The following is a 121,896-nucleotide window of genomic DNA, read 5'->3' on the forward strand; positions in this document are numbered from 1 at the left end:
GGGAGTCAGCAGAAAAACATGCACACCCAATGAGTTTTAAGCAGCTGGACTGAAAGACCATCATCTTGCTTTTTTTCCTAGCCACTTTCAGATAGGCTCTGGAGGGGAAAAAAAAAAAAAATCCTTTATTTGTCAGATGGAGGATTTCAGATATTTCCTTTTCCTATTCAAAAAATCTGGTCTTGGCATCCAATAAGATTTTGTAGTTCTGAGCACTTTGCCTTCTACCTTAGCAAAGGAAAGTCCTTTCCCCTCAAAAAGAAGATAAATTAAAATCCTGTGCAGTCAGCCTCCCCCCTCAACCCAAAACCCACAAATGGACTTGCACCATTCCTTTTGCCTTCTCCATAGACTAATAGGGTTTGGCTTCCCAGTAGTTACATGCAGATAACGGTATGCCCTAAGTGAGCTGTTACCACCTGGAGAGCAGGTCCTGGACCATAGCAGCCGACTCACAGCACAGCAACTGTCAAAACACACTGAGAAATGCCCCCCAGCCCCAATGATCAGCATAACCAGGAGGAAGAGCAGAGCCAAGGGGATGCCCCGATGCCCCTGGAAGGGTGCCCGCTGCTTGGTGGCCTCACGGCACAACGGTGAGCCCCTTCCTTGGGGCAGGCAAGTCTCCACACGCATCCAGGGATGCCACAAGCCACAGACACTTGGGATCCTGAAGCCCAGCTCCTCAACCTTGTCTCAGCGGAGAGGAGAAGGACACCCTGGAAGCCAGACAGGATGTAGCCACCGCCTCTGTGTTTTGCCCTTTTGCAAATTGACTTGCTCTGTGCCCTCTGCTCTGCTTAATTGATCCACCGCCCATCTCCAGCAAACAAATTGTTCTCCTGTCTCATTCATAATATGCTTCAAATAAAGTGTGCTTCTGCCTGAGTGAACGCCCTTCGGGGGTACTTTAAATTGTCACAGTGCATAAGGCTTACCCTGAAATCTGCATTTTTACAGTGCTGGGTCTCCACAACGGCCCCTGGAGCCACACTTAATGTATTTCAAGGGACGTAGAGACTTATCTTGCTTAAACAACTTGACTAGGAAGGCAAAGCTTGCTTTAAATCAAGTTCTTTCCATCCTCCCTTTTCCCCAAAACCAGCTGAGTTTTGCTTTTTTCATCCTGAAAACAAAGGAGAAAACCAAACTCCAAAAAGAGTTTCTTAATCCAGCTCTGAGAACCTACCAAATCAAAGCACGATCCAGTTGAAACTGGGCAAGGATTCAAGTCCTTGTGGGATCTGAAGACCAGCAGCCGTTGCAGTTGATTCAACCTGGTCTTGCTGTTTGAGGAGCATCGCTGAGGAAATCAGTGAGGCTGAATGCCCCTCAAAGCATGCTCCGAGCCAGTAGCTGGTGTCCCCAGGAGATACGATCCACAACTGTGAAATCCCACCACAAGCTTGTAATTTACTCCAGACCTAACAATGGTACAGAAACACTGCTGAAGGAGCAGCCATCACTGCTGATGAACCAGGAGGAGCTCAGATTTGAGCTTCTTTGCACCCTTCTCATATATTTCCAGGACACAGACCAAAAGCAAGCAGAAGGTGCCCAAATGCCACCCAGTCTGCATTTCTTTAGTGATGCTAGACCCCTCTGAACAGCTTGTGAGTGAAGGAACTCAGTGAAACACAGAGACAAGGGGGATGGATTTTGCTTGTGTTCGCACAGATTTAGAAAGTGAAGCAGCTCTGCCACGTGTATTATCAGCACAAGACAGCCCTAAAATGCTGTGTGGTTTTGCTGTCAATCCTGGTAAGAAGCACCTCCCACGAGAGGGAGCTCCCATGTTTGTGCAGAATGGTTTTGGGGAGCAAGGAACTCCTCAGCATCAGGAGACATGGATCCAACTTCTCCGTTTTTGTCTTTGAATCTGCATATCATGAAAAAAGAAGACCAAGACCAAGGTCCCACAGCCTCTTCCCAGGAGCTCTGAGATGGGCAGCAAGACACAAACGCGCACCCAGCAGCACGGAGCAGTGCAAAGGTCTTTCACCTCGACGGATGCTGGCAGCTTCTCACTGCGTGGTCTGTCTTGCTCAGAGCAAGCCAGAGCAGATTTGGAGCATGGGCTTGGCAGGATATTGCAAAAGCTGGGATCAGAGCTGCTTCCCAGCTGGAGTCTAAAATAACTACGAGATTACCTCCACAGGGGCGCAGCCAGCACGTATAGTGCTTGGCCTGTTCCTCTCCCAGCTTCCCACAGTCTTGCCTGGCTTCCCTTCCACCTTTCTCAAAGCCTCCTTCAGTGCAGGAACTTCATTCCTGCCAAGGGGAAAGAGAGGGTTGAGCTTCCCCCTCACCGCCCTCCTCCTGCTCTCCCTCGGGTGCCGTGTCCCATGGGGGGTGCTTTGCAGGCAGCCTCCGGAGGGCCCCTCTCCATGCCCAGCTGTCTGGCTGCTGGAGGCTGCCCCAGTCCCTCTGCACCATCCGTCCGTACCCCACCACGCTCCCAGGAGTGCTCCTTTCCTGCCTGCACTAGGAAAAAGATCCTCGAGTCAACTGCTGGCAGGCGTACGGACACCTTGGGAAAACAACTCCGAAATTAACTGCGGGCAAATACTTGAAGGGCACGATCAAATCTGTAAACCCCAGGATCGAACCCATAAACCCTCCTCCTTCTCCAAGGGTGGGAGAGGAGAAGTCTGTTTCTGCAGAGGCTCCTATTCAGAGGTAAAGTTGGCCTGGCAAAATGCAGCTGATCTCCCTTTGGGGACGCACTGAACCCCATGGGATCACTGTAACTCGGAGAGCACCTCAAAAGAGTCCAGCCTAGTTTGTCTGTTACACTCCACAAATTAGCTCAAATAATTCTACCCACTGACCTCAGAGGAAGGCAACAAGGTCTGAGCAAAAGCAAGGATCTTCCAAAGATGCTATGCACTGCGCTGGCCTCACCAGCAGCAGGGATGACAGGTTTGGTGTCACTTCTGTCCGTAGGATTGATGTAGAGCTCAATCCACCTCTGAGCTCCTCCACTTCATGTGCAGACGTCGTGTCGCTTGTTTGCTAGATCCTTTACTGCTGGGCTCTGCTTTCTGCAAAGTAATTCCAGCTATTGATTTTGCAGAGGGCCAATGTGCAAATGGGTTTTCTTCTCCCTCCAGAGCTGCTGTTCCCTTTCCCTTGTGTGGCCAGGCTGCCATCAGCTTGGGCTGGGATTTTTAACACTAATGCTATTTCACACTCAAGGGTTTTTCTGGCATGAACTGTCCTGTGAAAAAGCAGCAAGCACAGAGATGCAAACTGTTCTTGGGCAAGCTTGCAAGAGCCATTTCCTCCCCCGGAGAGCCAAAACCACTTGAGATGGCTGGAACAGTTGGGGCTGGAGCCCAGCACCAATGCAGAGGATTGTGCAAGGTAGACGTTACACTTGGTCCACCCGTTCCATTTGGAAACCCTCTCAGATGTGTTGGAGGGTTTAACAACCACGGCTGACAGCTGGCCAGGAAGAAGGGAATTAATGATTTTGGGGAGGGGCGGGGGGGCGGAATTCAAAGCAGACATGGGACACCATGACACCAAACAGCCCTGGAACACCTCGCTGCTCAGTGGAAAGACACCTGGGAGACATCAGCAACGTAACAACAACGGTACATCTGTTAGCAAAGGCAGGAGCTTCTCACAGTTGCAGAACAACAACAGGCTGCCCACATGTCAGGAGAAGGGGTGAGGATAGCAGTACGTGGTTGTAGCCAACAAACAGCGTTGAAGTAACCAGGCACGGGTGACTCCAACACCGGCAGATGCTAGTTAGAATTTAGCATACAGCTGATTCTGTTCTGTCCTGAAACAGCAAAGTCTCAGGAGAAGGGATCCGACAGACACGACCTCAGTGATGCTGTGAGGGTACAAATTGGCAAAGTAATGCCTCCCCCCTCACCTCCCTAAGAAAAAGGGGTGACTCTGCAGAAGCCAAGCCTTGCATTCCTGAGGAACCACCCCATCACAGCCACACATTAGCCAAGCAAGACCGATTGACAGTGCTTATCCATGAATCAATGCCAGAGAAGGACGGGTGCTCCTTCTTGGCCTCCCCAGTCTACTAGCGCTGCGCTGGTGTCCAGCAAGACTGGCATAGGAGAGGCTGACTTCACCCTCTTGCCATCTTTTGTTACAGATACGTCAGCAGCTCGGGTCCTTGCCTGTCTCAGACACACTGTTGCTGGTCCCCAGGCACCTCTGGTGATGTAGATCACTCCCATGTCGGTGTTCCTCCTGCCCACCTAAAATTAAAGTCTCCTCGAACTTTGCAGAAGGTAAGAAATATAAAACGAAAGCTAACATGCTCTGCGTTGAAAAGAAATGTTTCACTGGAGGTTAAACAGAGTGACGAGTTTTGACTCTAGCTTTCTAAAACCCATCAAGTAAACTGAAGTAAGTTTCAGAATGAAATAATTAAACAGGGGAGCTGAAAAGGTTTCCTTTAGAAAGATTTCACATTAGATTTGAGATTATTTTTTGTGGCACACACATTTATCAAACAACATGAAAAGTTTCAGCCCATCCAAATCCAACTTTCCTACGTCCAGAAAATAATAATGATGATGATAATAAATAATAACAATAACAATCCCATTATTCAAAAGTACCTCCTAGCCGTGAGCTGATCATTCCTCCCAGGACGACGGCTGATGTGCTCCATCATTCTTTATATCACCAGCCAGGCTTGGAGAGTCTTTGGACCTATCAAAAGGATACACAAATGTATTTCTTTGGGCAGATAATTGGTATTTAAAGCCCATTGTACATGAAAATCATGGGCACAGAAGGTTGTGTACACGGCTGGTCACTCAACTCAGTATTAGGTACAAAGCATTGCACATTCCAGATGTTCTGAAGCGCCCATGTATTAGAAGAGACTTTATACTTCGTCTAAGTTGGGTTTTTTAATTATTTAAACCAAAGTGAAAGGTGTCTCAGCTGTTCCCCAGGAACACACTAGTTAACTTCACGCCCACTGTCCCAGGTGTCCCAAGTCAGGAGGCAGCACCGGTCCGTGGCTCTCCTCTCGCCCGCCACGGGAGCTCAGCACGGCTCTGGCACCAAGCTGCAGCCAGCGAAGAGGACACGGGCCAGGCGTGAACGAACGCCACCTCCCCACGTCCTCCTTCATCTCTATTTAATGCATGAACCATCAGAAAGTGTTCTGCTCTACTGCCCACGGCTCCAGCCCCCATGTATAATGGATGGTGCACGTAGGTGGTGTGGGCAAACACCAGGCTGAGCTTTTATAGAAATATTTACCTTGCTCTCCGCTGCCTTGGGGCCCTGGGACACATCTGCTCCCAGCCTCTGTGATGCTGTCTGGGGACCAGTACTTTCAGCCTCATGGATGCAGGCAGCATCAGATGTTACCTCTCCCAGCTGGCTCGAGTCAGGGGCCTCTTTTTGCTGCAGGCTGCGACTCGCAGACCCCTGCCCTGGCTGGCATTTGCTGCAGCTTGGGAAAATGGTGGGCATGAAGGTAAAGGAGAAAGATGCAGAGGAAAAAAAAAAAAAAACCCAAACAAAAACAACCATTCCCTTTGCTCTCCTCCTCCTCTGCGTGCATGCCGTTAAAAGTGCTAAATCTGCTCCCTCCCCAGTTATAACCCAGCAAGGCATGAACAGAGCCCCGATGCTCTCACCATCGCTCCCAGGTCAGCCGCATCCCCTGCTACAGGTGAGGGGACACCAGGGGCTGTTCCTTGAGAGGACACAGGGCTCACCCAGTCCCAGCCCCTCCTTGCTGCTGACCTCCATCTCCCCATGCAAGGAGGCTGCATCTTACCAGTGCCAGCGAGGCACCCAACTGGACCATAACTGGACTTAAATAAGTCGTCGCTTGGGCTGTTCAAACATTAACTTGACTAACAGTAAGTTCTCTTGGATCCACATGTAAGTCGTGTTTTTTTATCTGCCCACAACCACACGGCAGAGTTGACGGCAGGCCCGGGGCACGGAGGCAGAGCAGAGTACATGGAGGGTGCAGGACTAGGAGGGGAGCGGTGTGTAGGACTTTCACCTCCCCAGTACAGCCGGAGAGCAAGGCCACCCAAACACGTCTTACCCTGCTGCGAGGAGGCACCACAGCTCTTCCTGCCCTTCCCTGGACGGAGTCGAGCCCAGAGCTACACAAGCATCCCCAAATCTCTCCATACTCTTCTCACACACCTTCCTCGGGCTCATCCAGCTCTTCAGGGGTGAACGCATCCCACGAGACAGCGCTCACCCCAGGCGTGCGAACAAGAGCGCGACAGCACGTCTACCTGACCCCCCCTTTTCTACCGCCGTGGCTCAGGGCATGCTGTGGATGCTGGGATGCCAAACAGTGGCTTCTCCTTTGCTGCAGCTCATGTGGGAGGTTTTGCTCCAGCCAGACTCCCCAGGCTGGCCTGGTGTGTTGCAAATCATTGCCATAAGGCCCAGGAGAGGACAAGCAGCAGCTGGTGTGAGGACAGGCATGAATTATGGATGTGCCAGCCTCCTTGGAGAGCAGAGGGCACCTGCTGCCTCTGCAGAGATGATGGCTTTTGCTCCACAGACCTCACAGAAACACAGCACCGGACAAATTGACATCGTGGTCGAGTAAAGAACAGCGCCCTGGTGACAAAGCCAGGAGGGCTGCAGTCCTTCCTAGGTCACTTTGGCTGCTGAGAAGCTCTTGGAGCTGTGGAGACAAGTGGCAAGGAAGAGGAGAAACCAGTCAGGGTATTTGGCGATGGTATGATTGCCCGCACATCCAGGACCTGGCTCAAGGAGAAAGTTTGCTAGCGGTCAGGTTGTTCTCAGCGCCTGGGATTCAATGGACCATTGGAAGTCAGTGACCTGCAGCCGCAAGGATGCCCTGGTGCCTGTGCCCCAGTGCTGAGAGTGGCCGTCCCTCCACCCCCATCAGCATGTGTGGTGCTGTCGTCCATAGCCGACTCCTTAGGAAGAAAAAGGGAGAAAGAGCAGAGCAGGGCACAGAAACCATAAAAGATCTAATTCTCCCAGCATGTCTCCATCAAACTTGAGAAATCTTACAATACTGCCTTATTTTGTTATGGAAAAAGCAGGTGCCAGGTAGGGGTGGGGATGTTCTAAAATTTAGTATTCAGAAAAACAAACTTGTGTTTTTTCTAATTTCCAGATTGAAAAAAACAACTCGGGGAAAAGTATCAGCTAGTTTGTCTTAAAAGACATTTTATATTATATAGACATTTCATAAATATATACACTTTATATTTTGATATATCTCTATATAATTATGTATTTTTATATATACACAAGGCTGCACAACTGATCTCATAGAAAACTCTGCACCTTTATCCCAAACCTGAGCAAATCTCACATTTCAAACTCCTGTATTGAAAGAGAACTTTCCTGGCCCGGCCCAGAGGAAGCTTCTGGTTCTGCATATTGCAGATACCTTCTTAAATCAAAAGGTAATGCAGGATGAGCAAAAAGCTCTCGCAGAAGTCTGTCGTAACCACATGCTCACTCTTCTCCATCAAATTTCTCAGTTCATTTCAAACTTGTTTCTGATGATTTTTTTTTAATGGGGGGGAAACACCCCACACCCAAATTTTATTTTACATGAAGACCACACTGAATAATAAGAGCAACCTTTTCACTTTAGAGCAACCAACTGCCCTTCTGGAGAACTTGCCCTGGTCCACATAAACCCACCTGACCTGCTGGTCTCTAGTTATCCCACCTGATTCTTTCTAAATATTGGCAGAATATTTGCTTTTTCCCCGTTCCTTTAAAATCATCAGATTCTCTGATCTGAGATCCGAGTCTCGGTTAATTCTTTTAATACACCTGGGTACCAGCTCTCCAAACCTACTGAGATTTAAATATTCAGTATGTAGCTGATTTTAACCTCCTGACTTGCTTCTTTTTAGAGAGAGGGGCTCACCATCCCACTCTATCATCTCCCTCCACGTGCCTGTTGATTCCCAAAGGACAGAACGGCCACATGAAGTCTGCTTTCTCCAGAGAGAAGTCACATCCTCCAGGCTGTCCCACGAGCCCTCTGAAATGCCACATCCCCAGGGTGTACAAATCCACAACCCACCTTGAAGACCAGGTGGCATCACCTGCTGGAGCTGGCCAAAAGATGCTCCCGCGATAAAGGGACGATGCTCATCAACCGGACAGGCAGCGGCTGTGCCCACCGCGTGGCCCAGCCCTGCCCAGCCCACCAACCTCTCCAGCGCTTTGGAAAGTGCCCTCCAGGTACTTGTGGGGCTGCAGGCACGTCCATGGCAGAGGCTGGAAGATGGGTGGCGTGCGCCTGGCATCCCAAAGGCTACGAGTGCTGCTGGGGTGGGGTGGCTGCGCTCCTGGCTGCCCGCCATCCCAACGATGGCTTCACCTTCAGCGCTTCCAGGCTACACGTCCTGCACGTGGCAGTCCCCAGCATCAGACGGGACAACAGTACTGAACCGAGAGCAATTGTACACAGAGGAAATTTTCTTCTCCGGGGGCTGAGCATCACCCAGAAGCAGCTTGAATCTCCCTGAGCGGAAGGCTTCTTACAGGCAGGGCTGGCAGGAGCCAGAGCCTAGAGCCCAAGCCAGACTGCACACCAAACTCACGTGGAAGCTTAATTGCCCCCTTCTCCAGTCCTGTAAACCTCAGCTATTCATCGAAGGCAGTGGACAAAGGTCCCCGGGCTGGGCTCTCTCCACCGCGTGACTTGGGCGTACTTCCAGGAACAAGGAAAAGCAGGTACAAGCTGAGAAAGCTCCTTTGTAGGAGCCTTTGAGGGGCTCTGCCTTCCTCTGGTGGGGAAAACGCACAGAAGGTGGTCTTTTCACCACCTTGACTGCACAGCTTGCAACTGCCTCCATCATGCAGGGGTGAGCCCTGCCTGCCTCCCTCGCATGCGGCTGCTGTCCCAGGTCGCCAGCGGCAAGACCCGGGCTCCAACGCTGCAGCCTAGCCAAACCCTGACATGCTTGAGACGGGGAAAGAGACACACAACCAACAAGGGAGATGTCAGGGGCTGAGGTCCGAAACCATTTATTGAAACAAAAAGGATAGCAAGTTCACATGAAACCAAAGCTGGGCACGCAGGAGGAGGGATGATGCTTTGCCGGGTTTCTTAAAGGGTCGCTGTATTTCTGATCTTTTGAACAGCCTCTTTGTCCCATTCCATAGGATGCTACTTTGGGAACGTAAGAGGATTTTTTTCCTCCACTGGAGTGGCATAAAAATATATCTGTCAACTCATATTATATACATACATATGGGCTGTATTTATTTTCTGTGGGAAAATATCACTCTATCAGTACTTAAAATTAAGTATCATTATACTTTTTTTTTTTTTTTTTTTTTTTTTTTTTTTTTAACAGTAAATCTGAAATCTCCTTAGGTTAGGTAGCTCCACTACTTACCTGCAATCTTTTTAGGCACAGATGCGAGGTATGGCTTATATGCCAGCCTGCTCCTGCTGTTTGAGAATGACCCCCGCTGCCTGTTCAGGTACTTCAGACCCCATCACCCAGGAGAAAAACCGCTTACCAGCCAACCTGGGCACATCGCATACAGTACAGCAAAACCCAGGGTGTTCGCTACAGGAGCTCTAATCTGGATCCTAACAAATGGGAACACCCGGGACACAGGGAAACCTGGGGCAGGGAAGGACCAGTGCAACACAAGAACAGAAGTCAGGGTTCACTTTCTTTATAAAACAGGCAATATCTGTACAACGTGGCCACAGCCACAGGTGCCTGGCTGGGATGGCAGGAAATTTAATACCAGAGGTGAAAACCTTTCCTGTCTCTTTTTTTTTTTTTTTTTTTGGACACACGAGTCTTGCATCTGTGTTGGATCATGCATGTAATTGCAAAGCTTTGGTGAAGCTGGAGGACGTTAGCCGTCAGAAACCCGCCTGTCCTTCGGGGCGAGGGCTGCCTTGCAGAGATGCTGTCGGGGACTGCTGAACCGTGGGAGCCAAGCGACAGCCATGGAAGCAGCCTGGGTTTCCAAAAGCCTGGCAAAACGCACCAAAAAATGCACTCAGTTAACAACAGAACTGCAAAGACTGGTGCGATGGAGAGCTCGCTCCCTGGCTTCGTGGCAAAGCGTGGGATTTGCCACACGAACATCACACCTTCAACACAGCAGCCTGGCTGGCGATAGAGAGCAATCCTTTTTTTCTTTCCAGAGCAACAGTTAGTCTCCGAATGCCATTTAAAAGACAGCAGCAACCATAAAAGGCCCAAACCTTTCAAAGCTGACTCTCAGTAAGATGTGCAGGCAAGGATGGGCAGACACTCACCCCACCAGGGAAACAAGAGCAAGGAGGTCGGGTGGGTAGGATGAGAGACGGCAAGTGACAAAGGTGCTCGAGATCCTCCAGCTGACCAAGAGCCACACAACTCTTGAACACCATGAGATAAAGACGAGGCGACCCGCATTGCAGCCCAGCTTGCGCCCGTGCCCTGGGGAAATCTGCCCTCCGGCCCTGCTGCCTGCTACTGCCCTCCCCAGGCCAGGGATACCTCCATGGAACCGGCACACTGAGCCTCGGCAGGGGCAGGATGGTGGGAAGTTGATAAAAAATAATAATAATAAAAAAAAAATTAAAAAAAGGGCAAAAAAACCCAGCTGAGCCAAAGCAACCAACATCGAGAGCAACAGCAGGACACGTGTGGCAGGGGGAAGGTTTGTTATCTGCAACTTGAAGGCAGCTCCTTCCCCAGGGAATAGTCCTGCTTTGTCCATTCCAGGCTTTCTCTCCTAGAGACAGAAGTCACCGCTGGAGGCATGAGGGTGATCTGGCAGCGCTTCTGCCCGGGGGTGCGGCTGGCAGGGGGGAGCCAGGCTCCTGCCCAGCACCGGGCGGTCTCCGGGGGGTCCCATGGGAGAGCTGGGCAAAACACAGCCGCTTTCAGGCTAGGAGAAGAAAGAGAAAACAGTGTTGAGGCATTTTGCAGTGTTTTACTAGTACTGGTCGGGCCGATGCCCAGAGGAGGCTGGCAGGAGGGGGAGCAGGTCTGCTCCTGCCCTACCACCCTCAGGGTACAGGGGCTTAGCAGCAAGCCCATACACGTCCCCACACCTTCCCCCAGGTCCCCTCTTGCAAAAGCCGACCCGTCGCTTCATTGACAAGAGGCTGAAAGCACATAGAGGGCAAGTGCATCCAACCTCCTCAGCTGGCCCTAATTTTCACCCACTGACCCGCTAATCGACCTTTGCAGAGCCTGACCAGGTATCACAGCCCTGTAGCTCAATCGTGAAACCTATCTGGGAATCACGGGCACTTGGACTGCATCTGAAGCAAGCACCTGGGTCTTGCACCCTTGCTGCACTCCTCCTGGCAAGCCAAAACCACGCCAACCACATGAGGTGGCCACCAAGCTCTAGAGATGTGTCGGGGCTGTTCCTCACTGGTCCTACAAGCTCCCAAACCCCTAGGCAGGGCCAGAGTGAAGGTCTTCAACAGAGCTAGAAGGTGCCTGGTGTATCGAGTTGGAGGAGATGGAGAATGGGAGGACCTGAGGTGCAGGGTATGGCCTTCAGGAAGAAGCAGAAGATGCTTTGACAGCATCTGATGGCCCCAGAGGTTAACACAGAGATCCCTGTGAGACAGCAGGGCACCCTTCCATAACAGAAGGTGTCTGGCACTGAGGGACAGTAATTGCCAGGGCAGGGCTCGGTAAGCAGGGAGGCAGGACAGACCCACTCTAGACATCTCACCCTGCCTGGTGGTGCCGCAGGCTGGGGAAGCGTCACTGCAGAGACGGGCTCCTCCAGGACCTAGACCAGCTCTCCACGCTACCAGCCCCAGCCCGGAAGGTTGATGGTCCTTACAGACATGCATGGCATCTGCATCAGGGAGAGGGGCAAGGGCCACGCAGCGTCACTCCCTATGCCCTCCCCAAGCAGCCCCGGTTTGGGCTGTTGGCCGCAGTCCCAGGGGAGTCACTTGCGAGGACAGCCCTGAAGGGCACCGTGACACTCGGATCCAATGCTGCAGACCTCCCCTTGTGATGCCGGAGGGCCAGCAGCAGCCAGATGGGCTCTCAATAGGGGTTGTGCACAGGCCAGGGGACACTTTGACAAAGGAAAGACCTTATGGTACAGAAGATCTTCATCTCACACGTGCTTTGTACCACCCATCAAAGCCTACCAGCACATGGCTGGAATTACTCCCTGTACAGAAATGGCAATTAAACAAACCATATGGAAATCAGACCCAGAGACAGCCACCTTCTAAAGGGAAGAACCCACGCACTCTGCTCTTTTGCTCTTCAACCCTTGGTGCAAAGAAAAGCTCCTGAAGTCTTCCTTTCTGGCCATGCACCAGCTAGAGCAAGGCGATTCCTCTCTACCGACCAGACAGCGCGTGCCTCCCCGTTCTGAGACCCCCCAGGAAATACCAGCGCAGAAAATACTGAGCATGAGAGCAGAGAAAGGCCCTTACCCTGTGCCTGCTCTCCTGGCTTAGCGTGGAGGCATACGTCCCGTAGGAGTTCACGGGAGTCTCCGGTGAGCTGCCGATGCTCCCGACGTGCCCTGCAGCTGAGCTTGGAAAAGGGTGCTGGGGCACAGAGTGAACAGGGCTCAGCTGCTTTTCGGGAATAAGCTGGTATGAGGAGAGGGGGAAAAAACTGGAGTATGGAGCCATCTCTTCCTGGGACCCCCCGCTGCCCACAGTTTCCATGCTGCATAATCCGTTCAGGTTAAAGTGTACTGTCGGTGTGCCGGGCCCTGGACCCAAGCAGCCCTGGTGCTGGGAGATCAAGTCTTCGCTGATGCCATAAAAACCAGGCTGAGCTGGGGATGCCAGGAGTGGGGAAACGTAGTCCTGCCACGGGCTGGGGCTGCTGCTGGGAAGGAGTTGTGGAGCGGAGTCAGGGCTGCGGCTGCACAACCCGTTCATCAGCAAGTGACGGTGTTTCGGCTGGCTGGGTGGTCCCACGCGGCCCGGGCACTGGCTGGGCAGGGAGAAGGACCAGCGAGCATCCTCTTGGGTGGGATGCATGGCCGGGAAGTTACCCTCCAGCTGCCGAGCCCTGGGTGGCTCCTGCGGGCAGGGGGCTCCTGGGGGTGAGCCGGGTGCCTTGTCCCACGGGGTGCCCCGTGCCGGTTGGAGGAAGCGGAGCAGACCCTCCTCCCCAGCTGGCCTCCGCTGTGAGCCATCGGACGGCTCTTCCTCCTCAGCCAGCTCTGGCAGCAGCAGGGGCAGCTGCCCCGGCACAGCGTGGAGGGGCTGTTCCCACAGCGGAGCAGGGGGCTGGCCCGGGGCGATGCCGGGCTGCATCACATGCTGGGGCAGGTACTGCGAGTCCTCATTCTCCGCACGGTCCTGGTACGTAGCAGTGCCTCCACGTGGGCTCGGGGATGTGCCTGGCAGGGGACAGACCTGTTGTCCTCCGTCGTGCTTGTTCACCAGAGTGGCATGGATGTAGGAGAGAATCTCGTTGCTGGCGAGGCAGTCGTTCAGGGACGGCGTGCGGTCCGGGTCCATATTGACCATCACCATTTTCTCATCCAGCAGCAGGAGCTCCAGGTCCTCAGCATTCAACCCCAGGCCCTCCAGTGCACTGAAGAGCTCGTTGTTGGAACAGCTCTCGTCACTCTTAATTGAGAGCGAGTCCAGGGTGGCCAAGAGAGGGTCCTCCTGCTGCAAATCCACCAGCTCCTTTTTGAGGCTGTCCCCCCTTGAAGAAACTGGAGCAGCGCCCATACTCCAGGCATCTCTTCCTACATCCAGCAAGGACACGTCCTCGAGGTGGTCCACAAAACTGCTGCTGAAGGAGTGGTTAGGTGCGGGAGCTGGACGGGAGGCGTACGCCGCCTTGTCCTGTCGCATCACAGCGCCCAGCAGAGAACTGGGGTCAACGCTATTCTTCTGGGAGCACCCTCCATGGCTGTGGGAGGTCTTCTTGGACTTGCTGGTTTTCCCTTTGCTCTGGAAAGGGTCAGGGAAGCCCGGGAGAGGGTAAGCGCTTTGGTATAAGAGCGCCTCTCCTGTAGCAAAGGTAAAGGGAAGATGCATGGACCGTTTCCGAAGGTGCTCTCCTCCTTCTTCATCTCTGCAGGGCAGGAAGAGGAGACTGCGGCTTGCATGTGCACAAACACACCCCGTGAAGTGCTTCTGCAACGGATAATTGTGATTCCTGCAAGCCAAAGCCCCTTTGCTACGACCAGCATGCATGTACCGAGCAGAACCACACACATACACATTTACGTATGCATTTATGTACAAATACACACACACACACATATTTTTATATATATGCACACATAAACCCACACATCTTTAGCATAACCAAGAGGATACTTAAAATGCAAAGGGTAACAGAGCTCTGCCAGACAGAAGTCACACCTTTGCCCTGCTCATCTATGCTGCAGCCACCCCTTAGGACAGGGATGTCGGGCTGCTGCCATACGGCAGCCACATTTGAGGTCCTTGCTGTTCCTGCACCCACGTGTCCCCACAGCTGCTGGAGAGCAGCCACCAGTCTCCCCAGGGTAAGTCTGGACCAGTGCCCAGGACACCGGGGCAGGGATGTGAGGTGCAGGGCACTGCTCAGCGCCCTCCCATACTTGCGGGGTGGCCTTGCAGAGGGGGATGTGGCTGAACAGCATCAAAGCACAGTATCCTATGGCTGCTCCTTTGGAAGGCACAAGAAGTAATGACGAATCGAACATCCTGCCCTGCTCCGGGCATCCCAGAGCCCACACCAATGGAAAAAGCCAGCCTGTCCCCATCCCAGCCTGGGCCGACCCAGATGACACTTACACGAGGGGTCTCTGCGTGACAATGATGTACTCGGGCTTGCCATTCTTGTAGACGAGCCGTGCGTTGGCCTGCACCCACTTCCAGTGATTCTCCTTTGTCAGCAGGCGGAAGACCGTCAGGCCGCTCTCGCCCGTCTTCATCACTGCCGGGAGGAAGCACGCGTGCCGAGGGCTGTCAGCACATCACCAGGGGCAGAGCTGCCTCTGGCGACGCTCCCGTTTCCAGCCGAGATAAGCAGGTGGGGTTACAGCAGTAGCATGGCTGGCACACGCAGGGGACACCATCCCAGCTAAATACCCCTCACTACACTCCACCCCAAGCTCCCTGCAGTGACAAGAGCATCACAGCAAAGCATAAAGCAAAGCATCCTATGGGGAAAGAGCTGCCGGGCTCGACACGGCAGCCAACGGAGCTGCCCGTAGTCCCAGCTCGCTCATCAGCCTCAGAGGTGGCACAAGCGACCAGGGAAGGGAGACTTACTCCTGACATGGTTCTCGGCACAGTACAGCATGTCGGCAGCGTGGATGAACTGGTAGCCGGTGCCGCACGTCCGCAGCTCCGCCTCGGTGTAGCCCAAAACGATCTTCCCCCTGCGGGAGACCGAGAACGCACCCAGCTCAGAGGCAGAGCCGGGACGGGGCATCACCCAGGCAGGGTATGGAATGGCAGGCTGGAAGCCTGCAACATCACCCCTCAAATCAGCTCTGCTGCTTACTTGGCATCGCATGCCAAGGGGGTGAAGTCCAGCTTGTGCTTCGTCCTGAAGATCATGTTCTTGGTTCGGATCTGCAGGATGGACGTGGGCTGCAAGGGGGTGGAGATAGCGAAGAGAGCAAGCTGGGGTGGCAGTGCAGACCCGTCTTCAGACCTTTTGTTCTGCCCGTGAAGGAATTTCAGCCTGCCTTGAAGGTTTAAAGCCTGGGAAGAGAAGAAAAGTTCAGTGTCACACAGAAAATTGGATGGAGAGAGAAGAGAGGGAAGAGAGCTGCAGGGAAAGCAAGCCATCTCGCTGCAGAGTTGATGCAAATAATCCCTTGTGACTTGTCCCTTGCAACTCCAGTGCTCCCCACTAACATAAGACAGAGGATCAAAGGGATGCTACGCTGAGCTCCCCACAGCAGCAGCCCACTGCTTTCTCCCCTGCAGCAGCTCACTGCTGGGCCGGGGCTCGGACACACAGCGGCTGCAGGACCAAGCACATGCTGCAGTGGCATCAGGGCATTGTGCAGTGCACGAGCTGCTTTGCATTTTAACTGAGCTACATCACAGCCCCATCAGGGATCATAGTATTGCTTCTAAACAAGGGACAATCAGGACTCTTCGTATCGAGTTTCCAGACTAAAGTGGGATGAGAGGGAGAAACAGGGTCGTTACGCCTGTGGTTATGAAGGTAAGAACCCCATTAACTTGCAGCAGAGAGGAGGAGGGATGAACACCAACTGCTTGGTCTTGAGACATGCGTTTAACACAAAAACCTAGTAAAACATGTGGAGGAAAAGCACTTTTGTTCAAGATTCAGCATCTCTGAGAGGAGAGGAACAAAACCCACACGGAGAGGTTGTAGGTACAGACCAAACCTATGAAAACCAGCAGAAATATCTCCTTGGTGAGACAGGCAGGTGCTGCACATGGCAGAAGGGTCTTTCAAGGCCAACTGTTATGCTTCAGCAGTGGCACGAACCCCTCGGGGTGAGCCCGCACCCCTGCTGCTGTGGAGGTCACAGCGCGGGTCTGTACTCACCAGGAAGCCGGAGGAATTATCCAGGAGGCAGCGAAAGCGGCACACGAAGCTCCTTTCCAGGAAGGAGGAGTTTTCTGGGGGCAGCTGATCCGGCTTGTAGGCGACAGCAGAAGAGCCGAGACTCTTCCCTGCTGTGGGAGAGAGGGGCTGAGAGAGGAGCAAAGCAAAGATCCACCCCGCCTCAGCGAGGGGAGGCCGGAGGTCCCCAGCATCGGGCACTGCAGCAGTTTGCAGAGCACAGCAACAGAAACGTGGGGAAAGCCACAGCGTTTGGATGAAGCCATGGCTTGGGCCACAAGGATGCAAACCCCACGCAAGCGGTGGGAGGGGAGCTGGGCTCCCCAGCGTACGTGGGGAGCTACACGTCTCCTGCCAACCAGGATGCCTGGCTCCCAGCCTGCGTTTACCTTCTGGAGAAGGCTCACCCTCGGGAGCGTGGGGTGGGTTGAGGGCCCAGTGGAGGTTGCGTCTGAATTCCTGCTGGTCCTCCGTGTGGATCAGCTCGAAGACGCTCTGGTGCATGACATCCGTCTAGAGGAAAAAAGCAAGGCGCGAGCGCTGCAGCCTGTCCCCAGGCGCCAGTTTTCACGTCCCACCCGGAAACAGCCCGTCACCTCCCCAGTTGACCGTATCTTACCCAATTTCCCTGGTGCTCAACTAGGGAATGAATGCTCCCTGGCTGAATGAGGGTGGACACCTTCCACCAGAGCTGATGCTGGTGGGAACAGACAGCACGTCTGGGTCTAAGGACCACTTGCCCATGTTGGGCCAGATCTCCGCCTCCCCCCTCCGCCACCATCCTAAAGAGCCACTAGCATCAGCAATACAGCTCCCCTCTGACACGCTCGTCCCCATGACATGGTGTCCCTCAAAATCCTAGTGCTGACTTATGGGATGAGATGAAAACATGGGTTTGGGAACAAAACAGCAGCAAAGCCACCCCATCCCTACACTGTTCCCGAGAGGACAAGGCACCTGCTCCGGGACTTGCTCCCTCTGCCCAGGTGAACAGTCCTCATCTACCCCAGATGTTGGGGAAAGCCAGCTGCGTGGGAGCAACACCAAACCACAGTAACTAAAGGAGTGTAGGTAAATCCCACTTCCCTGTAAATCTGACCTAGCACCTTCCGGATTACCTGGGTGCCCAGATAACCACAAAGCATTGGAGCCTTATGGGATTTACCAGGGGTCACCCAGCAGAGCGGGTGCCCAAAGGCAAACTGGGCAGGGAACCCCAGACATCTCACCATGGCATTACACAACAGGGCCATGAACCTCATAACCTGTCACCGTGGCTGGCGGAAAGCATCTGCGGGCTAGCAAAATTGCTTTGACACCTCCCAGTGACCACGTCTGGCAACACGGGTCCAAATCCACAAGACCAAGGAAAAGCCCCATGCAACCTCCCGAGACCCTGTGATCCCTGCAGAGCTTCCTCCCTGCAGGGAACTTGGGGCTATTCTCCACCAGCAAGGAAAAATCCACTCTGCAAACCCACCACAGCGAGTCAGAGGTGTCCCACCAACCTGATGAAATCCCAGATAGTCCTGAATTGTATGCGAGGAGTAAAATATCAGTCCTTCCGATGTCACCACCAGCACGAAGCCGTTGAGCGCCTAGGGGAGAGAGGAGATCAGCAGGTACGTGTCACGCTCACATCACCCTTTTCTAGCAGGACGGCGAGTTCCCTTCTGCTCGGACACTGGTCACCCAAGTCCTGGCTGGTCCCAGCTAGCAGGCAGCTCAGCCACTACCCCACCAAGAGAAAGGTGTAGGGCAGGAGACAAAGCACGGGAAGCCCTGGAAGAAAAGGAAGCCCTTCCCAATGGCATCTCGCTGTCGTAACACTGGGTACTGCCCCGGCTCTCACCAAATCCTCCGATGCACGGTTCAAGCAGCTTCTTGGTTTCACACCCTTCCTGCAGGACGGGAACAGCAACAGAGACCTCCCATCCTTGCAGTTGCCTCTATGCACGTACCTTGCCACGGTGCCAGAGCACGTGCACCAAAAACACAGGTTTTCGCAGACCTGATGAGTCTGCTTTACCTAGCAGAGGTCAAGGCCTGCAGCTTATTCTCAGATTTTCCTCTGCTCTGCCTTGCTTGACTAAACTCCACCGACTGAAGGCTGGCTGGAGAAAAATGGGGATCAACACCGGCAGAGCTGTGCTCACCAAGAAAACAGACGGTACCTTCTGCTGGGTTTCTCTGAGGTCATGTAGCTCTTCCATACAGCTGCCCGAGCGTATCCTAATCCAAACCGATGGAAAACTTTGCTTCCATCCCGGGAGGGTTCGCTCAGACTCAGATTTGGACATTTATACTCATCCTATGCGAAGAGCAAATAAAAATCTCAGAACTGCTTGCAGAACGAAACCGGACACCATCAGGAACTGGTCCATTCTGGTATTCTGGTGGAAACAAGCCTTTCTGACAGCCTTGAATCAAGACAGCATTTCACGTCGGCTGCATTTAATGTTGACCCGTGTCTACCTGGGTGGCTCCGCTCACGTAGTTCCCATCCTCCCCACAGCCCGGGAAGGTCTTGGCAGCCACGGCATGTGGCTTAGGACAGCGTGAGGCTGGAAAAGCCGGGGGATGTTCAGTGGAGAGCAAACCCACCGCAGATCACTGCGTGCTGCCAGCGTTGGCTGGGCATTCCCTGCTGCTGCTGCTTGGCTCATGTGGATGGGGATATTCCTGCTGTTTTGGGAGAAACCTGCCCAGCTCCTGGCCTCGTTTGCATCCCTCCTGTCCTCCCCAGGTGCCAGAGAAAGAGGCCTGGAGAAGGACCGTGGTGTGCCTGCCTGGGCTGTCCAGGGCAAGGAACAAGGCCTACAAAGGTGCTGTCTCCCCTGCCCGCTCCCTCCTCCCGCATCACTCACCCTGCGGTCAAGATGGCCAGCCCAACACTGCAAAAGCCTTAACCAGTGAAAACGGAAAAGGTGAAAGCTGAAGCATAAGAGTTTGGTTTTTGAAACCGTAGTGAAAACATCTGATTTCTGAAAAGCCATTTTCTTCCAAAGCAAGAGGGAGGACAGGCTGGGTCTGGTCCCTGGACTTGGGGGAAAACCACAGAATCGCCGGTTGACCTCAAGAGTACCTTTTCCTTTCGGCAAATAAATGACTCACCCCAAACTCACACCCGACGACAACCTGCTGCAAGGCACTCATCCAGCCCGCACAGCACCATCCTTCCAAAGCACCACATGGCAGCGAAAGGACCAAGCATCAGCGTTCATGGGGGAAAGGGATGTCTGCAGCCACCCGCGCTCCCAGCCACGCTCCTCTTCCTCTGGAGCTCTCTCTCTGCGCGGTGTACAGATTTACACAACGCTAACAGCCCGTCCTGGAGCACGTACTCATTCATGCACGCCTTCCACCCAAACAGGCTGAACGCTGTGCTCTGTTTTCACAAAATAAATACTCAAGCTGCTTCGCCCATGCAGGTTTGAAGCACTAAGCCCTCCCCACAGAAAGCAGCAAATGCAGCCATCAATCTGAAGTTTCCGATGCATCTTTAATGCTACACAACTTACATATTTTACAGTTCACTGGCCCTTCCATCCTCTCCTCGAGTTCCAGGACTGCAAAGGGAGCATTGCGTTTCCTGGCAGGAACGGGCTGGAGCTGCTCAGAGCCTCTGTCTTCCTCAAGAGGGGCTCATTCCTACCAGCTTAACAAATTTGGGAAGTAATTTCGGTGTTTTCTTTGAGCCAGCAGCCCCAGGGCTGGCAGGACAGGACACAGGAGAAGGGATGAGGGTGCTGGCTGACAGCGTCCTTTGCACCTGGAGATCCATGAAGATTAGAAGGTGCAGAGGAGCTTTCCTACCAGTTTGGGAGTGCAGCTGCTGTCCCGGGAGCCCTGGCGTTTCATTCCTGCTCTCTGGCACCAGGCAGGAGCTGATAACGCAGAACAACATTGCTAACACAGGCGCCGGCAGGATCCAGGGCAGCACCTCTAAGTGCTGCAGGCACGCAGGCACTGTGCCAACCTTTGGGGAGCAAGCCTCTGTGGCACAGACCCCACTGCTTTGAAGACCGTGTCATCACCTTGCCAGGGCTGGGAGCAGGCCCACAGGAGTCTCCCCCTGACCCCGAGCGGTAGGCATCACTCTGTGACTCGGTTTCCCCAGCTCTGAAGTGATCCCGCTAAGACTTCCCAGTAAACACCTTCAAGCCCATGGTGCTGCCTAAGAGCAAAGGCCGTGAAAACCCAAGAAAATCACCGGTTTAGCTCCCCAGAAGCCGAACAGCTTTCACCGCCCTGACAGCACCACCCGGCCACCCCTCCCGAAGGGCAACGGGACACTCCTGCCAGCTCGAAGCAGGAGCCCTCTAGAAGGCAGGGGTCCTCCTGCAGTGTGGACCCCAGAAGCCCTATGGCTGTCCAGAGCCAAAACCATCCTATACCACTAACCTGGCCGCAGACAGGGAAGCCACAGTAGCCAGCCCTGGCCTGCTTCCCCCACGTCGTAATGTATAGACGTCAGGATTAATTAGGGTCTAGCGCGTAGTCTCAGCCAAGTCCAGCTATTGTTGCCGCCAACTCCTGTTTCATTGTCCGGGTCTGGTGTTTCCCCCCCTCTCTCCTTCTGTTTATTCTGGGCACAAACGCTCTCTCTATTATACTGGGGTTGATCTCAGTGTGTGGGAATCTGCTGCAGAGGTTAATTAGTGCTGCCAAACGCACTTTAACCCTTTGAGCAGCTTCGGAGGCATTGCTGTGCCGCGGCGGGAGCAAGCAACGTCTTGCAGCACTCTGTCCTTCCCTAACTGCACTGACCAGCAGGCAGATTTAATACCCTGCAGCCAGCGATGTGTACCTGCATCGCTCTGCGCCTGGGCAGAGGTGGTCCACCCAGTTCTCAGCCTTGCTAAGGCCTTGGTCCCTTTAGAGGGATTTTCATGCTTTAACCTCAGTTTAAGTTACCTTCCTCTGCTGAGATTGCTGCTGGAGAGAGCCTTGGCGGAAAAGGACAGACCAGAAAAGTAAGGCTGGAAAATTAGAGGAGGGGAAGGGAAAAATCAGGGTGGACCAAGAGAAGAGACAAAGGAAGTTCGGACGTTGAAGGTGACAGACCAGGTGGAAGTAGTTTTATAAACATGTAGGAGCGTTTCCCTGGGACACAGAGGCAGGTCCTGAGCCCCTGCCACATCCAGCATCACACAGACGGACCCCTGGCAGAGTCATACTTAAACCCAGAGCTTTTAACACCCAGCTTGGTACCTCTAAAAGGATGGCAGCAAACTCTGGGAGGAGTTGATGAGCAGGACATCAATCCCCAGCAAGCCCTGCTGAAGCACGGTTTTGTTATATCCACAGCACAAACCCCTCAGGTTTTTGGTTATTAACCAGCCTGGCTTTAGCATTTCTCTCACTGAGATCCTGGCTCCCCAGCTCTCAAGCAGGACAGTAATTACATTTACTGCTGAGCGAGCTTTTGGGTAGGAGCTGGGGCTGACCAGCATGCTCGCCCCGCTCTGGACGACAGCCAGGCAGGGCACAGTGCTGCAGCCTGTGCCTGGGTGCCAGGCGGGGAGGGAAGGGGAGACCTGCGTCCTCGCAGGACGTCGCGCTGCTGGAGCCTGACCTCTTGCTATTCACCGTGCACAGTTTGTAGACAGAAGGTCACCTCCTGGCGTCTCTGAATAAACTATGGAAGCAGCAGGCTCAGCCCAACCATGCTGCAGCATCACCAGCGTTGCCTCCAGCATCACCAAAGGAGCCAACGATATGCCTCTTGCAGAGCTCCCGGTATACATCCACGTACCCTGTGTATACGGGCTGAGCATATGGCCCATCAGCACCCATCTATGTACTCAGTGTCATGCATCACTGCCTGAAAATCAGGGAAGACGTCCATGACATTTTCTTCCCTGTTTTCACCAGCATTTGGACAACATCCCTAAGTCGGGACCAGTGTGCCCATGTTGAAAACCCCACTCAAAACGTCTTGCTCTGCTTGGCTCCCGTGTTACACCTACGGCCCATTTACACCCGAGGGCAGAGAAGCAGAAGAGCTGAATCTCTATGCTCAGAAATTCAGCACTGCTTCCACCAAGACGGAGGGTTTCTTACACACGGACAATTTACAGATGGCAATTTTCTCCAGGCAGGATGGGAAAAGGAGGGGACAAGCAACACAGTTTCTGCCCCAGGGACCCGAAGAGGTCTTAAACCTCTGCTCAGTCAGAAGCACTATGAGCTACACCGCGTGAAATCACTGCTTCACCAAAACATCCTGCAATCCATAACAGAACAGCCTGCTCTTTGGGTAAAATTCAAAGGAGCTGGAACGGGGACAAGAGGAAAATCCCTTGAAGGCGTCTGCCAGGGACAGGTGGCCAGCAAGGAGCACTAACCTGTACGATAACTAACCTGTAGGAGCAGCTCGCCCTCCGGTACCGCTGCCGAGCCCGGAGCTGGTCCGTTGCTGCAGTCTCCATCTCTCTCCGCTTCTTTAGCACCGTGATTCTTTAGAGCAACTGCACGAAGCAAAGGGAAGGGACTTCAGTGCTGCAGTAACACAGGCAAGCCACCACCATGAACGTCTGAAAGGTGGACCTGGCTGCAAAGCTGGACAATGCTGTGCCAGGGGAAGCTGTGATGTAGTCAGCCCTTTGCTTCACCCACCCCTCAAAAGAAATGATTTTAACAGGACGTTTCCCCAACCCCAATACCTTCAACTGCCCTCCCCCCCCACCGCCAAACCTTTAACAACCTACAAGTAAAGAGCAGTTAAAGCCAGGGATCATTAAAGCAGATAGGCATCAGCAGAATACCTATGAGGTCCTGTCTTTACCAGCGGTTACCTGCAACCAGTAGCACAAAAGGACCTGTTTAGTGAGCTCACCACCTGGAAATCTCTCTTTATCATTTAGCAATAGCAACCACGGAGGTCCCCAGTCCTGGTCTAGACACAGAGTCAATGCCTCACACCACCCCTTGCAAACAGCAAGGGCCAGCCCTCGGTGCCAGCCCACCATGCCCACCCCACCGGCTCTCGGGGCATGGCAGCAGCTCTGCTCTTGCCGGGGGAGTCACTGCACCCAGCATTTCTTTGCGATGCTGAACTAGAACGGATCAGCTCATGCATGCCCTGACTCTGCAAAGGACAGCGGACCAACAGCAGCAAAAGTCTGCCCTACACAAAAGGCATCGCAGCAAATCCCACTCTTCCAGGATAAGGAACATGCCATTTTGAAGGGTACAATCCAGACAGCCCAGTCAATGATGTCTCGTTACAGTTCAGCAACATAGCCCGTTTATTCAAGCAAATTAAGGCAAGCCACAGCTCACAGTGGGAGAAAAACAACATGGAAAAAACACACACGAATACAAACATAGACACCCGAGATCACAGGCAACCTAATAGCGATCGATGCACGATAAATACGGATGAGGAAATCCATCACCCCGTTTAACTCAAAGATGTGTCTGTAAATTTTGTACTGTACTCCCCAAGAGAACAAATCCTGGGGACATTGTAGGGTGGATAATATTTAAAGAGTAAGATGACAACAAGCCTGTGCATGGCAGGCCTTTCCAGGAGACAGTGGAGATTGCAGCAAAGCCGGGAAGCTTCTTGCAAACACCATGAGGACAGAGGACGGCATTTGGCCGCTGGCAAACCAGCTGCTCCCACCGGTACCTGGGAGGAAAGGTGTGAGGCACCAGCAGCAGCTACCACTGCCCGGTGCGCTCCCCTGCTCCTGCTCAGAGTAAGCAAAAGCTCTTTTGAATTTGCCTTTGCCAGCTCCTGTGCTACATGTGCCAAGGAGCTGCCACGCTCAGATGTGACGGGAGGATCAAGTGGACCCTGGAAGTAATTTATCACCCCATAAAGCTGTCAGCGGAAGCAAAGCCACGAGCCGAGACAGAGCAGCGAGTCAGAAGGCATAAGGCACCAGCCACCAGCGTGTAAACGAAACCAGGCTCTGTAACGCTCGGCTCGCCTTGTGCTTTGCCAAAGCGGCTGCGGAAACTCAGCTCCTCCATCCGCGTGGAGCGGATCCTGAAGGACCTCAGCGCCTGCATGCAGAAGCTCGTGGGCGAGCAGCTTCCCAGCTGCTGCGAATGGCAGATGCTCCAGATGCATCTCTGAGCCTTCCAGGACCACGAGGTCTGAGTCTGAACCCAGCAGCGCCCGTGTTCACAGGGCGGCCGCGAGCAGAAGGACCGGTTCGGTCTCCAAAGTGGCGTCCCCCCATCTATCAGCATTTCTCTGCTGGGAAGGCAAGCACATAGCAAAGGCACGCCGCCCCCTCTTCCACTGCCAGGGCTCACCTTCCATCCCAAAGTCCTCCGCATCCTCAGTGGGCATTTGCCAAGCACTGGCTCGCAGGTGGGTGGGAACGAGGAAGGATGCTGCCTGCAGAGCCTCACCGGTACGCGCGTGAGGCTTTGGGGACAAAATGTTCTTCCACCAGACACAGGACCATCCCAAAGATTGACCCTGCTCCATAACTAAATGCAGAGCATGTCCCGGTTCTAATATTGCTTTTAATTAAAAGAAACGAAACTGATACGGCAGCAAAACCCCTGCTTTTGGGAGGTCCGGGAAATTCCCCTCGGGCTCAGCCTGCACAGATTATTTCAGGAGCTATTCAAACACCGACGGGCCGACAGCCCGGGATTAAGGTTACAGCACGTGTTTGTACAACAGCGGGTCAGTCCCGAGCATGCACACCCTCCCTCGCCCTGAACGCCGTCCCGCTGCGAGCACTGCTGCCCAGGGACCGCCCTGGGTCCCCTGCCTGGGTCGGAACCCAACAAGCCTGCAGAAAGTCCCGGGCATGGGCAGGCCATCGGGCAGAGCAGCGTGCAAGGACGGCGGCCGCAACACCCAGGCAGGGTTCTGTGGTGAGGATGGAGCAGGTTTTTGGCAGCGCCCTTCCAGCAACTCGCTTTTCTGATCCCTGGGAGCAAAAAGTAGGAGCTATGAATTATTAAAGGTCTTCAGTCCTCCTCTGCTAGCTCCCAGACTGCTGCGCTGGAGGTACAAGATAAAAATAAACCTGGATGATAGAAGAGCAGCTAAAGGGTGCTGCCCTCTACTCAGAGGTCTGGTTTAATGGTTTGATATTTCCCTGCAAAAGGAAAACTTGATCACAACCGCTGCCTAAAAATAGACTTTGCTATCAGCATCTGGGCTGCTTCGAAGCTGTGGGGCCAGAGGAAACACAAGTTAAAATCAGAGGATGGCCCACTGTCCTCCATGCGGACGCCTCCCACCAAACCCAGCCTGCTCCTGCAAACAGGATCGAACCACCGGGGCCGAGGGGCTGCTCTCGTATAAAGCAGAATCCCCGCGGGGGTTTTCCCCGTGACCTTCACCAAACAGCACGTTTTCCATCCAAGCCACCCAAGGAACCTCAAAGATGACCCGCTCTTGGCTGCGGACATCTCAGGCTGGCCTCCCGCCTGGTGTCTCCCAGCTTTGTCTCTCCATAAATAGCCCCACGCGCCCGCGGGTCAGCAATTCAGCAGAACTGTCACAGCACATCAGGCTGACGGAGCGGAGACGATCCGGGGAGCTGCCGCGGCATCCTCCCCTCCCGCCCGGCTACCCCGGGGAAGGGCAAGGCAGGAATGGGGCGAGCTCAGCACCGAGGGAAAGGCGGCCTTCCCCACACAGCACTTGCCTTCGCGTTGGGCAGGGAGACGAGGTGCAGTCTTTGCCCTCGCTGCGTAACCGGGGACAGGCATTTGCGGGGCGGGCAGGGAAAAGAGAGAAGCGGCTTTTCCTGGGCTCCCTCACTCTGGCAACCAGCACCACCTTTGCCGCTGGCAGCTGTGGAAGGAGGAAGATGAGGAGAGAGAAGCTGGTCACCTGAAAGCAGCAAGGCTTGCACATTTTTCCTGCTATTTCTTCAAAGGAAAAAAAAAAAAAAACAAACCCTAAACAACAAAACCCCAAACTTCTGCCAGGACCTGTAGGCTATTTTGCTGCAAAAAGCCTTTTAGCTGAGAGGAAGAAAATCTCTCCCCGCCTGGCCCCACCTCTGAGGAACGAGCTCCCTGCCCGCATCTGCCTCCCCACAGGAGGAGGATGCTTTCCGCACCGTGGCGGTCCTCAAGCAGAGGTGCCCACGTTGCTCGCCAGGTCCCTGCTGCCTGGCCCCTGTGCTGTCACCCCCCCCGGGGAGCAGGAGGGCTGGGGGGGGACCAACGGGGGTAGGTTTCCTCCTTCCACCTCCAGGACGGCGCTTCCCCCGGCGCCCAGCCTGGGAAGCCGTTTCACGTGACGCCGAAGGGACACCTCGCCGCCTCCCAGGTTTGCCAGTGAACTCCTGAACCTGTCAGGGCTTTGCAGACCTGAGAAATCTCTGCACCAACAAGCGGGTATTAACATTTTTGAGAGGATATCTCCCAGCCCCCTTCCCTCCACACAGCAAAACCTCCGGGCAGGAGCAGAGTTTCGCATCGGCCGCTGACGGCGAAGGAGGGAAACGAGACGACTCGGTCCCAAACCCACTCCAGGCGTCGATACGAGGAGAAGCAGCAGAAGGAAAACCAACTCCTTCACGGCTCTTCAAGAGCAGCGAGGGGTCGTGTCTCCCCACCGCTGCTGGCATCATTTAAAGGAGGGGAGAAAACACTGAACCCAGCTGCAAGTGATGGCAGGGACATCTGCATGGCAATTATTAGCCTGAGCAGGTCTTGGCGGGGGAGAGAGAAGAGGAGTTTTGGTCATGGTGCTCCCTGCAAACATTCTGCCGTAGGGCTCAACGCCCCAGCTATCAGTCACTCTCCGGGGGAAGGAGACCCATCTTCCCCCACCCCCTCTCCAGACCCAAGACGCTCACGGGCAACCTGCAGCTCTCCGCTCGGTACACCCCCTCACATTAAATAACCCTCAAAATTCTGCACTTATTGCAAAGAAAAAAAAAAAAAAAAAAAAACTCTTCGAGTTTCTTTGAATAACCGATTTTTCATTTAATGACTCTTCTAGATTAAAATTAGATTAAACAGAAATGTGTTTTTCCATCAATATATTCTTAAAAAAAAAAAAAAAAAAAATAAAAACAAAAAGATGCTGACAGCTCACCCCCCAGCAGCCCCCCCCACCCCCCCCCCCCCCCCCCCCCCCCCCCCCCCCCCCCCCCCCCCCCCCCCCCCCCCCCCCCCCCCCCCCCCCCCCCCCCCACACCTTCTCCCTCCAGTGACCCCAAACCCCACTCCCCCACCCCCCACGCGTCTCAGAACAACCGTGTCTGAGCATGTCCCATCTTCGACGCCACGCTCAACCTAGCTAAGCTGCGTGCACGACACTGCCCCCCTCTCCCCGATGGCATCTACGCTTCACATGCCAATCTGATCGTTGCTTTATTTTACATTTTTACACAAGCTTATTTAACTATTTTAAGCAAAAAAAATACTTAGTTATTTTTTATTTTTTTTTTTTTTGATATGACTGAGCTTTTACAATCAATTATTCACTTCACATAAAAATATTCACAGATGTACAGCAGCTTTCATATAGTGTTTGAAACTTAAAAAGACATCATAAAGTGAGAGAAGCGGCAGAGATTTGCTGACCCCAGCCCTCCCCCCCCCCCATCAGCGTCCCCGCTCCCCATTTGCTAGCACTGGCAAATATTTCTTGAGTTTTTTGCTTATTCACAATGGATACTACAGTTTTACTTACCATTTCATAATACGTGCCACAGCTCCCCATTGACACAAATTTCATTAAATAGATCAATTACTTATCCCTTGCCTGAACGGTACGGATACACCACCTTCCGTGGACACGTGTGGTGAATAATGGACGTCCTGTTAAAAGATCTAATTGCACTTTTAAAAGCAAGGAGGCCTTGCCCACATGTAGCTTTCTGTTGTGTCACCAAAGGCACTTGGGTCTCAAAGGGAGAAGCACGTGCAGAGGTTTAAACAAGGACAAAGACGACAAGGACCTGCCAGGCTTTCCCTTCTTCTTGCAGCATCAATAGCTGTTTGAACTCTCCTGCTCCCACCGCTCGTCCCCCAGGAGCTTTAGGTGTGCATCATCCCAGCCCGAAACCTTAACCTGGAGTTTCTTGCCAGCTCCGCTCCCACGCTTGCGTTTCGAAGGAGCCTCGAGAGACGCCGGTTGCTTGTAGGCAGCAGAGCAGGCAGCCACCGAGAGCCCAGTGTAAACCCCAGGGACCTCCGACAGCTTCCTACCAGCCACTCTCACGAGAGCCAGGGAGAAATATTTGGCAAGGAAAGCACGCAGCAGGAAAACTGCCTACCTAAGGGAAGTCACAAGACTCTCCCAGCTTAAATTGCTCCTCCAAGGCCAGCTCATTACCTAGGCAATTAAGAGAGCAGGGTGATCACAGGACTAGGCTTTCTTTTCTTAAACCGTCCCTTAGGCTTTATTGCTACAGCTATCTGCAGCACGTGGCCGAACAGCTCATAAGGTGGGAGAGCAGACAAAGTGAACAAATGAGCAAGGTTAGTCACCTCTAAACAACCGCACGTCAATAAATGCACGTCCCAATCTCTCGCCCGCAATCCCTAAGCAGAGGTTTCAGGGGCAGTTATATGGTCTATAATAACTATATAATTTAAAGCACTTTTCCAGTCTGACCTGACTGCCAGGGAGCAGCTTAGGCACTTTTTGGGCCATCACAGCTCTAGCAATAACTGTCTGGATTAGTACCACAGTTTAAAGGGTTAGGCTCAGGCCTGAGGCCGCACATCGATCCTACAGGTGCCACCTAAGATTTTAAGAGGACTCCAGGAAAAACCCCAAACTCTCAACACCCGCAGGAGTGTTATTTTTTAAAACACGTGGGAGAGGCAAACTACTTAGGTTTTGGATACACGACACTAACCTTCTGTATAAAACATACCATGCATAGCTCAAAACCACATACAGCCCAAAACGAAGGCTGCCTCTACCCTCTGATCCACGATGACAGACTGTGCAGCTGATAATTCATCTGGAGCCAAAAATTTCTAACGCCACAATACACGCCAGGGTATTTTCCTCCTCTCCTCCCAGCCGGCGATGCATCTGAGCTGCCCAGAGGCCATGCTGGCAAGCCCAGCTCTCCGCGTAGGATGCTGCACACAGGCAGAGGTGCACCTGCATCTCCAAGGAGCCCCATTTCAAAGCAGAGGTAGCCCATTACTGGCTTACAGCAAGGCTCAGCAGCGGGGTTCAAACATGCACCTCTTGGCACCACGGACCGAGCTTTTTTTTTTTTTTTTAACCCCTCTTCCTACAGTTTATAAACCCTAGACTTGATTCAGAGCCTCGAGAGAAATCCCGTGAAATGATCGGGGAACAGCCGGAAAAGCCGTGCTGCGTTGTAGCCCTCCGGAACAGCACAAGCCCGTGAAAGCCCAACTGAGATCAGTTCGGGTGACCGCAGAGTCCTGGCAAAACCCTGGTGCGCAGGCACCTGGGAACAGAGCCACGCGGGCACAGGTCTGTGACAGGCACAGGACCCCCTGGGGACACCGAGCTGGCCCCCAAGGGCGAGCAAGTGCTCGGGGCGGGGGGGGGGGGGGCTAGCTCTCACACCCCAGAAGGGCCAGGCCGGCTATAGGACAAGCAGCACAGCTTGGACAACCTTCCCAGCACGCTGCAGGAACAAACTGTGAGAGAGACTTCTCCGAACGGAGCTCTTGCTCGTTTTGAGGTCTGCCAATTGACTTCCCACCAGGCGTTTAAGTGGACCAAGCAACACAGACGTTATCCGACAGCCACCCGACGACGTGCCTTCGAGGCATCTTCCTTTTTTGCTAACAAATCGCCATGCAGGGCGAGACCCAGCGACAAACCTTCCCCTGGAGCATCTTCCCTTCTTCTCTCCCCCTTTCCAGAAGGCGAGAAGAGAGGCAGAAGAAATGGGGACACCCCCCACCCCCCCCATAAGCCAGCAGCGTTTGCCAGGCCCTAGCATCAAGGGGAGCAACGGGGAGGGATTAGAGGGGAGCAGCCTGCCAGGCACCGCCGGGCTAAGCTGCCGGCACTCATCTGGTATGACGTGCCGGGCAGACCCCGGCGCGGTGGCACCGGCCACCCAACAGCAGGACGTGGGGTAGGGGAAGAGGGAGGGGAGGATGGCAGGAGCGAGGCTGCTCGGCAGCTTGGCTTCGCTGCACCGCTCCAAGGATGGTCCTCGGCATCAGCGGGGAGAGAGGGAGGAGGCTCCCTAGCTCGGGGGAGATGCAGACCACCGCGCTTGGCTCCTCAGCTCCGGGCAGTGGCAGCCCTGCAGCACGCTCCCGCCTCTACTGAGCCACGTGCGCTGAAAGAGCCTCCTGCAGAGCAGGGAGGAAGGTTAAGATGGTGAACGAGAATTAAAAATATTTGTCTCCCCAAGGGGGAATAAAGAAATAAGACATTTTTCCTCTACAACAGTCCCCCAAAGAGACCTGGATAGGAAAGGAGAAGGTAGAAGCCCTTAAGTCAACTTGCACCGATACTTGGATAGGACCCTCGATTTGGAAGCCAACTTCAGCTCCTTTCGGTCCTCCTGGTCCAGGCTAACGGTGCTGGGTTTGGGTCAGTGCTGCTTTACCCAGCAGGACGGGATGTGGGATGGGGAAGGCTGGGCTCCTCACTGGAGTCCACCTCTCTGCCGGGACATCTCTCCCAACGTCTCAAGTCCTCCCGTGGCCCTGCTCCCCCACCTAAGTTCACCTCTGTCATGGCAAGCAGCGTTCCCACCGACAGAAAGCATTTGTATATGCTTTGAGCTGCGAAGCCAGGCAACGGGGTAAAAGAAAGGCACCTGGGCATCTCACAGAGGACAGCAGCGCTGCTCCATCACAAGAGAAGTCTCTTCCACCCCACCACGGATCAAACCTGGCACACTGGGGTGTGCTTCCTGGTGGCACCACTGGCTCCCCACCATCCTCGTCGGCCCTGCGCTGTGCCACAGGAAAATCTGCTGTCCTGGGGCGGGCACTCGGCAGTCCCGGGCACTTCTCTGCATTATGTCCTAGGGGCCAGAGGGTCCTTCAGACGTCAAAATCAGAGAGAACCTCCTGTCTGACGTCAGGACGCCTGTCCGCACAACTTGCAGCCCAACACTTGTCTAAACAGTCTTATATCATTATTGCTGTACCAGGCAAAAAGCAGTGCTCCTTCCAGGAGGAGACCATGGCCAAGAGCTATCATGGCCCAGAACCCTCCTTCCCCAGAGACGCCGAACACGCTCTGCAACTCCTGGCACTAAACTGCTTCCCGCTTTGTTAAACCGCAAAGATTTGCCAGACTGCAAAAAAGGAACAGAATTAATAGACAAACACCACACACACATGGATGCTCTTGTCCTTCGGACTTCCAAAGACCTGCAGAAGACCACCACCTGGCATCAGGGGCTTCCCAGCAGAGACACCCAACCCAGTACTCGGCACGTCAGCCCAAGGAAATGTTTGTTTAGACAAATAACCTTGCTTAACCAAGCTAACGTTTGATGATCTCTAAACCACTCCAAAGATCAAACAACAAAACATTGAAGAGCCCTAAATCCTTTGATTTCTATCACCTAACTGCAGGCCTTTAGTCGTGCCCCCAGACACGCAGAAAGGGAATAGGGACAGTTTCACTTGAGGCCTTATAAAGTACAAAAATCCTCATGCACGAAGGAAAAACATGTCTTTTTAAAAATCAAAGACCTCTTGGCAATATCTCCCCAAACCAATGTTCAAAACTCCGCGGTTCAGGTAAAAGCACGCGCAGATGCTTCTCGCACGCGGTAGCTCGGCCATCTCCCACAGCTCAACGGCAGGTTTGCTTCCAGCGCACGGCTCCGTCAATCCACCCCGACCTGTGCGGATCGGCCGCTGCAATGTGAACGCAGGTAGGTGTTTAACGAGAGCTGTGAAGCCTGCTCTGCATCTTGAAGGCTTTGTCGTGTGGCCAGAAGGTGATCGGGAGCCTGAAACAAAATGAGAGAAGCTCCCAACGGTTTTACCAGTGACCAAGATCTAGAACCCACCTGCTTTTTAATCACTTAAGCCCGGACAAATTGCCCCATACACCAGCTACGCATAAATCAAGATGCCGAAATAAAATTTAAAAATAATTAATTTTCAAATAGCCAGGAGAAGGAGACATACAACGAACTATTTAAGGCTGGAGAAACGGCAGCTGGCATAAACCTGCTGGGTGAATTGCTGTCAGCGATCATCGGCACCAGCTGAGACCGGCTCCAGGAGGACATGCTGCAAAAGATGCTGCACCTCACGAGGCACAGCAGCACACCCCACTTTTCGCCCTTGCTTTTCCTTGGTCTTCTTTCAGGGAGCGCTCAAGCAGGGACACACTCGAGCGAGGGAGATGCCAGCTCCTCCTTCCTCCCCGGTCAATACGAGGGTTTGCGCTGCCTGTTTCTGAGCTGCCTTCTGGCAGCTCTTGGGGCGGGCTGGCTGCTCTCAATAAACAAAAAAAGACCCCAAACCCCTTGCGTTTTCTGATCCGATCTCACGCGGGACTCGCCAGGGTTCGGCAGCTGAAACAGCCTCCTTGGATCCCCTTTCACATATCCAAGGATGCCGAGCGGGAGTCGGAGCACGCGAGCTCGCCCGGCTCAGCAGCAGGCAGGCAGGCAGACCCCCTCTGCCCCTCCTAACCCTGTTCCCTGACAGACTGAGGGGGGAAAAAAACAAACAAACTAAACACGTGGATGACCAAAAAGAAAAAAAAAAAAAAGAAAAGAAAAGAAAAGGGCAAGGAAGGAATAAGCAGAGTATTTTGAAGAGCAGCCTTCCAAAGCTGAACTTTATCTCAGCTCCAGCACAGCTTGTCAGAGAGCAACATCGCTCCAACATTCACACTGAAAGGGACTAAAGTCACTTAAAATAATTGGATTTTGTAGATGGGCTTGCCCAGAGCTCCTTTTAAAGATTTTTTTTTTTTTTTTTTTTTAAGCTGCAGAAGAGACTCAAGGAGGTCTGCAATCACTATTTGCATCTAAAAAGATGAGGGTTTCCTCCTTCCCTCCCACACCTGAATTACTGTGACCTGCCTTAAACCAGACAGAAGCCAGGTACCATCCCATAGCTCCAGACACACTGATGCGCTCAGTGGTCGGGAAGCTGGCGCCACGAAATTGAACCAAATGGAATGACAGAAAAGAAGAAAAAAAAAAAAAAACAAAACAAAAAACTGAGAGAGAATCTCAGAACGGGATTTCCCAGTTTCTCACAAGGCAAAACCAAAGTAACCCACCGTGCCAGGGACGCAGGAATGGCAAACCCCGGGACGCACAGCCCTAGCAGGATGCTCGCAGGGCAAGGGGACCGTCCCCACCAGAGTCACCCTGTGCTTGCCAGCCAAGCTTGTGTGGCGTCCCGGCACAATCACCCTGGAAAGGACGACAAGCCCCAGAGTAACTTCTGGTGCGACGCTTTGCAACAAGACCAGCCATTTCAAAACCGCCGTTTTAGGGAATCGCTACCACCCCTCTGTTTTATAAATTCTTTAAGCGGCGGACTTTAAATTATTAATGTTTCCAGGGAAGAGCGAGACCCGCACTGGGCCACGGATTCCCACCCCGCGCAAGAACAAGCGTGCTTCAGAAACACCAGCACCACGCTGGTCCTCCTCTGCTTCAGAGCATCGTCGCAGACGATGGGTTTCGGGCAACACGTTCAGCGTTGCAAAGGCTGATGCAGCGGAGCTCCTTACCAGGGCAAAACTAGTGCAGAAAACACAGCCGATACAGTCAAACAAACAAATTGACCTGACGCTGCAAGGCAAACAACTCCTCTCCGAGGCCATTCATTTTTCATTTCACCTGCTTGCCAATCCTGCAAGCGGGGTTTAAAAGAGAATGGAAAAGGGGAAAAAAAAAAGGGGGGGGGGCATTCAATACATTCAATGATTTGGAGTTAAAAAGAGAAATTATGGTGTTTCTGAGGTCATATGCAGCATTCTCAAGCCACTGCTACTTCACCAGGAAAATCCAGGGCTGCCTAAATACCCTCCTGTGGGCTCCTATTAATTACAACAATTATAGCCCAGTGGAATGCAGACGTGCCTTTAACAAGGTCTATTTTAAAAGGTTCCCAAATAAACTGTAACCACATCACAGGTAATTACTATTCATTGTCAGCACACTGAGTATTTCACCCGTCTACTGTAACTTGCGCCGTGAAACTTTCCAACCGGGCTGCACAATACGCCGCTACCCTCGCAGCTCTGCCTGCCAAAGCCTCGGCCCGCGACCACGCCGAAACCCTCCAGCCAAAACCTCGATTTTCTACTTCAGGAAAAAAATCAACTCCATCTGCCCCCATCCCTCTCATTCCAAGCAAGCGCGAGGTCTCCTTTTGCCGAGGCGCAAATGCGTCGCGAGGCCTTGAGGCTTGGGATTGCAAACCAAGAAAAGCCGGTGTTAGAAAGGGAGAAGAAAGCAATTCTAGGGGGGGGGGGGGAAAGAAGGGGGGGAAAGAAGGGGAGGGGGGGGGAAGAAGGGGGAGGGGGGGGGAAGAAGGGGGGGGGGGAAGAAGGGGAGGGGGGGGGAAGAAGGGGAGGGGGGGGGAAGAAGGGAGGGGGGGGGGAAGAAGGGGGGGGGGGGGGGGGGGGGGGGGAAGAAGGGGGGGGGGGGGGAAGAAGGGGGGGGGGGGAAGAAGGGGGGGGGGGGGGGGGGGGAAGAAGGGGGAGGGGGGGGGAAGAAGGGGGGGGGGGGGGGAAGAAGGGGGAGGGGGGGGAAGAAGGGGGGGGGGGAAGAAGGGGGAGGGGGGGGGAAGAAGGGGGGGGGGGGGAAGAAGGGGGGGGGGGGAAGAAGGGGGGGGGGGGAAGAAGGGGGGGGGAGGGGGGGGGGGAAGAAGGGGGAGGGGGGGGGGAAGAAGGGGAGGGGGGAAGAAGGGGAGGGGGAGAAGAAGGGGGAGGGGGGAAGAAGGGGAGGGGGGGAAGAAGGGGGGGGAGAAGGAAGGGGGAGGGGGGGGAAGAAGGGGGGGGAGAAGAAGGGAGGGGGGGAGAAGAAGGGGGGGGGGGGAAGAAGAAGGGGAGGGGGGGGGGGAGAAGAAGGGGGGGGGGGAAGAAGAAGGGGGGGGGGGAAGAAGAAGGGGGGGGGGAAGAAGAAGGGGGGGGGGAGAAGAAGGGGGGGGGAAAGAAGAAGGGGGGGGAAGAAGAAGGGGGGGAAGAAGAAGGGGGGGGAAGAAGAAGGGGGGGGGAAAGAAGAAGGGGGGGGGGAAGAAGAAGGGGGGGGAAGAAGAAGGGGGGGGGAAGAAGAAGGGGGGGGGGAGAAGAAGGGGGGGGGGGAGAAGAAGGGGGGGGGGAAGAAGAAGGGGGGGGGGGAAGAAGAAGGGGGATGCTCCCGCCGGCGGTGCCCCTTACCGCTGAAGAAGCTCTTGGCGCGGAGGTAGCCGGCGCTGAGCCGCAGGACCGACAGCTTGTCCAGCCCGGCCACCACCTCCTCGGGGAAGGGCAGCAGCCCGGCCAGCCGCTCCAGCTCCCGGTTCAGCCGCTCCCGGTGCCGCTTGGAAGGGTTGGAGGTGCCGCCTTCGGCCGGCCCCGGCCGCACCCTGCCGGGCAGAGCCGCGTTACCGAGCGCCGGTCGTGTCATCTCCCCCTCCCCGGGACCCCTTCCCCTTACGCCCCACCACCACTCACGCCCGGGGCACCGGCTTCCTCCGTTTGCGACCCGCGTACATGGCCGGGCCCGGGGACATAAGAGCTCAGCGCACCCCGGAACCGGAGAGCCCCGAGCGGGCTGCGCCCGCCGCCGCGCAACCCGCAGCCTTCCCGCGGGGAGATGGAGCGGGAGCGGCCCCGCCCCGGGAGAGGAGGGCTGGGGGGGGGGGGGGGGAGGATTTGAGGTCTGAAGGGGGATTGGGAGGCGAGGGGGAGATGTGGGGGTGATGGATGACGGGGGTAAGGGGGGGCTGAAGGGGAGTGGGAGGTGAAGGGGGGGAAGTGGGGGGATGACGGGTGGATGGGGTTAAGGGGGGATACAGGGGCAATGATGGGGGATGGGGGTGAGCGGGGACTGGGGGGGATGACGGGTGGATAGGGATGAGTGGGGGACGTGGAGGGATGACGGATGGGGGTAAGCAGGGGATGTGGGGGATGACGGATGGATGGGGTTAAGGGGGGATACAGGGGCAATGATGGGTGGATGGGGGTGAGCGGAGGATGTGGGGGCAACGATGGGTGGATGAGGGTGAGCGGGGGATGACGGGTGGATAGGGATGAGCGGGGACGTGGAGGGGATGACGGATGGATGGGGGTAAGCAGGGGACGTGGGGGATGACGGGTGGATGGGGGTGAGCAGGGGACATGGGGGGATGACGGGTGGATGGGGGTGAGGGGGGTTGTGGGGGGACTGAAGCAGGATTGGGAGGTGAGGGGGATGTGGGGGTAATCACACCTGGATGGGAGTGAAGGGGAGATGGGGGGGAAGATGGGGACAATGATGGGTGGATGAGAGGGAGGTGGGTTGCGGGGGCAATGCCAGGTGGGTGGGTGAGCGGGATGCGGGGGGCTGAAGGGGATTGGAAGGTGAGGGGGGATGTGGGAGTGATGAGAGATGGATGGGGATGAGGGAGTGGGGTGATGAGGAGAGGAAATGGGGCAGCGAGCCCCACCACCCACACGGGTGAGGGGTGTGAGCAGTTGTGTCAGTGCGGTCACGTTGGCATGCCAGGATGACTGTCAGCGTGACTGCGTGCGTGCCACTGCGAGAGCGTGTGCCTACACCAGGGTGTGTGTCCGTCTGCGTGAGAGTGAGTCTGTGTGTCTGTGGCACAAGCGTGCACGGCCGTGACACTCAGGAAACTGTGCATGCATGTCAGCCTCAACAAGTGTCACCGTCCCTGTGAGGCCCACCACTGCACAGGGCGGTCAGGGGGTGCAACCAGGGGACACTGTCACATCTTTGCTGCTGTGCATGCCCATAGTGGCCGAGGACAGTGAGAACAAGTGTGCCACACACCCACCCTGGGCTGGGCACACACAGCTACACACTCACCCAGAGGCGGGGGGGGTGTGCATGCACCAGCCGTGGTCCCCCCAGCTCTGTCCTTCCAAAACGCTCCACCGAGTCACATGCAGCAACAGGGCCAGGCATCGAGCAAGGTCAGAGCACAAACACACAGGCCAGCAACCTGTGTTTCCATTGCCTGTAACATCGGAGGGTGTCCACAGGGCTGTATTCCTCCCCAAAAATTACCCTGGACAAGGCAAAGCACAGCCCTTCCCCATCTGTGATCCCAGCCCCATGTCTCCCCGGGTGCAGGAGGAGGAGGAGGAGGTGAGGCAGGGTCCTCCTTCAGCCCAGAGAAATCAGACTCAGGGCTAAGCTGAAAGCAAGCTTTTTCAAATACTTGCTCAGTCAAGAGGGAAATGGAGAGACACTGTTTCAGGTCAAAACAAACCATCACCACTATACAAAGCAAATCGCCTTTTAATACATAACCAAATACAGGGGGTGAGTTTCAGGACATCTTTTTCTCCTCAGCATCATCTGTCTGCCAACAGCGATACAAAGGAATCGCAAAGCGTAAAATGAGACACTGCCACGAAAACAGACGTTATATGCACACACACAACACATGAAGAGGTAAGACACAAGTAACAGAGCACCAGGGGTCTGTCTTGGCCCCAACCAGCAGAGCCTGGCGGGGTGCCCTCTCCCCAAGGGCACCTCTTGCAGGACCTGGAGCCCTCGGCACCCCCCAGCTGGGGCCGCGCACTGTTTCACATCGTCTTACAGGTGCCAGGACAACAAAGGCTGGTGAGTGGAGTCCATCCTGCTGCTTTTTGGGTCTGCCGATTTGTAAGGCTCCGTATCATGGCCAGTCAGCTCCTTGCCCCGTCCTAGGTGCTCCTCCAGGACACTTTGGAGGGTTCCGGCACATTTCCAGCATCGCTCTGCTCCCAGCCTGCAGCCAGGAGCTCGACCCTTCCTGAGCCCCATTTTGCCCTGCGAGCAGCCCCGGGAGCCCCGGCACAGCGAGGCAAAGCAGGGCATGAAGGAAGAGACCCAGGGAGACGAGGCCACCCCACACCAGGACACGTGTGGGCTTGCTGTTGGCTAGCCCTGCACTAATTACCTGATTTTACTCACTTGGCAAACAGTACATGCTTAATACTGGTGTGAGAGGCAGAGGTGATGCTCAGGGTGATGGGTGCAAGATGTGGAGGTCCCCAACCACTCTGACGAAGGTGGCTTGCCACATCTGGTCTCGAATCAAACCCTCCTCTCCGCATCGTTACTTTTTCTGTGGGTTTTCCCTGATGGATCTGGGAGAATTTGCCCCATGGTGGGGGGGAAAAAAAAAATTCACTCACATCTTAGGTTAAAAAAAAATACAAAAGAAAGCAAATTCAACAAACTGGTTGTGGTGGCGTCCAGGACAACAGTTTGAAGGGCACAAAGTTGGTCCGAAGTGGAGAGGCAGACGGCAGTCACTGCATCCCTTCCTGCCTGCCTTTCTCACTGCTTTGGCAAAACCACACCGTCCTGAGCAACTGCAGGAGTAAACCCCATTGTTCCTCCGTCTGATGGCACTGCTGAGCACAGAAGGCGGCAAGGACGAGCCAGTGACAAACCCAAGGGGAGCTTGGCTGGACCTTCCCCACCCTGCTGTAAGGGAAGGTCACAGCCTGGTACCTGCTTCTCCCCAACTCCCCAGGAAGGCTGCTGAGGAGCCCAAAATCCCAAGCTGCCTCTGCTTTCACCAACTCCACCTCCCTGAGAGACCCTTCAAATGCTGCTGAGCTTCTCAAAGTGCTTGGTAACATCCCCTTTTCAAAAGGGACTGGGTCAGCAGGGGCTCGGGAAGAGGAGAGGAGATGGAGAGCACAGGAGGGAGGGAGCAAGGAGCAGAGCAGAGGGGCTCAGGCAGGCTGAGATGATGCAGGGGACCAAACGGCAACATGACAAGGGTGGTCCACACACAGAGGTGAAGAGGAGACCACGCTGCATCAAGAAACAGCAATTCACACGCTTGTAAGGCAGCAGGTCCATCTGCAAGAGGCTGCCACAAGCACACGGGCCAGCAAGCAGGGTGTCCTTCCTTGGACCCCAAGAGTCTGACAAACCTCCCCACTGGCACGGCTGCGTCTTCCTGAAAGACTTCTCACAGGAAAAAAAAGAATAAAGCCACAAAACACTTCATCCTAGACTGCTTGAAAGCTCTGCTAGGGCACCTCGTTTCAGGCACTGGAAGACAAAATCCTGAGCGACCAGGAAGCATGGGGCACCACTCGCAGGTGTGCACAGCCAGAAGAGCTTGTAATTGCTGGTGGCTTTTCAAAACGTGGCTTCCAGCTCACGGTGAGGCTTCGAGACAGGCTGCCCACAAACGATGCTGTGCCTGCATCCCCCCCGGCACCAGCCCTCGCTCCATCCGTGCGAGCTGGTGCACCCCTCAGGTCCTGCAGCCCTCGCACCTCACCTTGAGCTGGACCTCGCAGGCACAGAGCGGCTGCCCACCCACGAAGGACGCTGACGGGAAGCCAGGGCCCCGCTCGGAGGAGGGCGGCATTCCCGCACCCACCTTCGCAGGGAGAGCTGCTGAGCACCTCAAAACCGAGCCCGGTGAGGAATGTGATGCTCCAGGGTGGCTCTCGCTGGGGCAAGGCAAAGCGCCCAGCTGCTGGGGAAGGGATATTTTAGAGGCATCCCTAAAAAAGTTGTTCTCATGTCTAAAAAGGCTATTTCCATACTGGCACTCAGGCAGCACAACGTGGTCCGTCCGGTGGGTGCTGGGACCCATGCTGGACCCCAGCAGTAGTCCGCTCTGTTGCACCGGACCTGCCCCACCGCATCTCCGAGGAGCTGCCCCAGCCTGCAGGAGCCACGGCTGGCACCGCGTGAACCGCTTGTCCTCTCGGAGCACCGCCTGCTCCCCTTCCCAGGAAAAGCTGGGCTCTAGGTGGGGTGTCAGGGGCTGTTTGGGGAAGCCACCGTCCCCTGGCAGCTGGCTGACTCCTAAGGGTGCTGATGCTCGTGCAGGGAGGGCAGCCTCCTCATCATGGAGGTCCCCAGCCCCGGAGAACAAGGACTCATGCAAGCTCTGTGCAGGGCAAGGAGCAGGTTGGGAGGGCAGCAACCACAGCGGGGGGCTCTCGGGGCTGCCAGCCAGCAGAGTTTGTGACTCCAGGTGCGTTCCTGCCGCTTCCAGGCGTTTCGGAGCTACGGCCATCCAAGCCTCCGATGGGCAACCTCCAGGAGAAGCGCTCTGGCCCAAAGCATTAGCTGGGTTTGCCTGGACCGGGACATTGTGCCACCGAGACACTAGTGTGTTTGAGTGCAACGGAGGTGGGCAGCTTAGGCCAACCAGCTTGCACCCGGGCTGGCTCTGATCATCAGGAACAGCGTCTGCTACAGGAGCAGAGGTGGTAACTTCTGCTTGAAGCACTTGTCCCGCGTTTGCCAGCTGAAGTGCTACAGAGGACTTGCTGCTAGAGACCGGGACATCCAGAACTGACCCTCCCACCAGCCCGGCTGGGTTAAACGGGACGTGCTGTTCTGGTTGAGCAGAGCTGACCTCAGATGTAACGGAGACTAGAGAAACCACAGCGTCTTGGCCTTGCGCAGCAGGCGCCTGGGGCTGTGGTGGGGCTTGAAACGCCGAATTAGTTGCCCAGCAGTGCTGGAAATGAGCCGCAGCACTGTTTTCCGCATGGCAGGGTGACGCACTGCAGTGCGGGAAGTCCACGCTCTTCCCAGCATCCTCCCTGAGGAGGATCTGCTCCGCATAGGATGTCACCTCGGTGCCTAGCCTCTCGCCAACCTCCTGAGCGGGCGGCTCCTCCTCGGCACCCAAGCTGAGCAGAGCCTCCTCCCACCGCTGCAGCTCTGCGTTGTCCGCGTTTTGGCTCTGGAGGGTCTGGCAGACGTTTCCGTCCACCTCGCTCTTCTCGAAGAGGGCTTTGATAACAACCAGGAGGGAGTCGCTGTCCTCCTTGGCATCACCGATTTCCTCATTCTGGCTCAGTCCATCGGGCTCAGCGAGGAGATCTGGCAAGGAGAACTGAGGCGCGTTACCAGCATGGGAGATGTATATGGATGCGTCCTGCTTCATCATGGCCCCAAGAAGAGAGTTGGGGTCTACCGAGCGCTGCTTCGAGTGGGAGTTTGCTTGTGTCTGCAACTCCTCCTTAGCCTGGAAGGAGTCCAGGAACTCAGGAAGGTCATTCCCGTACAAGACTGCTTCCCCCGTGGCAAAGCTAAAAGGCAGCTGCAGGTTTCTCTTCCGCAGATGTTCCTCCCCTTCTTCGTTCCTTCAGGGCGGCGGGAAAAAAAGAGATGGAAACAGCATGAGCACCTCCTCTGGGCCAGGCAAAACCACCCTCCCGACAGCGAGACAGGAGCTCACAGCCCTGCCCTGGGCTTTTCTAAAGAAAAGGGTGCTGGATTGGGCTGGCTACGGTGCTGCTGATGGAGGGCTGGGGCTCTGGGGAGCCCACGGGGAGGTCTGCACGGCTCACGGAAGGGCTGCGTGTCCAGGGCTCACCCCAGGCAGGAGCGAGCACGTCCGCAACCACCTTCTCGGAGCCGTTTCGCTCGTGCCTCCCTGCTACAGGAGGGCACGTGCTGCAAAGCGCCGACCGTGCAACCCAACCAACCCTTTCCTCCACCCTCATCGCCTCCGTGTGCCTCGAGCAGCCCCACGGCCACCCACGCCGAGAGCAGGTGAAGGCAGCCGGAGACCCAGCGATACTCACGACAGGGCTCGCTGCCGGGCAATGATGCAGTCGGGCTTGCCCGCTTTGTACACCAGCCGGGCATTGGCCTGCACCCACACCCAGCCGCCCTTCTTGGTCAGCAGCCGGAAAACCGTCAGCCCGCTCTCCCCCGTCTTCATCACTGGGGCAGGGAGAGAAGAGAGGCGGCACAGACATGGTTACGCGGCGGGGGCAGACAAACGGCGCGCGCAAGATGCCACGAGGTTGAGCATCACCTCGTACCTGTGCTACGGGGGCAGAAGATGCAGAACGCAGCCAGCACACGATGCCACGTGCGGTGCTGTCCCTCTGCCAGCTCCCCGAGCAGGTATCACCCGGGAGAGGAGAGCCTTTATCACAGCTGCTCCAGACCCGGGACAGACGGCCCACCGAGGAGCAACGGTACTGGCACGGCCAGAGCTGCACCGGTGCTGGGGAGCTGCAAGGGCCCCCGCAAATGCACCCACCCCAATGGCCTCTCCCCCACCTCGGCACTCACTTCTGACATGGTTCTCCGCGCAGTGCATCATGTCGGCCACGTGCACAAACTGGTACCCGGACCCCCTCCGGCACAGCTCCGTTTCCGTGTACCCCAGGACAACCTTCCCCCTGGAAACAGTGCAGAAACCCACTAACACCAGTGATGGATCCCCCAATTGCACCCCACCGGCCAGGCGTGATCCCCTGCCCAGCACCCAGGCAGCTAGCCAAAGCCTCCCACTTCGGATGGAGCAACCCTCCATCCCTGGGCTGAGCTGCATCCCCTCTTCCACAAAACCACCCCGTGCTGGTTTTGCCGGGCTAAACGACAGCAGCCAAGAAGCGCTGGCGCCCAGTTAATCTGCTCCCCGTCTTACTGGGGGGCTGCAGCGGGTGGACAAAAGCATCAGACACCTTGCCATAGGAGTTGGGCCAGAAGTGCCCTGCTCCCACGGGCTCTGGTTTTCTGTCCAGCACCAGGGATTTTTGCCGCGGGGAAGGTGAGAGATGCCCTACCGGGAATCACAGGCCATGGGAGTGAAGTCCAGCTTGTGCTTTGTCTGGAAGATCAGCGTCTTGGTCCGAAGCTCCAGGATGGAGAGCGGCTGGAGGAGAGTTGCGATGGCGAAGAGAGCAAGTGGGGACCCGTCCGACGCTGACTTCTCCTGCCCGAGAAGATACTTCAAGCGCCCGCGGAAATTCAAGGCCTGAGAGGGGATTAGAAAACGTGAGCGTGAAGCAAACAGGGTGATGGGAACTGGCTGTGCTCCCACCCCTACGGGACACGAGTGGGCCCTAGGGAACACGCTGGGGGCAGAGGGGTGTCCCGGCGCGGGGCTGCGTTACCAGAAATCCCGAGGAGTTATCCAGCAAGCAGCGGAAGCGGCAGGTGAAGCTCCTCTCCACGAAGGAGGGCTTCCCGGGGCTGAGGTGCTGTGGGCTGGACGTGGCGCCGCATCCAGCCAGCAGCGGCTGGTCGGTGGGAAAGGCTGGGAAACCAAAGGGAAAATGAAGCTTTCCAAGCTGCGCACCTCGAGCTCATGGCCTTGCAGACCTGCTCCTGGCGGAGACTTGGCTGCTCAAGTGAACCCACGGTCTTCACAAGGCGGGTAAGACCTTGCCATGAGAAAGTACCGGTCCACGATAGTTTCTGGTCGCCTTGCCTCTCAGACAGGAGCAAGACAACAAGCCGCCCCCGCTGAAATAAATAGGATTTCAAACACTACAAAAGCAAAAAGGTTTGGGGGAAGCGTCCCCATCCCTCCAGCACAGCGAAAGACAGCACGTCATTGCTCTTGGCTGCTTTTGGTGACAGTGACCATGCCAACCCCTGGGATGGCTGCGAGTCCCAGAGGGAGGCTATGGGATGCTCCTCAGCACAGGGCTGCGCTTGGTGGCCATAAATGCCACCAGGAGGGTTTTCCGGCACGAGGTGGCCATGCAGAGGCGGCTGGCTGGTCCCCAGGGATCACCCCGGCACTCACCATCGGCAGCGTGCTGGGTGCTGTCGGGCACCGGGGCCCTGTGCAGCTGGCGGCGGAAGGCGGCTCTGTCGTCTGCGTGGATCAGCTCGTAGACGCTCTGGTAGATGAGATCCGACTGGAACGACACAAGGGGAGAAGAGCGTCGACTCCTGCCCAGCCTGGCAGAGGTGTCTGGAGGAGGACATGGCAGGAGGCTTTCCTTCGCGGGTGCTAAAAGTGCGGCGACTGAGTGTAAAGAGACAGGCAAACACAACCAGCTTTGTGTGCCGCGTGGAGAGCAAGGACCGGGAACCGGCTGCTTTTTTTTTTAGGGAAGGTGGCTCAGGAAGGAAGAAAAGGGAGCAGAGATGGGATCTGCCTGGGGAAATCGTGGGAACGCCTCAGAGGTTTCTAGAAGCAACAGACACGGCGATGTCCGAGTAACCCTGGCTGCTCAGGACTGTCACGCTGCCCGTTTCCCCAGCGTCCTCTGGCCACAGCTAAGCAGAGCTTTCCAGCCTGCTCCCCACACTGGCAAGGCTGAGGTTCTCCTGGCATCACCCAGCCCTTCCAAGGATGTTTCACACCGGCTCTGGCTCCTGATCCTTAACCCCAGTCCATGGGAAATACTGAAACTCCAGCTCCCTCCCCTGCCACGGGAGCCCCTGCTCTTTGGGAAGCTTTGCTCCCCATCCGCGGGGTGAACGCTGCAGCAGCGGCATTTACCCGGCACGTCTTAACTTCTAGTGTCTTCTTGGGACCAAATTCAGACACAGCGCCAGAAAGGCTGAGGGCTGTCACAGGGGAATTTGTTTGTGGGGTACAAATTGCCAGTCTGCAACAGCACGCGAGATCTCTCTTGCGTTGCCATCCCTAACCCTCCGCAAATAAGCAGTTTTGTTTCTTCCACAGGATCAACGTAAAAAATAATTTCAAGGTCGATCAAAACATTCTGACCAAACCAAACTTTTTTTTTTCCTCAGACTTATGCAGGGGGATTTGCTGTTTTAAAAAAGGTTTTTGTAGGGTTTTTTTGGTTTTTGGTTTTGTTTTGTTTTTTTACTCCAAACCCGTGGGAATCTGTATCCCAGCGCAAACCATCTTCCTTCAGTGGGCCACGAGGAAGGACAGACATGCTGATGCTGGGCTGTAAGGCTGGCCACGCAGCAGAAACACCAGCGAGTCCTCAACACCTCCTGCCTCCCGACACAGCCCTCTTCTTCTATGGCCATGCCTTGGACCGGTCTTTCCCATCCCGGTCCTGTATGCTGTGGTGGTCAGCATGGTCCTGCCAAGCCCACAGGCAGCTCAGGCCACCGACCGCCATGTCCCTGCCCTCAGAAACATGCCAGAGCAGAGCCTCCAGCTTAACCAGACATACAGGTACTTTGAGAAGACCACTCCCTGCCTGACAGCTCTTTTGGCTTGGGGCATCAGCCCAGGAGGATCCCAGTGAGCTGGGAAAGGGTGCAAAGAGAGGACAAAGAAGAAAACACATCAGTCTCTGCAGGTGCACCAGGAACCCAGGCAATGAAACGGGTTTGGCAGCCTCACAGCCCTCCTGTTGACTCAGTTCTTCGGCCAAAGGAGCTGGACGTCAGGGGAACGTGAGGTAACAGGGTGGATGTGGGGAGAGACCTGCTTTTCCTTGGCATCCTGTGTAACCCACGGTACTTCAGGGTACTGACACTGCTCGCCAGCAAGATACCCTCAGCCCTCTCTAAGTGAGAGCATATGTGCCCAGCAGCACGATACAAGAAAAATCTCACACCCCTCTTACACACAAAGACAAGAGGCTACAGAGCCTGCCATTGCTCAGCTGGCATCTGTTCCTACTAAAGTCACAAGCACGCTTGTTGGCTTTCACAGCCTGCAAAGAACATGACTCATTTGAAAATGTACATCAAAAATGACCCAAGGGAGCTGGGAAGGGAGAAGGAAGTCCCAGCATGGCTATCAGCACCTTCTTCCCAGACCTGGACTGCATCCGTCTGTTGACAGCCAGGAAAAAACGGTACCCACCTGATGAAAGCCCAGGTAGTCCTGCACAGTAGGGGAGATGTAGAAGATGTAGCCATCTCCGGTCACGGCGATGACAAATCCATTGAGTGCCTGAAAGCAGAAGTTGAGCCCACAGTTACTTTCCCTAGCTTCAACCCAGCTGCTGAAAGATGAACTTCTCCAGGTGTTTCTTCAGCATTCGGGGACAGGAAGGGACCTTCTTCATCAACAAGGAACCCCACAAAAAAGGAAAGCACCTTGTGACCATGCAAGACTTTTAATCCTGGTTAGTTGGGGTTTGTTTTTTTTTTTTTTCTTCCAGTGTTAGCATGAGCAATGATCCAAGATGGACTGGCCACTTTTTCTAGACCCATCGTTGAAGCCCTCTCACCGCAGGGCAGCTCCTGCATCAAGAGGGACCAGCTAAGGAGAGGTTTCATAGAGGACCTAGAGTTAGTTACCTCCTCTCCAGCTGTACCAGCTGGGTATAGCTATACTCTTCTGGGGCTCTGATTTTCTCTAACAAACCTGCCTACAACTTCAATAACAAGCAGCAAGAGGCAGGGTAGAGGGAAGAAGGACTGCCCTGAGCCGTGCAGGAGCCTGGTGACTCCAGGAGGAGCCTAGCGTCAGTTGAAGCATAATGACACCTTCAGAGACAGTAACCAAACTGCAGTCAGTCACTGACCTGACCTATTTATCCACTCGTTCATTTTAAGGATGACCTCCAAAGACACTTTGGGCCTTGCTCCTCACCCTGAATTTTACAGTTAGGACGTTATACAAGGCTATTTCTGTATGTCTTCTCCCCACACTTTCTCCAATCACCCCCCAAAACCTGCCTTTTAATCCTTAGCACCTGAGGACATCGCTGTTCCTCGGACTCCTGCTCTCAGCTCCAAGGGTACGTGAACAACTCCTCACAAAGTACACGCAGTAAGACCAAATCCAGTCACTGCTATCATTCAAGATGGGAATGCAGCTAAAAACAACACCCACCTTGAAAGCAAAAGAGCTGGAAAAATCCGGAAACCCAGATCCCAGATTAGTGAAGGCCCTGATGTCGCATCTGTGACGCCTGACATGGCACCCCCCGGTCCTTATAGGCGTGCAGACTGTTTGACATGTCTTCGAGGAGGCGACAGCTCCCCATTCGCATCTGTCTCCCATTACACAGGACCACAACCTCTTCTCATCTGATTTTGCTCTTGCTCCTGACAAACATCTCAAGAAGCCCCATTGCTCTTGAGATGTTTGTCAGGAACAAACCCCCCATTGCCCCTCAAATTCGTCCTGGCATTGAACTGCTGCTATGAGACACCATACTGGGAAAATTACTCTCCTCTTGACAATGTTCTAGATGACTGAAGATAAGGCTTTAAACGCAAAACCCCCAAATCTCTATGAAAAAAAAAAAAATCTTCATGCTCATACCATCTGCCAACTTCACTTCTTGCCTTGCACTCTGCAATTACATACGCATGGCCTGCAGCTAAATCCATACCCAACTGGTAGCTCCTTGCTCGAGAAAGACCAAACCCACACCAAATTAGAGAAACTATTCCAAAACTATAGGAGATCATGGCTGGGGTGGAGGGAGGGGAGCTCACACATCTAGTGAATACCCAGAAAAAGAGGCAAGATGAAGATCCAGAGATACCTGGTGACTGTTTCAGGCTGATTTCCTCCAAAAGGAAAATACTGCACTAGATAGTAATTCCCGCCCCCTGCTCTTGTCTGTAATAGATTTAATTTGTTAGTGAATAAAAGGAGAGAATTAGGAAAATAGAACCCTAAGTGGAAGTCTGGGTTTAATCAGGATGTGGGCAGAAGTCTCAGCAGGTCCCATAAGCATCAAGCCAGGACCTGCCACAAATATGGACTCTGCCCTCGCTGCCCAACTCGGCCATGCTGAGCTGCCCCTGGGGGGGGGACCATGGGGACATGCTGTTTCGCTTGAGAGAAGGGTCCAGCCACCCATGCTGCTCCTTCGGCTCTGCTCACCCTCTTCCTCCATGCAAAAAGGAGGCAGGAGCAACCGGCTGACACAGCTCATGCATTTGCCCATTTACAGCAACACTCGGGCTCGCCTGGGATGGCTTTTTTTAGTCACTTGGATAATTTGAGAGGCTGCTGGACTGAGCATGTTGCTTGATACCATACAGATCCAGCTTGCAGCAGGACCGGTCCCTTTCCTTTGTGAGCTGCAGCCCCCCGAGGGGCCCTGAGTCAGAGTTCTCTGCAAATTACAGTATCTGATTAAAATGGTCTTTGAGGGGAAAGAAAACATCAGGCAGCTCAGCTGGGGGATTTCTGTCACATTAACACCTCATAAGCTCTCCAGATGCCTTCAATCACCCGAGGCTGCCAATGCTCTGGTGACTCAACAAATTGCCATCATATGGTCCAGCTCAAACCCCCGGAGAGCGCTCGGGAGCAGCTCCATCATGGCACTGGGGCAACCGCAGGCTCCCTCTTGGCTATTGTATTATTCCAGCTGTTCCTCCGTGACTCTCACACTTGCAGACAGCTAAGACCACTCCTGGGAGCGAAGCCTGCATGGGAGACTTCACACGGTCCAAGCTTCGTCGCCAAAAGTCACACTGGGCTCCCAGGAGTCACCACCTCAGCAAAATCCCCCATGGGGGCTCTGCTCATACATGCCTGCCTGCCCGTAATGGTGGGCATTTCTGTAAGGCTGGGCAGGAGCAGGGTTGAAGGCACCAAAGTCAGACTTTAAGGAGAGCCAAGCATCCGTCTGCCTGTGCTCAGAGAGGTGGAAGAAAGGAGAAGAGGACTGAAGGCCCAGAAAGCACAGACACGTGCAACGTCAGGAACGCAGCCATGGAAAGATTAAAGGTCTTGCACAGACTTGCTCTGCAGCCCCAAGGAGCAGCAAGTTGACATGCCCAGATGTTTATTCAGCAACCAGCTTTTCCATGTGACCTTTCTATCCCATTTCCTTCCAGCTTACATTTATAAATCGCAGCCCAAACAAAGAGCATTCTGGCCAGCTGATTCACCAGCTCCTTGTTCTCTGAAGTTCATTGAGAGCTATTTCATCAGACACACACTGGCCTTCCTACAAAGCAAAGCTCCCACCACGCATTGAATTTGTCCACCACTGTCTTCCAAGATCCATCTTCCCTTCTTTCCGCGCCGCCCCCCCCCGCCCCCAAACTGAACCTGGGCTTTTTCCATCCCAGGCAGGCTGCGAACTCATCCTAGAGAGCTCATGCAGTGCCCCAGGGAAGGCAAACAGTTCCTGGCGGATGTTTTATCCTGCAGCTGTCACCATTCTCCTCTTGGCATTTACTAGAACACAAGGAACCCACCACCTCGGAGACTAATCGGGGATCGATCCCTACACGGCTGTCTGATAGCCCTGCACCTCTTGGTTGGGATGGATGAGCTTGTGCACCTTGGGTCCACGAGCTGTAGCGGGTCCCAAGGAAAAAATGCCAGCTTTGGGCTCGGCGACGGCTAACGCCTGCGGCTACAGGCGCAGACAGCACCCGATGCCTTTGCGAGAAGGGCACAACCCACCACCCCGAGCCCGGCTCTGTTCACGGATGCAGTTTGTGGTACAGCCCCTACAGAGCCGCCGCAGCGTAACCGAAGGGGCAGCAAACTGCGGTGGGGATGGGGACCCGTCCCAGCCAAGCAGCGTCACTTGTCCCTGTCCCAAGGTGCTCAGTGCCTGCAACAATCACAGCGAAGCAGCTCCTGGCAAGGACAGGGTCTCCTCTTGCTCCACAGGTGGGACCGCATGCTCCGTAGCTGCCGTACGGTTCAGCAGACAGGGACCAGCCGTCGTGCCCGGCGGATAACGGGAGCCAAGGGAAGACCCCGGACGACCGAGCTATGGCACGATACCTGGAGCAGCAGTTCTCCCTCAGGAAACAGCTCTCCGACGACCTGCGGGTCCATTCGTCTGTTCCCTCCTGGGGCTCTGGGCTGATCCAGCACGCAGTCACCAACGTTCGTAGCTGTGGCTGCGAGTGAGAGGGCAAGAAATCAGCGTGGAAGGGGCAAGCTGGGAGCCTCTCCCTCCTCCTCCCCACCCCAGTGCTGCTCGTGCACGGCTGCACCATGCTACCCGATGCATGTGGACCTAGCTCAGAAGAAGACGAGACTAGTGGAAACCAGAGCAGAGCCCCTTTATAGACCCATGCCCAACTTGCCCAATGCTTCCTCCAAGAGATTATTTCCCCTGCTTGGTCCCATTTCTGGGAAACCTCGCTTCTGCCAAGGTCTGAGGCAGAGATGCAAAGGCTAGAGGGGAGGTGAGTGCTTCTGCGCTGCCCAGGCTAGGGAACACCACCCAACACAGTGAGAAGTCTTCAGGTTAGCGCCTGGTAGAGCTGAAGTTGGCTTCAAGCCACCCCAGTGCCACAACGTCTGCTTTCCTGCCCTTCAGGGCTGACAAAAGACGGTGGCAAACCTTCCCGAACCATCTGAGACGCCATCAAAGCACCCATATTATTTTTCTCCCTTCCGCCTCTGGCTGCTCAGAAGCGGATCAGAGGGTTGGTGGCCACGGCACTCCCAGCGAGACACCTGAGCAGCTCTCTGCTCCCAGGACTCATTGCCATGACCTCCCCAGGCTGATTCACGTGCTGCCTCATGCTTCCTCACTAGATGCCTTCAAGGCAACACCCGTGGGTGCAGCCAACGTGAAACCTCCTGCCCTGGTCGCAGGACCTTGAGCATCAAGGGACACACGCAAAACCGGTTGTTCAGGGAACAGGAATGAGGACGGAGGCTCCCGGGGACATGCCCAGCGTGGTACTTCATCTGCTGGGGAATTATCATTGAAAAATTCAATCCAAACTCAGCTTCCAACAAAAGGACAATTTTCAAGGCACGTTTTTGTGCCAACTTGACCAAAAACTCACAGGAAAACCTCAAAGCAGCCCCCGTGTAGGAACCACCCCACCTCTGCCACTGCCGTGAGCTCCTGCAGCGCCCCGAGGTCGGACAGAACTCACACGCCCTGTGCACAGCCACATCCCGGCAGAGCATCACTGCCTGTCCCGTCTGAGCCCTGGGTTTCTGATGGCACTGCATGACCGTGGCTGGATCCAAAGGGGAAAGGTCTTCCTAACTTGGGGGAGCGGTAGGAAATGAGCAAAAAAAACCCCAAACCATCCCAAGTCTGACCACACATTTAATTTTCTCCATGGTAGAAGTTCTCACCTCACCATTGAAAGGTTTTAAAGGTTTGTTGTTTTTTTTTTTTTTTCCCCCAATAGCACCAAGTTCAAAGCCAAAATAATTCCAGACCCCAAAAACGTTTCATCTGAAACTGCTGACATGAGACATTTTGCTTTTCATCAAACCATCAACATGCAAAAGCATTTTCCCTGACAGATCTGCATTTTTGTATTAAAAACCAGTTCAAGGTCAAAACATCGCTCGGGTCTATTTACATGTGGAGCCTGAGTGACAACAAGCACCCGCCCATGCAGGCTTTCAGCAACCGGGCGCATGGTTAAAGATAATTAGCCGAAGGTCTTGCATAAGGTGACACAGAGGAGCCACGCTGTTGCAGTCACACAGGCTTAAACAGAAGCGGAGCGGATGCTCTGAGCCCATTAAGCAGAATTAGCCTTGATCTCTCTCTGTCGCTGGTAGAACTGGGCTACTTCAGCCTCCCCCACACCTTGAGTGCTCCTTGGAGATGCTCAGGCAGCAGTTGCATCTTCTGCCCTTTCCATCCTGTGCCCTCACGTGCCGGAGGGAAGCCCGGCTTGTGGGCAGCTCCCTCGGACATGCCTTCCCCTCCCCGACAGCTCTCCTCTGGGTCAGTTTAGCCCACGCCGCAAATCTGCATTGCCTGCCCCGCGTAAGCTCACGTTCCCATTTCTGCAGGGGACGACCCTCTGCGTAGACACTTCCCAAATCAGCAAGAGGTGGATCAGCCGGGCCAGGGGACGCGACACCTCTGGGAACGGTTGGGAAAGATGAGGTTCAGCGCCAGGGAAGTAGTCACTGCACTCAGTTTGCTCATCCGTCAAGGAAAGGCACGTCCCCAGGAGTTTCAAAAGGCAATTTTGAGGCAGTCACCAAGCAAAAAGCCTCCTCGCACGATTGCCAAGCGATCCCCAGGGAAAACCATCCAAAGCCCATCTGGACCACGGGTATGGCTTCAATTCACACATGATGGAGAGGAATAGTTTCAGAATGAAATATTGATTCTTTTTTTAAATCTGAATTCTTTTGAAGGGCTGACTCCTCTCTAAACCATTGAAATGAGGCAAGCTGGCAGGGAAATTAAAAAAGAAACCAACTTCTTCCAAAACAAAGCTCCAAAAGGGCAGACAGCATTTTGAGAGGATGCACGTCCCAAGAGCACATGGTCTCCAGCTCTCTCCCAGTGTCCACCAGCAGCATCTGCAGGGAGAGCTGCAATGAGCTGGGGAGAGCTGCTGTGGGCTTACAGAATCCAACACACAACACCTACTTGCTCATTTTGTGCTTTCCAGCAAAATTATTTCTTCCAACTCTCCCACCGATCTTAGCAAGGGGCTTTTAATCTCCCATCAGAGATGCTCACTTCCCCTACTCTCAAACACAGGTCCATTTCTGCACAGCTGAGCTAGAAAACCCTGCAGAATCTATCTCTAATCTATCGGACACACATAGTGTGTCTATACAGGACACACTATGACGACCTGACTTGGGGAGAAGGCCTGGAGCACAGAGAGAGGGTAGGAAACCCAAAGAGATGGTGTCTGCCAACTGCTTTGCCACCAAGTATCACCACACTGGAGTTGCAAGGTCCTAACTGCAGGGCATGGATTGTAACTGGTGCTTCTAAGTATTGGTGGTGTCGAGCAGCTGGTGTTCACATCCAGCCCAGTCCTCACCATCCACGGCCAGAGGCCAAGGAGACGCTGAGGCCAGTGCATGAGGCAAAGTGCATGGTGCTCTCCCACCAAAATAATCCAGGAATGTGTGACGTGAGCTCCCCTTACATTCATCATCACTTCAACACCTCTGGCCCGGTCTTGTTCTTGCAGAGGGCTTCTCTGCTTCAAGAGACAGCCACCCTGCTGGGGATGGCCAGTGGTGGAGTAAGCATCCAGCAGACGGGCAGGGCTGAGGCTGCTCTCAGAAGCCACAGCCGTTCCTCAGCGGTCTAGATGATCCGGAGACCTCCTGTACCCATTTTCAGGTGGTGACCCTCTTCACGTTCAAACATGTCATGACTGGGTGTCCTCCTCAACCAACAAGTCGGCAGCAAAGCGTCCCTGTGGCTCCCCCCCCTCCAAACAGGTCTCTGAACTCATCCTCGCTCAAACTGCCAAGAACCGCAGGGGTTGGGAGCAATCCCAAGAGATGCCCGAGCACATCCAGATAGAGGACTCTGGGCCCATGTAACCCCCAGGGGTACAGAGGCTATTCCCAGTCACTTTTTGACTTGGAAAGGAAAAAAAAAAAAAAATATTCCTTTTAATCAAAGTGCAGAAACCCCACCCCACCCCATCTGCAACACGGGTAACCTCATGGGAGGGAGGGATCACTCCTGATGATGGGTCCCCCATTTGCTTGAGACAAGTTATTAGTCTCTGGGGGATTTCAGCAGCACATAAATCCACGCTCACCAGAAACCACTTGCAGGATGATCACCCCATGACAGGCAACGCTGGCTCCGTCTCCTGATGACATGGGGTGGTGGCTTGGAGCCTCCTTCCCCTCCCGCTGGCTCCCTGATGCAGCTGGGCGAAGGCGATGCAGAGAGCATCTCCGGGACGTGCTGTGACTCCGGAGCGGAGCCTGCGGCAAGGTCAAGCTGGAGCCGGTGCTACCGGGAGCGGGGAGGACCGTCAGCCAGGGTTCTTCACCCCAGCAGAGCAGGCTATGTGATGGGGAGATGCCACCCCTCAGCATCCCAAGAGCCCTGGGTCCCTCAGCCTGCTGAAGGCATGTCTCCAAGGCGCTGCTGGCTAAGATGCACTGAAAACAACTGATGGCAAGCAGAGGAGATCCCCGTCTGCTGCAAGGCAGGAGAAAGCAGCTGCCAAGCCATGTTAAAAGCTGGTTAACTCCCCCCCTGTTTAAGATACTCGTTGTAATGGACCACCACATGTTGAGACTCACTTCCACACGAAGCAGCTGAGACCAGAAAGTTAATGGGATTAAAAGAAACAGGTCCAACATGTATACAAGCTATAATATACCCACAGTAAAAGAAATAACTATAGATACAAGGAGGATGCACATTTGCTGTTTGTGCCCAGCTTTTTTAGTCTCCTGCTGTGCATCTTCGAGAATTAATGGGAATTAAGGCAACATTAAAAAGACCATGACAAAAGTGATCCGCAGTTACCAGGCAAATTCTAGGCATTTGCTGAAGCAATTTGGCGATCATTTATATTTTCAAAGTGCTGGGATAGAGGCTATCGGTGTGTAATGTTTAAGACAGGAGGGGGAAATCCAGCTCTGTCCTGAACCCCTACACCGGACAGAGCACCGGAGGAGGCTTCCTGCTCCTGGTGTGATCCCCAAAGACTGGAAGGCTTTCGTTCAAAAGGAAGCCAGGGGAGGTGTCAGCCAGGATCAGTAACATTTTCAGCATTAATGAATCAGGATGTGTCTTGTACATCCCCAAGAGCATCCCTTTGGGTTGGCTTTCTTGCCTCTACAAGGAGGTTTCTAAGCCCTGCAATGCGGAGGAAAGACCTCAAGAATGAGAAAGAAAGAAAAAGGAGCAAAGCAATCTCATCTCTTCACTTTTTGCTCATCACATTCACGAAGAAAAACACAGCAATGCAGCCATGGAGGCTAACACGTCCCTTGCCTCTGGCGTAGTTTAGTCACTGAAAAAAAAGTTATTGGTAAAAAAAAATCCTGTAGTCAGTTCTGCTCTCATGGACTGAGTTACACCGGTGGGAGATGACAGATTTCACCCATGGCAAGCGTTTCTCTTTGAACAGACTCCAGAGATGCCTGGCATCAAGAAATCAGGAGCTCCCAGCTCTTCCAGCAACACCAAGCCATGCACAACCGTCTTCCTCTTGGACTCGATCCCAAACCCCGTCAAATTAGTACCAACCTTTGCCTCAGCTGTTTAATACAGGCATCATGCCAAGCAGAGCAGGCTCATGCCATCCAAGCAAAACAGGCAAATGCCAAAACCACGGATTATAAACCTATTAGAAAAAGTCACCCAGCGTTTTTCCGAGGAGCAGAGGAATGCCCAGGGGAGTGCTGGCAGCCCTGAAGCCCACGCCAACCTCTCCAACCTGCTGCTGCAGCATACGCTCCCACACGGTCCTGCAGGGTCTTGCCCAGGGAGGGATTTAAGCTTGACTCCTTTCACCGCATCAGTTACTTCAGGTCCAGACCCCCGCAGCTCCGGCCCATGGTAACAGCAATCAACAAGGAGAAAAATAAAAAAAAAGCTAATTTAATGCTGACCGCAGTGAGATTACCCAGTGAAAACTGCTGCCAGCTGCCCCGCAGCAGAGCATTGCAGAATTGTACAGCAGCAGAGGTTGGAAGGGACCTGGTGAGATGTCCTAGGCCAACCCCCTGCTCGAGCAAGGTCAGCCGGAGCGGGTTTCCCCGGACCACGAGCGGTCCCTGGCACAGATGGCAGATGGGGATCTTGGATCTAACCTTCCTAACTGCACCAGTGCAGGCACAGCGATTGTCTGGGACTGCTGGTGGGAAGCACAGACCTGGGAGGATTCATCCTGCACTCCTCCGTGGGCAGGCGAACGGAGACCCACCGGGACTCCGGCTCCCGTGGTGGCAGGACCATGCTACCCAGCACATCCTCGTGGGATCCATCTCTGCACTGGCACCTGCTGGTGCTCAAATGCTTGCCTGCAAACGGCAGGTCTAGGATCCTCGCTGTGGAGCTAAGAGGCTGTCATCGTGGTGAAAGGTGGCAGCCAGGACCACTTGGACCGGGCACAGATGAGCTCTTGCTCAGCACAGACCAAGCAGAAGATCCCATCATGGCTGTCTGGAGAGCCCTAGGTGCCCAGGGGAAAGGCTGCATCATGCAAGACCTTCCCTAGGTTCATCCTAAATAGGTTGCAACCATGACATGGGTGCAGTCTAAAAAAAAAAAAAATACATCCACATATATAAAAGTCAGCTGCAACACTGACTACTCTTCACAGCCCGTGACCTGCCACCTCTGGTGCACCAGCATGAAGAACAGCCCCTGAAGCCGGTCCCACCTGGGCAGCTCCTACCTGCAGCCTTAACCACTTCTCCCCACCAAGCCAAAATGCCCAATAACCTTGTAGGCATACCTCTAGGTCTCCAGCTGCGCTCGCAAGGTGCAGAGTGAAGCCTGCAAAGGAGACAGGCTTGCCAACCCGTCGGTTGGGTCACAGCCCCTGCGGGACGCTATCCGGCCCTCCCTAATGCTTGGGCAGCAGCCCAGACCGGGTGTACGGCAGAGGTTTGGCAGGAGATTAAAAAGAATAAGGACACATGCGTGGACCACGCGTTCTCAAAAACACACACGTGGAAAGTGGCATCTCCTGCCCCAGGCTGACACTGGGCTGGGTGTAGGCCAGTGGGTTACAGGGAGGTACCCCACTATTTGCCATTTGTTATGAGCCGTTAGCCATCTCAAGCTTTGCCAACCTCCAGAGCATGGTGTCCTACCAGGAGAGGGTTTTCCACTGGTTCTCTCTACTGCAGACCTCACCACCTGGGTGACCTTACTCTAGGAAGAGGGCATGGCAGCACATACCCTAAGCACATCCTCTCCACCTCGCAGAACATTTTAAGCCCCATTTTCTTGCTGCTCTCATCCTTGGCAGAGCCACAGCTGCAACCCCCAGCATCTGCTGCTTTTGTTACGTGAACCCTAGGAAATGAACCCCAGCGCAGATCTCCAGCGAGCTGGAGGTTTTCCAAGCCACTCAGCACTAAACAAATCCATCCAAGCTTTCATGAGATCTCACTGTTTGCAGCAAGTGGAGCTCCCGTCACACCATACAGAGCCCAAGAGCATCACAGAAGCCAGCAGCACCGCAAACATAGAGACAAGCTTTTCTCCTTGGGCACTTACTCTCAAAGAGACAGGGATCAGCAAAGTCACTCCAGATTTATCTGGGAGACCATCAGACATAGGTCCAAGCAGCAACCACCGCAAATTGGTTTGCAGACAGAAGCTCAGCACAGGTCTGGCGGTGAGGTTCGGCCATTTTTTATACAAGTGACAAAACCTTTAAGCGCCTTTTAAGGCAGGTTTTGATAGCACCAGAGTTGTCATTGCTATTTACCAGCACTCAAAGGCTGGATCTGATGAGTAAAGCTTGGAACCTCCACCTTGCCATGTCTTACCCATATAACCTTGGGCAAGATTGAAACTTTCCTGATGCTCAAAGTAGGCTCTGACCCTGGGAGCATGGAGTTGCTTCATCTAGTTGAGGAGAAGAACGAACACGGGACCGCTCAGCTCCTGCAAGTCCCCAGCTGAGGTACAGCCATCCGCACCTGCGGGGCAAGCTCTTCCCCTAAGTGGGCATCAGCCACAAGCTGGTGACAAGTGCATGCTGTAGAGCAAAGGAGGGGGAAATCTGGACTTCCTGGGTCTATTCCTCCTCCTGACCACGGGGAAGAGTCAGACCCAGGGGACATAGCCACCACCATCCTGCTGGCACTTGGCACACATATCACCCGAGGGCCACCATGGCTTGAGACACACATCTGCCACACGCCGAGCCTTGAGACAGTGCTGCCTTCAGCTTCCAGCAGCAGGGCTTTATGCAGCCACCACGCTGCTCCTAGGAGAGCGGGGAGACCAATCCTGCCGACTTTTGTACTGTAGAGGAGCTTGGCTAAAATATGCTGAGATTTTAGCAACTGATCTCAAAGTCCAGTCCCACCCGACCCCAGGGGAAGGAGTGGTTCAGGAGCTGGCAATCATGGCCAATCCAGATGATTTCCCTGAACACCCGACTCCAAACTCACATGCCAAATATCCTTTTTTTTTTTTTTTTTTAATTTGCACAGCGAAGACTGTGATACCAGGCAGAAGAGAGCCATGCAACTTCTTCAGCGCTTGCACCAGGGGACAGCCAAGTTACAGCAGATGTGTGGATGCCCCAAACAAGCCTATGGAGGCACAGAGCTTCAAGAGCTTTCCTCTCAATGCCTGAAGCTTGTCATTTCCAGCAAACTACAAGTTTTTCTGGCTTCTCGTTAAAACACGGACAGAAAAGAGAGAACACTTAAAAGCAAAGCAGATTTGAAAGATGATCCAGTGAGTCATTGCCCTGCAATAGCATCTCCTGGTTTCCAAACAGCCCTGTGCTCCAGAACCAAGTTCAAATCCCAAAAGCACTTTCTTTCAACTTTCAAAAATTAAATCCTTGTGAGCTTCCAGCTGCGATCCCGCTGCCTGCTTATCCAACTGCAGACCCGAAGCATAAATCATGATAACCATGCTCCTCCCCAGGTGGGAGAGGGAAGGATGCAGAAGCTCCTGTGTACCTGCTGCTGACCCACGGCTCTCACGGCCGGCCCTCCCCTTGGCCATCCCCCTTGCTGTGCCCGCCGACCAGCTCTTCCTCACACCCCGAGGAAGGTGACGGTGAGCTAAAAGCAGCATTATGGAGGAGTAACACAGGGATATCCAGGACGGGACATTGGAGCTTCACATCAGGCAAGCACAAGAAAGCCTGAGCTTTGGGAGCCAATTCCCTGGAGCGTTTGGCCATCAATTTCTTTTCTGCTTTGAGTTTGTTGATGGGGCCGGGCAAACACCAGCGGGAAGGCTGATGAGCAGGGCAGCCAGACAGCCAGACAGACCTCCAGCATGGGCCCCACACGACCTGAGTCTGATCCCACCCAGATGACATGAGACAAGTCCCTTTCCCCAGTATCCCCCATGTAAGCAGGCACTGATAGCAGCATCCAAACCCACTATGGGTTGCCTTCCACTCTGTCCCACCCAAGACACTGCCCCAGACCCTGATGCCTGACTTCCTAAACCCCATTAAATAGGTCTGCTCCCAGGCCAGAGGCACATAGTACCCACGTATCAGAAATACCAGAGAAGATGGCAGAGAAGGTTGGAAACCCCTTCCTCACATTTCTCCTCGTGTAAGCAGCCAGGCAGTGCAGACACACAGGGAAGCTCAGTCCTACGGCTGGAGGGAGCACGAGAAATGCAGCACAAGCAAACGAGGCGCCTCAGGACATCACCCTGAGCCCACCTGCAATTTCCTTTCCGAAAGGAGAGTTTGGACACTGGATATAAACCCAAGCTTGCAGAAGGACAGGTTTAGAGGCCACAACACAGCCAGCCCAGAGCACGGTTTCCTGAAGGACAACAGATCCAGTTGCACGGCGCTGCGAAACTCACCTCTAGGTCACCGAGCTTTTAACGTGAACGCATTATGAATCCTGTTTGCTTTGTCCGTCAGATAAAGCAACCTTACAAAAGTCACCGTGCAAACATTTACAGTAGGCACAAAAATCTGTGCAAACCCAGCTCTAAATCCAACATGCAAAATAAGAGCTGGGCTCTTTCCCTCCAAGTGAGGGCCATGCTCAGTCTGAGATGCAAACTGGTGGAAACACCAGGAACTGGTCATTTTTTCCACAAAGAGTAGTCAACCCCCAAAATAGCACAAGATCGAGAAAAAGATCAGAAAAGCTGTAGGGCTTGTCAGAAAACACTGACCATCCTTGATGAGCTTTCACTCCATCCACAGAAGTTGATACCATTTCTGTCCTGCTTAGAGGAGGTCTTCTAAAACGTTTCTAAACCAGATCCTTCTCCACCAGTCGCTGCTTGTTCATGGCATCTGCGTGGCAGATGATTTATATTGACCTGGGCCAGCGTCACAGGTGCCACGTGCATTTTTATGAGCCTGCTGGTTACTGCAGCCCTGTCTACTGGTGTCAGAGGGGAGGGCTCCAGGAAAACCTGAAGCTCCCAAGAAGTTATCAGCAAAACCTCCATGCTGGACCTACGCAGGTCTCTGAAGCTGTCTGGGGAAGGCTATGTGCTGGTTTTCCTGCTTCAGGTGGCCAGGCAGCAGGTCTGACTGGTTTAAGAGACCAAAAAAAAGGGATAACACAGCAGCTCCGACCTCGGGCTGCAGTTGGACGAGCTCAGCCTGCACGCAAACCTGGCATGGCCAAAACGAGCTTCTGGACACCAGCACAAAGCCTGGCCAGCTCAAATGCCAGTGAAGTTTCCCTGATAACTCAAGCAGGTGTTGCACGCTCTTCAGGACAGTGTATCCTCTCCATCTGGAGAGGGAGGTGCTTGGATCCTTCCACCACCCCCAAGAAGAAACCAGCCAAAGACCTGTCACCTCTGCAGGGTCTTCCTGAGATAGTTTCCAAACCAGCAAAAGCTGCACCAAAGGCAGCAGGAGGAAATATCAGCCAATGCAGACAGGCCGGGGAGGACCAGAGGATTGTTCAGAAGAAGCATCGTCCATCTCATCTCTTACCAGTCTTTCCCCAAACTTTTGAAACGAAAATAAAAAAAAGCCAAGAAACCCACCACCAGCAACAAAAAGCCAAACCTAGTTTGGTTCGTCTCTGCTCCCAGAAGCAGCACCACGCATCAGGCTGGACGGGAGACTTAAATCGGGGAGGGAGAGCTAGCAGAAGGACACCAAATGGTGGGCAGCAGCTAATTCCTCCTGCCTTTCACAACAACCGGTCTATCCTCCTGCCCCACAGACTTGAATATCTGCTCCAAAGACACGAAGCCAAGAGGAGGCAGAGCCTCGGACGGGCTTTTCGGCACGTGCTGCGTTTCTTGCAAGAACCATCTCTAGCAGTACGTGGGATTTTTACTTTTAACCTGTGACACAGCCCAGGCAGGCATGTGTCCAGGGTCACCCACCAGCATCCGCCTCCCTGCCAGACTGGTTATAACCATGTACTTTGGCTCCACGTAGACTCTATTAACCCTTTGCCTAAGGGAAAGGGCAAGTGCCTGGACGCGATAGAAACGCTTGAAAAGAGGAACTCTTTATCAATATGGCACCAATTAGAGCTTCCTGGAGACAAGGCAATGGGCTTGGGCTGCTGATGGAGAGAGGTCGAGGCAGCAGAAGACAGGGATGCTCAGCAGGCGATGCCGCGCTCTCCTGCTGCGGGAGAGGAGCCTGCCCGAAGCAGAAAGCAAGACGACAGCAAAACTGAACTGGAAAGCACGGCACAAGGGCTTTCACCATCTCCCCCCCCCGAAACGCCTGATGCGATACACCACGAGCAGGCTGCCGTGACGTGCAGATGACACGGGTCTTCATCAGGCAAGGCTCAAACCAAGGTCGACCTTGATGAATCGGCGGGACGATCTGGAGTCAAACAAGATGAACTTCAGGGCAGACACGGGCAAAGCGAGGCAGGGGTAGAAATCAAAGGCACAGTGGCCAAATGGGAGTAATTGGCCTGGCAGAACGGGTCCCCAAGGAGGGGACAAGGCTGCCACCGAACGTGAATCCATGCAGTGATGATTGCTTTTCCGAAGCAGCCCTCATGCTGGGAAGCACACGGCGAGCGCATCCAGTGGGAACTGCTCCTGCTCAGAGGCAGGGGTCCCAGCTGGAGAGCTTGGCACAGGGGTCTCCTCTCGGGGACCGGCATCCCCAGCTGGAGGGGGCCCCAGGAGAGCCCCCAAGGGACAGGTTACAAACCTGGCATGGGGCAAAAGCTAAGGGAGCCAAGTTTTTTCAGTTTGGAGGGGAGAAGACGTGATAAGGAGCCTTTAACTACAGAAAGATGCTGATGGCTTCCTGCCCTCCACGTGCTCTGCCTTCACCAGGGTCCATCCCCTGTCCATTTGAACCCAAGGCACTGGAGATGAAACACATCTCTGTCCGTACATCCTGACCCCCGTCCATGCCATGCCATGCACACACACCAGTCCAGGCCTCCCCCAGCTGCAGGAGTCACCCCAGCCCTCAAGCACTGCTCCACGGCATTTAAGCAACTGCTTTTGTAAGCAGGTTATGAAAGCAATCCCTGGCAGCCTTTCAGGCTTTATTCGTACTGCAGCCTGCAGTTCACGTCCTGCTGGCAGGCACGGGCGTGCGGTGACTACCCTCCCAGCCAAGCTCTGCACCCCCATTTTCCCTCTTAGCCCAGACACGTGCTGGGTGCCGCCGTATCAGGAAGGAAGGCTGATTGCTGCCTTTTTTTGAATGGCAATGGAGAAAGCAATGCAGGTTAACGCTATAGCAGCACCGCCTGGGACAGAAGGACCTGTCACATCCCCAAAACGTCACGTCTTGCCATCACTGCATCAGGCTGCCTTCCTTCCCAGCTACCCACCCCGCATCTCATAGACGGGCGGGAAGCGAATCCTATTTCACAGGTTTGCCCCCCCCAAAAGCAGACGATGGAGGAAGAGATACTCAGCAAGGCTCGCGCTCAGTCCAGCCTTGCCTTTGAGGAGCCCAACACCATCCGAAGCGCATCCAATGCTGTGCATGCAGCAATCACCCCTCTTGCGCAAAGGCAGCCAGCACAAGACGTTTTTCCCTCCGCAGCAAGGTGCCTCTTTGCACCCCCATCATGTCCTTTGGGGTCCTGCTCCCAGGAAGGACCTCCTGGGTCACAGCCTTTCTGACCCAGCCACAGTCAGCCGCTACCGGCACAGGCTCAGCACAGCCTTCAGCAGCCGGCAACTCCGAAGATGTGCCAGAGGTGCTCGGGGAACAGCTAACATCACAAGAGAGGTCAGGCTAGCACCTGGGGCCAAACAGTCAGCATCTCCAGGGCAAGGATGAGGGTCCACCACACTCACAGCCACACTGGGTGGTCTGCAAGCCACCCTCGAGTCCTTTGCAGAGGCAACACACTGTTGTGATACTCCAACACCGCTCCAGGGATGAGAGCTGGAAGAGCAGGAGGAAGCTGCTCTGGTTCCCACCTGAGAAACCAGCCCTGCCAGAGACATCTCACCATTGCAGCCCCATGCGTGAGCTACAGCTTCAGGAGTAGGAGCCGAAACATCCGCAAATCCTGGGCCTGGGAGAGGCTCCTCAGCAGGGTATGGCATAAGCACATCAGGACAAAACTTCCCTGGGCTATGGCTGGGGAAGAGGGTGGCCAGCAGGTCTGTGCACCCAGGGTAGCTCGGCTGGCCTCCTCTTTGCAGTATTTTTCTTGCTCATAAAGGCAGCACCACATCAGGTGATGCGTAATGTGTACAACAGACCCCTGCTCCTCAAAGCCAAGGTCTGCAGAGAAACCCTGGAGCCCCTGCACAAGTGTTTTCACCAGCCGTAACTATCTCAGATACATCAATGACTGCTGAAAATCCAGAGGGCAGTCGCTGCTGTGACCTGTGAGCAGGAGGAAGGAGCTACATGTGCATGGGGGGGGGGGAAAAAAACACACCCAAAAGCCGCTGGTGCCAAGAGCAGAAGCAAAACAGCAGCAACGTCCAGCCACAACCGCTCTCCCACTGCGATTGCTGCCCTGTACCAGGGTCTCCGCAGCGGCAGGTCTGCAGAGAGGCAAACGCGAGGAGATCGGTTTTCCAGGCGTATCAGCTCAACCCTCCATCCCGCAAAAACAAACTGAGGTCTCTGGGTCTGAGGCATCATCCTCAATCTCACAGAAACCCTCATTAGAGAAGTCTAATAGACCCACCACAGCTGAGCCCAGCAGGGCCAGGGTGGCAAGCACAGCAGTAAACTACCAACATATGAGACCCCCTTCCAAGGAAGAAAGGGGAGAAAAATGAGCTGACGAGATGCCAAACCGAACAAGGGCCTTAGGAGCAGCCTTGTTAAGCCTCCCAGCCTCGATGAGCAGAGCCGCCCTGTGCAACAACTCCTACGCCTGCCAGCAGCCCACAGATCCCGGGGATTTTCCATTTAATTTAATTATAAACCGCAGTTCCCATTAGATGAGGGAAAGGTTGCTGTTCAGCAAGACCCACTGTTTTACCTATTGCTCCCCTTCTTCACCACAGGCTGGTGGGAGCAGGACACAGGAGGGCTTTTGGACATAAAGGAGGAGTAGTATGGCTGCTAATGAGAAGCAGACAGAGAAACTTTGCAGGAGGTCTCAGCTGCTGGGCAGGCACCCAAGCTGCTCCCCTCCACCCACGGTGCTGTTTCTCTGCCAGACACCCCCTCCGAAAGTGATGGGGCCAGGGTCCTCTGCTCCCAACACCCCCACAACCTCTCCCGAATCATTCGCCTGCCCGCTCTCCACCCACGCGACTCAGTTTCCAAGACCGAACTAGGTGGTCTCACTTTCCCAAGGATGTTGCTTTTCTGAGACACCAAGCACCCATAACTGACTGAAGATCATTAGATTTGGGTGTGCAGCATCCAAAAAATGAAGGTGATTCCTTCCAGAGGGGACATGGATAAAACGTGTGTCATGGCAGCAAAAGAAGGCCCGAGGGGCAGATGTCCCATGAGCACAGCACCTCCTGGCAACCATTGCCAACTCCTCCACATTTCTGGAGACGTGGGACTTTCCTCCCCAGTTTTCCAGGGCATTTTCGGGCCAGTATCTCAGCTAAAGGTGCAACGCTGATGTATTAACGTACAAGGGTCTGATACCACAACTCATCATCATCCCACCTTCAGGAGACACAACTTTCCATCCCGGAGCAAACATGGCTTGGGGTGGGATGTGAGCCGCGCAGTGGGGATTGACCCCAGCGGCTTTTTCACCCCTCGCAACATGGACACTCACCCTTCAAGTAGCTCTTCGCCTTCAGGTATCCGACAGCCAGTCGGAGGATGGAGAGTTTATCAAGCCTGGTGCGCACATCTTCAGGGAAGGGCAGCAAGCCAGTCAGCTTGTTCAGCTCCTGGTTGAGCCGGTCTCGATGTCGCTTGGAGGGGTTGGACTTCACGCCCTCAGCGGGCGGTGGTTTGGGGCTGGAAGAGGCAAAGGAGAGTTTAATCAAACCGGTCCTGTCCGACAGGCTCTTTCCAAACCCAGTGTGGACTTCAGTGCAGCCACAACAACGGTAAAACATCAGGTGGCCAAGATAAGGCCATTTGGCAGCCAGAACAAGCTCCAACAAGCCCACAAGGCAATGGCTGGAGGAGACATGGCCATCCCAGCTGGCCACCTTGTGCAGCCCCAGGCCTGATGTTCTCCAGCTGGAGTGCAGGGTGATCCTCAGATGGGCACCTTAATGTGCAGCCTGGCTGAGACAGCTCAGCTGGATACTACAGCCTTGCTCCCATCCTTGCTCCCACCACTGAGCCCTGGCAGGGAAAGGGACACCGAGGGCAGAGCCCTACAAGCCATCAGAGCATCTCTTGGAGGTCGGGTTAGACTCTTCCACCCACGCTCTGCTCTGTCCGCGCTTTCTCCTCTTCTTCCTCAGCCCATACCCTTCCCATGCAGCAGGTCTCTCCCTGCCCATGCTCCACATGCTCACACCAGGTCCTCACCACGGAAAGCACTACTTTTGAGTTGCTCAGAAGATTCACATCAGCTGTTCTGCCTGCCCAGGACTGAGCAGCTCTCAGCCAGGCCTTGGCAACGAGCATGCTAACAAATAGCAAGAATGGAAAGCAGGAAGGTCCAAAAAGATTTTTTTTATTTGAATTTATTTCAATTAGCCTCTGTTAAGTTTCCTCTGACTGCTCAGAGCCTGAATCCATTGCTTTAATTACGAATATTACAAAGAGGAGCACATGTGAAAGTTAATGACAGGACTCGGACAAAGAGATACTACATAGGGTGGTTCAGGGCAGAGCACTTAGAAAACAGCCTCTTTTTAAAGAAAAAAAAGTAGATTTTTTTTTTTTTAAATTTGTTCTCTTCCAATATTCTGATTTCTGATCCTTTCAGATGGGCATTTCCAACCTAAACCAACATCTGATGCCAAACTTAGGCTCTGGGACCAACCCTCAGACTGCAGGAGGAGTAGGGTCCACGAGAACAGCTCTTGCCTGTCTTAAGCTGACATGGGGACCCGTCTCCATCAGCTGCAGTTATTTCACACGCTACAACTGAAGTCCCAGCCACAGCAGTAAGAGGTTAGTTTAATAACTTTAATGAGTCTTGGATGTCACCTTGTCTCCTTTGGTTTTTAATGCCAATTTGAATTTTCTGGCTTGAAGAAAAACCCTTCAGACCCCCCCCACCCCATATTTGGTTCGACTGCATCCCCTAACATGCAACTCAATATTGTTTTGATGTAATTTGCCTAACCACAAACTCCCTCTCTGCAGGCATCCTTGCTTCATAAAGTAGTTTCGGATAACAGAATCTGCCAGTATTTAGCAGCAATTTAAGCTCTCCCCTCTACTACTGCTCTCCAATCTTGTCTGGCAGGACTGCTCGCATGTGTGACAAGAGGAAACGAGCATTAAGTGAAATGCAGTGAGGTGCCTGTTCAATTTTCATTGCAGAGAGCTACCAAGGGGTCTTCTAAGCATGAACGGAAAATTGTAGCATTTCTCCAGAAAAGCTCGATCATGCTGTTTTGTAACATAAGCATCAGGAGGGATATACCCTGCTTCTCAGAGAGGCTGGGTACAACTCATCACCAAACTCGTCCGTACAACCCGGGTAAAACACACTGGCACCAGTGCTTTTATGTACTCCATTAGCCAGTGGCTTAAACACTTTTGAAATCACAGTCACTCATCAGGAAGGAAAAAAATGAAATAGTTTTCCTTTGACTCTCTCTCTGATTAAAAAAAAAAAAAGAGAGGGGAAGAAAATTATTCTGAGTTTCCTCAGATATCCTTTACAGAAAAGTCCTCTGCCCACTCACTATCCAAATCTAGCCCACAAACAGCCAGAAAGAAAAGAAAATGAGACTGGAGATGAGCAAGGAGTGCGGCTCAGTATGGGAGTGGGGTCTCTTGGATAGTCTGGCCAAGCACTGAAAAGGCTCTGGCTGAGACACATGGGGTGACACAGCCAGCAGCGAAGCACCAGAAGCCTAAAGGAGGACACCCCAACATCTCTGTTCCTGCACGTCCCCAGCTGCAGCACCCAGCATGCTTCACGGCCACCCTTGAGAGGAGGGACGACGAAGAGGAAAATGGCTCTGGCGATGCCGAGTGGCTCTTTTGGCAGCCCTTTCCATGGGCAAACGCTGCGCCCGGGAACTCCCCGGGCCAGAGGCTTCACCGTTCTCCATCCTTATGGATGCCACAGCAAAACAGCTTCCAGGTTCTCATCGCTGACAAATCTGTTCGCTCTCTGCCAGGCAGTTATGAAGCTCCCAAGAGCTCCATGCAAGCCAGCAGGCAGGGCCAGGAGAACCGCCAGCCCCCATCACACACACTTACCAAGGGAAAGGCGTTGACTTGAGCACAACCACGTTATTAGCCACCAGAGAATCTGCACAGGTGAGTACCGCAGGAAACGACGTTTCCCCCCCCGCTCTCAGAAACACTGAAACTTGGTCTAGATGTTTAAAATCTGTTTAAATTCCCTGCCCTTAGGACTGTCTCCATCCACACTGCAGGGCAAAGCACTAGCAGTCTCTGCTGGCCCCAGGGACCGTGCAAAGCTGTCCCAGGGAGCTCTGCTACCCAAGCATAAGCCTGGAGCACAACGAAGCAGCTCAACACCTACGCAACAAGCAAGGAAAAGGCATTTTAAAGAGGTCTGAGCCCCCATTCTGTTTGCAGGAGCCCTAACGCGGCACAGTCTTATGAAGGGGACACGGTGCAAAGCTCAGCGTGGCCGTGCCACAACATTCACGATGAAGTTGCTGAGAAAAGCTGCTGACCCCCGTGTAGACGGGCCGGAGCAGAGCCGCAGGGAAAGCTCTGCTCCCAGCGGGGCAAAGGCTGTGCCGCTGCTGCAGTGTTATTTTTTCCCCAGCTGCCCTTTGAACGGGGAACCCAGCAGGAAGTTTATCACTTTTGCAAGCTGGCAAGTACCAAGTGACATTAACTATTAACAACAGCTGAGGTTGCCTGAGCCAATATATTGTCTCCTAATTTTTATTCTTTTTTTTTTTTTTTATAATTAAAAAGCCCTGAGCAAATTGCAAAGGGACCAGAGAACTCCCTAACCCCATCCCTCCCTCCCCACCCGGCTGGCTGCACATCCCGCCGCCCCCAGCCCCGCTCTGCCTAACCTCTCCCAGCAGGACCCTGCTGCAAGATCTGCCCGGTCACGGAGGAAAATAATCTCTTGCGATTCCCAAGGTTGGCCCCGCAGTATCGGGGATCGAGGTCCCTTCTGCTCCAAAGGGACACCTTCTCCCACACCCTGAGCCACACAAATCCAGGCCAAACCCTCAGTCTGGCCACACCAGCCCCACCATAGGGCTGGAACCACTGCTCCGAGTGAGCGGGAGAAATGCTTGAGGCAGAGCAACTACCCTTCATGTTTTCACACTTCTTTAAGACTCCCTAATAAACACCCAAGAGAAGCTCTGGCTCACCTTCTCACCATAGATTTATAAAGTTGATGCTCCCTCCTTCATCCCAGGCTTGGGCTCAGCTTAACATCTCACCATACATTTGCAACATTGATGCTCCCTCCTTCATCCCAGGCTTGGGTTCAGCTCATCTGTCTCCCCCCCCACTGCGTTCCAGAGATATATATACACCTTTATTTCCTATACAGCTGGTAACCTGAGGTAAACAGGCTGATGTGACTTCGGAGCTGGTATGGGGGGAGGCACGGGGGTCCTAAAGCCAGGAAACTCCCGCGACACATCCCGGGGGGCATTATGCAGCAGCTATTGAGCAGCATGCTAATTAATTATTAAGGAATAGGGATCTTTTGGTAAATAGTAATTGCTATACATTTGATTTACGCAGGCACTGAAACATAAGCCAGCCTGCAACTCAAACCAGAGGACGGCTGAGCACCTCAAACTCTCCAACGAGCTTCCTCACAGGAACACTGGGGATACAGGGCAACCATCGTTGGGATTTTTTTGTCACCAGCGTGCCAGAGCCTACAAAGCATTAGCTCCAATTAACCCTAATTAAAACAGAGTAGCCCAAGCGTGCTGTCTCCCTATCTCTGCTGCTGCTGCTTCAAGGCTCACACCGGAGCAGCTTAACGCAGCTCCCCACAACCAGTTTGGCTCTCGCAGACCGGTTTCTCCGCCACCCTGCCCGCTCCCACACGCCTGCCCCAGCTTCCTCCACCTTCCCAGCGGCTGCCGACCTGCCGCCCCCGGCTCTTCCCGGGGCAAACGCTCTCCCCGGAGCACGCCCGGCACCCTTCTTCCCCTTCTTCCCCTCCCGCTGACACCCACCTCTTCGGCACCGGCTTCTTCCTCTTCCTCCCGGCGTACATCCCGCCGGCAGCGCCGAGCACCTGCAGCGCCGAGCACCGGGCGGGCGGGGGCGCAGCCCGCAGCCGGTGGCCGCGCCCGGAGGCGGGGTTTAAGGAGGATGGCGGGGGGGCTGCCCCGCTCCCTTCCCCGCCCCGGCCCCCGCACCGCCTCCCCCGGGGACCTCGGACCGGCCCCCGGCGATACACCGGCCGGGGAATGGCGGATCCTGAGGCGCCCGGTCCTTTGGGTTACCGTGCCCCGGGAGCCGCCGCGCCCAGAGGGTCAGCGTCCCCAGGGAGCCACCAAATCCTGGGAAACGCCGCGCCCAGAGGGTCACCGTGCCCAGGGAGCCACCAAATCCCGGGAAACGCCGCGCCCAGAGGGTCAGCGTCCCCAGGGAGCCACCAAATCCTGGGAAACGCCGCGCCCAGAGGGTCACTGTCCCCAGGGAGCCACCAAATCCCGGGAATGCCGTGCCCGGAGGGTCACCGTCCCCAGGGAGCCACCAAATCCGGGAAATGCCTGCCCAGAGGGTCAGCGTCCCCAGGGAGCACCAAATCCCGGAACGCCGCGCCCAGAGGGTCAGCGTCCCCAGGGAGCCACCAAATCCGGGAAACACCAAATCCTGGGAAACACCATGCCCAGAGGGTCATCGTCCCCAGGGACCACCAAATCCTGGGAAACGCCGCGCCCAGAGGGTCACCGTCCCCAGAGGGCCACCAAATCCTGTGAAACACCGTGCCCACTCATGGGCTACCATCTCCAGGGAGCCACCAAATCCTGGGAAACACCATGCCCACTGGCCACCCTGCCCGGGAGCTACTGTGCCCAGGGTCACCGTCCCAGAGGGTCACCGTGCCCGAGCCACGTGCCCCAAAGTCTCCGTGCTCACAGCTCACTGTGCTTATGGGCCACTGTGCCTGTGAGCCACCGTGCGCAGGGGCCACCAAATCCGGGACACCATGCCTACAGGCCACCTCTTTTTCCTGCAAAAGATGACCACTTCAGAGCAGTTTCCGTGCACCTCTCCTGCTGCAATGCCTGCAGGATAACGTTCACCCGCAGCCTCATGTTGCTGGTCTCCATGCATCACGCTTGGTGGCCGCGTTGTCCCTCCTGCGACACACTCGCCAGCCCCAGTCCCTTCCAGAGCAGCCAGGCTGGTGTAGCCCAGGAGATGTAGTCCTGCTCAACAGCTGCAGCCAGAGAGGCAATGCGGAACTGGAGGCACCTGAATTACTGCTCTCTTTCAACATCGAGATGTTTTGCCACGCAGTCACCAGTGAAAAACAAAAAACTGAGCAGAAAGATGCAATGAAATCCTTCGTTGTCCCGCTCCGTGGAATAAACCTTCCCCTTTTTCCTAACGCTGCAGGCACCCCTGCATGCCATGACTCCAGGGCTTTGCGAGATAAGCCTCCCCACCTCCCAGAGCCTGAGCTCCTACCGGTCCCCCTCCAGGAACAGCCAGCCTCTTCTTACTTTACATTTCCTTGAGTTAATGCTGCCCAAAACTTTTGCTCTTCCACCCAAAAGCCGCCTTCAGCTGCTTTTGTGAAAACCGGGGTGACAGAGGCAGGCAACCATGAACACGAAGGACAGACTGTTAAAACAGACACAGAGACATCACATCTAACCATGGTTTGTTTTTTTACCATAAACTGTCTTAAAAATCAAGCCTGTTCGTGTCCCAGTGGGAGGAACGCATGGTGGACAACCGTGTGCTTTCACGGCTGCGTTGGTGGTATCGGCAGCTACGTGCCACGGCACAGCGTGGTGGTACGGTGGGCGGCGAGTCTGTCCTGTATTCAGCAGTGGCCACAGGAAGACTAAGAATGGGACAAGCCAATTTGATATTTCCCCTGAGGACTTCCCTGGCTTCCAACTACTTTCAGCCCAGGAGGTTTCCTGAGGCAGACATGGCTTCTACGTAGCAGTGCTCTTCCAGGCTCCCCTTGAATCTGCATAAACGTTTAGCACCGTTTGGCAACGAGTCGCACAGCCCAACCATCACGGCACGAAGCCCCACCTCCTCCGATCTGCTTTTAAAGTCTGGCTTCCCCCACTCGCGTGGTCATTTGGATCTTTGCTTGTCCTTGTTTGCCCTTCTCTTCCACCGCGTCCTTTCTGAGACGAGAAGGACGATGAGAAAACTGTGGGCTCATACTGGTGCCGGATGATGTCCTTTATTTTCTTCTCTCCACCTTTCCTCACTGCTTTCCTTTTTTTGATCCTTGCTGAGCGACATTTTCAGAGACGAGATGCCGCTCCCAAGCGGTAAGGCTCAGCTCAGAGCCCCGTGCGTTATGGGTCCGTGTGGGAGCGCATATTCCCACCTGCATCACTTTTACAGTTACCTACGCTGAACAGGACCTGCTATTTTATTGCTCCGTCCTCTAAGACCCCTTTGACATCCTCCCTAGGACGAGTAACCATCACCAAACGCAGCCTCCTCACCATTCGCACCCCATTTAGGACGTCGGTGTCGAACAGCGGAGTTTCCAGCAGAGCTTGACCTCCTGGTGCTGTGGGAACATCTCTCTTATTCCCACGTGGGTACAGAGGAGCACGGAGCGATGGTCCTCGAGAGTCAGCCCATCCCCTGCTCTGGTCACCCCTTCAGCATCCTGACAGCCCTACAGCCTCCACTGCCGAATTTTTCCTATCCTCTCACTGGACAGACTTGCCTGACGTGCCAGCGCGTTGCAGGCAGAGCTGTGAAGGACAGAAAGCCAGACCCAGACACATCGTATGTGGGTTGTTTGTTTTTTTTTTTTTTAAGCTGTTTGCAAATTCCAGGGATAAATTCTTGAAATGAAACCTGATCGCTTCTTGCCAAGGGGCAAAGCAGAAGCAGCGAGTGGTATCAAAAATGTCCCAGGTCAGCAGAGCTGATGTCAGTTTGATGGGAAGTGTGTGAACACATTTGTTTATGACCTTCCTAGACCGTACGTAGGGACGCAGTAATTTAGCCATGCTTTTTAATGAGGCGGGCAGAGATCCAGCTCAGCCCTGGAAATTGCACTCCAGTGTCTCCGTCAAGTGGAGAAGAGAAGCTGTCCCAGCCGTCAGCGCCGTGGGCTGCCCAGCTCTCGGGTGTCTCAGTGGCAGGCAGGGCTGTGGGAAGGCAGTTTCCAGAGCCTGTGGGACACCCCCAGATTTGGGAAGCGCGCACATGGTCTCTTGTTCGGTCAAAGCCCTCCCAGCCCCTCTTTACCCCCACTACTCTCCTCCCGGACTTCTCCTCCCCAGCTCCTACAAACCCCAGCGCCTTTCCAAAGCAGCTCTACATCGCTTTCCTACATCTACCGCCAGCTTTCCTTTGGGAATGTCGTGGTTTAACCCCAGCCGGCAACTAAGCACCACGCAGCCGCTCGCTCACTGCCCCCCCCACCCCTGGGATGGGGGAGAGAATCAGGAAAAAAACCTCGTGAGTTGAGATAAAGACAGTTTAATAGGACAGAAAGGAATGAAAAACAATGAGAATGATAATAATAATATGACAATAGCAATACTAAAAGAATTAAACTATACAAAGCAAATGGTGCACAATGCAATTGCTCACCACTCGTTGACCGATGCCCAGTTAGTTCCCGAGCCGCGAGCCGCCCCTCCCAGCCAGCTCCCCCAGTTTATATACTGGGCATGACGTCATATGGTATGGAATATCCCTCTGGCCAGTTTGGGTCAGCTGTCCTGTCTGTGTCCCCTCCCAGCTTCTTGTGCCCCTCCAGCCTTCTTGCTGGCTGGGCACGAGAAGCTGAAAAATCCTTGACTTAGTATAAACACTACTTAGCAACAACTAAAAACATCAGTGTGTTATCAACATTGTTTTCCTACTAAATCCAAAACACAGCACTACACCAGCTACTAGGAAGAAAATTTAACTCTGTCCTAGCTGAAACCAGGAGAGGAAAAAACCACCTGATTTACCTCTTTCCACCCACTGGGGGTGGACTTTGTGTCAGAGATGGAGCAAGACCTAGAGCGGCTTGAAGCAAACAGGCTTCGTAAGGCATCTCCTGCAAGGCAGAGTCAGGCACTGCACATGTTTCAAGCCTAAAAACCGGGAACCCTCCAGGGATGTCTCTGGCACTACTGAATGCAGCAGGGAGGGAGCTGTGAATGTCCTGCCTGAGCTCCAGGCTCCAAAATCAGTTGCCTGGAGCTGTACTGAACAAGAGGCAAAAACCATACAGCTATCCCCGTTTTCTCCCTGCTCACCTGCCTCGGATTGCTCATCACCCGCTGTACGCAGACTCACAGGGCTCTGGGTGGGAAGGGACCTCCGCAGGTCTCCAGTCCAGCCTCCCAGCAGGAGCAGGAGAGGCACGAGGCATCGAAGTGGGTCAGCAGAGGGGTTATCATCTGAAGCACACGACCCTGTGGGCGAACACCGCAGGATATCACCGGGAGCTCTCCCTGCCTGTTCACGTGGGCTCACCTGCAGGCAGGGAAGCTTTGAGATGTCGGTCAAGCACTCAAAGCAGGGCGCAGAGGGAACTTGGACAACTGAGTGTACAGATATTGAAAGAGACAGCAGCCCAACAGAAGAAAATGATCTCCCCGCTGCAAAACTGGCCCACTTGGACAAGTCAGTTCACCTGGAGATCGGCTGCCTGCTCTGTAGCCATGGGGAAGGTTGCTGTGGACATCCCTGGGTCCAGATTTCACCAACCGTGAAACTCAGCTGTGCGGCTCTATCAGAGCAAAAGGCAGAAATGAGCGTCTGTGGGTTTATACCAGTTTGCCTGTATCCGTCTCTCCTGCAAACACGGGGCTGGGAATAAGTGATGGGTGAAGGGAGAGACGCTGGCTGTCGTGCTCTATGAGAAAAGTGCCTAAACCTAATCAGGGCAGAGTAGGGGCAAACCTTCACCCAGCAAAAACTGGTAGAGCTGCCTTGTCTTTGATGATACTCATCATCTCCAGCGCGAGGACTTCTCACAGCCCCTTGTACGATAGCTAGGAAGGTCAAAAATCTGTTACTGGCTTTCAGCAGGGCACTGATTTTTGGCTGTCCAGTGCCAGACTATCCCTAGAAGTAAGTCTGACCGTGATGGCCTGAGCGCAAGGACAAGAGATGGCAGAAAGGAAACCCTCTTGTCCAGTTCAGAAGCCATGGAGATGCTCGAGCTGAAAAGGAAAAAAATAACTCATCTCTAGTGTCAAAACCGGTCCAGCATGTAATTGAAGACTTGGTGTGCTCAAGACTCAGTGCTCGGCAAGAGCGACGGCATTCCCTTCCATCCCAACTCCCTGCCAAGGAGCAACGAGAGCGGGGCTGTCCTGGGGGGCCAGATGAGCCATGGGTGCCCTCCTTGATGAAGCACCCAAGGGAATTGGTGGTGGCATGGGCAGCCTCTGGTGACAGCCCCAGGCAAGGCAACCTAAGGAGGACGGTTCAGCCTGGGGGAGCCCAGGAGCAGCAGGAGATGGAGGCTGAGCAAGAGACAAGGCTGCAGCATAGGTCCAAGGTCCGTCTGGGAGACAGGACTGGGGACAAGGCTACCTGCAGCGTCGGTCCAAGGTCCACCCATGCACAGGGAGGTTAGAGAGGGACAGAGATCGACACAGGTAGAGGTACAGCCTAAGACCGAGCCTAGGTGCTTGGGGCTGAGCTTAAATGGAGCCCACAGAGCTGTGAGCAGAGGGTGAGGTTGGCCGGGGCCACTAAGACCCACTGGGGCTTGCAGAGCTCTGGCAGAGGGTCCACCAACATCCCTCAGGCAGGGAAGTGTCCCTTATGAGGTGCTGCGGGTGCTGTGGGTCACCATGGGGCTATGTCAGGGTGACACGGAGCCAGGGCAGGGATCTTGGAGCTGGGACAGAGATGAGGAGTCACGAAGATGCCCCGGAGGCTGGGTGAGGAGGGGACGGAGTCAACGCTGAGGAGCCCCAGGGCTGGGGGTAATTACGGAGCCCAGGGTCACAGGCAGGCAGGGTTTGGGGGAGTGAAGGGGGGCAAGATCCAGGGGAGCCACGGGGGCAAGACCCTGCAGCACCTGAGGGCCAGGGCTTGCGGTGGAGGCAACGAGATGATGAGCTGGGAGCCAAGGAGGACCCCGGCACAGGCAGGGCCCGCGCTGACGGGATGCAGCCCCCCAGCCTCTGCTGGATGGGGCTCAGGACAGGGCTGGAAGCGCAGCCATCTCCCTGGCAGCACCGGCGAGGAGCTGCCCTGCTCGCCCACAAGCGATGCCAGTCCCCGAGGAGAACAGCAGGCTGGGAATTACATGACGGTTGAAAGCAGGAGGCAAAGAGAGGAAGAAATTTGATTATGGAGGAAGAAGTCAGGCAGAGACCCGTCACAGGTTAGGGAGCAGCACCGAGCCCTGCCACGTCAGCAGAGCATTGCAGGGACTAACCCTGCAGGTGAGAGCAATGGTTTTCTGCCCACCCAGCTCTCCAAGCTGGCCCGGAACGGCAGTGCATATGCTCTGCAAGGCAGCACAAGGCAGCACTAAGCCTCCGCTTGCTCCCTTTTCTGGAGGAATTTCTTTTCCAGCAAACAAAAGAGACCCCAGCCCAGCGAGCGTGGTCCTAGGTACATGGGCGATGCCTGGTGTGGGGCACAGGCGTCCCTTCCCACCCTGACATCTCCTTGATCCTTCTTCTCCCTCCTCCATTTGTTTCAACGAGGCATTTCCAAGACCTCAAAGCTCGGTCAAGAGCGGAGTGTTTGAAAGCCAGAGTCTCTGGTTCATTCAGAGGTTTCTCTGCAGTTTTCTGCTCCTTGACCAACGTAGGAGGTCAGGCTGGCCGGGCAGACGGATCTTTCCAGATGCAAAGCAAATTTGCTCCGAATGCTTTCCGAAGCAGAACCGTTTCTCCGGCGTTCCTGTTGGCAAACACAGAGTGCAAAACCAAAAAAGAAGGGGAAACAACACTGCCCACGTGGTTTCCAGCAACCATGCATTGCAGCAGTATGGAGACCGGAGCAGCTTCTACAGAGAAGATGCTTTGAATGTGATACCTCGAGATGTCAGCAGTGTCAGCAGCCTTTCCCAGAGTCTCCAGTGAGCCCTGGGTGAGACTGGGGACTTGTTGGCACTCATGTAACAGGGCACCGTGGGACAAGCCGTGGTGGCGGGCAGGGAGAAAGCAGCTTTCCTTCAGCATTACCCAGCCCCATCTTGTGGCAAGGCTCAGCAAAACCTCCAAGAGCAGCAGCGAGGTCCGCCACCGCCACGTCTGCCTGCTGTCTGGGCATCAGGGTGCTTTCCAGGAGGTGTCTTCTCCTCCCCTATGGTTAAGGCATCCCCTTCTCCTCCAGCACCCCCAGTCCCAGCCGCAGGCAGGAGCGGTAGGGTTGGCCTAAGCTGCAGCCAGCCAGCTCCGGTGCGTGCATGAGGAGCTTGTCCTTGGCTGCCGTCACCTGAGCCCCGAGCCCGCTGCGGGGTTTGTGCAAACAGGCTGGGCACCTCTTGACCGCAGAAGGACGCGTCGGTGAGTTATCCCCCGTCTCCTCTCATTGCCACCTCATTGTGGCCTCCACTCCCAGTCCATCTTTCAGTTCTGGAGGCCACCAATGTAGTTCACCCCCATCCCTGCTGAAGGAGGCCCAGGCAGCTCTGACACAAGCAGAGAGCAACGGTGAGAAGCACCAGGCAGACGGTGCTCCATGGTGGCCGAGCAACCCCGGGCTGGGAGCGGCTGGTGGCACCACAAAGAGTGACAAATGCATATGGGGGTTGGTGGACCTTCACCATCCTCTTCTTTGAGAACGGCGAGAATCCAGACAGGGATGGGACCACTCAAAGGTGCCAGTATGGAAGGTGTCATGCTGTCCCCAGCTAGCCATGGCTAGCAAACACAACCCAAATCAAAGGCCCAAAGCATATGGCAGAAAGCGTTTTAGATGGGGAACTGGATGCTGTCCCAGATCACGGGCTCCCATACAGCTAGACAAGGAGGTAGATTTTGATTCCCACCTCTGATAGCCAGACACCGGGCCTTCATTGTAAGAGCCTGCCCATGCGGGTACCCACCAGTCTGGAAGGGGGAGCGATGGTCTTGCAGAGGCAGGGGCAGCACACAGGCTGCATCCTTCACATCTGATTACATGGCGGCTGGTGGAAAGCGACACGACGGACACGACATGGCTGGTGTCTGGTCACATCCTATTGCGGCAGCAGAACCAGGAATAAGCAGTTAATCTGCAGCGAGACGCGGCTTGCTTCCCCAAAGCTCAAGCCCTGGACATCCCACTCCTCTTGACTCACGGACCCAGTGGGCAGGGAGACCATGAGGGGCTTTGGCACGAGACCTCCTGTCCATGGCGGCCGAGGGGGTCAATGCCTGAGGAGCCACCGGGGACGTCGGTGCAGCGGTGTCGTTGTCCCACCGCCTTGGGACTTGCTGAGGGAACAACATTTGCCAAGGAAGTGACCTTCTAAGGGCGAGGAAGCCGAGGTTTGCTGCGTGCGGGAGAGGCCAGGAGTTCCTTCCTCCTGGCGCTGCCCGCCCCCCTGCCAGCTCTGCCTGTACCGGGACTCCCCCAGGGCAAACTTGGCGCCAGAGAAAGAGCAAGGTTTCCCTCTCTCGCCCCTGGAGCTCCCAACACACGGCATGCTCGTCTGCGAGGCGATGCGCTCCCGCCTGCCCGCTGCCTGCCCGCTGCCTGCCCGCTGCCTGCCCGCTGCCTGCCCGCTGCGGGCAGAGCCCACACGGCGCGGCTCAGCGTGGCGGGGGCGTGGCCGGCGGCTAGGGGGCGTGACCGCGGGGGAGTGGCCGAGGGCGGAGGGCGGGGCGATCCGCGCCCTCATAGCCGCCCCGCACGGGCTGCTGTACCCGGCTGCCTTGACGTCATCTCTCCGCGCCCCCCCCCGCCCCTTTCCGTCGCGGCGGGGCCGGCCGCGTCTCCTCGGCGCCGCCATGTCCTTGTGGCTGACCAAGCTCGGCCCGGCCGCGGCCGCCGCCGCTCGGGGCCGCCTGGGGAGCGCCGTGGTGCCGGCGGTGAGCGGGGCCGGGGAAGGGGGAGGTCTCTGCGCCCAGCCGCCGTTCCCCTGGCTGCGGCGGCCGCCCCTCAGCGTGGCCGGGCGAGCTCACCTTGGGGTGCCCGGCCGCTCCGGCCTCCCCGCGGGGCTGGCGGCGGGGGCGGGGGGCCTGGCCGCTTGCACGGCGGAGGGCTGTGGTGGTAGCGCCCTCTCTCCGCCCGTTAGGAGCGGGGCTGGGCCCCCGAGCCGGCCTCTGCTCGCTCCCAGCAGCGTTCCGGTGCTCGGGGGGTGGGGGGGCCGGGGACACGGGACTGTCTCCGGGGAACGTTGGGGATGGCCCTACGGCGGGGGGGTGCTGGGCTGCTCCTTAGAAGGGGACATTGCCAGTGGGCGAATGCAGGGGCTTCGGAGAGGAGGCGAGATTTAAGGTAGGGGCACAAGTAAATACCTGAGACCGGAGTGTGATGACCCAGTGACCTTCAGCTTGTGCATGTGATCTTTGGCAGTGCAAGCAGGAGAATATTAAATGAAAATAAAATCTCACATGTGTAAGTGAGGTCACTACAGTGCTCGGGATAAGACTTTTTCAGTTTTTACCAAGGTCTCTGCGCGGCTTTGCTGAGCAGTGTTCGGTCAGGCACTGCCTTCAGCTTTACAGGCCAGTTGGGTATTTCTTTCCACCTTTGTGTCCAGGAACTGTGTTGTGCAGCCATGAAGCTATAACTCTCCTGAGAGACTGGGAGAGGGTTTAATGTTAATCTCTACCTGATAACAAACAAAAGTGCAAGCAAAACCCTACTGTCGGATCTCCCTTGGGAACGCAGGGCACATCATATGTGTCCGTGGCCTTCAGGAAGCCTGGGAAGTTTCAGTCATTGTGGAGGTTCAGAGCAGAGTTCTGGCAGAGCAGGCCTGCTTCAAGCTTTAATACACTGAAAATTGTTTCGTGGTTTCTGGCTTTTCTCGGTCTTGCATTTCATAAACAGCTTCTCAGCCTAAACACCGCTTCAGTTGCTAAGCTGAAATGGCAGTGCTACCTTTACTGCGTGAAAATTCCTTGTATTAGACGTGCGAGTGTGTATCCTGCTGCCTGAGCAGCAGGTCTGAAAAAGCTGCACTTTGAGCATGCCTAGTCCAGCTAAGAAAACTAAAATATGCTAATTTTGTTGTGTTTTCTTTCAGGCAAGAATTCATATCAGCCCTGAGCGGAATTTGGAGTATGGTTGGCTGGCTTATATGTTGGGAGACAGAGCTACGAAAAGGTTCACTGAATACAGCAAAATCTTTACAGTGGAGGGGAACTTATCTTCTGGGAAGGGCAAGCTTGCACAACAAATAGCAGAAAAACTAGGTACAGCTTATTTTACCTATTTCTCTAATAGTTAATAGAATTTAACAGTGTAATTGTGATTCTTGTGTAAAGAAAGTTGGTTCACCAAACCAGCAATTCTCGACTAGCAAATTATTAGTTAGGCAATGCCGCAGTTAATGTGGAGGGCTTATAGATAAGGGGAGAATAAAAGGTTGGTGAGGCTTGAGATGAGGACGGGACGTTTGTCAGATCTGTGGGATACTTGTGTAGGTATGATTTGTTGTGAATGAAATTCCAGTTCTAATGAAGTCAGTTTGCTCACTGAGCTCCTAGCTCTGGTAGAGTCACTGAGCACCTTGAGAGGCAGGATTTTCTGCATGGGCGTCTGCAGAGCATCAAGGTGATTAGAGGATTGGTGGCAAAAAGATTCTGCTTAGAACGATAGCTCAGCTCTCGCTGGGGAGGTGAAAGGTGGCAATACTTCAAGTTAGGGTTTGTCTGCCCTCCGTGATGTGATTAACCAAAGGATTTTGTGCTGTTTTCAAGAGTTGTTTAAAGTACAGCTGTATATTCAAATGAGCTGAATAGGTGTTTACTGTAAATGAACAGAACTTATTATTTTGATTGGTGCTCTGTTGTGGGTTTCTTTTTTGTCAGGAATGAAATATTTCCCAGAAGCAGACATCCATTACCTCGACAGAATCACGGGAGACGGAACGCTGCTGCATGAGAAATTTAATGGTTTCTGTAACCTAGAGAGGTTTTACAATGATCCGAAATGCCCTGATGGACACTCTTATCGACTGCAAGCTTGGCTGTTTGGTAATCGTGTTTTACAGTATGCAGATGCATTGGAGCATCTGCTGGCCACAGGTTAGATTTCTCAGTAAATAAATTTCATTTCTAAATTAACTTCCAAGTATAAGTTGTGAGTAAGCTGTTTTGAAGTGCTTTGCTAGTATCTGCATTTTGAAATGAAAGGCTCTTTTATTATTAAGCTTTTTATATTTTTTTTCCCCCTTAGTGAGTACAGGTTAACAGCCCATTCTGAAAACTACCTTGCACGTTTTCTGTTAGAACAGTATCTTATATCCTTTCTAGCAAAGGAAATATGTACCAGTTACCAATTTCATTAGTTTTAATTTGGCAATCCCTGATGATTACTTTCAAAAAGACATTTTAAACATACCAAGATAGCTGTGAGTTGTACAGCCTTTTTAAAACTCTCCCTAGACTTAGTTCCTGATGGTGTCTTCTGTTCAGTCTCTTTGATTTCGTTAAATACTGTTTTGTGGTGGTGTCGTTACAATTTGAGTGTCTTTTGGCGAGAAGAGATTTCCTGTACCAACACTGACTTACCTGTTGCTTGTGCTTTAATAAGTCTTTTCCAGAAAAGATGTGAATGCCAGAAAGTTTCAGGCACATATGTAAATGTACTCCTTAAATATAGTAGTACTTAGCTACTGTAGCGATAGGCACGGTAGGAGAATATACGGGTGAGACAGGCATGTTCAACATACATATCCAGTACGTTTGTGCGAGCCAAAACCTTGCTTGTTTTATTTAAAATTTCTAGAAAAGCATTCAGAAAATTGACCTTAAGAGCGGTACTGTCTTTAATTTTAAATGTTGCTGCCAGCAGTCTCTTTGAGCCTTGCTGACTGGAACCTACTTTCGATTGCAGGACAAGGTGCGGTGATGGAGCGCTCTCCCTACAGCGACTTTGTGTTTCTGGATGCCATGTTTAAACAAGGCTATATCCACAAGCGATGTAAGTTACTTGAATGCAAAAGGAAGTTATTTTGCCATAATCTGTCAGAAGTGTGGTAGTTTAGTTTTTAAAAAAGAAACAAAAAAGCCTGCTTGGAAGATGGACTCCTTTAAATATTCGGAGTTGTTCATAAGGTGCTTAGCACCTTGCTGTTCCATGTATCAAGGACCAACCTCAAGCCATGAGACTTCAGTTTTTCTTCAAGGCTTTGGTTCTGCTTGTATGTTAAAGAACGTGTGTTCTGTGTATTGTTTGTGTCCTGTCAGCCAGAGAAATCGTGTAGTTCCCTGGAAATGTGGGTGAGCACGCTGATGAAGACGAGAGGTCCTTCAGGCAGACGTGATCTTGCAGCATTAGGTGGGAGGTAAATAATGGGTCAACAGGGTTTGGCCTACTTGATTAAATAGCCAGCTCCCTTTTGAATCTCAGAGAACACAAATGTTGCTCTTGTCTTCAAGAAGGGCAAGGCAAGGAGGAGAATCCAGGGAGCCGCAGGCCAGTCAGCCTCAGCTTGATCTGCAGGAAGGTGATGGAGCAAATCCTCCTGGAAGCCATTTCCAAACATATGAAGATGTGAAGGTGATGGATAATAGTCATCATAGTTTTATGAAAAGGAAATCACACCTGGTAGTCGGCTCCTCACAGAAGGCTAGCTCAGTGGATGAGCGGAGAGCGATGGCTATTGTTTATCTTAACTTAAGCAAGGCTTTCAGTGCTGTCTCTTATAACCTCCTTGTTGACAAACTGATGAAGTGTGGATTAGGTATGTGGCGGTGGATTGAAAAGTGGCTGAACTGCTGGGCTCAAAAGGGTTGTGATCAGCAGTGCAAAGTCCAGCTGGAGGCCAGTAACTGGTGGTGTGTCCCAGGGGAGGATACTGGGGCTGAACCAGGTTTAAACTGGGTTTAAAACATGGATGACAGGACAGAGTGCAGCCTCAGCAGATTTGCAGGTGATGCAAAATTGGGAGGGGGGTGGTTGACACACCATATGGTTTTGGTGCTATTCAGAGGAACCTGGACAGGCTGGAGAAATGGTTGGATGGTAACCTCATGATGGTCTGCAAAAGGGAATGCAAAGTCCTGCACCTGGGAAGGAATAACTGCAGGCACTCGTATATGCTGGGAGCCAACTGTCTAGCAAGTTATGCCGAGGACCTCGCGGTCCTGATGGACACCAAGATGAATATGAGCCAGCAATGTGCCCTTGCAGCAAAGGGTGCCACCAGGGTGCTGCACGAAGAGGTGTTGTCAAGGGAGGTGATCACCAAATCTGGAGTGTCGTGCCCAGTTCTGGGCCACCAGTTGAAGAAAAATGTGGACTTACTGGGGCGAGTCTAGCAAAGGGCCACGAAGGTCACTAAGAAACTAGAGCGTCCAATGTATGAGGAGAAGCAGAGGGAGCTGGGATTTTTTTTGGCCTGGAGAAGAGAAGACTCAGGGGGATGTGTGTAATTACTTTATGTGTATAAATACTTGATGGGGAGGAGTGTTGGATGGAACCAGTCTTTTCTCAGTGGCACCTAGTGAGAGGACAAAAGGCAAAGGGCACAAATTGAAATACAAGAAGTTCCATTTGTAAGAAAAAAAAGAATTTTCTACTGTGAAGGTAGTCAAACCCTGGAGCAGATTGCCTGGGGAGTCTGTGGGATCTCTGTCCTGGAGATACTCAGAACCCTGTGGGACACAGTCCGGAGCCACTTGCTCTAGCTGACCCTGCTCTGGGCAGAGTGGTTGAACCAGCTGATCTGTAGATGTTCCTTCCAACCTCGGTGATTCTGTGGTTCAGAGTTACGGGTGGTGAGCTCCTGAGCAGCGCGGTGTTACTGTGCTGGTGCCCTGTGGGCAGGCTCGTGGAGTCTCCGTCCCTTCGATAGGAATGGAGCAGTTATGTGACACATGTTGGAGACCAGCCACAGCCAAAGCATGCAAACTTACAGCTGCACAGAAGTTTGAAAGTCTGGAGAAAATAGCTATAAATCCCGGTCATCAGCTGACCCCTGAATAAATTGCTATTGAAATTCTTGTTTCTGCCTGTTCTTAGCAAATCTGGCATTTTGGCTGCTCCTAAGGTGAAGGTAATTGTTTCCCTGACTGCCTCGTGTTTCTGCTGTCTTGTTTGATTTGGCTTAGATTTAGGAGGTGTGTATTTGTTTTCTAACACCCGCTGTAAGTTGCAACTTCTTGCTGAATGGTTTGAGAGCTGGTTATAATGAACTGTGTCTTACTGCTCTGTGTTGGAGAGGCAAGCAAAGCCCGGCAACCCACGATTTATAGTTAATATAAAATTCTGACAAAAAATAATGGATTGTACTGAAATCCTTAAACAGCAAGCATCTTGATCAGAGGTACTGCTGACTGCTGCTTACTATGCTGCCAAGCACAGCAGGCTTTAAATTTTTCACAAACCATTTGAATTTGAAAGCCTGGCAGTACATTTCTGGCTAAGCCAGTGAGTCTTATTGAGGAAAGCTTGCACTTGAGCTAGGTTAAATGGAGCCTGTGCTATTCATGCTACTTAAACGTTGAACAGATACTTCCCTTGAACCTGTGTGGCTTCCTAATCGCCAACTATTACCCCAAAAATGCTTTAGGTTATTGATTGATGTGGTAGAAGAACCCAATTGCACTGAACTGACCAACTCCTCTCAGATATATTTTTCTGTATGGGAAGGTGAGGTCCTCCAGTCCTGTCCTCTGAAGTGGAGTCTAGTGGTTGTGTTTTTGGAGAGGTCTGCTGTTGCTCATGTAGAGCACAGAGCTCTTGAGTAACAGTAGTGCAGAGTATGCCTCCAGCGCACGTGAGGGAGGGGCGCTGCTGGGTTGGTGACCTCTTAAAAATATTTGTTTCACCCCAGCGTGATTTTGTGTATGCATCGAAGGGCAAGGCAAATGCCTGCCCGATCCTTGGGTTTCCTCCCATGGTGGGAAAGAGAGTACTTCTTGCAAAGTCTTCTTGAAGCGTGTGACTTTTTTCCTTTATCACCTTTAGCACAAAGATGATAGTGTGGCAGGACGGGGCTGTTTATTTTGTGTGTGAGGCTGTGGCAAAAGGCAGCCCCAACCAGTGGTCACCTCGGGTGACCTGAGTGCTGCAGTCTCTCCGTGATGTTTTGAGAGGCTGTCTCTAAACAATGGAGGAAAAAACCTAGGTTTCTCTAAACTTAAGTCAGAAATAAATCCCCCCTTTGATATAACTAATGTTAGATTCTTATGTCTCAGTGCTTGTAGCTTCTTAGTTTAATTGTGTTTTACTTTCTGTTTCTGGAAGATTGTTTATTCTAAAAACTTCCTGAATCCTATTTGAGGCAAAGCCTACCCTAAACTTGCTATACCAGCCAGGAAGAGGAGACTACAAATACAAAGGGGGGGATGTGATTTATTTGCAAATAGAATGTGTTTAGCAAATGCAGGAAAAATCACTCAAGAAGTGATTGCAGATTCGTTACCTGATAGGTTATAATTTTAATGCTGTTCCTATTGCACTTGTCCTCATTTGGAACGCGTGTATGTGTTCAGCTGGGCTGCCTTTAGCTCTCCAGTGTGCTTGGTTTTGTTTTTATACAGGTCTTGATCACTACAAGGAGATCAAAGAGATCAGCATTTGTGAATTCCTGCCCCCTCACTTGGTCATTTACATAGATGTACCCGTCCCAGAGGTGCAGAAGAGGATTCAAGAGAAAGGAGAGGTAACTTTCTCTCTTGCCACTGTTACTACCTGTTAATGTCTGTTGTGATCATACAGTTCTGTGTGATTCCCGTGGGACTTGATGCAAAATTCTGCTTCAGAAAAGCTTCTTGTCCTCTTAGGTATAAGAACTGTGTTGGTGATGACTGTGTGGGTATTCTGGTATGCTTGCTCTTAAAAAAAAAAAAAAAAAAAAATCAACTTTTTTGACTGCAGCAGCATGCTGTCTATTTCTGTAATGAGAAGTTCTATAAAATTCACCTGCTCTTAAAACCCAGCCTTTGTAGCTGCCATTTCAGGAGTCATGTCCAGGTAATATGCTTCTTGCAATATACTCTAAGATCACCTGTACTTCCTGAGTGCCAGAAGCCCGAGCTGTGGTCCCTGTCTCCAGCTTCCCCAGCTGACTGCTTTTTCAGACCTGTGTTGATGTTATCGTAGGTCACTTGTGATCACCAAGTTCAGTTAACTTGCTGACATTAAGAAAATTACTGCTTGGCGCTTTTGTGTTAACACAGCGAAACCACCAACTTTAAACTTAAAACTGATTTTGTATAGGTATTCCATGAGATATAAAATCCAGGGAGCTTTCTGGCTAATCTCGCATAGAATTGATGATAAATACAGTCGCTTTTTGTCACTAGCGCAACTTCAATCTAGCCTGAGGTCATGCTGTGTGACTCTTGCCTATTGTTGATCTTTGACAGTTGTGGGACACTCTCACTTTTGCTCTCAAAACCCTTTCTTTGAGGGTGGCATAGTTTCTCTCTTCAAGATGTCTTTTTTGAAGTCGTGGTATTGGATGGAGACTACTGTTAAAAAGAAAAGAAAATTAACTTAGTTCTGTAGCATTGTCTTCAAATTACCTCTCTTGTTATAGCAGTATTGAATTACTGAGTTATTGAAATAGTCTTGGATCAGAAAAGCTGTAGAGTGTTTTTGTATAATGACTGATCTAAGGTTTTTGGTTTGGGTTTTTTTTTCTTCCCCCTCCTGTGATATTTGGACATGTGCTTGTAACTGTTCTCAGATGTGTTATGAGGATTAAATGATGTTTACCTTGTACCTTGTTCAAAGGCTGAGGGAAATTGTAGTCAAGAGGAGTATTTAACTGTGGAAAGCCTGACAGATTGAAAGAAAACTTTTGATTTATTACTAAAAAATTCTCAGGTCTCTTAAATGCTTGGCAATGCCTGCTTCTTGGAGCATGTATGTGTATGTTAGTGTGCTAGGGTGAGCTAGCAGCGTTTCATTTTGCAGTTTCCTGCTCATTTAAGAGGGAGACTGATGATAGTCGAAGGGAAGTGACTTCAGAGCCGTAAATGGAAGGCTGCCCTTGCTGCTTCGTGATCTGTGTGGCCCGAATTGCTTAGTCTACTGGTTGAGTGGCTCTTCCCTTCTGCCCTCCAGCAGTTTAGGCCATGACTGAACATGCCTCTGCGCTTTAATGAACAAGATACTTTTGTATAGGAAAACCATAGCTTTTTTGTTTTAGCAACTTCAGTGACAGAATTAGAAGCTTCTTAATGTATCATGGGAACCTGTGAGTTCTTCGCCCTTGTGAGCATAAAGGTCGGTGGCATTTTTGAGACCTTCTGGCAGAAATTGCTGCTGTAACTTGTAACTTCCTTGGGGCAGTGGCACTGCTGAACACTAGTGCTTGTTTGGGGATAGTATTTTTGGGAATTCTGCCTTCTCGGCGGATGGAGTGTTTGATTGGTGTTCCTCAGGCTGTTGTTGCAGGGCACTGAAAAAAGAAAAGCCCTCCAGTGGGCCCAACTAGCAGAGACATAGATCCTTCTGACATAATGGGCATCTTGGATGAACATTTCAAGCAGGAAGTGTCATTTAATTTTAGAATTGAACTGAAGGAACACGTGGCAGATGAGAGAAATCCGTGGCATTTTGCAAATGTGGCATTAAAGTACACTGTGTGGCAGATGCAGGTGGTGGTGAGCTGTTTAACAGCAGGTATAATAGCCATGAAATCTCCAAGAAAGATTTTTGGAGTTGGCGGTTGCCTGTGCACTTGTCTGAAACTGGAGAGATGGACGCATGTTGGCCCTGTCTTTGAAAAGGCAGACTTGGACAATCTTCTATTCTATGATTCTCCTTTTTTTCTGGATGATTATGTGTAACTTGAATATGCAGGTAGCTAGGATTAATCAGTCCTTGGAAAGTTAAACTTTTTGAGACTGTTGGTGTATGGTACTTTTGGTTTATGCGAGCTCGGGGAAAACGAGGTGATTACTGTAACAAACTGAAATAAATTGGAAGAAAGTTTGTTTTGCTTTTACATTCTTCTGTTGAACCTGCTTTTCCCTTTCTTTCTAGATTCACTAGTGTATCAGAAGAATCTTACTCATACGGCTAATTATTAAAACAGTGGACGTAATAGTACATGGTAAAGCAGTGATTAATGCAGTCTGACTTGTTTCTTGGTACTCCAGATGCTTAGTGCCACAGAAGAAATCCTAAACATCCCAAATATCTTACACATTAATGAAAATTTTAACAATTACATGGTTCACTGGACATTTGGCTGCTAATACAAGAGTGAGCTCTTGACAGATCGTGTAGCAGTGCCTTCTGCTTAGACTGGAATCTGCGCTGGTGGGAAAAGAAAGAAGACTCATTTCACAACATTGTTTTCTGTTTGTTTTTAGCCATATGAGAAAAAGGTCTCTCCTTTGTATCTCCAGAATATTGAGGACGCTTACAAGAAAACCTTCTTACCGGAGATCAGGTTAGCAAACAAAACTGTTTTGTCCGAGTCTTTCAGTAAAAAATGTGTGCAAATCCTAAAATCTCTGCCAATATAAGCAAATAAAAGCATGTCATGTGAGAAATCCTCTGTGTGCTATGTGGTACAATATTATGTCCTAATGATGGGGTATTGCATCCATGGCATAATAACTATCTATACTTGTGTGTAGTTACCTCTGGCATCTGAGAAGCCTGATGCCAGTGCTACAATGTTGGGAGATTAAAAATGAAGTCATCTTAGGTGTGAGCTTTATAAAGCAACTTTTTTTTGACTCAACAGATTCAGAGTGGGTGAAGTGTTGTACAATAGTAAATTCATTGGATTTCATTTATTGACCTAGCTAATATCATAGAATCATTTAGGTTGGAAAAGACCTTAAAGATCGTGGAGTCCAACTGCGGTGTGTTGCAAATATGTTGCAAAGCTAATGAGCCCAGTCTGCAGTATGTTTTTTCATCCTGCTGTCTTGGGGCATTGCAACTTTGCTGTCACGGAGTTAGATACAGGGAAGCATAAATTTGTGCATAGTTAAGAGCACTTCAGCAGCAAAGCCAGGAATCTGGTCTGTGTTCGCTCTGCAAAACAAGTTCTGTGTCCCTCTTCTGAGAGTGCTCTGTGTGGTTGGTGTTGACACCTTTGTTTCTCTTTCTGTTGGCTTGCAACAGTGGTTGGAGTGCTTTCTTGGAGTGATATCCAGAATGCTATAGCTAATAGCAGTTATGTTTGTGTTTGCGTGACTTGAAGAGTGTGTGATGCAAAATAAGTTTTTCTCAGGCCTTTTTGGAAAGTTTGGGATTTTTCTCTCCTAAAACCACCTTTCAGTTGTCATAGCTTCCTCTAGTTTCTGATAGTGATATAGAGTGAGAGGACAAAGAGGTTTTCAGGTAGGTACTGCTTGTTCCCTCTTCTGCTTCTGTTTCTCCACCTCATGAGGCATACAGGTGATGGCCTTCCACATTTGAAAAGGATTCAATGGACTTGTTGGTGCTGTTAAATAAAGACTGCCCTGCTTCCTGCTCTGAGAGACTAAAGGTGCTCTTCTCTGGGCTCCCTGGCTTTCTCTAGCTGGGAAGCAAGAGTGTGTGCACTGTAAACTTGAGATAAGTAGACTATTACAGTTTGCCAGCTGTCCCAATTCTTACAGAAGAGGTCTATCAAAATCAAACTGTCTTAAAAATCTAAAGGCATGTGAACGTAAGCAATCTTGGTCCCTCATAAATAGCTTTCTGGAAGGGAAACTCTTAAAGGTCACAGAGCCAGGCCTACTATACATCAAAACAATCTCTAATCGTGCGAGGTTCGGTGTGTGCATGAAGCTGACTCTTTAAGTCAAAGTAGATCTTCAGGTAGATTGTAGCCTGCTTGTTTCCCCTTGTTTTCTTGCTCCATCTCCCAAGGTAAATCGGTGTCATTGCGCCGTCAGCAATTGAACTGAATAACTTCATATTGAGCTTGTCATTCATAGAGGGCAGAAGTTGTTGGTGCGATGTATGGTCAGCTGCCTCCTGTTGCGTCCCCCACAGGTTAGCAGCCAGCACACGGCTCTGAGAAGGAAACGGGGGCTGAGGATGGAGAGGGAGGGTGGGAAGCCTTGGGATGTCATCCCCCTGAGGGCAGAACTGTTTTGAATTTACTGGTGAGGAGAAAAATGCTCCTTGTTCTTTGGATCAAATCGAGCCCCAGAAATACACCGTGGTGTTTAGTGAGGCTAAATCCTAGACCTGGTCCTGCTGTGATTTCAACTCTTTCCCCTTTGTGTGTACATGGTCAGTGCACTTGTTAAGCAAACACCCTCTGGTTGGCATCCTTCATCAGCGGATGGGCTTACAATAGCTTGTCAGATCAATCTTTGTGCTCGGGTCTGAAGAAGGACGTCTCCGTCCCCTTGATGTGGGGGAATTGTGAATGTGTGAAACTTCAGCTTTGCGCATCTCTGGACCTCACTGATAGCTTGTATATTGGATAAATAGACAGAAGCTTCAACTGTCTTTAACTGATTGATTGCTGGCTTGCAGAGTGATGCAGTGAACTATATTCATGCCTGGCTGTTAGTCTCTAGGCAGACTAAGAAGTATTTGGTTCCCTAATGCTATAATCCCTATATCTATAATCCCTAATATATCTATAATCCCTAATAATTTCCCTAATCATGATTTTGGATGGCCAAAATCTGGTTCAAACAGGCTAAAAAGAGTTGTTATAGACTGTTGAACAAATCCTGCAGACTTTCCATGTTCAAGCTTATGTTTGCTTGTTCTCTTGCTTTTCTTGAAATGCAGCAGGAAAATAGTCTAGTTCGTTACTTAGCAAAATTCCTGTTATCTTGTTCCATTTAGTTGGAGCAACTTGATGCTGCTTGAAGTGGTGTGTTTTCTAGTGGATATTTGGCTATCTTAAAATTGGTGCTTCCCTTCTTGTCTGACGTGTTTATGAATGTCTTTTAATGTTTCTTTTGATAGTGATTTGTGAGCCCGGTGCTGTGGCAGGTACTACCTCGTGATTTTGAGCAGACAGCTTTTGTTTTTCGTTTTGATTTTTCTTTTCCTGGACCAAAGCCCTAAGATTGCTAATGTTCTCTTTCATATCTGATACTGCTTCCACTGAGCAGCTGTTTTCTCTTAATGAAAGCCCTAGTAATCTGCAGAGGATCAAGTGATTTGATCTGCATTGTTAATGCAATTGCCAGTATAAGACTGGTGAAGTCTGACCTCTCCCTTTGATTACCGACAGTTGATATTGAAGATGTGAGTATGTGTGCTACACTGTCACAGCAGCTCCCTTTGAAAGGAGGCCAGTTATTTTCTTTCTGTGACTGAAGAGTTGTGTGAGGCTTTCCGCTTTGTTCTCAAGTTGAGAACAAACTCTTTGAGTAGTTCCCCTACTAGAAGCACCAGTTGAATGGCTGACTGTAAGAGCTTGGGGGTTTGTAGGAATAAAAGGCATTTTATAAATGAAATTTTTAACCAGAGCTGTTTTGACTGACCAGTGTTAAAGCAGACCAGGAACTAGTTTGGACTGCTGCAGTTATAAGTTATTTTGATAATGTGACTACTTAGAGCAACTTAGATTGCCAGCCTTAATCCTAATTAAACTTGGAAGTGGTTGTGCTAAGCAAAAAGCCTGCAAATTCTTCTCCATGCTCTTCAGCTTCGCTGTGTGTTGTTTGATGTATTGTGCACATTGGGCATCCATTTTATTTTCTCTTAAGTTTTTGTTAGCTAAAGGAAAGGTCTTCCAGGGCAGCTGGAGCAGGTTTGGGAACAACTGTTACTGAGGGCAGCTGTGCATATGTAGTAGTGAAACACGTTCATATAGGAACTCCTATCGTGGCCCTGCTCTGCAAGTGATTTTTCCATGAAGGCTGCTGTATGAGTAGGAAAACAATCTTGTAACCAAGAAGCTATTACCTGTTTTAAATGTTTTTCTACTTACAGATCCTGCTGCCTGCATTGTATTGGTTCAGTTAGCTCCGTCTTAGTAAATAATGATGAATGAATGTATTCTTCTCTTAAAAATTACCCACAGGTATTAACGTACTTGTTATAAAATGGAAGGTCTACGGAAGTTTTGATTTAGGCTGGTTAAAAATTTCACTTGGCTTCAAATGGATTGGGCAATTGTAATTGGGGAGGTATCACATTAGTGAAATGGAAACAAATTCATAGGTGGGATTTTTTTTATTCTGAACTGAAGCTATGTAGATACCACAGGCAATTTGCCCCTTAAAAACTATTTTCCACCAGGAAAGAAGCAACTTATAGGTCTAATAGGAATTCTATTGCAAGAACTCTGTAAGCATTCTAAAAAAACTGTAAAGACTCTGGTTCTGTGTTTGTGCCTTTTAACTTCATGTCTACTTCATTGTGGAGCAGAGGGGAGAGGATGGGTAGAGCAGTATATCAGGGGAATTCAAATTTTTTTCTCTTTGCAGTGAGACCAGTGAAGTTCTGCAGTACACAGCAACTGAGGCAGAGGATGTGGAGAAGGTAAGTGGTGCATATATTGATTTTTTTTTTAAACTTCCAAGACTGAAGTGTAAAGAAAACATGTTGTCCTAGATAACAAACTTAGTTAACTACGTAATGCATTCAGTGTTTGTTGCTGTGGCGGTGATGTGGGCTGGGTCTGTACTGTAATATTTTGAGTGACTGTAGTTTTGTCAGGAGAGTAGAAATACCACCCTTCATCCCTTTTGCCAGATACCTGGCTATCTGAGCAAGCAAAACCCATTATAGACCACATAATCATTTGTTTTAGTCTTTTGTCTGGTATAACTTCTGCCAGCTGTTTCCAAATTTGGTTTCTTTTTCCAAGCAAATCCTGTGAGGGAGGTGGAAACGGCATTTCCTGAGTCCCTGCTGGGCTGTGCAGTGTTTGGCTGTTCAGTCAGCATCCCTGTTTGAAGCGGCTGGTGGGATGGGCAAGGCTCTGCATAGCTCAGTTTAGGAACTAATGACATTAACCAAGAGGTAAGTCACCCCTGGCATTCAGCTGAGACTTTGTCTACCAGCGTAAGGTCTGTCTCTGTTGGCTTTTGCCATTGTGCAGCTTCCTATGATCCAGGTTGGTGCACAGGTTCCTCATGTGATAAAATAGCTCTTGTTTTCTAAAAGCTAGTCATTATTTGGTTATAGCAAACAGCTGGATAACCAGAGCTGTTACAAGCATTGTAACCCTGGGTTATTTGTCTGTATGAGCTAGCATGTGGTATCTAAACTGCAGTTTTTTCTGCAAATGGTTTTGCCAGACATGTTAGCCCTGAACCAAGCCAGATAAATTGCTTTCTCATTGCTAGAAATAAGCCATCTCTTATTATGTGACAGGATTAACATGAGATCACTGCTTCCTCCTACTCCACTGTGTTATTTTTTGGAGTAGGTGTAATATATTTGCCTTATTTCAGCAAACATTCTTGCACATGGAGGGTTACTAGTGGGATAACAAAGCCTTTGGCTTCCCCATTGTTAATGTTTCTCTGTAGCTGCTGTCCCCTGCTGAGAAGGGCAACAAGGTTTTTGTAATTCTGGACGGGGTTTGTAGTGGGCCCATTTCAGTTCTAGGGATGAAAATTACACAGTGAATCCCTCAAAGCTCACTTGAATTCTGTAGTAGCAATAAGGATCTCAGCTGCACTGAAAATATCTTTTCAGATATGTCTTGCTGGTTTTAATATTGTCATCCTCTGTTTCTTGTTTGAAAGCTCTGATAATCCTTCTGGAGTCCACTTAATGCTCCCCTTTCCTCTGTTAGAGTGGAAAAGAAGTATGGGGCTGATTATATTGCTTTTTGCTTTAGGAAATAGGTCCAGACCTTTACACAGCAGTATGCGACTAATTCCTAAATCAACTGGGAAGAGAGAAGTGGCAGGGCGATTACTTTGTTTGAGATGGAAAACTTACTAGTTTGGCGAAGGGGAGAAGTTTGGGAAAGTGTAACAGGCTTTCCCAAATCAGATGCAAAAGGAAAACAACATTTGTTTTGGTATACCAGCACCTATCTGCCCACCTGCACTAGGTATGACATTCAGCAGGTCGCAGGCCGTCTTACTGCAGAGGTTTGTGTGTAGTTTTGTGGGGGCATTTCTGTCTTGCCATGGGACACGTCGTAGAGCCTTTCCTAGCTAAGCCTCCAAGTCAATGCTTAATCCTTAAGCCCAACTTTGGCATTCATAGCAAGGAAGGTTTCTGACTGCTTACTGCCTTTGTGGAGTTCTTTAAAAAAAAAAAAACAAACAAAAAGGCATATTTGAACATTACTAACTGTTGCAGGAGGCAGCCTATTACTGCTGTGCTTACTGATGGACAGGGTTTGACTGGGATCAAGTTAATTTTCTTTGCAAGAGCCCATATGGTGCTGTGCTTTAGATCTGACCAGAACAGTGTGGATAATGCACCAGTATTTTAGCTGTTGCTGAGCGGTGCTTGCACAGCGTCAAGGCTGTCTCTTGTTTCTCGCTCTACCCCTTGTGATTAGGCTGGGGGTGTGCAGAGATTTGGGAGGGAACACAGCCGGAACACCTGACCCGGAGTGACCAACGGGATATTCCACACCATGTAATGTCATGGTTAGCAATAAAACTGGGGGAGGTTTTTTCCGAACTAGCGGTTGCTGAGAGCAATCCTGAGAGCAAGGGGCTGGAAAATCACCTGGATCTCTGAGCTTGGTTCCTGGTGTCAGAGTTGGTGATGAATCTGTTTCAGTTGAAGTCTGTAGTAAACTCTCGTCTCTTAAGCCCGACTTTGTTCGGAGGAACGAAGTGTGGATTTTAGTTGGCCTTATACATTACAATAGCCTGCGCCTAATATCCTCGTGTTCCCATGTAAAAGCTTTGTGAAGCAGAAAATATTGACAAGGACTTCCCTGGTCTTAAAAATTTAACCCCCGTTAGCTGCGTTGCTGTGCGTTCCTAGGCCTTTTAGTTCCCTTTATGAGAACATGGTTGTGCACCACGTTTCGGGTCCTGCCCTGTCGTGGCTGGATTTCTGGACACTCATGCACTTGATAATAGAGATTATCATTATTAACCAGTACACTTGTGAGGCAGTTTGAGTTTTTAGCCACAAAAAGGGCTGGTGGCTTCAGTGTGACAGCAGATAAATAGAAGTTCACTGTGAAATCACACTTCAAGGAGGCAACTGCTTGCATGTGGAGTCCTGCAAAATTTCTAAAGTCTCTGAAAATGAGGTGGTTTTGGAAGCTTCAAAAAAACCAAAGGCCTTTCCCTTTGTTCTGAGATCGACTGTATTTATGCAGAGAGCTACCTGCAGCCTTTACCAGCTGACAATTCTGACGTGAATCCTTCTGTATCATTTTCAGGAAGGGAAAAAATGACTGAAGAGGGTAAACCTTCACATTTTGTTTTAGTCCTGAGATTACTGTTTCCAAACAGCTGTTGAATCTCTGAGGTTTCAATCTTCTGAGTACCCCTGTGAAAAACGGGGAGCGCAGCCTCGTTGTTCTCACATGCATAAAAAAATAAAGTATTACTTTAGTGCTGGCAGGGTAGGGGTGCCCTTGCTTCTGTGGTAGTAAGGCATTTAGCAGCTGGAAGGCACTCCTTGTCGAAGTTCACACACCTACAGCCATGGTGAATATCCAGCTTTGCAGTGAGAAGCAGCCTCTGTGGCAAGAAGGATCAGCATCCCAAGAATAATGTTCTCTGTCGTGTTTTTAGATGAACTTTTTAAGGGACAAAAATAATGAAATGGGAAGAAGCTGAAATGAACAAAAAAACCCAAGGTCAGGGTGCGGATGAGAATATTGAGCAATTCTAGTTAGCTTTTTCCAGATAACATAAAAGAAAGGATAAGATTTGAGAACCGTGGTGTTTCAAGAAGGTAGCCACGGATGTTTGGTAGAAGAAATAAGAGAAAGTTGGGATGGGGGGTTATTTGCTTATTTTCTCCCCTTCCTTCTCTGAGCATGTCTTGAAGTAGTCAGAATAAAGCAGTTTGTTTCCTCCCTAGATTTTTTTTTGTAGTAAAACCCATTGCTAGAGATTTTATTTTAATCCTTTAAATCAGGGTTTAAAGTCAGTCTAAAGCTCTTATTGCTTGAGTAGAGAGTCTACCGAGCTCAGCAATCTTGTGTCATCACTGTACGTAGGGTCATCAGTATGCACTGATGTAGTTCTTAATTTGGTTGGACAAATCTGGACTAGAGGAAGGATTATTATTTTGAAGTCAAAGTGCAAGATGGTATCATTTTCATTGTTAAATGTTAGCTCTAGAGATTGGTACTCTTTCCGCTTCGAAGAATAAAGTTGGGGTTTTTTTTCCCTTCTGTTCAAATTCAGTTTACCTTTGGAATGTAATAGTTGAAATTTGGAAATAAGGGTTGGCAGGAGGGATTTGGCTTTGGCTTGTAGGGTGTTTGTTTACACAGGTCTATCCCATTGATAGATAGCAATGTTGAACTGTTAGCTAGCTTCAATCTACAGATTATTTGCTGTGTGATTTGGGAGCTTAATTTTTTTTATGACCTTACAGTTTTAACGGCTTTTGATTTGCTCAGAGCAGACATACATACACAGCTTACAAATGACTTTTGTTTCTGAATTGTGTTTTAAAAAGATCAGTTGGGGTTTCATATTGTAATTAACATTGGTTGTAGCGGCTAAAGGAGTAATAAGTGCTGAAATGAGCTTCGTTAGGGTGTTTCAGAGTGCTTTTACATGAGGATAAAACTGGGAATAAAAAGTTAGCTGTATGCTTGTTTAAATTTTTTGTAAAAGCCCTGGATATTAAAAAAGAGGTGGGGGTAGAAAGGAAATGACTTAAAAAAACTTAACCAAAATTGTTTCAGTTTCTCTGTGCTTGTGGATAGTGTTTTATATTTATGTATCAGTTTAATTCAGTGTCACCAGCTTGCCTAAACTGGAGAAGATGGTGAAGATGGGAGGCTGCTGACGGACCAGCTTTGTGCTGTGTCCTTTGCCAGTGCAGAAGTGAAATGCCCCAGAGCTAGCCTGCCTGAATTTTTCAGTTGTCGGTGCTGTATGTGGGCTGAGCTCCTTCCCGCAAGCTGTGGTCTGAACTCTGTAGGGTTGTAGTCTGCATTGCTCCTCGTGTCCACCTCTTGCTTGAAGAAACAACCTACGAGGAAGGAGTTTGGGGAGAAGTCAGCTGACAGAGCAACCTATCGGGATTTGGTGGTTTTTGTCCCCATAAATGATATAAATAAGAACAGTGTCACCTTCTGCTGCCCGCCGCCCCCCTCCAGCTCTTCCAACAGCAGCACTCGTCAGATCACAAGCTTAGAAATTGTAAGCTATTCGGATTGGCTTAGTTGGAAAAAAGATTACAGAAAGGGGTGTCTCGTTATTGAAACCGTCTTTTCTAAATCCTGCTATGCTCTGCAATATATTAAGAGCTGATCTCTCCTGGACATTATTACAAGTTGTGCTGCAATCAGGTTTAAATCATTCAATTGCTGCTAATTCCCAGGGGGTGCCAGGGCATTCCTTACAAATTAAGAAGCTGCTGTTCTAGCCTGGTTCAGAGGCTGATACCATTGTTAACGAGCTGCTGGGAGAAATATCTTCTGATACAATAATAAGAGTGTGCAAAACTAATTTGGATACAGATTTCTTTTTCCCTGCAACATATTCTGAGCCCTATTGTTAGCAACTCTATTATTAGTCCTGTCATCAGCCGTAGCGGGGAGTTTCCGAAGCTTTGCTGTGGAGTAGAGAAGTAACTGCTTTTGCATAGCTAATGGGAAGTATGGTGGAGGTTCAGCTTTTAAATTAAATAATCAAAATAAATAATGGATATTTGAACTAACTTACCACATACCTTTATTTCTCTTTACATCTTTGAATGCTTATCTTGGGGAGTTACATTACAGCAGTTTGGTAGGAAGAAGCAGTTTCTAAATACAGTTTTGAAAACTCTTCTAAATATATGTGTTGCAGTTTTTGTGTAGTGTTTTTGAGGCCTGAAACATTTTTCCATCAACAGGTGGATTTGTTGTTGGCTCTTTTCTTTATGTGAAAAGTAGGTTTCCTATGCTCTCAGCTGCAGTATCTGGCTTGCCAACTTTGCCTCTTTGTAAGAGATCAAGAATGGTTAAAGAGCATCTAAGCTTGCTTGAAGTTTTAAATATGCTTTGTCGTGTCAACCCTATTTTTTAAGTCTTTGTCAGTGAAATTAGTCTTTAAGTAATATAAATACTTCAAGGAAAATGATCATGCAGTCATATCTCGAAGCCATTATTCCTTACCATAAAAACATAATACTGGTAATAGAGTGGACCTTTATAGTCAAAACTACTTTGTAATAGCACTTTGTTATTGCCTTTTAAGTGGTAATAGATGGGATTTAGTGTTTGCTGTGGTTGCAGGGAATAATTATAGTGGATTTAATGGACAGTAAAAAATAGAAGCATTTTTCATTTATTATTCTATCACTCACTTTATTACTGCCATCTGCTTACTTGTTGTCAATGGATCGACAATGTGTCATCAGGATTTCGGTCACGACCTCATAGCTTTATCCTTTCCTTCTGGAAAAGGCCTCTGAAAAGTGGTATTTGGAGCTGTAACAATCCACTCCTTCCCAAGTTTCTTCGAGGTACTATCTCCACCTCATCATGCACCTTAAGTGCATCTTCCCGACGCTAGTTCGGGTTTCCTTCAGATCTAGTCAGTCGTGTGTGAGAACCTCAGGCTCGTGTTAAGCAATTATTACCCAGTGGACCAGCAAAGATCTATTTTTCTGGTGGAGCCAGGCTGTAAATGAAGCTCAAATATGGGTTTGTTAAGTTTGGGGATGCTGAAGGAATGATTTGCTGACCTGGTGTTACTTGTTTGAATGGTTCTGGGTGCTGAGCTGCGAGTTTTACCTTTCCTTCTGCTCAGGGTGCATGCATGCATGGGTAGGTCCTGATGACCGATGAAATCGGTGAGCCTTTGGACTTCTGTCAGTACGGCTACTTCAAGTGTGTGTGAGTTTTCCAGCCTGAAACATGCCTCAAGTTCTGTGATGTGAACCACGCACAGCAACACAGAGAGGCAATTGCCACAATTGCTCCTCAACCTCAGTTAGTATGCCACTGAGCCTTTTTAAAAAAAAAAAAAAACAACAAAACCAGTAAACCAGGTTTCCTATGTAGCCTGATGAGTTTTGTTTGCAACAAAAGGGGGTTAAATTTAGACTTATTTCCATTTCCTCCTCATTCTATCTTAGAGGTGAGGTTGTACCTTCTTTGCTTCCTTTCAGCCCCAAGGGCAGGTTGAGGAAGAGTGTCTTGGATCAGGTAAGAATTTGGAAATAAGGCACCTCTCAGCCGATTTATTCCCTGCCATCCTCTGCTCCCCAAGGCAGAAAGCACGAGGAACTTTAGAGCTGGCCCCCACGTGTCTGCCCAGTGCTTGTGGCAGGACCACGACCTCCAGAAATATGACTAGGAGATGTTAGCTCTAAACACTTGCATTGTTAATACAGCTTTAGCAGTGAAGCCTTTTCGCTGGGTGACTTGTTTAATAATATGTTTTGATTGTTTCATTGATTTGGGGGGTGTGTTCACTGATTTTTGGATGTTCTGATCAGACCACCTCTTAGCGTGATTTTTATCTTCTGATTCCAGGTAATTGAAGACATTGAGTACCTGAAGTTTGACAAGGGGCCATGGCTGGAGCAGGATGATGTTTCTTTCCATCATTTGAGACTTTAGTAAGTATGATATCTTCCAGTAATTGAACATTACTTAGCATCAGATCTCAGGGAAAATGGTTAAAGCCTTGAGTTTTTAAGGGTATGTTTATATTTGCATTCTGACTTGTGTTTTTTTTGTCAGAAGTCAGCAGTGATAGCAGGCTTTTGTAATATTGGCGCTTGGCACTGTAATACAGTGTGGCATTTTGCTGCTGCTGCTAATTGATTAGATGAGAGACTCCAGGCAAATAGATCCCATTCCATTAATGAAGCACAAGAACTCTCCAGGCATTTCCTAAGTGCTGTGACCCGTGGCCCTTAGGAAAGTATTTTTGTGAGCGCTTTTGTTCCTGGGTGATGACAGAAAAGCATTTCATTTTAAAACAGAACACTTCTGCAGCTGGCATGGTGGTTTCTCTGCTGCCCTGGCAGCATGACATCCTTCCACAAAGCTTGTTGACAGAACAACCTTGCAGCAAGTTTTATATGTGGTGCTGTTTAGATTTAGAGCGTTTTTTCTGAAAATAGACTAATTTCTTATGCTGTCTGCTTTTAAGTATCTTTGCAGCAGTCAAGAAGCTGGCTGAACAGAGTATAGGGGGGGAAAAGGAATCAAGCAAACTTGGGTGACTGCTCAATAAGTCCTTTTTTCCTCCTTTCCCCTGACTCCAAGTAAATAATCCTAAATAGAAGCTTTAATCCTAATTCACGGAATGAAGTATTGCAGTTCTGTTGTTTGTTCTCCATAATAACAAGGGGGATTGTAAAGTACAGCAGTTTAAGGGTGGCTTTTTGTTGGTTTTTTTTTTGTTAAAGATCCTTGTCTGTCTAGTTGGATGTGAAGAGATCAAACTCAGATAGTGGAAATTTGATTATAATAATTCTTTGCAAGTATTCAATGATTATCTGTCCTCCAATTCAGCTGTGGAGTGCTACTGGTGGGGCTGCACATGTCCCCAGAGCAATGCTGAAAAGAGAAGTAGCCCTCCAAACTCCAAAATATGTTGAACCAAACCATTGATGTGTACGTAAACAAGTGAGATCAGACCTACACTTTTATCCGTGTGTTACAGATGAAGCATCAGGAGTGCCACTCTGAAGTCGTGTTGATGAACAAAATGTTCTCTGGATAACCGTGTATAAAGAATATATCTACACTTGTAAGACTATTAATAGAGATAAGCTTGCCCTGAAGTGAGACAGGCTTCCCATTTTCCTAGAACTTCATCTTTAGACTGAATGTGCAGGTAGCAAGTGCAGTATAGTTACTACAGTTTTAAAACAAAATTTAGGAATTATATTCTTTTCATATTAATTTCTGGTTGTCTCACAAGTTAATAGAAAGACAGGGATTTTTTTAAATTGAGTATCTGCCTCTGAATTTCTGTCTCTATTGTGACAGGCATTGGAGTAGTAAGTTAAACTTTTTTGCAGGCTTCTGATATTCTTTGCCTTTTAATTTTCTGTGCTGTTGCTTCAAATGCCTCCTAAAATCAGAGATAATGTTCCTTTTCTATGGCCCTTCTATCAAGGGGTGAAGATAGATGGCAGAAGAGCAGTGTTGGGTGGCGTCTAAGAGAAACAAGTCATGAGTCGGGTGCCCTTTAAGTATCTAAGAAGACATTTCTTTGTGTAGTAATTAAAGGATAGCATCTGGTGACTTGGACCCTGCAAAACTATCAAAATCAGATTTCCTTTGAAAGAGAAAATACAGTTAAGCTGGTTGTTTTCCTATAGCTTCACACTAGTACAAGGTATTAAGAAAGGATTATTAATTGCAGAGTGTAGGAGGGAGTTAAAGGAAAGCATACAATTAGAGCAGTGTGTTAAGATATTGTGTGAAGATTCTACTTTGCGGCTGTAGAAGGGAATAAATTGCATTAAGGACTGAATTTTTCATTGAACCCTGGGGGAAGGTGAGAGGGTCTCCTGTACAAGGCTCTTGTCATTGTAGATAATACGAAATTATTTCTTCTGTTCGCAGCGTGTGGCTGTTTTAAGATCTTACAATGCAACAAACTGCTAATTTAAATGTTCTTGTGGTTTGAGTTTTGCTGTTTCCCCTTGCCTTCAGAATACCATTGTCAAGATAGCATTCGTATTTGGACATCTGATGAATGTGCTTGGTGTTTGCTTTGAATCTTCATTCGGTGCTGGGGTATTAGGGCATCGATCAAATGTGTCGCAACAGATCCTGTGCCAATTTTGTGCTCATGCCTTGCTCAGCTGAACGAGGAAATCGCGGGCAATATGTTGGGCAGCCTGGGAAGAGCACCTTTATAACTTTTTGTAAAAACGTCTAGGTTTGGACATAGTCTTTTCTCATGTTAACTCCAGAAATGCAGGACAGACATGAGTCTCCCGTCACAGCTCGCACAAACTTCGCTCATGAAAACATGTCGGGCCCAGTGCCAGACAGAGGACAAATGTGTAAGGACTGAACAAACACTGCAGGGAGTCTGCTGCACGTCTCCAGTGTTGGAATTGCACCCCGGAGCATCAAATGCCAAACTCAGGGGCTAGTTCACGAACGTTAAAGCTGATGCTTTCCTCACTTTTTCCAATGCCCAAGTAGAAGAGAGCTCGTGGTACCCAGCCTTCCACAGATTTGCAGGTGTCCCATGCCTACAGTAATTTTTCCTTTGGGAAAGAGGTTTTTTTTTAGCACGTTCCTGGTGGGCTGCCTGTTCCATATGCTGACCCATGCTGCCCTCTCGTGGGTGTTTCTGGAAGGCTGCAGCAAGTATTTGTCTGTTTTTTTCCATCTGCAATTGCTTCCTTCGCTGACCTCCCAGCATTTTGCACAGCCCACTCATTCTGACTCGGACTATTTCGGATCTGGTGCTGTCAGAGGGGCGGCACGCTCTGAGCAGGCGCCGCAGCGGGAGGCAGGGTGTTGCGGTCGTAATCCCACTCCGGTGCTGGCTTGGCCTTTGGCAGTTTTACCTCTTCCACCTTCAGCTTGTACCAGCATGTCTAGGGGAAGGGGATCGATGGGCAGGGCTGAGGATATCTTTTTTTTTCATTGCACGTATATAGGGTCTAACGCACAGAAACCCCAGCTTTGGTTTTGCAAAGCTGACTACTTTGGTAATGCAAATAAGTAAGCTAATCAAACCAGGGAGCTGCACCCATATAAAATCAGTTGCATAATGATGATACCTTTTATCTCCCTGCCTTGCCCTGGAGTACTCTCTCCCTTGCCCTAATAGAGAGTAGTGTGGTTGCGGGACTGAGGCATGTCTTGGTAAAAGGTTAAAAATGTATGTATTTGTGTATGTAAGCTGGAGGGATCTCCCAGAGGATGCTCTTCACATCTTTCCTTCCTCTCCAAGTGCTGAGTCCAACAGAAACCGTTCTGCTGGCTTTTTGAAATGCCTCAAGGAGTTCCTCTGTTGCCACTGCACTGTCTCAAGCATGTTTTTATCTGTGCCCTTCCCAGTGAGATTGTGTGCCTGTCTACATGCATTGCAAAATAAATAATGTTTTGGAATGAAGAGCTGTAGTTTGTGTAACGTCGCCTGTGTTACTTTACCAGCTGGTGGGGGGAGCTTACTGCATTTGACTTGTTTCATCAGACAAGTCCACAGCTAAATCTGTTATATCCCCACAGCTCCTTCAGAATTTGCTAGAGCAGAACATATTTTGTATGGACAAATTTTTGGCTTTTTTCAGCCACCGCTAATTTAATTTAAAAAAAAAGATAGGTATTGGCATGTGTTTTATCTTGATGAAAAGGGAATCTGTTTCCATTTGGAAACAATCTAGCCATGAAACAGTTCATGGCTCTCATCTGTCCAATTTTGTTCATTAATAACTATTAGTGTGCCACAAACCCTGTGCAGTAAATCCTCCAGTATTGTATTTGGCGGGACATCAGACATACATTTTGAGGTTGGTACTGAAGGACCTTGTATGTGCAGTAACTAGTAATTTCGAAGTTCTCTTAACATTCGTTTAGCTGCTTGGAGCTATTGCTAACCCCAGAGCTTGGCTCCTATTTCCTTTCTGTACATTTTGCTCTGGTTAAATGAAACGTTGCAGCAAGGAAGCATGAGAGTGAATGAGGGAGAGCGACCCTTCAGCTCTGTTTCACGGTGTAATCAAGCATGCTTAGCAAAGGGAAGAAGTGTCCGTGTTTGAATGTCTGTCTTGTCTGATTTCAAAGAGCAGGACTAGAAGTGCTTGCAAGAGGTGTATTGGACTTGTTTTTGAAACTTCTTGTCACGGAGACTCCAAAACCTCATAAACCATTCATTGTAAAACTTTTGGCGCTATTAAAAACTGCTTCCTTTAGCACCTTACTTCTCTCTTGCTTCAATTGAAACAGTTCTTTGTAATTTCCTCTTTGCCGTGGCTTTTTCTAGATTGGAAGAGCTGTTGTTGCGCCTTCTCACCTTCTCTTGCAGGCTTGCTTTTCTTGGAAAGCTCTTTTTTCTTTCTTGGCGTTCATGAGGAGTGTTTGTTGTTCACCAACGGAGTGGCTCTGGTTCACCTTGGGCACGGCGTACTTGTTCTGCCTAACCAAACGGTGGAGTCTGAGTCCCTTTGGCAGAAGGAGATCTGTACGTCATTGCCCTGCCTTTACTAAGTTCTGGAGAAAATCGGCAAGGAAGAAATGACAGGCAAGGAAAGACACGTGGGGGGGGGACGACACAGCTTATGGCTGTCCTGTGTGCCTGCTGAATGAGCAGAGGAGGTCAGTACGGTAAGAGGGTGAATGCAGGAACCATCTCTCCCACCCAACTCGATGTGCCCGCGGCGTGAGTCAGCAGCGTTTCTCCTTTCCCCTGCTCTCACAAGCATGGGCAAAATCGTGAGCGTATCACGCGCTCGCTGGCTCACTCGCACGTGTTGTACCTTACCCACGAGGGAGGCAGGGAAGCCGACCGCAGCAGGGGTTGAGGAGCCCTGGCCGAGGTAATAAGGGTGTGAATAGCCGAGGAATGAATGCCACCCACTCGCTCAGATTCAAACCTGAAACACAATAACCGGTCGGTGAGAGGCTGGTTTCAAGGTGCGCGAGAAAATCTTATGTTTTCCAGTGGGATCCACCTGCTATTTCTCAAGTTACTTTTGTGTTTAAGCGCATAATTTAACTTGATATGCTTTTGTGTTGCTGGCTCTAAGCCTCTTAAGGCCAGTGAAGCTTTTAGGTAGGAAGCGTGGTTTTCTAATACTGTGTATTGTCACTTCAGTTTTTGTGACTATGCCAACATCAGTTGTTGAGAAATCATGGCTCAGGCTGTGCAAACTGAGTTTTTTTGTTTGGTTGACTGGTTTATTTTTTTTTCCAAACAGTCTACTTCCTTTACCCTACCTTGCACCTTTAGCAAGTAAGTTCATAAGACTTTCTAATGTTCATTGTGGCACGCAATCTTGGGACTTTGTTTTATACAGAGGTGGGAAAAAAGCTAAGTTACTTGTGTGTCATCAGGTTTCTGCAGGTTCCCTGTAAAATTTGTGTAACCTTGTTGTAAGCTGCCTGTAAGGGAAATGGGACTTCCTCCTCTGAAGAGAGGCAGGAATGTGTCAGTCCTAATTCCTCAGTACCTGCTCGTGCATGTCGTACTGGACATAATGCGTGAAGTGGGTGTGTAATAGGTGCTTCTGGAGAAGAGGTGAGCTACCCATTGCTGTAACGTATGAGTGTGATTCCTTTGTAGCAATGGGAAGAGCTCTAGCTGATAGGATTATGGACGGTTGCAACAACGGTGAGCTAAAAATCTAATGTTCCTGCAGTATTAGGACCACGCAGTCGCTTACATGCTCTCGGTTAAGTTTGAACTGTCACATCATCTTATGGGTAGGTAAAGCACGCTCAGGGAAGCTGTGCTACTGCATGATGAGAGCTGCTTCAAGAAAATACGGCTAAGTGCCAGAAAATAATAAATAGTGATAATTTTGTGCTGGAGGAGAGAGAGAAAATGAAGGAAATGTAAAAGGTGCCTTTAAATGCTTCCTGCTGAGCAGTGAATTAGTTCTGGCAAGTGAATGTGGTTTTGCGGTTAAAGACATTGTTGTGGCAGGTGTCTCTGGGTGGTGCTTTTAGTTAGTATTCAAAGCTATTTCTTAAGGTACAAAGCAGAGCTGAAGCTAGAGAAGCCATCTTTGGTAGCATTAGGTTTGCATTTTTTTTGTTGTGCAGTGGTTTCTTTGGAGGCAGTGGTTGTGAGAGCAAGGAAGTTTTAAGAGCAGCAGGTTTTCCATCTTGGCCACTAACTAAGATAAATTGTGCCTGGGAATTGTCCTCTACAGTTGCCATTTGGCTGAGATTCATGAAGGAATGGATTAACTGCAGACCAGTTGACTACTGGACTCAGTTTGTGTGTCAAGTTATACTTCATGTACGCCTGGACAATTTTTATCTTCTTTCTTCTACAGACTTGTAAGGTCCAGAACATCTGCTGCTACTTGGCAGAGAGCAGACTCTCCCATTTCTGTGGGAAGAAGGGACAGAGATGTTTATTCACGTTTATTCGGATGAGTGAATCTTCCACAGCCTTGTGCTGTTAAGTCTGAGCTCAGCAGGGTCTTTAAACACTGCCTGCACGTGGTCCTGTTCAAATCAAAATTCTTAGTTTGTTGTCTCTGCTCTCTGCACAATGAAAATGCAGAGTACAGCTCGTAGCGTTGGTACTGATCGCAAGTGGGGTTGCAGGATGGACTGTACTGAAGGAATGCAGAGCTGGTACCTGAAGGGCTGCTTTCTGCTGGGGTCTGTTTATTTTAGTTCAAGGTTAATTCGCAGTGGGTATTAGAGCTGATTCCTTCTCGGCAGAACCCCAAGAGAGGAGACTTAGCAGGTGCGAAGGTGCTCTTCCTGCAGTATGCTGGGATTCAGAAATAAAACCAGTGGCATCGTCAGATCACCATTTTGGGCAAGCTTTTCCGTCCCAGCTCAGTTATTCCAAGCTGTCCTTGAGTGGGAAGGCTGGGAGTGGCCCACAGGAGGGCTGGTGCTAGCATGTCATGAAAAGAGTTCTTGCTGTGTTGGTGAGGAGGCAAAGGAGGGCTCATTTTCCTGGCTTCCAGCATGTGAAATATACATTTAATGTATGTGAAGACAGATAACGTAGTAGTTTATAGGAAGCATCCTTTGGTGTTCATCCTGGTCTTGTAAAAGGATGTTTATCCTTACCTTCTCCCATCTTAACTTTTACTAGATTATTGTATTTCCTTACTGCTTTGTCTGTAGTAGGATAATTTACAGTGTGCACGTGTCAGGATACGTTAGCAGGCTAGTTTACTTGTTGAAACTGTTCCGTGCTGTGAGGTAAGGTCCCAAAATTTGTGATTTAGGGAAGAAAATGAATTGCTCAAATATGATTAACTTTGCTTTGCTCAGGGCATATGCTTTATATGTCTATGTAAATATTTGCAAAGAAATGCAATTCACCGAAAACACAATTTGCAGAGTTTCAAGTGTTGAATTTGGAATTTGGTCACTGTTGACTGCAAATGGATGTATTTTTCCCCAAATACGTGTAGGTGGCACTGTTGGTCTATGTATAGTCCCAGTATGCAGAAGGTGGCTTTCTAGCAGTTTCTCAGACATTTTAAATTTGGGGTATTTGAAAGTGCTGGCGCCGTGCAGCATGGATTTTTGGTGGATCCTGGTATCTGTCGTTACAGCTGCTGCAGCAAGCTCCCCCGGTTACTCCCAGGCAGGATGCTAGAGGCACTGCCTGCTTCCAAACCCAGTGATTGCCTCAGTGTCGATCCATTTAGGATGGGAATTTGGGGCAGAGCACTACCTTTAATCCTTTTGAGAGTTCATTTGTGAAAACTAATTGAACAGGAGGCAATTAAATGAAGTTGATATAGCAAGATAGTGTGTGGGATTCAATAAAGCCACTGGTTTTACCTTGCTTATATAGGAAAGCAAAAAGCTAGAGGTGCCTTATGGAGAAGGCTCCCAGGAATGACAGAGCATCTCCAGGGAGGAAAAACCTCGGGGAGGGAATGGTGAAGCAGGGAGAAGTTGGAGCAGGAGCAAACTGGAGGCAAGGGTGAGGGGAAAAAACACAGTAGCTACATGAGGAAAAGGACTATGTATTCATCATAACCGGAAAATAGCCAAAACCTGTGGAAGTATTCTGTAACAGAAAAGTAGTTCTTTAATATTTCGTCAAACTCAGAATTGATGTTGCTGTCTTTGGGGCAGGATGTGGACTAACTGCTTCTTTTTGTTTCTCTTCCTTCTTTCTTTCCCCTCAGCGTTCAGGACAAAGATGGAGTGCTGGATCCTGCAGCCATCCCTCGCTTCATTCCAGAAATCACAATTGGAGGCAATGAATATGATAAAATCTATTATGAGTATCGATCGGTAAGTAAGACTGGAAGGGGAGCAGTTGTATGATAGCCAGGCAGCCGTCCCTGCCGAGGCGTAAGCACGTTCATAACTGTCCTGTGCGCAGCCTGGGTGTCAATCTCATGCACAGGGATACACATTTCTAAGAGTAAGTTCTGGATTTTGCCCAGATCCCCACCTTTTTTGAAGTCGAGCTTCCCCACAAGAAGAATAATGAAGCAAATGGTTTGTTTCGTAAGCTGATTTTCTTTTTTCATCTTTAGATGTGGACTAAAGGATAAGTGGTTTTCATTTGTTTTTGTTTCTCCTGCCCCGATTAGTCTCTGACCTCTGAAATCTAAAATAATCCTTTGAGTCAAACAAGAAAATTGAAAACCCATGGCGACTTCTATAAAGAAGACCGCTTATAAAACGCTGAGGGAGGGAGTGTTTTTTCTGGAGTAGGCTGAGGAGGTACGAATGTTACATTGCTTCTCAGAACTGTTGTTGCTTTAAATAGTGTGTTTCTGTACGTGGGCACACATCCAAAGCCTGTTGTGGCCCAGTGCTCTCTTACACCTCATGCAGGCTCCCACACAATGTTTTAATTAGCTGCTTGTCTTTCTGGTTCTGGAGACAACGGCTTCCAATTGACTTAGCATTTTGCCCTGTTGCTTATTGTTATTTAGCTGGCATGGGGTCCTCTTGCACCATGTGGTGTTTTCCTAAGGCCCAGGTATTGTAAATTCTCATTAGAGAAATTGTGGAACTGATGACAATTAATACTGATTAGACAAACTGAAGTTACAGGTGATGGTATATTTTCAAGTTGGGTTGAAATCTTCCTGACCGTTGTTTTCAAGCAATCACTGAAGACAAAGGAAGGAAGGTCTATATAAATTGTTGTAAACCATGATTTTCATAGTCAAAACACTATCATTTTCTGGTCCTGTTAGTGTACAGTCTCTTACTGAAATTAAAATGTAAGATACAGGTTTGTGGACTTGTTTGGAAACTCTGAACTAGCAATGTTTTCATCTGGAATAGTCAGTTCAGAAGTCCCTGTGAATATTCAACATAATTTGTTCCTCCTCAGCTAACTACGTAGTGGAGAGGTTCCTGGGTTCATGCTGTTCTGCCTCATTTGAGATGTAGTCTTTCCAGCTTGTAAAAGGGGCTAAAGCTAAAGGTTAAAGCAGCAGAAAGAATCTCGGTACTCCTTGAGGTTGTCTAATGGGTTTGAAGACTCCCTGGTCCATCTGAGAAATTCCTATCAGAATTTTGTGCTTCTTGGTATCACATTTTTAAGTCCAAAACTTCAAGCTCAGACTAAGGATTTTTGGAGTCCTTCACTCCAAGAGACGTCTGTGCGTGCGCGGCACATATTTCAGAAGGATCTGCTGCATGACTTGTCGCCAGCATGCAACATCCATCTGTACTGACAGTGCCTTTCTTCCCGAAGATGATAGGGTTTTTTTGGCTGAAATGTCACTTTGCAGTGGAGCTGGGAATTACTGAGGCTGCCTGACACACAGCTAGATGTGACCTCGGTGCTGCGTGCTGAGAACCAGGGGTAATACTTCTGAAAGCCTTTTTTTTTTTTTTCCTGTAGCTGTACAACAGCACATTCCTCATTGTGCTGGCAAGAAACTGAGAATGCCCTGGCTCATCAAATAGCTGGCTTCCAGGAAAAACTGTGACTTGCCTTGCAGATGTAGCAAAGGGATGCTTAGGAGTAGGAATACGAATACCTGAGAAGGAAAGCTGCGCTCTTGGATTGTTCTGCTCGATGCCAGTTAGTTGACAGCAGAAGCTGAGCACTGTCAGGGCAAAAAAACCATCACCAAAATATAATCTCTTTTCTGCAGGCATGCTTTTAGGCCCTGCTTCAGGAAAGCACTGTGGAAAGTGGTAATGTCCTTTGGAATAAGGAGGAGTTGTACATTTCATGAAGCATTCTGTTAAATTCGGGCAATACTAGCTACTCTTTTTCTCTCTTCTGAATGCTTAGATGCTTGTAATCCTTCAGGGACGGGGGAGTCTATAGGGATGGTGCACAATGCAAAAGATGCTGAGTTTTCCTAATTCTCATAAGCTACTAGAAGGGGAGCACAAAGCCAGCCCCACCCGCTGTTTTATGTTCTAAGAATTAAATTCTTTGTCTTGAAACTTTGAAGATCTGTGTTTTTCCCTCCAACTTTGTTTAGCAAATGAAGGTGCGAATTTCTTTGTAAGACAAAGCTTATATTCAGAGGTAATACAGCATGAGACCAGCCAGTGCAGGCAGAAAAAGCAGATGAACTTCTAGACGTACAAATCTTGGCTACGAGGTTGCTGGGTCTAACGAGAGGGAATCGTAAGCCCTTGCCTTGCCCATGTCTATGCAGGGATGGTTACAGCTGTGCTACCGCTTTTGCATTTGAAGACAGATAAAGATTTAAGGCTCACATGACTTGTAAGTAAAGACTTAATTATGGTGTAATTACAGAACTTTAACTTTTCCTTGTGGGAAATACGTGCTTTTTAAGTTAGTGTAATGATGTTTACCACATAAATACAACGATTTGCGTAGGGGATTTTTTCCTAGGCAATCCTTTAACTAGTCATAAATCCTTGATCATACCAATAGGCAGCTAACTGCTGTGCTTTTCAGAGTTGCATGCATACAATTCATGCTGCCTAATAATGGTGGTTTTCAGGGATTCACAAATTCCAGGCAGAAGCTGGTTTTTGTTCAAAATATTCATTAGTCAGAAGCAACCTAGGAGGAGGAGGAGGAAACACTCTTCAGAGTCCAAGATTTTAGTATGTGTGCCTTTCTGCAAAATAATGAGGTAGCCACATACAGCTCTGAATACTAGAAACTCGTTTTTTTATGTATATCCTCTAAATTTCTTCTATAAGCGTTCTTTTCGCATGTGAGGAGGTGGCTTTCTGCCTCCTTCTCTTACCATGAAGTCATCTGGCAGGGTTCAGCCGTTCTGTTGAGGCATTCATAAACTTCTAAAGATGCTTTTCTGGCAAAGGAAAAGTAACCTTTTAGTCAGGTTCTGTAGATCACAGATAAGCGTGTTCATTCTTCAGTGAAGCAACATTATTTTAGGAACTGTCAGACTAGTAAAGACTTGACTACTCTTTTTTTTTTTTCTTAACAACTGCTGTATCTCTCTGCTTTCTTCCAACCGCGCACAATCCCCACGGATAATGCTCCAAACTCCATGTGCGCCCTGCGAAGCTGGAGCACTTAGGCAGATGTGTTTGCAGAGAAGACGAAAACAAATGGTTCTGTTTAATGGAATCAGTGTACTTAAATAATGTACTTATGTACTTCACACTCCCGAATGCTGTTGGCAAGTCCTGCTGAATCTCCTAGGGGTGGTGAAAAAAGGCTTCTTTTATGTGCATGCTCTTTTCTGTATACATAAAAGTGCAGCTGTCTGAGATTCATATTCCAGTCATCATCTACGTCTTTACCTCTGAAAACAAAGCTGGAGAACTTTAAAATAGTCTTTGCCACCTCTCCCTTCACTGCAGATCATAAGGAAATGATCAGCATTTCATTTATACAAACTTTGTGCCTAAATACAAAAAAATCAGTGGGCTTGCTTATCACAAGCAAGACGTACCAGAGCCTGGAGTCCAGTGCTTGCTGATGTTCACTTGGGCACTGGAGCGGAGAATTCCTTCGCTAGAACAGGTGAAAGCAAAATGGTTAAAACCTAGTTTCCTTTCTCATGTCATCAGCCCTACCAGAAAGCATTTGTGCTAGCCCACTCACCCCGACCCTGGTTCATGTAACCCAGCTCCTCTGTTTGTCCAGTGGCTTGCCCCAACGTCTTTAAACACAAGTCTAAGAAATCATGAAGGACAAAAGGGCTATTTTTACTATTGTGTGGCTAAAAACTGTGGCTTGCATCTCATGCTAGGTCTAGGATTTGTTTGGGGTTGTTTTTCCCATCCTTTCTCCAGGGGGCTAAGATTGTGCAGTGGGAGGAGTATCCTATCCTATCCTCCTTACAGTTTGCTGGAATTCTCTAAGTATACGTGCTGGTGTGTATATTAAAGAAAATGACCAAATGCTTGGGCACACAGATTCTTCTTCAGAGAAGACAGGCCTAGGCACCTAGAAGTTCCTCTTGTACTAAGACAAATCCCATATCAAAATGTTGTATCTTTTATTAGCCTAACTTATACGATTAGAAAAAAGGTAGTCGGGGATGTGTACCTTACCCTTGAAGCAGGCAGTTGTGATGAATTCTTTGAGGAATGTATTCCACACTCCTGAGCTACCTTCAAAGACGCTTCCTATCCCAATATGACTTCCAGCTCCAGTGAGTGCATGTGCTTGTGCGTAGGGCTTGCTTAGATCAGTTTTAGTTGTCGTCTTTCAATCTGACGTGTCCTTTGGCTCTTGCATTGAAATGGTGAGCCACATGCTTCCCTTCCTTTCTTTGCCCTCTTACTGCTTTTCCCCACCATGCAGTGGCTGTTTGCTGATCCTGGCACACTTCAACCTCTGTCCCTTGGCTCCTTTCCTTGATGGTTCTCATTGTCTTCCTTCGAACCATCTAATTGTGTGATGTCCTTTTCTGTGGCGAGATGAACTTTGCACGTGTGCTGTATTCACCATGTGAGGAAAGCAGAGGCTTATTTGGCAGTAGTGTTGATTCTGCTTTGTCCATCCTTCTCAGTGCAGCTCTATATTAAGCAGAGACAAAATGAGCGGCTCAGATTTTTCTGCCGAACACTTAACTCATCAAGAAAGCAAATAAGTATGCCACTCAAACGTAAGAGAAGGCTCTCATTTTATTTTCCCCACCCTTTTCCCTTGGTGGAAGACTGCTTTTGGAATATGGGAATGCTGACCATGAGGCAAGGAAAGCTTGAGGTAGTCAAAGACCTAGCTGCTGCTATAAGGTGCAGTCCAGCTCCTGTAACTGTGTCTCTGGCAAGTCCCTTCAGCTTGTTAACCTAGTAGGGATTTCTTTTTATTTTTTTTTTATTCCTGGACTAGTCTTATGCTAGATTGCCAAACTGAATGGGTTCCTGGGGTTAGGTGAATACCGGAGCTGTGGAAGGGGAAGTAGCAGCAGTGTGTGGCTGGGGTGAGATGGCTGCCTTTCCACAGCAGCTGTACCAGCTCAGCTGCCTTGTCAAGCTGCGTCTTCGTATCCTGCTCCTCATCCTCCTCCATTCTGCCCCAGGACGTGGGGAGTGTGTGGCTGGCAGTCCCCTGCAGTCTTGCATAGCAGCAAGTGGAGAAGAGGCAACAGGTTGGAGGGGAAGAGTGTCCCACACTTTTTCCCCCAGACATTTTATTACACTCTTTTGTAAGGATGCAACCTTAGGAGGGGAGATCCTCAAGTGTGCAATGTCTGCCATGCCTCCAGTAGTTGCAGGGAAATAGCTGTAACACAGCGAGCTTTTGAATGATGGGAAGGTGACCCTGCAATGTTAGTCAACTCTCAGCCTCACATCCCAAAAATATGAGTATTGTAAGAGCAAGTGTTTATAACGTGAAGATCATAGCTAGCCCAAAAGGGAGAACATTAAGGGAAGACTTGTGCCATGTCAAAGAGAGACGTGGAGAAAGTTGCATGCGAAGCGCAGCCCGAACACTTCATGGCAGCTGTGGTTGCAAGGGGCTGAAGATGGCTGCTGGCAAATAGGGGTGGGTTAGGAAGCCCTTTAGCTTTCTCATCTCCTCTGAGAGTGCAGAGCACTCCTGGCTTACACACAAATCTCCCTTTTAAAATACCTTGAACTACAAAAGAAATACTTGAGCTTTCAGGAAGCCAGAGTCTGGATCAACAACAGGGAGTGTTTGTGTCAGTGACGCATTGAGATTTAATGTGGTGATACTGCGTGGTGGGGTCCTCAACGTCTTGGCCTTTTGGCTGCAGGTTTTGGGTTACAAGAAAAGCTACAGGCTTCTAAAAAAAAACAAAAACCCCACCCCTTTGACCAATTCTACTTGTATGCACAGAGGACATTACCCATGCCTACGTACAAAGTGCAACTGCTGCAATAAGCCTTATCTAAGCCATGAATTGTCTTCTGTGGTACTCTTGCCTTTGCAGAAGTAGGGAGGTTAGGATATCTTTGTTCTCCGTGTTTGTGATTGTTACCATAGCGGCTGTCTTTGATACAATCTTCTGTTTTCTCTCTCCTGCCATTTTTTCTTGGCTTGATGAAGTTTTCATTTTTTTAGGATCAAGGCCTCCCTTCCTAATTCTTATTTTAATGGAGGTGTTTGACAGCTGTAATGCCCAGCTCTGTCTGCTCTTGAATCCAGGAAGGAATGAAAACAGACACACAATAAATCAGGAAAGGCTTAATTTAAGGGTTTTTTTTTTCTGTTTTATCTCTGCAAAAATGTTTTTAGCCCTTTCTAAAGATGTTGCCTGGCTAAATATCGGTAAGAGCAGAAGAATCTGAAGAATAACTAAAACCCAGGAATGACGAAGTTGTTCCTGAAGGGTACCTGGAAAGGGGTGGGAATAGGCATGCGATCTGCTTCTCTTCCCACCTTCCCACTCCTCCTCCACTGTCGCCAATCTTGAACGTACGGAGAGAGCGTGAGAGCAGCCCCTCTTCTGCTTTAGAAACATGTAGCTTCTCTACCCTGCTTCCCTTGAAAAACATCATGGGCAGTTGGCAGGGATATCTATCCCAGATACGAGGGGGAAGGAACCTGAGAGACCTTGGGACTATCTCAAATCTTGATCTTGGTAGTTGCGTCTGTTTTGCTTTAGATGACAGACCATGCTGTCCCAGGCACTGGGTACCTATGTAAATCAAAAAGACAGTAAAATCCCACTGGCATTAAAATAATCCATTTCAAACGTGACAGTCTACCACTGAGCCCTATGAAAGAAAACACTTGGTTTTGTGGGAACACATCCTCCCTCTCCCAAACCTCTCTCAATCCCATACCCATGTAGGAATGTGATCCCCAGGGTAGACCTCTATTAAATAAGAAAATAAAACCCCAAGGAAAATAGCTCGGAAGAAAGATCTTTTGTTAGTGATTAAGCAAAGTGGAGAAAAGTTGCAGGTGAACTGCTCCCACTCCACTCTTCTGTATCTCCTAGGAAACTTTAATTAAAAAAAAAAAATCCAACCCTCAGAGGACAGTTTCACTGTGGTGTCTTATATTGAAAATCATGCTCTAGATCAGGAAAAGGTTTTGGCAAATCTGTAAGAAGGATACTTGGATTTATTTCTCGCTCTCCCTGCTTTGCTCCAGCTTCTCAAGGGTGACATCTCCATGGGTCTTAAACCATGAAATCGTGTCAGTTTGAGGTGTTTAACTGTGCAGGTGTGGTGGTACAGTTTTGGTTGGGGTGGCATTAGTATATTGTTTTCCTTGTTTCCTGATAGCATTTTTCTGCTGAGAAGTGGTTTTGGGCTTTTTAATGTAGAACTGGCATTCCTACGACCTGCTACTACCTTGAGTAACGTAACATAAGGAAAGCTATTGTAAGAGGCTTTTTGCATTTTACCTATCCAGTTAGAAAAGCAAGCCTGCAGTTGGTATAACACTTCATCTGGCTTGGATATAGTTACTTGGCTTTTTCCTGCAGTAGGTTTGCACTCTGTAGTGAACAACTGACACTTCTAACATATTTGCCGAGAAAAACCAAAGTGGATATTATTCTGCCACTCTGGAGAATAGTCGCTAGGGCAAGTAGGCACTGTGGAGAAAAGCCACAACAAAATAATTTAGCCGTACTCTGTTGCTTATTTATTCGTGGCTGTCCTGCAAAAGCAAGGCTGGAGACATACATTAGATTGTTTATGGTGTTCGTAGTCGTTCAAACTGCAAGTCACATTCATTTCTACAAATCTGCTTCCTGCTTAAGCTCACTTATATTGTTTGAAATAAAAAATACTTCAGCTTTAAAGAAATAACGCTGTGTCCTCCTTATGGACACTTCTCTTTCCAAAAGATTTCTACTGTCGTGTCTGTCTTTTTTAATGAATGAATCAAGGGCAGGACAGCGTTCATTTGAACAATTTTGGCAAATTGGAATTGTTTTAACCTCAGTTCAGTAAAGCTTTTGAGTATGCTTGTTACTTGGGCTATAATGAATGTTAACAGCATTAAGAATTTTGTTTGAGTAAAGAATGGCAGGAGTCAAGCTGTAAACAAACATCTATCTATGCCAATCCTTTGGAAACCAAACCATACACACCTTGAATGTGTGTTTGGGGGGTATTGCACCCGCCTCCCCATTTTTTTTTATCTGTTGCGCTGGAACATGGGAACCAAACCCTTCCAGAACATAGCCAATGTATGGAGCTACATGTTCCTAGATTCTCTCGGGTTTTAGCTGTGTGCCAACAACAAACACTGGCAATAAACTTCTGGAAGTTAGGATTTCTACTGGAAAAAGCAGTAGTCTTCGCTAACAGCAGTGATGGAAGGTGCTATTATTATGCTTGTTATAAACAGCCACTAAACGAAAAGGTTTGGATATTGATGAATGAGCCCGTGCTTGCAGAGTAATGACTCTGTTTTTAAGTGCTCTTTGATCAGCGCTGCTCAAAACATGCTATTTATAGATCTCTTTTAGCTGTGAAGCCCAGCCATTAGTAGAAAGCAGCACGGGAATAGAAGGAAAAAACAGTAATTCTTTTTGCTCTTGAAATGTTGGAAAACAAGACAGACTCTAAACTGATGGATGTAGACCTTTTCAGATTGTTAAAACTCTCCAGAGCTTTACCTGTACATGTCTTGTTTGAAATTGTTTTGAGGAGCTATGAAATGCAGCCGCAGCATATAGCAAACAGCTGGCTGAAGCTGTTTGTTGCTACTCTGCAGCCTATACCACTTTATAGGGCTTTTCATCATGTTTATAGTTTTGACAGACACTTCTGTGGCAGAGTTCTTAATTTAACTGATGAGATGATCTTGTTTTCATCTTTTTACTAATGCTCTTTTAAAGTTGGGCAGTTTCATTCTTGTGAGCTGGCTCTACCTTTGGGTACAGCTCACTTCATTAGTTTTGTGCTCTGTGTGGTGGATTTTACCGCGTACTTCTTGAGATAATCGTTGCTGCCAACTTTTAAGTTCCGCACAGGGTAATGCAGCAGACCAAGACTTGGTTCCCCGTCTCATCCATTTCCATGGAGTGGAAAAATCTGTTCCTTGGCCGTGACCTTGCAGGAGCTCACACTTACCTCCTGCTGCAGGGATGCCTGTGAGCTGTTGGGTTTGTCTAGTGGGACCTCTGTTCCCATTTGCTTGTTCGTTCCTTCTTCAGTTGGAAGCTCTTGAGGGCAGAGACTTAAGTCTTGCGTTGCAAAGTGTGTGTCTGGACGGCTGCCGTGATAACGACAGGGCTTTTCTTACTTTTCCTGGGAAAGAGGGTTCAGCTTTGGTGTGATGGTCAACTGCTTTCTCTGCCACTTGGTGCTGGACAAACCTGTTGGTGGCTCTATAGGTCTCTTTGGGCTGAGGTCAGTGAAGGACCTAAGAGGATTTGAAGGGATTTATTTGACCCTCTGTGCTACTCCTTTTACTTTCCTGTGGAAGTGTGTTGTTAATAATGAATCACGCGTAATGGGGTGCACTACTATTATTTTTAACGTGGCCATTAAATCACACCTTTTCTTTGGCCTTACTTAAGTGTGATTTGAAGGTAACGCGCGTGGAGCGTTCCTGTGAATGTGTCAGCCACTTGCAAATGGTGTGGCCTTGCTGACTTTCCTTATAGCTCTGACTGGGAAACTTGCTTGTAATGCACAAGTCTCACGGAAAATGCAAGTCTCTTCCAAGTACTTGTCTGGTTTCGCATTGAGACCCTCTAAATTTTGTGTCAGCAGTATCCTTCAAGCCATCGGCTTTGTTTGATGGCACCTGTATCTTGTACTGGAAGAGATGGTGAATATTCAGTCCCTCTCTGTGTTCTCACAGTTACTGGCAAGTTATGCAGAGCTTTGTCCTATCTCCCTTCCATCATCTCTTTTCTAGGCTGGACGGTTTACCTCTTGCTGCAATACCAGCAGCCTCAGGGCTGGCCGCTTGTTCCCATCCCTGCCCTTGTGCTGGCTAAGCAGCCGTGGGCAGAACAGGCTGGGAACTTCAGCTGGGTGCAGTTTGGAGCCCAGACTTAACCATTTGTTGTCACCAAAAAAAGCACATCCTACCACCTGCCCCGCATCCCCACATCTTCCCTGGTGCTCCCACCACTCTTCTTTGCAGCGGTCTGGTATGTGTTTGGCTGACTGAGCTTTCAGAGTCACCAAAAACTAACCCAGGCAGGAGTGAATAGCTTTGCGCTGGGCGAGGGGGTTGATTGAGCTTGTGGAATGATCCAGCGAAGCTGCAGAGCTGGCTTGGACTGTGCAGCGGAGAGGTGAGAGGATGGGTACTGTAGGACCTCTTCTTGTTGGCATCATGCTCTTCAGTCCGTTCAGCCACACTGTGCGACGTCGCTGCAACACTTTTCCTTTGGCCCTTTCAATCCAGGCTCCTCGTGACATTGAGCAAACGCTTGTTCTGGCAGGAGGTGGGCACGCGAGGAGCTGGAGGGGAGGCAGAAGACCGCAAGAACAGGAATGACTCCTGTTCCAGTGTTTTTTTCCAAATACTCAGGAAGTGCTAAAAGATCACCAGCTTCCTCCGCTCTGGGATAGACCTACCTTGTTCCTAGTTGTGCAGCTTTATTACTACAGACACGGCTGTAAAAAAGTGAGCTTGGAAGAGCCCGTTCTCGGGAGGTCGTCTGTGTTACTTGTACCTGGTGCAGACAGTGCGCAGAACACAAATTCACATCATTCTGCTTGCTAGGTAATAGGGGATTTGTTTACTGTGCCTTCCTCTTCCCATTTTTTTTGGCTATTTTGAAAGCTTGGCTGTAACATATCCCAAAACTCGACTGCTTTTGCCAAGGCCCACTGTGAACGATGGAGTATGGATGAATACTTATTATACAATTTGCTTTGATGTATTGCATGTCTTTAACCAAAGGCACATGGGGAATTTGTTTTGGACAATGAATTTGAATTCTGTTGGGACTGATATTGTATCTTTTAAAGAGGGCAGATTTACCCAGAAACGAAACTGTAAACTCCTGTATTTTCCCAGAGAGCTCCTGTTGCTTTAATAATCTAATTATCTGGGAATCTCTTGAAGTATCAAAGGGCCAATTATGTGCTGCCTGGAGAGGACCAGGGAGAGCTGTTTTTGTGCTAGAATTAATAGATACAGGCTGGTCACAGCAGGTCTGATGTCCTCCCTAGCTCACCACTGTAAATTTGTGGGGCAGAGATAGTAATCATTTATTTTCATCTCACATCTCCTCTTTGCTCAGCAGGAGTAACTCTTAACAGGACTGTGTGGTTTCTTCTGATATTTAGACAAGACATTAAAGACAACTTTAAATGAAAAACCTTAGAAAAACCCATCACGAATGGCTTGTAATGGCTTGTGACAAGGCAGGGTGGGGAATGTCTCACGAAGGAGGTAGAAGTCTTCTGTTAGCTTGATGTTTTAGGGAAAGAAGTGTCTTATTTTCTGACCTTCAAATAAAATAAAAAAAAGAACAACCCCCCTTCCTCAAAACAACAGGCTTCATCCTGGATTAAATAGCTGTTTTTGTGGCCTGAGTATAGATTTCATCAAGACTGGGTCTTGCTTCTCTCTGCAGGGGCAGCTCTCAAACAGGATACTCTTACAGTTTTTTGAAAGGAAAAATCATCAGGATGAGTCAGGGGTCCTGTGTGAAACCAGCGTTTGTGTGGAGATGAGCAGATGAGCTGTGCTTAATTATTTGTAAAGGCTGCCAGCGGATAGCTTATTTTTAAAGGAAGGCTTTTATTACAGCATCTTCGCTTGCTTCAGACTTTCTCACAAAACTCATTTGCTTTTTCATGGTGGTTTGCTTCTTGATTCCAGTATTGTATCTCAAAGATGTTCTGTCTCTCTTTTTCATTCCTGGAGACGGGAAGAGAGGTTGTGGAGATAGACTCTGCTTTTGGAGCTAGGACCTAACGATCTCTGGCATTTCAGGTCATGGTTGGTACTTTCCGAAGGGGACTGCTTCAACACCTGAGACTCAGAGGTTGAAATGTATCTACATCTGTTTCCTCCGTAGGATCACTCAGTTCAGAGTAGTTGCCAAAGGAGCTACTTTATGCACTGATCCTGTCGCTGGCAGGTTTTGTTGCCATGGCTTAGTTACCTAGCCGGTACGGAGCCTGGTTTATGTCCATTCAGGCTGAAACTGCACTAAAAATTTGTGTTGCTTTTGCAAAGCAAGTTGTTAAGAGATGATTTCGACGACAGTGTCGTTGGCACGCTTGTGGTGAGTCTTCTGTCACATAAGCGTGCTTTCGCTGACCCGACGCAGCCTGCTTTGCCTGGAGGAGCGCTTGCCTTGCCTGCGGAGAGAGCACGTACACTGTGTAAGGGGAGTTTGCTATTTTAACCGTACTGGCAGGCTTTCTCTCGTAGTCCTGTGTGCTGCGTCTGTAATCCCTTAAAATGGCTGCTACTTAAACAGCCTCTTTTTCCCAAATCTTTAAAGCTGAAGGTAGAACGGCTTGGCCACTGAATTTTTGTGTCTGTAACGCTGCCTGAGTGCTTTTGCAACGTGGCTGCACACGGCAGCAGGCTGAGAGGGCCAGACTTGGCTTTCCGTCCCGATGCACGATCCTCTCCCTCCTGAACCCTCGTGGAAGGCTTTGGTTGTGGGGCATCTCTTTGGCTAGATGGACTACCAGCAAGGCGGTTGTGTGCTTCAGTGTCTCATGTCCTTTTACAGACTTGGAGGTAACAGATCCTCCTCTCTAGGTCTAGACACAACTCCTCGAACTCCCAAATGCCAAGACTCTGTTTAGGCTACTGCTAATCACCTCCATTTGCTCTCATCTCAGTGATAATTTGCTTTCCCTCCCTGGTGAGGGTGCAGACCCTCCAGCTTTCCTAGTACATCTGATGCTCCCCTCCCAGCGCTCCACTCCATCCAGCCTTTCCCTCTGCAATGCATTTCTTGGTTTGCTAGGCTCAAACCGTTCCTTGCGTGATCCTCTTGTGACCTGTACGTCCAGCCCAAGCTCTTGAGATGCTGCCAGGAGGAAAGGCTTCCTGCTGCGGTTCCCCAGCCCTCTGCCGTCTCGCGTGCAGCGAGGGGCAATGAACCATACGGAGGGGTGACTTCGCGCGGCAGCACCGTGGTTCCTCGAGCCCTGGTTTGGGAACCACGGGTACAGAAAGGTCGGGCAGGCTAACCTGCTTGTCTTGAGCTGCCTAGGTGTAGGCTGCTCCCAGCAGCGTTAAGGGTCTGTGCAGAAGAGTTGCAGCCTGAAAGATCAGTGAGGTTCAGAGGCAGCAAGTGAAGGCTGTTGCTTAGGTCCCAGGGTACCAGTGGAATTTGGGTAGGGGGTCCAAGAAACTTTGTTTTTTCCAGCGAGTAGTGGCTTCTGGCTTTGCTTATGAAGACAGGCAGATATTGCTTTTGCTTTAATAAAGTTAAGTTCAGCTCTTGAAGGCTAAATATGCAATTTCATTTGAATGGTTTAATTTAATGTAGTAATTAACTCAGTATTTCATGCATGAAATATTTCATGTATTTAATAATGTGTGCCTATTTTGGCATGAGATTCTACTGACTAATTCAATTCCTGTACTACATGCTACAGTTAGAGGGATCATCTCTTACTAAAACTGGGAACAAGAGTGCGTAGGGGAGAAGAATTGGATGAATCCAGGTGGAATATGCTGTTGTCCTGTTGAGCTTGTTGGCCTAGTTTTCATCTATATTATGGCATAGTGTTTTTTGCGGGCTCCCCCTTCAGCTGCACAGCTCAACTTTTTTCAAAGAGACTGATTCTTCTATAAGTGTTAATCGTTATGTTGTAAAAACATATTTCATGTTGCACTTCTGCAGATACCACGAGGCACTTGATAAAGAATCTAAAAATTTCCGTAAAGAGTGAAAAGAGAAATGTTTCTGACTGAACTTTCTCCTTTCTCTAGCTTCCTGGTCGCAATTTTAGGCAAGGCTACAATGCTGATGTTGGTGACAAGTGGATCTGGCTGAAATGAAATCTGCTCCCTTTGGAGCCTTAACCGCGATGGACCACAGAACTTGAGTGAAGAAGAAGCCGAGTTCAGTGTGCCTGCTCCTCATCAACTGTGTAGCGTGAAGAAAATGCGGGTTAAATCATCTTTGAGCTACAGCATAAGAGAATAGACTCCTAGAAGGGAAATCACTTTATTCTGGTTTGTTCTTCCCTGATGAATTCAGGGTGCTTTGTCTTTGGATGTCGGATAGTCAATGTGTGATAGCGAAGTGATCTGGTATTACAGGGGCAGACTTAAGATCAATGCTGAATGAACTTTCTCTTCATCAAGTCTGTGGCATATTGTTATATGGGATTATTGTTGTTTTGCTGAATCAAGAGAAATTAAACCTGTATGCTCCTGGATCTCACAAAGTTAATTTCTTGCTCTGTCATGCATGGTGTTTTATTAGTTTCATTAGAAGAGTGCACATGCTAAAAAAAAATGTGCTTGCATCATGGTCTGAAGGCCTCTTACTGGACGTCAGCATCAAAGCAGGCAAGCATAAAAAAGTTCACTGAGAGAAGGAAATAAGTGTTGATCTCAATTTAAACAGCAAAATATCTGTGCTTAAAAGTATAAAAAAATATTCAAAATAATTGCCAGCAGTTGTACTCATAGCTTCTTCCTTCGAATGGGTGCTAT

At 50.6% G+C, this 121,896-nt stretch overlaps 3 protein-coding genes across 4 annotated transcripts; 1 reads left to right on the top strand and 2 right to left on the bottom strand.

Annotated features, from left to right (window-relative positions):
* Window positions 1-10,674: 10,674 nt before the first annotated feature.
* LOC127018172 (aryl hydrocarbon receptor-like) lies at window positions 10,675-36,107 on the bottom strand. Its single transcript, XM_050899597.1, has 11 exons — window positions 36,049-36,107; window positions 35,773-35,960; window positions 22,860-22,966; window positions 18,002-18,091; window positions 16,883-17,006; window positions 16,476-16,606; window positions 15,450-15,652; window positions 15,215-15,324; window positions 14,735-14,876; window positions 12,410-14,024; window positions 10,675-10,878 (listed from the first exon to the last, which is right to left on the bottom strand). Exons 1-11 carry the CDS (start codon window positions 36,105-36,107, stop codon window positions 10,723-10,725), a joined length of 2,925 nt encoding a protein of 974 aa, XP_050755554.1. The 3' UTR covers window positions 10,675-10,722.
* A 3,661-nt stretch (window positions 36,108-39,768) lies between these two features.
* LOC127018445 (aryl hydrocarbon receptor-like) lies at window positions 39,769-69,272 on the bottom strand. The gene is made up of 10 exons (XM_050900056.1): window positions 69,232-69,272; window positions 64,725-64,912; window positions 49,932-50,050; window positions 46,077-46,166; window positions 44,076-44,190; window positions 43,438-43,580; window positions 43,108-43,298; window positions 42,611-42,720; window positions 42,112-42,253; window positions 39,769-41,667 (listed from the first exon to the last, which is right to left on the bottom strand). The coding sequence occupies exons 1-10, from the start codon at window positions 69,270-69,272 to the stop codon at window positions 39,810-39,812; spliced, it is 2,997 nt and encodes a 998-aa protein (XP_050756013.1). The 3' UTR covers window positions 39,769-39,809.
* An 8,857-nt stretch (window positions 69,273-78,129) lies between these two features.
* NDUFA10 (NADH:ubiquinone oxidoreductase subunit A10) lies at window positions 78,130-121,616 on the top strand. Of its 2 annotated transcripts, none has more exons than XM_050900294.1 (10): window positions 78,130-78,210; window positions 79,374-79,542; window positions 80,161-80,376; window positions 81,188-81,274; window positions 84,841-84,962; window positions 87,628-87,707; window positions 91,660-91,714; window positions 98,817-98,902; window positions 107,105-107,213; window positions 121,165-121,616. In XM_050900294.1, exons 1-10 carry the CDS (start codon window positions 78,130-78,132, stop codon window positions 121,231-121,233), a joined length of 1,074 nt encoding a protein of 357 aa, XP_050756251.1. In that variant the 3' UTR covers window positions 121,234-121,616. The 2 variants fall into 2 exon arrangements, with proteins under 2 accessions (XP_050756251.1, XP_050756252.1); XM_050900295.1 differs by having other exon boundaries at window positions 78,130-78,207.
* Window positions 121,617-121,896: the final 280 nt, after the last annotated feature.

Source organism: Gymnogyps californianus, chromosome 7, assembly GCF_018139145.2.
Source record: "Gymnogyps californianus isolate 813 chromosome 7, ASM1813914v2, whole genome shotgun sequence".
NCBI lineage: Eukaryota > Metazoa > Chordata > Aves > Accipitriformes > Cathartidae > Gymnogyps > Gymnogyps californianus.

Coding starts and splice junctions, on each gene's coding strand:
- LOC127018172 (XM_050899597.1), bottom strand. CDS start 36,107: ATGTCCCCGGGCCCGGCCATGTACGCGGGTCGCAAACGGAGGAAGCCG. Junction 35,961..36,048: donor AGGAAGCCGGTGCCCCGGGC/GTGAGTGGTGGT, acceptor TCTGCCCGGCAG/GGTGCGGCCGGGGCCGGCCG. Junction 15,325..15,449: donor CCCTTGGCATGCGATGCCAA/GTAAGCAGCAGA, acceptor GGTCTCCCGCAG/GGGGAAGATCGTTTTGGGCT.
- LOC127018445 (XM_050900056.1), bottom strand. CDS start 69,272: ATGTACGCCGGGAGGAAGAGGAAGAAGCCGGTGCCGAAGAG. Junction 64,913..69,231: donor AAGAAGCCGGTGCCGAAGAG/GTGGGTGTCAGC, acceptor TGCCTCTTCCAG/CCCCAAACCACCGCCCGCTG. Junction 41,668..42,111: donor GCCCGGCAGCGAGCCCTGTC/GTGAGTATCGCT, acceptor GCCGCCCTGAAG/GAACGAAGAAGGGGAGGAAC.
- NDUFA10 (XM_050900294.1), top strand. CDS start 78,130: ATGTCCTTGTGGCTGACCAAGCTCGGCCCGGCCGCGGCCGCCGCCGCT. Junction 91,715..98,816: donor AGGCAGAGGATGTGGAGAAG/GTAAGTGGTGCA, acceptor TTCTGATTCCAG/GTAATTGAAGACATTGAGTA. Junction 107,214..121,164: donor TCTATTATGAGTATCGATCG/GTAAGTAAGACT, acceptor TCCTTTCTCTAG/CTTCCTGGTCGCAATTTTAG.